Genomic DNA, 144,179 nt, shown 5'->3' with positions numbered 1-144,179 from the left:
GGGTTTAATTGACATGCTTGGGATGTAGTGGGGTTTTGGATTTAGATGCATGTGTGTAGTGTTCTCGGGTTGTCAGTCAGATCCACTCTCTCCTTCTCCACAGCTTGTCCAAATATGGTTCACTTTTCTACACAAGGCTTCAAAACAGCAGTACACAAACCAATACTTGATGTCACTGTGGGTTGCCACATCACAGATTATTTTACACTGCATAATATTAAAATCCATAATAATAAAGAAACTTTGAGCTATGTTGGAAAATTGGTTCTTTGAGTAGCAATGTCCATTGAACTGTTGGTTCATCACTTTGGTCTCGACTGAAACATTTTGATTGCCTCAACTAACTGTTGAATTCTTGCACAAACATGCATGTTCTTCTCAGGATTACTCCCTTTCTGATCCTCTGACTCCTTGCTGCCACCATCAACAGGTCAACATTTTATAATGAAAATTGTAAACATTATAACAGCTGGATTCATTTCCATGAATGTGGCTGTTGGAACTCTGGGTTTTGCTACAGTTGCCTCAGTCCAGATGTACGTCACTGCACAGTGAGCCAAAATCACAACTACTTTCTGTGATTATGTTCAGTCTTAATAAGCACCAAGCATTTGAAACAACTTATGTATAAATCATGATGTTTTTAAAAAGCTGTCAGAGGCTTTCGGGAGTCTTCATTTCCCTAAATCCCTACAATATAAATGGTGAGTGGAAACTTCTAATGTTATGGCAACTTTATGAGACATACACCAGATTGAAGTTAATTGGAAGTATATTTGGACATTTTCTAGAAATGGCTTCTTTATTATTGGTACTGTGCATGCCCCTTTGCTCCTACACGTATGTGCATTTAAATTGAGTTATAAATCTGGCCAAAATTAAAACAAGAGAAAATCACTTTTGGGTTGTTCTATGTTCACGACATAGACCATTATAGTATTATAATAATATTTCCAAACAGGAAGCTGACATCTCCAGGTCGAGACCTTTTGACTTCCTTCACTGTCTTAAAAATACATCAACAGCTAGACAAAACTTCGGGTCCTCCCCCTACCGTACCCTTCCATGTGTGTCCTACTCCTTTGTTCAGACTTCCAGTAAGTGTATAGCTGTTTGGTGGTTGCTGGAACTTATAATATGCAATGTTTAAGTGTAGCTGCTATATGTCACCACCCACCAGCGGTCTGGCCAGACAGTCGACGAAATATTCCATCACACCAGACTCATTTCATTTTTCCACTCCTTCCCGCCTTCCCAGGCCTGCGACACTGTAAATAGTAATGCGCGAGGCCTGAATCTTCTGCCTGAAGATTGTGATTCCTGGAGCTTCGCTCTCTGTTTCCGAGCATTCCTCCTTTTGATGGTTGCATTGGCGTATATGAGCATGGAAAGTTCCTAGCTAATTAGGGGTGGGATGGGGAAAAGTCTTTGGGAAAGCGCGGGCCCATCCACATCTCCAGAGCGGCCGGTGCACCGCAGGAGGAAAGAAAAAAAAAATGAACCTGACATTTCCTGACATTGCAAGTCATTGATCCATATCATGACTGGCTAAACCTGACTGAGGAACTGGTGGATGACTGTCTTGTTTTCTCAAAGGGAACTGGACAGTGTGCCAGTTCAAAATAAGGGGAATTCAGAAGATGACCTCAGATGTGAGAGTGCCAGCCAAGACATCACCGCCACTGTGGATCCCTTTGTCCCCTCCAAAAGGCCAAGGGCTTTAATAATGTGTGTGTTGTACCAACAAACACTCCCTCTCAGCTGAGACTGCCTCCAAAAGTCATTGATAAAGAGAAAATGCCCCCAACTGAGAGTTTATTAGCCATTGTCTGTGTACAAAGGCCTGGCTGCCCTGAATGGAAATGATTATTTTGGCTGGACCCAGCTGATGCTCCCCCATGCATCTCGTCTCATTAGAGCGTCTTCCTGTCAGACCCACCGCCGGCAGAGCGAGTTGTTGCCTGGAAACGGCAGCATCTCTTAAAGACCTACAGTATGAATTAGGAATCAGCAGTCGGCAGAAGAATAAACAGCTTGGTGGAAGTAATGAAGTGTCCACAGATTCACACAGGACATAGAAAATGTTTCCTCTGTCCTGATTGTTTGTTTTTCTATTAATGTCATTGTCACAAATTACTACTTTGATTTTATTTAAAATAGTGCACCTACTGTGATGGACTAGCATGTATACCCACTGAAAACCACCTCTTATTTATAAAAAATAAACAATGTGACTTTTGTTGATATGTTTGCCTACTTCAAAGAACAGTTCTCCCAAATGAACAAAATCTTCACACCAATGAGACAAAACATTCTGACCACTCACAGATGAGACCAATAATCCAAATTATTTCATAACAATAGCAGAGGTTTTGGGAACTTGCAACATCCAGGATGTTGATGCGATACACCACAGGATACCATTGGAGGTCTTGTAGAGTCCATACCTTGGTGGTTCGGAGCTGCTTTGGCGGTATGTGAAGGACGGACAGCTTATTAGGTGGTTGAGGCAATGATGTTTTATGTTGCACACTCCCAAATACATTCAGAATTAATCAAATGCCACACATACTGATTGTCCAACAGAAAAGGTTCTTTACCTATTTTGTTACGTTTTTGTGGTTTCCAACAGGGACTAACTTTTAGTGTCATGAATGTTTTGGTGAAACGATTGGAACGGTTCAAATTCAGGCCCACAGAATTTGTTTTGTGTTCACATGAATGTCCACTTATACCAGAGACCCGATCAAACATACCTCTCTTTAAGGCCTAATAGCTAATTAATTATGGAATGATTTTCAGAAGGTCCATACGAACAGTGATCAGAAGGAGTGAATTGAGTTAATGACACCATAATGACTTGTGGGGAATTTTTTTTTACCTTGTATTTCTTTAGAGAAGTTGACATTTTTTGAATGGGAGGTTTTTTTTGAACCAGCCCCTTGTGGCCCTCAGTGGTATTGCACCTTAAGGCACTTCAACATTGACTACATTTATTTTTATATACAGTCTTTGGTTGGTGGAAATGTCTGGGACCCAGCCTGGCCTTAGTGACGCTGGCTTTGGAACAGTCAATCACAGCATGAAATGACACAGAAAACAATACTTACCACTCACACAACATTTAATAAGCACCATTTTCAAATAATGTTTAGGAGAAAAAACACCAAAATGGTGGAGGCAGATGAAAAACAATAAAAATATAATCCATTTTGCTCTTTAGTAAGCAAACCATCAGATACTGATGACATTTGTTAATCCTATCCATTTAAATAAAATTGTGTATGAGCATTATGGTTACAATAACAGAGTATATTACATGCTTATTTTGCTTAGTTTGTTTATTCTCCATAGAAACCAGCTCTTTACACAATGCCAGTACGGGTCAATCCCATGCAGAAGTGTAAATGTGTGTCTGTTTGTGTGCAGAGTCGAGCGCTGGGTCATGTGTTAAACTCCTGCAGCCTCTGTGTGATTAATGGATCTGAACGATAAGCAGTGGCAGATCTTAGGGATGGTACTGAACAAGAGGGATCATAATCATAATTGGTCGTCCTTTTTCCTTCTTAAATTTGTCAGGCTTGCTCATCTGCTCTGGTCTGAAAACAACTTAAAATACCATGGTTTTTTCTGCTCTCAGACAAATGTGCACTATGGCTGAAGGGACTGAAGATGAAGTGTTGAGCAATGGGTTGGGTTTGAGGGGCCAAACGCTGCTCACATGTACTCGTCTGTCAGATGGGAAAGCATCAGTCAAAGTCCAAAGAAAGTGAAAACCTCCTCCAGGCAAACGTGTTGCACACTCAATGGCTTTGACTTAATATTTTGAAGCCATTATGTCTAATGAATGGGTTCTTTTCACCTGTTAAATGTCACTTTTTTTTTTTACAGCTAGTCCATAAAACCTGCGAACTTGCCTTGAACTTGATCATACAGTAGTTCTCGACTCTGATGTTTCCCACAGGGAAATCTCCCTATTTCTAAAAACATATAGAAGTCAACAAAAAAAATGATGTTCTCACATTCTGTCATTTACTTTGATTTTAATTTCTTCAAATTCCACTCGTACCTGGTGATGGAGGGAAGGAGGCTAATTGTTTTTCAAAATTCTCCCAAGTCTCATCGATCGAGGCTAAGGTTGTTCACTTTGGGCTCAGTTTTGCAGCTTTTACTGACTGGATGGCAAGTAGGCAGTAATGCTGGGAAACCTTGGATCCTGGTATTCATATGGATGTTACTTTGACATGTGCCACCTACCGAGACGTTGTTCCAAACCATGTACATCCCTTCGTTGTAACGGTATTCCATGATGACACTGCAAAATGGTTTGAGAAACATGACATAGACTCCACGCTGTTGACATGGCCTTTAAATTCCCTGGATCTTAAGCCAATCGGGGGTCAGTCAGATGTGCTGGACAAACAAGTCTGATGAAGGCTACACCTCAAAACTTAGAGGGCTTAAAGCATTTGATGCTGTCTCTGTGCCTGATACCACAGGACACCTTCAAAGATTTTGTGGAGTCCATGCCTCAAAAGCTTTTTTGGTGACGTGAGAGGGACCTCCACAATCTTAGCCAAGTGAATCTCAGTCTTATCCAAAGACAACTGGACTTGCATCACTTTGACCATGACCTGAATGAATGAGAATCTTCATAGATACTTAGCCAGGTGGTTTTAATGTTGTGGCAGGTCGGCATATGTTTTGATCTGTTAGATTTACAGACGGCTACAGAGTGTGGGTCAAACGATATACTTTTTATGGGATTTGTGATTGTGAATATTGTAGACCAATAGTAGTCTGAGTCTGGAGCATCCCTTAGGACAACAGTAATACAGTACAAGAATGAAAATTGGGAGGGGTAAACACAAATGGACAGAGAAGGAAAAACATTGAGGCTCATCAGGGGCTCATCACTTTTTACTGTAATGACTTGACATATGTGAGCTATTAGACTCTGGTTTTCTTGACAGGAAAAGTGTTGCCTAAGTAGATGTGGGGGTTGGTGGTGGTACAGGCAGCTGGATGTTCACTACCAGACCAAGTGTAGCAGAGTGGGCTTCACACAGATATCCTCCATGACTAACTGGAAAAGGGAGTCAATTCTCCCCCCCAAGCCTCAATCAATGCTTCAGCTGATGGAAACTCCAATCGGCCGCCAAAAGAAATGTTTCCTGACAGACACCCTGAAGCGCACACTAATGAGTTGCAAATTTTACTCAGATTTGGAATGGAGGAATCATAATAAAGCCTCTCTATGTGCCAGATATTTTACGAATGGATATCAATCATACTGGAGGGATGATATGTGTTCAGTTGAATATACAAGTTTTGTTCAAGCAAAATCTTGTTTTTGTCAAGACAAACATTATAACCCCTAAAGCAATGACTTTTCAATGTTGCTTCTCCACTACATGAGGAGATTCAAGTCAGTCAAGTCAGTTCGATTTAAAATGTGGAAAATAAAATATGTTTGTTAATTTCTTAAATTCTTGAGGAATTAATAAACACATGGGGTTTTATACAATAAAATCTACATAGCAAACTGAGGAAGTTCATCTCGGAACATTTTCTTGGTGTAAAATCTACAACGGGGACACCTCAGAAGGAGAATCTGTAAAGGTTGAGAAAAAAATTAAAATGTCAAGGTAACCAATTTCATTAAAATGTCAAGTTAGGAAATCTGACGTAACATTGTTCCACCTTTAAATATCACTGACTATTAATCTCTGATTAAACTGTCCAACCCTGTCTCCTAGAGATCATGTTTCTGTAAATGCAGCAGTAATTACGTTTTTCAAGAAAACGTCACTGTGACCAGATTATGTAATCTGTAAATGTAATCAATTACCAAGACCCCAATATTTAGAAAGAAAAATGTAAACTAGAACCAGAGTAGCAAGAACAACTTTGATTCTAAACTAGTACACAATCCTGAGATTTTTCTCTAAGCTTTAGCAGCAAAGGCAGCCAAGTATTAACGGTGAACAATCATTTCATTGTCATCACGAGTGCAACCAAAACAATTCTGGATTTTCAACATACATTTCATTCAACGTAGATATTCTAAAATCACAGTAGTTAGGACAAAAAAAATAAAAAATGCACTGTCAACTTCTCCTATATCACATAACTCATACTGACTGCTAGATGTTTTTAAATCTGCCAAATTCAAGAGCCTCATAGGTTTCCTGCTCTCAGCAAAGGATATTTTATTTTTTGCTGGGTTATTTTAACATGACGTTCATTATTTATTTGAATATAGGTTTTAACAAGATATCTGTTCACTAATTTCCTTTAAGTCTGTTGAGTAACTTTCTTCTAATTGTGTTAATGCTACCCGAAACAGTATTGCTATACATGTATTGTAAACTCTGCAGCCCATTAGGAGAGTTGTGCAATTTACTCCAATGAAAAACTTGACCCTGTTTTCTGACATATTAAGCAAACATTTCCAAAGTCTTATCATTTCACTTATTTGCCTAATCATCCTAGGAATCCAGTCCATATTATCCTGTACAGCCACAGTGAGAGCAAAGTTATGATCAATGCATGTAAAAACAATGTGTATGTATATGTCTGCTCTGTATAGAGTCACTCTTCAAATCTCCTTGTCAATGAACAACAACTTAATATGGGTGACACACCTTAGGGGTGTCCCCATCAAGTTTTTTTTGTTTTATCTAAGTCATTTAATACTTTAAGACACCCGATCCAATGTGTCCATGTATTTTCCTAGATACAGCTACACAGTGCACACTTCAAGTTTGTTAAAATTATTAACACCAATCCAGTTTATATGCTTGACAATTGAATTGGTCTGTAATGCACTGAAAAATAAAATAGAAGGCTCTTTGTTTATGGTTTTTTTCCAACATTTTTATTCATATTTTCTATAAAATTATAATGTAAAGAAATAAAATGCAACACAGATTTTTGACAAAATAATTAATTTCATTTTAGAATATTTCCATACTCCAACACACCCTTCTGCATCCTGCCATAAACTGTGGTCTCTGTTCATGACACCTTGGTGACTACTGACGTAAAACTGCGGGCTAAATATATCTTAACAGATACCAATCTGATAAAGTGTCTTGATCAGCTCTGATATCGATCTGAGATTGGCTCAGGATATGGATCTTAACAAACATGCCTGAAATGACAAATTAATTGTGTGTTTTACTTTACATTAACACCACACTTTAAAAAATTTACCAGATTTACAATTTACAGATTTACAATTTAGGAATTTTTCAAACAATTCAGGTCACATGCATCAAATGGTGATATCCATCAACAAAATGCACAGTAGATCTGTTTCTATGTTTCATTCAAGCCATTTTTTCACAAACTTCAAAGTGCATTCACTCACATCTTAATTGATCGTGTCCCTCGGTGGAGGTTTGGATTTGCAGCACTGTTAAAAAAAAAAGCTGCTCATTGTTTTTATTAAAACAGTCAGCCTAAACCTTCTTGTTGGGTTTAGCACTAAAAACAGAAAATACTGTAAACATTACCTCCCAAAAGCCTTTCTGTGAGGCAAGATGATAAGCAGAAATAACAGAAAGTACCCTAAAGCTCTTTGTTCTCGCAGGGAATGCAAAGCACACAGGTTACAGCATGGGATTTACAGAAGGCTCCTTCTTAATGAGAAAAAAAAAACACTGCTGTAAATCCTTTGATGAACTCAGTCATGAAACATAGATTGTAGTGTCAGTCAGCCATTATCACCCCAGAGACAGATTATAAAGCCCCGACATAAATCTCCAAAGGCTCTTATGGAGTTCATGAAAGTTGGAATAGTGGTTATTGTTTCATATTTAGCAAGTTGCACCTTTTTAAAGTGCAAAATAAGGGGAATTATATTTCTAAGGCACACTTCAAAAGCACATCACAGTGCGCAGAACACGCTCACTCAACACATTTTAAATGAATGACTATTAGGCACCATTACCTAAAGGTACTGGGTAATTACCACTTTCACTTCCCCCCTCAGGACTCCTACAACTTGTCCCACTTGTGGCCCCTCGCTCTGTAAACACTTTGAAGAGGGAAAAAAGCAATGATATACAGCTGGATCCACAGCTGTATGTGCCCACCCATTGGTTTTCTATAGCCAGGCTGGGGTCCTCGATTTCCTCCAGAGCCTTCCTACCCTCAGTCCCTGACCCCAGTAGGGCGCTTCGAGCAGCACTGGTAGGACTGGGGATTTAATAGCTATGAACCAGGAAGACAAAGAGGTGTTTCATATAAAGCTGTCCCACATGGCCATTATAACATCTCCCCCCTGGTGAGTGCTGGTAACTCAGGGGAGCTGTCAGCCCAGCAGGGAACACCCTCCCCCCCTCCCCCCCCCCCAAAAAAAAATGCATGTTGACAAAATTCCCTCATCCACAATAGCATCCAATGTTTGGAAGCTATATCATAGGGTTTACAACCGAGTCAGGGGGACTAAGATTTTACAGAGGCCTACTGTACTGTGTTTAGTAATACGTACTGCTCAGCAGCTCCAGCACTTGATCTATATGGACATGAGCGCACTTGCTCAATGTAAAAGCTTCAATAACAAACTATCAAGCTAAATGAGCGCCTGGTACTTTCCCTCAAGATGTATTGACATTTTCCACGATTAAAGCCCCTAAGTCTCTGTAATGTAATCACATTACAGGCCAAAGGTCTGCAGTTGATTGCACTGAACATTTTCTGAAACATATTAATATCAGCTGCCCATTCTCCCCTTCTGAAGTACTCAGAAGTTCTTGTGCTTTACAGAGATATAATTTGCCCATTAAGTGTTGAGTTTTTTAAAGTAGTTCCTCCATTGGTATTTCTACAGATCGAATTTCTGTTTCTTTTTTTGCCTGATCTTGTCAGTGATCCATACTTTGAATCATTTCCCCCACTCTGGATTCTTAATTGTGAACGATGTCTAAGAAGAGGCCATACTCTCACAGGGCAAAGAGCTGATTTCGTCCAGTAAAAATACCCTCACAGTGATAATTCTTCCAATGCTTTCAGACATGTGTTATCGTTAGCCTTCTGTCAGCACCTGCCTGCTCTCCTTTTTCCCCAAATCCAGCCTGCCATGACGCCATACGGAAACACCTTCTTAGCTCTGACGTCTCCTGTTATTTCACATGGAGCCTAAAATGTGTGCGGAAAAAAAAAGAGCCAGGAAGAAACCACCACAGTGGTACAAAGGCCTCATTGTTTAAGCAGGCTAATTGTCTTTTCAAGTATTGCCACAGTGAGTCGCTGAGACGGATGGCTCACCTGTTCTTTCCATTCGAGCTCTCTGGATCCTCTGTGGTAGACTGCGTCCACAGTGGCTCCGTTCAGTGGAAGGAGGACATGGAAACTGAAAATGCAGGAGGGTCATTCAGTCTGCAAAACCTTCCATACTGCCCCATTTAAGACCTTTGGATAGTCTCTTCAGTAGAAATCCCAGCTCTGGTATTCCTCTACTAGACATACTCTATATGATTCTTGATGGGTAGAAACTGATAGGAAATAACAAGGCTTCACCAAGCTGGAATAAATACATTTATAAAAAAGTAATCCCAAAGTTGAAACTTTTAAAAGCATTAAATTCTGTGGTTAGCACAGCACACCCACGTGTTGCCCCTTCCATTGTGTTGGGAGGGCGGGCTGCCCAGCCAACGGGACCTCCCACCTTCCCTGAAAGAAACAGAATACTAACGAACTCATAGAACTGCAGTTACGTCCAGTAACTACTATTTCTTTACTTAGTTCCTGTGCACTTGTTTCATTTCAACTCAATATGAGAGTTGCGCATGCATTTTTCTGTCACTCAAAGTCACACTAATTCATCTATTTCTCGTGTCTGTGTATCTGGCCAATACAATTTAACCCTTGTCAAAGATGCAGAGATCCTTACGCTTATCCATTTTTCATGCTTTTAGCACATGAACATCATGGACTGACTTGCTGCCAAGTAAAACCATCCCTTGACAGGTGCTATTGCAATAAGATAATACGTGTTATGCAATTTACTTCACTAAGGTTGTAGCTGATCTGTGAATGACCTATTTTTAAGATTTGCTTTTTACAGTAGGAACTAATTGGCTTTATTTTTTACTGATTGGCACAAACAGATTTTGGACATTGGGAAGTATTGATAGACTGACAAGCACATTGTTAGGCTTTCATTTGATTTACGCACAAAAAATATTACGGCAACAATTTTGCCAAGATGCAAGCATGGAATGAAACTATTTGTCAGAGTCTTGAAGAATTTGATGGCTGAGTTGCACCTGCAATATCCAGCCAGGAATCTTTCCACTGTAAAGCTGTCAATCAAAAAAATCTTGCTGCATGTCATTCCCTGCCCTCTTACCTCACATTTCTGTCTCCACTGCAAGTGAACTTCTTGACCTCAGATTTTGTAACACTGTACATTGCCAATATTCCTAATTGGCCAAGTGGGATTGATTTTCTACATTTTGATTGCATATCACTTGAAATTAAAAAGTTCATTTCGAGCATAGGCATTTAGATTTAAAGCACTGAATACTAAAGCCACCCATACTGGCTTTCTTCTGTCTATATTTGTAACCTGTACTCTACGGAGTGCCAAGGCATTTGCCAGTATCAACACGCTTAAATTCCACTAAAAATTCCTGCTAAATGGCCCATTCACAAACAAACCCAGGCAGCCTGATGGCCTGATGTGAGCCTCCTTCCTGGCTTTGGAGCTCCTGCAGTCGCACGCTGAGCTTCCTTTACTTTCCATGCTGGACTCCAATGCACTCACACCTTGTTTTGTAACTGTACCTACTTGTGTTTTGTGGTGTCCTGTGAGCCACGGTGCCATGTTTCCCGGTAGCACTCTGGCTGAGAGGGACAATGGAGAAGCCTGGGAACTGAAACACAGTAGGCAGCCACTAGTGGAAACCCTAGAGCTGTGATCTGCTCCCAAGTCACTGCCTTGTTTTTGTCATTATAGTACCCTATAATGTAGGCGAGCCTTCCCACTAAGAGTACTGTATGATCAAGCTGTGCCTGTGGAGGGTAAAAGCAGGACAAGGCCTTTTTCTCAGTGGCTTCCATGGACATGGCTGACTGAGTAAGTGACTGACATATGTAGTTTCATGGAGGAGCTAGCCAGAGTTTAGATATGAAAACTTCTTTATTCTTTTGCCAAAAGAAGAATGAAATGTGGTTTTATTTTAGCAGCATTTACAGCCAGTATTTTGTCAGTTGTCAGTTCAAAGGTGCTTCAACTGAAGCGTGCCTGTTCCCATGTGTGTTCACTTATACAGGTCTCACTTCATTGAAAATAATCCAAAGAAATCAAACGTACACAGCTGATAGTCAAAATAAATTCACATAACCTACAGACGAACCAAAGCACTGGTGTGGAGGAGTCTGTGCTCGTTCCGTAACACCCAGTTCATGTAGTTCACAATAAAGCTTTGTCTTTTAATGGACAATTCTGGTTTATTACAACAAGCACATTTTCAAATTAGTTGAGGCAATTAGTCAATCAGTGACAGATAATTCTATTAAAAGATTAGTTGTTTGATATAAGTTAAAACCTGCAATTTTGATAAACAGTACTTTTTTGTTTGCTATTTATTGAGCAAAAATATCAAATTATTCCATAGAATTTCAAAATTTCAGTTTCTTCCAAGAGTGGGATTTGCTGCTCTTCTCGTTTTTATATCATTGAAAATACCTTTCTTGGGGTTTTGAACTGATGTTCATACAAAGTAATTTGAAGATGGAAAATGTATTGGGGTTATTCTTAATTATAAAATAATGGTTTTTTTTGTTTTTCTTAAAACACCTTTTTCTAAGCTGTCACTGCTGAGTAGGTAATTGGCTGCTGTGTGTGAAAACATTGTATAAAGCGTTTTGGGGACCATGAGGGAGCCGTGGGAAATTATCTCAAAGACTATAAGTTCTGGGGGTGTGGAGCCAGCCCCCAAGACAGGCGCTTGGCTGTGCAGCAATTGTGGCATACTAGCCAAAATACATAAAGAAGGTGGATCACAAAGATTGCTCCCGTTGCGCACAAATGGAACGCAGCATCAGAGCAGGCAGAACCTATAAGCTTTGTGAGTAAGTGCTATAAGTTACATCACTTTATCAACTTGAGCACCTGAGGTACACAGGTTTTTGTGACCACTTGTATGTGTTCATTTGTAGTTTCAGGTAACTTGGAATACTTACAATGAAGGTTCTAGTGTCCCTCCTGTTGTGTGCATGTGGAGCACACAACAGGAGGGAAGCTACAGTCTCTGAACTTTTTAAATGCCCTTGTACTAGAACGTCTACGTTCATCGGGACCCAAAAAGTATCTCCAATCCCTTCAAATGTCTCTTTGTCTATTTAGTTCAATAACTTTTTAAAAGTCTGGAAGAACCATATCATTAATTCATTGGAGAGTCAAATGGAGACACATGCTGATATGCATGCTCTATGGGTCCAAAGAGACAGAAGCCCATACAAACATTCCCGACTTTTTTTGATGTACACTACTGAGCAACTTCCATGGGGATGAATGGGTCACCATTTAAGGAAGACGGCACCCAATTCTCCTCAATGTGTCTATGGTGTGGAGTTACCATACAGCTCATCATCTCTGCTTGAGGCTAGTGTATAAAGGCTGCATGAACCACTACTGGCATGAAAGCCAAAAGATTTACGACAAGATTATTTGAAACTTGTGGTCTGCAAAATTTAGAAACCTGCCAGTCTATACCAAAGCAGCTCGAAGGCAACAATTCTCTGCACTTTTGTTTTTAACTCCTGGCTTTCCAGACAACATCCGAATAAGGAAAGTTATAGTGAATTACTTGCAGCAGTTAAATTTTTAGTTGTGATAAAATGGCAAAAACATCGAGGGAGTACCCAGGGGGATTCTGCAAATTTACACCGTGAGCATGAGACAAGAGTTCTCCACTATTTTTTTAATTATGTCATTTTCATGAGTTGGTGTCTCCTCTACTAAACAGAAGAAAAAACTTTTGTATCCTTTATTTCAACGGCACATGCTGATAGCTCGTCCTTGACCACTTCTCTCTTTCTCTGTGCTAGTTTGACCGTGAAACCTCACTGACAGCGTCAAGGGGTGGTGAGTCATTGCACAACACCTGTAGCACACATGGGATGTGTCATACACATAGATAGTTAACTCTCTTGCTTCTCTGGAGTGTTAAGGTGCATCATGATGACGCCAATTCTAGGGATTTCAACAGAAAACAACAGATGCTGGTGTTTTCAGGCTCATCACATGGCATCAGCTACAAAGCCTTAAGAACTGCTGCACTTGCTGTATTTTTGGGGAATTTCTTGCACCATCAAAGTTTACGATAGTTTATATCACTGTGCATCCAGATGTCAGCAGGGAACCGTTTTATCATTTCTGATTGAAGCGATGGCCAAAAATAAAAAATGATGGTGATGAACTAGAATTACTGACTCTAATTTTCTCTTCAGTGGAAACACTGCTTGGCCTTAATTGACGAAGAGCTCATTTATTCCTTTTTAACTTTGCAAAACAAGTTTTTTATAAAAAAAACAACAACATTTATATTTCCCTGGATGCCAGGGCCTGCCTGGTGCTCTGGTCCTCATCATCCAGCTGCTGAGCAGAGAGGAATTCCTGGTATGACAGAGACGGGCTCGTGTGATAACTTGTATTTGGCCGTGCAGTCCTCAATCCCTCCGAGCTCTGTCATCTGTGATACTGCTGATATTGGCATGGGAAAAAACAGTGCCGCAAACCAGACTTTCCTCCAGTGTAAATCACTCTCACTGTTTGACTTTTCTGAAGATAACAAACATACGCACGTGTAGATGCACACATGCCCACATGCACACATGCACGGGTAGATGTGCACATGCACACATGAAAAGCACTCAGACGAGCTGGGTGATTAAAGATCTGGGACTGAGACCGGGGTATTTCCTGAGGGCTGTGATGGAGGAGTGGCCTGGCTTGTCGCTGCTTGGCAGCTCTCTGTCCGTTTGTCTCAGTCCATTTGTTGAACTCCCATCGGCTCTTCTCTTCTCCGTGGCCCGAGACACCTTTCCAAAAGGACAGAGGGGAGATCTCTGGGGAGACTGAGCTAAACTGCCTCATGCATACGCATTTCTCTTCTTTGTTGGATCTCGGTCTCCGTCTTGGCCGTCTTTCCTTCCCATCACCACCACCTCTCTTTTTCTCTCTCGGTGTCTCTCTCTCGGTTCCGTCTGAACGAGTGCCACACTCCCACACAGTGAATGCTGTGAGCCACACATACCCTGTGACCCCACCCGGCCACTGTGCTATAAAAAGCCACTCAGTTTTCATCCAAACCCATGGAAATCAGTAGCAGTGCCAGACGCCACCCTTATTTAACCCTCCAGTCTACTTTCTGCCAAAGACCTGCCATTTGTGCCACTCTGCGAGCTCTACAGAGTACAGACTGTTGTGAAACTTTGCATCTATTATGATTTTATGCTGTGTTGTTTTTAGCTGAGGCTACACTCTAGATAGCTCCGCAAACAGTTTATGTAGCCTTTTTCTCACAAAGTAAACAGGCAGCAGCTTCCTTGAGCAATGGTCATCTTTTGTTGCTTAAAGGAATCCATCTAGGAAAAAGCTTCTCAAACATTGATTTTATCACCAGTTTTGAAAATTCTCCAACACCTCTAACAAATTCCATGCAACAGAAATTAAGAACGCTCTAAAAACAGTGCAAACAAGGTTGCATTTTAATAGAAATGGTCTTTTTTTTTTTCGAGATAGCTCTGCCCAAAAGAACAAAATTTGTCTTCCAACAAAGATAAAACATCTTAAATCAGTAAAAAAAAATTTACATTCAGACAAAGTCGTTTATCTGTTTTCTCATCTTTGCGTAAACTAAGCTAATGGCTGCTGGGGTTACATGAAAAGTAAAAGTACAGAATTGCCCATTTTAGAATGCTGTATTTTAAACCATTGGATTATTATTATTGAAACAACAAGGGGAATTTTTGGGAAATAAACTTATTTTAAAATAAATATAAGTTACAGTACATGCAGCTTTGTTAGCAACAATTAGCCTCTAACCAAAATGAACAAATTCCATCCACCAGTACAGATGTTAATTAGTAAGCAGCATTTTAATGCAATTAAAAATGTAGTTTTATTATTCTATTAAATGCTTATTAAAAATTCTATTAAAAATGCATGTTTTAAATGTGATATTATTTTGCAAAGTCACCAGTAATTTTGGCTTTCAAGAAAATGTATGGAAGTAAAAAGAACAGAGAAGCAAACAATGGGAATATTCAAGTAGTGCAAATACCTCAAAATAGTACTGTACTTTAGTCGGGGGTACTGGTCACATCCACTGTTTTTGCTTTGGTTTCACATGGAGTTCAATCACAGGGAGAATTGCAAACAAATTTTATTTTCACATTCAGCAAACTGTGCAGCCATAACACAGTAAATGTTGTGTCTTGGACAGTTATCTTAAAAACAAAGGCAGGAAATCACACACTACAGTAGAAGCAGACGTAATCGAGGCAAAGTGGGGAAAGCAGAAAAGTAAAAAAGACATCATCACAAACTAACTCCTGGAATTCAGTGGTGATATATAAAACAATGTTAGAGTTGGCGCTTTCTTTAATAGTCCTCAGTGCAGGAGGACAGTTATTGTTGGCCGGTCTTTTTGGACTTCAGAAGAGCGTGAGGATGTTTCTGCTCTGCAGTGACCTCATTTGCCCTCTAGGTGGGACGCACTTGAGGTTAAAAGATGGCAACTAATTAAAGTGTGCTGGGAGAAAAATAAATGTTGCTCGCATGTTACCGCAGGGGAAAGGGATTTGGGTTGTGATGTGGGCAGCCTGCAAGATGGTTAAGCTTTGAACTGGAGGGAAGATGGTGGTGGTGGCAGAGGGCGTGGAGGTCGTCATATGGAACAGTGAACCAAAGGCTCGAGTCAAGATTGTTTATGATTCCTTTCCTTTCATTTGGGTCATTGGTTGGCCAGAACTAAAGAATAGGTAACCAACAATTCACATAGAATAATACACAGTTGGCCATAATCACACTAATCCTAAAATATTTATTTTCTCATTATGTGTGTGGGGCTGAAAAAAATCTCCCTGACCAACATATATGTTTAGCACATGCCTTGTAATCTCATCAGAAACTGTGCCACTTTATTGATACAATAATGAGTTAAAAGCACATCCGACAGCTCTGATGTGACGATCCTTTCTTTCTCAAAGCCAAACAGGAAAGAATGTTCTCTTCTTTTCCTCTGTTGGTATGGGAACGTCTCATCCAGCTTTGCTAAGTATCACTTTCGAATATAATGACAGCGTTTCTGAGCAAATTGTGTGCATTTTATGTCACAGTGGAAAGACTCCTGTGATATTCAGTGTTTTGGACGAGAGCACAAGATCTCTGTGCATTTAGTTACTTCAGGGTTGGCGTGTGGACAGGTTTACTAAGAAAAAGACTGCATTCATGGATGAACTTCAGAAAAAGACTCCAGTTAACTGTCAGATAGATTTTCCTTGGTGTGATCAGACGAGTCAAGATTGTAAAGTAACATTTTCCAGTATAACAAATTTTTAATAGTACGGTAAGTTTTACCAAACTACCTTGTGAGCCACAAAATTACAGATGTCAGAAATTATTTACGATATCAACATATTGAGAAATATGCTTATTTTTTATTTCTGACAATGAGATGACGATTGATCCCGGCATGTAGTATACAGATGTAGTCAGTGTGGGGTTAGACCAGCTCAGCATACAGATCAAAGGCAGAGTAAGCTGTAAAAAACCCATTTCAAAAGACGAATATAAGAACAACTATGCATAATTTCAGTAAAAATGACCTACTGGAACTATTCCTTGGTGTACCACTTCATTGCAGTGACTGTGTGTAACATCCTAAAGTCTCGTCCCAATGAAGTTCCCAGGTTTGGTACCTTTTTGCCTGTTCCGAGAGCCAAAGCAAAACCTGTGTTCACTGACCATATCTCACTGACAGATGCAGGCTGATGGATAAACTGATTTTGACTAAAGGGAAAAAAATAGCTTCAACATGTAACACGTAAAATCATATTCTCCTTTTACTACCTTCTTTCCGATTGAGTTTTTGTATTATTTTTACCATGTTGGGCGTCACAGGGAAGCAGTGGTTAACTCTGCCGCCTCACAGCAAGAAAGTTCTCCGTTCGAACCTCGGCTGGGGCCTTTCTGTGTGGAGTTTGGATGTTCTCCCAGGTGTCTGTGTGGGTTTTCTGCCGGTGCTCCAGCTTCCTCCCACATTCCAACAGACATGCGTGTTAAGTTAATTGTGTGAATCTGAGCACAAGTGGTTGTCTTGTTGCTCTGTGATGCCCCCACACCCACATTCCTGTAACCATCACCCAAGATTTTATTTGTCTGTGGGATGTTTTCCACTATAACCTGAATAAAACACACTTGAATAAATTAGCATTTACCTACTTTCTCCCATCTAAATTACCAAGTATATTCATTTCATATTTCATTACCAAAACACAAAATTGTATTTCTTCTTTGAGACCCTTTTTGCACAGATAAATAGTTGATGCAGCTTATAGAAACCTTCCTGAAACCTATTGTTTCCAAATAGAGCCACTCATCCTGGTATTACCCACATTCAATGTGTGAACATATGGGTCTGGCTGCACATTGAGGATTGTTTCAAGTCGTTGCATCCGAATGGGCGTAGACCTCCGGTTAATTTTTTTTTAATATTGTAGCACCCTTTAGCCAATCAGCATTGACCACCACATACTGTATGCTGTGCACTGAAACTCTACCATCGCCACCATCATTTAAACTACTTCAATATCATCAAACATCACCACCCCCACTGGTCGCTGATTGGTCCGCCCTTCAGAGTGACTGAACATACCTTCGTGCAAAGGTTCTCATACCAAAATCACAGTGAAGACAGGTGGAGCAAGGCTAAACCTGATCCACCAGAACAGAAGGAAATTGCTTTTTATCTGATTTTATGTATGTACAGTGCATCCGGAAAGTATTCACAGCGCTTCACTTTTTACACATTTTGTTATATTACAGCCTTATTCCAAAATGGATTAAATTAATTTTTTTCCCTCAAAATTCTACACACAATACCCCATAATTACAATGTGAAGTAAAACATTTTGAAATTTTTGCAAATCTATTAAAAATCAAAAACGAAAAAAATCACATGTACATAAGTATTCACAGCCTTTGCCATTACACTAAAAATTGAGCTCAGGTGCATCCTGTTTCCACTGATCATCCTTGAGATGTTTCTACAACTTGATTGGAGTCCACCTGGTAAATTCAGTTGATTGGACATGATGTGGAAAGACACACACCGTCTATATAAGGTCCCACAGTTGACAGTGCATGTCAGAGCACAAACCAAGCCATGAAGTCCAAAGAATTGTCTGTAGACCTCCGAGACAGGATTGTATCGAGGCACAGATCTGGGGAAGGGTAGAGAAAAATGTCTGCAGCATTGAAGGTCGCAATGAGCACAGTGGCCTCCATCATCTGTAAATGGAAGAAATTTGAACCACCAGGACTCTTCCTAGAGTCGGCCGCCCAGCCAAACTGAGCGATCGGGGGAGAAGGACCTTAGTCAGGGAGGTGACCAAGAACCCGATGGTCACTCTGACAGAGCTCCAACGTTGCTCTGTAAAGAGAGGAGAACCTTCCAGAAGGACAACCATCTCTGCAGCACTCCACCAAGCAGGCCTGTATGGTAGAGTGGCCAGACGGAAGACACTCCTCAGTAAAAGGCACATGACAGCCCGCCTGGAGTTTACCAAAAGGCACCTGAAGGACTGTCAGACCATGAGAAACTAAATTCTCTGGTCTGATGAAACAAAGATTGAACTCTTTGGCCTGAATGCCAAGCGTCATGTGTGGAGGAAACCAGGCACCGCTCATCACCTGGCCAATACCATCTCTACGGTGAAGCATGGTGGTGGCAGCATCATGCTGTGGGGATGTTTTTCAGCGGCAGGAACTGGGAGACTAGTCAGGATGGAGGGAAAGATGAATGCAGCAATGTACAGAGACATCCTTGATGAAAACCTTCTCCAGAGCGCTCTGGACCTCAGACTGGGGCAAAGGTTCATCTTCCAACAGGACAACGACCCGAAGCACACAGCCAAGATAACAAAGGAGTGGCTTCGGACAACTCTGTGAATGTCTTTGAGAGGCCCAGGCAGAGCCCAGACTTGAACCCGATTGAACATCTCTGGAGAGATCTGAAAATGTCTGTGCACCGACGCTCCCCATCCAACCTGATGGAGCTTGAGAGGTCCTGCAAAGAAGAATCAGAGAAACTGCCCAAGAATAGGTGCCAAGCTTATAGCATCATACTCAAAAAGACTTGAGGCTGTAATTTCTGCCAAAGGTGCTTCAACAAAGTATTGAGCAAAGGCTGTGAATACTTATGTACGTGTTATATTTTCGTTCTTTATTTTTAATAGATTTGCAAAAATTTTAAACAAACTATTTTCACTTTGTCCTTATGGGATATTGCGTGTAGTATTTTGAGGGAAAAAAATGAATTTAATCCATTTTGGAATAAAGCTGTAACATAACGAAATGTTATCTGAGTGTCTCAGGATGATATGAGATGTTTTTATTTACTTTTATTTACTTATTTATTTATTGTTGTTTGCCCCCAAAAAATACCTGTTTTGCTGCACCCACTTAAATTTAAATTTGTCATTACTGCATGGGCTTTACATGTTTTTCTGCCTTGTTCCGAGTGAAATCATTTCACCTCTTGTGGCTCCGCTTGTAATATTTTAGGATAAAAAATGAGACTTTTTGTGACTGTTCAGCTAAAATGCTCATGACAATTTGCGCTGAGATCACAGTCGTAGAATTTATGTGCTGAGAACTTTCTCAGAGGACAGTAGGGGAGGAATGGATGGGATTTCACCCTGGGGATCTCCGCTAGCATGTGTAGACACATGAAGGGCAGAATCTCACAAGAGGATGACAAGAGCCCAGCAGGAACTGCTGAAGTGTTTGCCTGTCAGATACTTTCTTCCTTGCAATTTTTTATAAAGTTGTCGGGCACATTATGATCTTTTCTTGCACTGAAATGATTGTGATAGACCAGATGGGTTTGGATGCTGCAGTGTTTTCCCACTGACTTCTCCACTTGGCCCCTTGATGCCTGAACTTTTTGAAGTTTGAGGAAATGTTCACTTTTATAACTTGCTGAAATCTGGCTCCGTTTTATTGTTTACCACGCTGGAAGGGATTTTATTGCATAATCCAACCGACGCAATTTAAAGGAAAATCCCTTTTCCACTTGATGTCAAAGTGTACAGAGGCTCAGAACCCCCCCCCCCCCCCACTCCCGCGCGTTTAATAAGCACTCATCTATTTCTGCTTTTCAACATCTCAGGATTTATAGTCCCTCCTCTGATGACTTTTGGAGTGTGTTTCACATCGTCACTGACCCCTCAGCTGTTATTACATTCACATTGCGCTGTGGCTTTGAGTTGTTAAGTGGACACACAGTCACGCACAGCTGCGTAGGCAGAGATTGGACCAATGAGATCGCCACACGCCTCGACGATGGTGGTTCTGTTTATGGAGAAAGTGTTTAAGCCGTAAAAAATCATCTTTATCCTGCGTTGAAGCTAATGAAAATGATATGATATGGTATGATAATACTCACATAATACTCACATAAGAGGTCTCATCACAGACTTGATTAGGAGCAAAAGGTGCTCAGCCAATAAGCAGCTGGATATGTCACTAACATAAAATGCTGTTTGTGTGGTTAAAAATAGAAATAATAGCCTCTATCAGCAGGTCTGTGTGGTTTAAAACTCTAAATGGATGTTTATTACCGATGCTCAAGTGAAAGATGGATATTTTATGTGGGTGTCTTTATATAGCTTTCTGTTTTTTCATTGCTACAACTGTGAATGAGCCACTAGGGATGTGGGACTGGGTCAGGAAATACCGATGTGGAAGGCAGTGGCTCTCCTTAGGATTCCTCTGGCTGGGAGGCCCTCCCCGACTGTCCAGGCAGGAATTTGGAGGAAAGAGGAAACAGGGAGGCTTATGCACCTCGTGATCCCTCTCATCAGACTGCTGCAACCTTTTAAAGGCAGGGGGAGAGAACCAAATACCATTTTTTCCCAGAGAGGAACTAGGGCTCAGCATTCCTGGCATTGCCACTGGCCTCCAAACAATCCATACTCTATCCTGTGTGTGCTGGGAGAGTGAATGGCGACAGTGTGTGTGAGGCTCTCAGGCTCACGTTGTCCAGAGCAGGGAGAGCAGCCAACGTTGCCGGCGCACTCAGAGCTCCCGGACAGCAGCACGGCCTCCGTCCCCAGCCGCGAAGCCAAACACTGGGACGTCTGAGACGGCACTGTTGAGCCACCGCACCGGCCCGACCGCTGCTGAAAACGCACTCCAGAAAATAAACAAGCCGGGGCCCATGAAGAGCAAATATTTGATCAATCTGAGAAAGGCGGAAAAAAGGAGGATGAATGTGCAGAGAGGGAGGAGGAGGGAGGTGAGAAGGAGGAGGGCAGGGAAGGCTGGAGATGAAGGGAGCCGCTATTGTATAAATCACACTTTTAAAGTGACAGCACGACATAAACAGGACAAAAATATATCAAATCCCTTACAAAGGATTAAATCGTGCTGATTTTATACTTAATATGAGAATGAATCCAACACAGAGAACTTAATATAGGATGACGGATGCAGTTGGCTATGAATAAGAGTGACAGCATGTAGATGTGAAAAAAAGAGCACTAAGAAAATACGTCTTTCAGTAAGTTACCCAGTTTCTGAAAGTCAAAAATTCTTCATTTTTGACCTTGGGAATTGTAGTTGGACCAAATAAAACAGCCTTAACTCGAGATTCACATAATTTTTTTGTCTGCTTTTTCTGAAGCTTTCAACCACATCCCACAGCCTTCATCAGCAGATGTGGGTTCCTCAGTTGTTATGGCGATCGCTTGGCTATCATCATGTTGTTGACATTCCATACTTTGGTGAGGTGACAACACTTCAGCTCCAGATAAAAGCCCTGAGATGTGGCTGAAAGGTTCAGAAAATTTATTTTAAAAAAAAACAACAATTCAGTGGACTTTGAATAAAAAAAAAATGTATTGTTTGTTTAACTACTAACTAACAAAATCATAAAACTAACAACGAACTTAAACTAATGCATTCAGCTGATGAAGGCAATGACATTTGATTGAAAGCCCCAGAAATATCTAGTAAGCAAACCTTAAATTCATTTTTTTGTAACTACTGTTTCCAACATCAAGAATGAACAAACACTCAACTCATGAAGGCCTTGATGTGTCGTTGAAAGCTCCAGAGAAGTAAGTGAGCAGACAGTACACTTAAAAATATGTACTTCTTTTACTGTAATCTGCAAAGGCCAAGATCAAGGATGACCTTATATGCACTCAACTCATGACAGATCACATATCAGGCCAAACGCGCCAAGAAAAGCCAATTGGTACACCATAAGTCTTTTTATATTTCTATTTGAATTATTATTTTAATTATCTGTCAAAATACTGCCTCCAAAATAAAGATTGAGTTTTGACACCGAGCTGATGTTGGCGGCGAAGTAAGGAGTTCAAACTGCTAAAGTTTTATATAATGATATCACATCATTATTGCAGTAATAAGCAGTAACCAGAGTCCCAGTGTTTGGGTCTGAAATCCAACTCACTCTGCTGGCGCATAAACCCGTTACTGTAATTTAAAGCCATGAACATGATGTACTGTGAACATGGTACAACAAAGGTGAGGGGACACAGAGGATTTGTATTTCTTTGTGTTTGTCAAGTTTTAAATAGGCCAATCTTGCAGCACTGAGAGAGAGCGATTATGACTCAGTTAATCTTAATCAGTACACTGGAGCTGACGCACGCGGACGTCATCACACTCTGCCTGCTTCATCTGGTTGTCAAACCCACCGGTCTGCATGCCAAGAAATTTGAGCGCTGATATGAAGTTGATGTTTACAAGAGGAAAAGTACAGAATTAAGAAAATTATTCCACCTACTGTAGAGAAAAAAAAAACACAAAGCACTTTGATCATCACAGAAAGTTCATCCTTTTAACCAGTACCTGTTAACCCACCTTGACCGCACCTTTGGCATTTTTTTATTGAAAATAGTCTAATTTGTGCTGGAGTTCATAGCTGAGGAGCGTAAATTCCATGTTTGCTGTGTGTTTCAGTATTGGTTTTATGGGATTCAAAGAAACAGTGTAACATTTTTGAAAATACGCTTTGACATATTCATGCTTTTATGTCTGTGTGTAAGGAAGGCTATGGAGCGGCGGCTGTGTTAGCTAAGCTTAGCATAAAGTCTGGGGGCATGAGAAAATACCCAGCCTATCTCAGGGCTGGTTGTCTCGGTAACCATCTCGACTGACTGCCTGTCTCTTCCCTGTGATGTCACCAACCTGGCAGTAATATGTTTTCTTTTGGGAGTTTGTTGGCTCTCCCTTTCTGTGAAATGCGTTAATACATGCATTCCTACAATAAAAGAAAAAGATGAATACATATCTTGTTTATTTGTGTCAAGAATGAAGCGGAAACATCCAGGCTCTGTCCAAAGTAAGAAAACTGTGACTGCCAAAAGGTTCAGTCAGTAATCTTCCTCTTTACTCTTTACCTCTCGTCCTCAAAAATTCCAGGATGGAACAAGACAAAGAGCAATACGAAAATGTTCCTTATACATGGAACAGTGACTGAGTGCAGGGCTCTACTGCACAGATATGAGTGATATAAATCTTACTCTGCAGACTCCTCATCTTTTGTTGGGAACTATACATCTCTAAATCAGCAGTCTTGTGTAGGAGTACATTTTTCCAAAAAACGTTGCACTTCCCTGAGATGACTTGTCAACCAGACGGTTGACACTGTGGTTCTGTGTTCTCCAGAGACTGGCACTTGTATGAAATGAGTTTCTTGGCGGTTGTTTTTTCATCCGTTCAGGCCTGGAAGTCACATGCTCATGCAGAGAGAAGAAATGCTGTCATGAACTGCCTGGATGGATTCTGTGTTGTCGTATATCAACGCAGCCCTGGGGAGGCAAGAAACAGATTTTGTGCATATGAAAATGTCACAGTTATTTCTTCAGTGTGTTTCTGGGGGCACAATTGAATGCAGAATTGGCTGTTGACTTTATCACTAACTGGAGTTTACAGTTTCCTCTCTTAATTTACGACTTTATTCCTGGCGATGATGGATTCTAAGAATCCACTGAGAGTTGTGTATGAGTGTCCTGATAAAGTAATCACCCTTCAATTTATGATACGAATGAAGCTGAGTATTTCAACAAGTCCTCCAGCCTGAGCAAGCGGCAACCAGCAGTGACGTCACCTGCTGGTTTGTAAACGGCTGTTATGAAGCCTCGAGTTCAGATTTTTTTCCGGTGACATTTTGCTAGTTCGGAGCGGTTTGGAGGAGGAAGGAAGTGACCATATTTGGGCGAGCTGGGGGGGCGGAGGGGGAGGCATGCGGTGGATCTGACTCCATCTGATTGGAAACTCGGCGATACTAAGTCCCGCCCGCTGATAGCCATAACCTGACTACACCACAGGCCTGTCAATCAAACAGACACCCCCCCAAAAACACAGCTTTTTGAAGCTTACTTTCTAATTAATAACGGGATTATTTTCAGATGGACCGCCAAAAACTAATAAGAAGGAGTGACTTTAGCTAACAAAATTGTGAGAACTCATGGATTAATTTTATTGACTAAGAATTTTATGAGACTAGTTGAATGGCAGCCTATGGAGTCTGAGGCTTTTTTGGAGGCAACCATATGAAGGCATTTCCGCATCGACTTCATTTTTCAAACCCAAAGCCATCCATCCACCCCGATCTCCTCCCTACGTTGACTATGTGGCTCATTGCCTTCATCACTGGTACTGGTTATAATCTTGCACACACAACCAACAGGGTCGATTTGAATCCAAAGCTTATCTGACATGTTAACAGAGACGTTAAGGTGTGATTTACCATTCCCTCCAGGCCAATCCAGGACCTGCACAGGTTTAATGGAAACAGAGGCAGGCCTGTCCTTCTCCACCTGAGCAGATCAGATGTCAAAACCCCCTTTTGCTTACATTGAGCCAAACTGAAGCTCCAGAATTGTGGCTAATCCATCAACCCTCCCTGCCTCCTCCTCCCCTGCATGGAGCCTTGATGCCATTGCCTGCTGAGCAGTATTTCATTAGAAAACACCAACACTGCCAGTAAAATGTTGCCTCTCTGCGACTCTTGATATACAGTGCGCAACTCTAGGAAATCCACTTGAGAGGAAAATGACCCCCCCGTGCTAGCAAGCAGGAGGCATCTGCAGAACGCTTAAAATAATAGGTTTGTAGAGACTGGATGTTTCATGAGAGTCGACTCGCACCTCTTACGCCTTCCAAATTCCTTCAGGTTTCTTTGAAGCAGAATCTGTAGTTTAGTTTCTGTTCACATACCTGGATATCTGTGAGTTTGAAAGAGAGCATATTTCACACTCACTAAATGCCAAGTTACATTATTAAAGGCTGGGAAGTCGTTTGAAATCTGGATTATTCCAAAACAACCAAGCATCTCTCCAAGGTTTTTCCAATTTTTTATCCTCGGTTCACTCACTCCTGTTTGTCTTGGGTCAAAGCAAAGCTTCCTTTCCATCCTGGCTGCTGTCTGCATATCATTTGGCTGCGGTTGACATCAGTGGACAACCAGATGTGCTGAGGCAGGTTGTCTTTAAGGGGGAGGGTGGTTTGAGAGTAATATGGAGTAGACCTCATGGGGAAGCATGGTATACCCAGTCTGTATTGTTATAACTAACTCAAAAACAAGGATGCATCAAGCAGTTGGAGTGGCTGGTGGGTGATCAATCATTTGGGAGGAATTTACAGAAGTTGGATATTCAAGTGGAGCGCTGGAGTGGTCGGCACTAAAACTGCCTGCAATCCCTGATTTTATTTTCAAAGCTTAAGTGAGCGCCAGGCAATCAAAGCCAACGAGAACCAGAGCTACAGACACTTCGGACTAAGAAGATCCATTTGCCAGTGGAGCAGGGGGCCAGACTTTTCCAGGCCCGCCCCTCTGTTTTCCAATGGCCCCATAGTGGAGGAGCCTCTTGCAGCCCTCCCTCCCTCCACACCCCTTGTTCAACAGTCAGAGACCCCCCTTTGGTACAGTGGCCATTAATATTTATGATTAGAGTGCTCCCCACAGGGGCCCAAGGGTGACAAACAGTGTGACCTTTCAGAAGGCCCAGTGTTTACCGTGGCTGTCAGGAAACGGGTCGGATAAGGGGAAGAGAGCACCCCCGCCCCATCTTCCTCCGAAACCAAATGAAAGCAGGCTGGTGTTCGGCCCGAGCAGATGTTCAGACCGTTACTTTCACCCCTCGCACGAGCAGCCGTGTGAACGCCCATCAGCTGAAATCACCCGTGTCACTAAAAGAAAAAAAGCTCTGTGCCATTTCAAGACATTTCCATTCAGCAAATCTTTTCCGAAATTGTGCCGTTCACTCACACGGTGTCTGTTTTTGTTTATAGTCTACACCCTCGATGGTCTGGGACACTCTTAAAAGTACAGTTCATTATTTGCAGTCTGGGAGTGACTCAACAGGATTCAGTGTTCAGCCCTGTCTGTGTTTCAGCTCCTTTTTTTGTCATGAAAACACAGACGGAGGCTTCTCCTCACCGTCTCTGATGTTGTTGTAAATTATATGTTACTCGCTAATTTGTGTAAATAAGGTAGGGACAACAGGGGGTGCATATAAAGACAATTCTGTTCGGCTTCTTTTGGAAAAATAAATTCAGCTTCGGCACAGGAAAATTATGACTTGCTTGACTTTGTTGATTGATTCATGACTGAACTAACACGCTTTTATGGGGAGTTTGGCAAGATTTTATTTCTGATCTTATTTTTGTCAAGTTACTTAAAGGAAAAAAAAATACTTATTGGTTTCTCTGCAGTTTTATAGTGCAAAAGGAATGATGAATCTTTCTTTGAGACACAACTAGAGGGGAAAACAGTAGACTACAATGCTCAATCACTATAAAGTGGGATTGATAGTGTACAATAAACTGTCTGTCAATTTACATTATTTAATTCATCTAAGTAAGAAAAGGGTCGAATTGGAGATAATAAATAAATATACTCAAATGGCTGACAATATCAGCCTGGTGCGAACCAGACCCAATTTCAGTGCGTGAACACCCTCAATAGGGAATCATTTGCAGTTGTTCCATCTTGTTGGGCGTAGAGTTCAGGTTTATTTCAACCAATCAGCAAGCGGCAAAACCGGCCGAAAATCTACCACCGCTGCAACTACCTTTGTCCAATAAAGCGTTTTTTTCCTCAGTACAGCATATTTTTTTGAATTGTCTTAATGAATGGCCTTGATGAGGTGCTGAATTTTTATTCTGCACTGAACACTGAGCGTTGACTTTTTTTCCTGTCAGCAAGAATTGAAAAATTTGAACAATGCGCTCGTCACTGTCACCATCTGTCCAATCACAGTGTCAGTTAACCACTGATTGGTCCGCCTTTTAGAGCGGTTGTACGCTAATACAAGCCAAGTTACCAGATTGTATTCACAGGGTAGAAAACTGAAGCTGTGAGTGACAGTTGGAGCAGCCAGGCTATGACAATATGCTCTTGGCGTTGGAAACAGTAGTTGACAAAACATCCTCATTACAAGACCAATTTTGTAACTGTTTTGAAACTTTAAAGTCTGTTATAAAATTATCACAATCTAGCGATTTGTGAGGGAAAATAGTTTTTATCATTCCATGGTGAAGCATGGTGGTGGTAGGATCATGGTAGCATCATGCTATGTCAGTGGTCAGAACTGATAGATAAATGCAGCCAAATACAGAGACGTTCATGAAGAAAACCTGCTCCAGAGTGCCACAACCTGACACTCAGCACGGCAATCAGCCACAGCATACAGTCACAACACCACTGGAATGACTGCAGGACAAGTCTCTGACTGTCCTCACCAGCAAAGCCTGGACTTAAACTCCAAATAACATCTGTGCATGAACCTAAAGATTGCAGTTCACAAATGTTTCTCATCCAAACTGATGGAACTTGACAGGATCTACCGGGAGGAATGGGATAAACTGCCCAAATCCAGGTATACAAACCTGTAAAGCCGAAAAGACTTCAAGATGTAACAGCTGCAAAGGGGCTTCTACGGAATACTGAATCATGGGTCGGGACACTTTTGTAAATGAGAGATTTCAGTTTTTGACTTTTAGTGTTTTGTATAATTAAAGTTCTATCAATTTCAGATTAAATAAATAAATAAAGTGTAAAAAAAAAGTACTTTCCGAACAGTCATGCAGTGCCATAGTGATTGCTGGGTTGGTGTGAGATCATTATGGTAAATGGCAAGTACTTGTATAGCGCTTTATCACCTTTTGGTCTCAAAGCACTTTTAACATGGTTTTTCCCATTCACCTACTAATGAGACAGATCACCATGCAAGGTGCTGCCATCAGGAGCACATTCACACACCGATGGTACACCATCGGGAGCAACTTAGGGTTCAGTGTCTTGCTCAAGGACACTTAGGCATGTGGATGGGAGGAGCTGGGGATCAAACCACCAACCTTCTGATTAGTGTGCAACACACTCTACTGTCTGAACCACAGCCTCCCTGTATCCCTTAACTTAACTGATGTTTCCAAGGTCAAGAATAAATCATCAACCTCAAACTCAGTCTTAAATCTACTCATGACTGTATCACACACATCATGACTTGGTTTGCTCACAGGAGCGTTTAGCCCAAGTGAGCAAAAAGAGGTGAATACATTGGAAAAGTATTCTTTCACATGAACGTCACGTAAATTCATGATATCGTTTTTTATCTGAATTTTCCAATAAATGTGTTTTTTAAGTCATTTGGTGAAACAGGAAAATGCACTAAAAAGCTATGGTAGATGCATAGTTGTATAGCCCACTATATGGCACTGGCAGCCCTGTTGCACTTCAGGACAACAAATAAACATCACCATAGTGAAGGCGCTCTGAATATCCACAGATCCTACAAATAGAAATACTGTGAGTTCCTGGGAATCGCTTGCTAACGACATGATGATGGATGGAGCGATGCCACCCAGTCCAGTAAAACCGCTTTATGAGAAAAACTTCAGCACCACTTCCTTCATTCGTCAGCTGTAAAGACTGAAATTAGTATCAATCTGATTCAATCATTCTTGAATACGAGAATTTTATTTGTTTTTATTATATCTCAATTGAGGATTTTTGTACATGTGGTATTTTTATGGGACTTAATTTGGATAGGGACAGGGAAAACAGCGTTCTCACCGCTTTGTTTGATTTAAAATGTCTTTTGATTTGTTGACTTTCTCTCTAATTTTCCCTAAACCCCATCTCCCATGATGAATACTCCTTAACTTCCTCCTCCAAGGTCACCGCGTTCATCTTTGTTTGAGAAGATTCAGCTGCCCGTGAAGTGTCTCCTCCCTGGGCAGCAAATATACCCAGATAGGGAGCTGAGAGTTGACGACAGCGAACAGTTTGTTTCACTGGAGACCGCCCTTGGCTCCACACTCGTCTCAAACCTTCCTATCATCCCCCAGGTGGAGTCTGTCACAACTAAAGAAGACATTCCTATAATCTAATCAGCGGACTTGCAAACATTTCTCAACAACGCTGCGATCGTCGGACAGAGTTTGCTCTTCACAGCAGACTGACACAGAAGGGAGGGGAAACAAATGATAACGGGACCTTTTTAGCTTCAAAATCTGTGGTAGGAGTTCAACCCAGAGAGGCCCACCCACGTAGACGGGAGAAAACGGGGGGGAGAAGCTAAAGCTGCTGATGGCTGGTGGGTGCTGTGGAACAGTATGAACCACAGTGCTCACCACAGTGTCAGATTTATCTGCAGTATTTGCCCAGAAAAAACACTACTGTGGCTACCTTTCCTTAAATCTAAGGTGCACGACCACTCCTCAGCTACTCCTAGAGAAACTGGCTTGCTTTAGGTGCAAAAAAATGAACCTTCTGGCCTGTTTCAAGATTTGTTTTATTACTGGGCAACCATGAGGCTTGAAAATATTTTACATTTTTCATGATAAATAATTTTTTGTCATATTTAAAGTATAAACAAGACAGCCCTATTTTACCTGTACAAGCACAATGACAAGCACCAAGCGGAAAGTTATGGCACAAGCGCATCTGCTATGTTGGGTTGCAGCAGTGCAAGGAACTAAAGGGCTAACATGAAGAATGTCTGAAAGACATAAAGGCCTGGATGACCAACAATTTCCTGCTTCTAAATGCAGAAAAAACTAAAGTTATTGTACTTGGTCCTAAACACCTCAGAAACTCTTTCTCTAATCATTTAGTTACTCTGGATGACGTTGTCTTGGCTTCCAGCACCACTGAGGATTTGTCCTTTAGCCACCAGATAAAGCAAATATCCAGAACTGCCTTCTTTCATCTACGTTATATTAATAAAATCAGGAAAGTCCTTCCCCAGTGTGACGCAGAAAAGCTGATTCATGCATTTGTTACTTCCGGGCTGGATTATTGTAATTCCTTTGTGTTAGGATGTCCAAAGTACTCATTAAAAGTACTGCAGCTGATCCAAAATGTTGCAGCAAGAGTTCTGATGGGATTCAGCAAGAGAGATCATATTTCTCCTGTTTTAGCTTCTCTTCATTGACTTCCTGTTAAATCAAGAATATAATTTAAAATGTTCTTGCTGATTTACAAAGCTCTTCATGACCAGGCTCCATCTCATCTCAGAGATATTATAGAACCATATAATCCTGACAGAGATCTTATAGAACCACATCATCCTGACAGAGATCTTATAGAACCACATCATCCTGACAAAGATCTTATAGAACCACATCATCCTGACAGATCTTATAGAACCACATCATCCTGACAGATCTTATAGAACCACATCATCCTGACAGAGATCTTATAGAACCACATCATCCTGACAGATCTTATAGAACCACATCATCCTGACAGATCTTATAGAACCACATCATCCTGACAGATCTTATAGAAACCACATCATCCTGACAGATCTTATAGAACCACATCATCCTGACAGATCTTATAGAACCACATCATCCTGACAGATTTTATAGAACCACATCATCCTGACAGAGATCTTATAGAACCACATCATCCTGACAGATCTTATAGAACCACATCATCCTGACAGATCTTATAGAACCACATCATCCTGACAGATCTTATAGAACCACATCATCCTGACAGATCTTATAGAACCACATCATCCTGACAGATCTTATAGAACCACATCATCCTGATAGAGATCTTATAGAACCACATCATCCTGACAGAGATCTTATAGAACCACATCATCCTGACAGATCTTATAGAACCACATCATCCTGACAGATCTTATAGAACCACATCATCCTGACAGAGATCTTACAGAACCACATCATCCTGACAGAGATCTTCTCCCTCAGCCTGCTTGTGGTTCCCAGAGTTTCCAAAAGTAGATTGGGAGGCAGAGCCTTCAGTTTTCAGGCTCCCAGTTTGTGTTTGAGGGGCAGAAACCCTCTCTAGCTTTAAAGTTAGACTGAAAATGTTCCTTTTTGATAAAGTTTATAGTTGGAGCTGTTCAAGTGGACCTGAACCATCCTGCAGTTATCCTGTTATAGCCCCAGGCTTTCCTCTCACTCTTTCCCTCTCTATAACTCATATCTCAGCATCACATCTCATTAACTTCATGCTTTTTCTCTCCCATAGCTTTTTCTTATTATCTGTTGTCTTCATTTAGTTCCCTCACTCACGTAGTTTCTGTTCTTTCTTTTGCAGATGTCCCGGAGCTGCATGTCTCGTCATGGAGCTGCATGTCTCTACTCTGTGATTGTCGTCTCCACCAACAGTTCATGTCTTGTTTCTCGATGCTGTCCTTTTCTCTCTCTGCTCTCCTCTCAACCCAACCGGTCGAGGCAGATGTTCTCCACCTCTGAGCCTGGTTCCGTCGGAGGTTTCTTCCTGTTAAGAGGGAGTTTTTCCTTCCTCCTTTTGGAGGTTTTTCTCCCCTAAAGAGGAGTTTTTCCCTTCTAGTTTATGTGGGCATTGTTGAATTGTTGGGTTTCTCTGTATAATGCTGCTCTAAGTAATAAGTTCTGCTGTAAGGACGTTAATGTGTTAAGTGCCATGAAATAACCTGTGATGGGATTTAGAGCTATAAAAATAATATTGAATTGAATTGAATTGAATTCACTGAAGTTAAATGTGGATCGGAGGGTGTTGTGATTAATAAACTCACTCTTAGCCAGCCACATTACTGGTCCTATCTGAACCAATCACATGATGACAACAGTTTAACAAATGTAGAAGCTTATTGTTTAAATTATATCATTTTATGTGAAGAAGGTTGGAAAACAGGCAATGATACACAGCTTGGATGAGCCATGATAATCTGACATCATAATATGGAAGAGCCCGGGGTGTGTAGTCTTGAATGGGGTTATGTTGTTATAGTTTGATGTCATTGGATTGTGGTTTAATAATGGTTAACACAATGGACAGTCATACATTCTGACTTCACTCCATTGGCACTTCTCAAATCAGAGGTTATGATGTATAAAGCAGCTATAAACAACAGGCACGTCCTCTGTCTGGAAACTGAATAATTAAAGTGATTTATTTGCATTTTAAAACCCAAATATTCAGTTTGCTCCTCAACTCAATCTTTCAGCTGTGCGCTCTGTGCCAAAGTACCACAGATGTGCAAAGCAGATTTGGATTCAGGAAAATAGTGAAGCGCTGCTGGTTGCACCGCCACAAAAACAAATTCCTAAGAGTACCTGGTGACGCTATCTGCTTCATGAGGCGGAGGCACAGAACCATTAGACTTGAATGCTAACATCAACATCTTAACATGCATACAATGACAATGTTAAGATGTTAATATTTACATGGTAAAAAAACGTAAACATCAATATCTATAGTTTCACTAGCTAAAATCGGAAAATGTGGTGGTAAGCTTCAATTACAAAGTAGGCCTATACCTGAGGCTGTTGGGAATGTCATTAGATTTTCAGGTATTTGCTCAAATACCAAAGTGTTAGGTTAGGTTAGGTTAGGTTAGGTAGGTAGTTACTTTATTAATTAGACAAGTTAAAAGTGAAGGCCAAACGGTGATCTCAGGCATCTATCATTAGGAAGAATCCTGGTCAACGGTGGACCAAGAATCCAACTAGTTGTCATAAAATGTCATGAAATGAACACTCAAAGTTTGCGTTGCTCAAGCCATTGGAAACACTGATGTAAAGTCCCTTCTGGGACAACATTGGATAAATTATATTTCTGACTTCATTATGATGCTAGATTGATAGTGAAGTGGTCACCAGAGGTTCAATAACTAATACTGAGAGGGATATGATTTTTTTTTTTTTTACTTAACTTGACATCAATCTATCCAATAGTTGTTGGGACAGTTTACTCAAACTGAAAAATTCTGAGTTTTGCCATCTGCGGGACTGTTAATGTCTGTTTAATGTCTCTATGAACATTTCATAGCAACCCACACAAATGACCGATCTACAGGCCATTATTGACATCCATAGAGCCATGCCACCATACCAGGGCTAGACATTATGAGGAAAGTTTCATTGAGATCAATCTTGAGAAAAGGAAGCTTCGACATTTATACAGCTTACTGTAGTTGAATTAATATGACACATTCCTCCCAGCTCTCTAAATTACTTTTTAAGCCTGGCCACCAGATGCAGAAATCACTGGTTTGTTAAAGACATGCTCTGTCTCAGTTACGCCTTTAATGCATGTTTATTCCGACAGAAGTCTCCGGGGGAGTCCCATGTTTCCTTCAGTGGTTCTGTTGCAGTTTGGAGACGAGTCTGACAGCTAATCCAGGGAGGGAAATTTCCCTTGTCGCATTTATATCTCGCCCTCTTAATCACTCTGACAGACACTTTCCTTTGTAATGAACTTTCATAAAAGAAATCAGTGAATGCTTCACTCAAGTGTTCCAGCACTTCCTTCATGGCCAAGTACTTTGTGTCTCCATTAGAAATCATAAGTAAGCAGGTGTGTCCCAGCTACATGCCATTTCATGCTCTACTTAATATCATGAAGTCGTCCCCTAATGCAGAAGTAATTCAAATGTCATAGAGGTAGAAATGTTGGTCTAAGTAAGGGTTGAAGTACTGAGCTGTTTTGATCATCCAGGAAGTGAAGTGTTGGGATGCATCATTACATTTGCTGAAAAGCTAGCGGTTCCATTTCACCACCTGGTCCTCAGCTGCCCTCCTTCAGAGCTCAACTCATCCAAGACAAACAACAGCGATCTCCCCTCTCTGATTGGGGCCAAGGAAAAGCCCTTGTCGGATGTACAACTGGAAGGAAACGGCTAATGTATAGGCCAGGGCTCAGGGGACTCCATTTCTGGGGGGGTGAAATGTGCGCGGAGCTCAAACAAGTGAGTGTTTGTGTTGGGCCAGTTGGTGTCTGGCTGATGGGACACAGACAACACACAAGGCGGTTTGTGTGCGATGGAGGAAGATCATGAAAGATAGACGGAGGGAGATCTTTAGAGCGATTGTAACTGAGATGACGTGATGCAGAGAATGGAGATAAAGTATGCATTCATTGCACATCCCCAGACAAATTTGAGTCAACTGGAGCGTATTGGAACAGTTTGTCCTCGTCGTGCAGATCATGTAGAGAAAACATTGCCATCTTTCAGTTGTTGACATTTTCTTTAATGATTTAAAAACAAATACCCTGACCCTGGATATAGAAATATACAGTAACCTGGATGCAAAAGATTTAAAAACAGTTCTTACATAGCAACTACTTTAAAGATGTCGGTCATATTCAGGCACTTGGAATTACATACAGTCTTTGTTTGTCATGCTACACAAGAAAGTATTTCTTTGGTCCTTTTTTTTCTCCCTCATCTGAAACCACAGACAGAACAAAAGAAAAACAACTTTCTGGTTTCGTACCTAGTATTTACACTTCGTTTAACACCCAACACAAAGCCTCCATCAGACAAGAAACAGAACTGGCAAAGTTCCTCCGTCACATATTAACCCTTCATATCTTTCCATACATTGGTTATGAAACAAGAACAGAATAAAAAGGTATAATTATAATGGCTCGAATATGATTTTTTTTTTTTTTTTTTACAGCAGTATTAATCAATATCACTTAGTGGAATAGTTTTCATGTAAGATTTTGCAAATAAAAAATAAAAAAAAAACATACATTTTTCTCCACATTGGGCATCAATACAAACAAGCCACGTTGCTACAGACGTACTGAGCACTGTAAACCCCAACATGTCCATAAAATTCTGGCTGAGCTCCGGCTGAACTCACTAACGTCTCTGTAACTCATTTAAAATCCCCTGTAAATGTTTCAGTTCTCCAACAGCCACATTTCTAACACAGTTCAGAGTTCTTTTGCTTTTTTGTTTTCCAACATACTGAAAACACATTTGCTGCTGGTTTAGATACTTTTTTGGGTGAATATGACATCTCTTTGTGCCTCTAACTTTTCTAGTTAATTAATTATTTTAAGTGTGAGTATAACAGATCTCCCAGCAGAGCTGCTGTCACGGAACAGAAACAGAAAAATATGTAAATGAGAGCAACGATGTGGTAAATTCGGCTGCAATGAAACACAATATAGGTGATCAAAGAAAGCCTGAAAGAGCAGATTTATACCATTTGTCTCTTTGTCTCTCTTGCACAAGGTAAAAACAAGAAAAAATTAGTTGTGCTGCATATGTGTTAACACAAAGTCATAACAAATAAAATGGAGCACAATTGTCACTAAATACAGGCATTATACATTCACAAGAGAATTTTATGCTTCAGAGATGAAAGTTGGTCTGACAAAATGGACCAGACCAATAAAAATAGCGGAGCCGGGAAGAGCTGTGCTTGAGATGGTCAGCTCACAGACCCAGTGGACAAACTCGCGCTGGGTCAAATGGCAGCGTATTTTCTCCTGCGGCCACAACTGAGCCAGAACACGACGCTCGCTGTGGACACTGCGGGTAATGAATGCTCAGCTTACATCGATGTAAAGTTAAAACAGAAAGCTCTTTACACGTCTGTAAAGTCACTGCTCACCTGCAAGGAAGCCACGTTTGATAAGAGTTACTGCACGTGGTCATGTGTGACTGAACTTGTGCCACATAGTAATTGCTGAAGTTGACGTCTCTGACATAGGGAGCGGGCTGGTAGTAGCAGGTGATGTTGGACAGAGCGGGGATCGCGTTCTGTTCAGCCATCACGCGCAGCGCCAGGGCGGAAATAAGTGCCAGCGTCTGGCGGCGCTCGTGGCCCATCAGACACACAGTGCTTTCGTTCACCACCCACCTCAGCGTCATCAGGTACTCGTAGCGCTTGTGCTCCATGCCCGCGAAGTGGTTCTGCAGATACGCCTCCAGTTTCCTCTGCTGCTCGCTTATGTCGGGGAAGTCGATGAAGAAGCGTGAACACATGTAGCGCTGCATCAGTTTCATCGGAGACTCGGTGGACGGTTGGAAGCCGCGCACCAACAGGTGGCAGTACTTAAGCAGTCCGCCGCCCCGGATCTCTTCTGGGCTGCGGGTGGCGATAGTCTTGGAGCGAAAATGGCCGAGCGCTTCCTCAAAGTCTCCATACATACTCTCCCCCTGCACTGTAGGGTGGAAGGTCTCGGACATGGCCGTCTCCGAGCAGCGGTCGAAGAGCAGCAACGAATCCAGAGTGATCTGGAAGGAGTCGACACTAAACTCAAACTGCCTTCTCAGAGAGTCCACGAACTTCAGCTCCACATTCTTGCCGGTGTTGTTGGACAGCGAAATGAGGCTCCAGCGGTCGGTCTCGTTGCAAACTTTCACCAATTTCTGCACGTACGCCTCCTTCAGGGCGAGGGCTGTGATTCGCTGCCTGCACACCCCTTCAGGCAAGAAGTCCACCAGGCAGTCCAGCACCACGTCCTTCACCAGCCGGAAGGTTCTGTCGTCGGTCAGACTCAGGCCAAAGATCAGGTCCAGGTCTTTGTAGCCAAGACCGTTGTCCTGGTGCAGCACATGGCTGGCTGCTGAGCCGTTGAGCTTAACGTCACGTACCACCACTCCATGCTCCTCCAGCCGAGCCCTGACCACCTGACAGATAAAGAGACAGAGAGGAAAAAACTGAGTGATGGTAATCCAAAACAAGATAAAACAAGATCAAAATCATAAAAGGCTGACACAGAAAAAACAGGTTTGTACATGCAAAAACGGAGAAGCTCTCTCATTACTGCTTCAAATAAAAAGAATGTGAGGTGCTGTCGTTTCAAGGTAAAATAGCACAAGAATTAAATGTAGCAGTTGAGACATGAAAACTTTGCTTATTTCATTCTGCAAAATGAATTCAGTTCACTTTGCTGGACATTTAATTTAGTTTGATGGCAGAAAAAATAGAAAGGAAAATTGAATTTTTTTTTTTTTACTCAAGGTGTAAAACCATCAAATTTACTTGAAACTTTACAATTTTATTTTGAATAAAAAAGCCTTGACGGGATAATAAAACCTTTGCTTCTTCACAAATCTCCTAACTTGTAAATATTAAGTGTAAAAATCTGTCTGCAGCCAGTGGCAGGTTGGTTTTTAGTATGTTGCTGAAGAAGACTGATAACAAAGTGGTTGTTATGTGATTCTTCACTCAAAAGGACGGTGACACTCAACCCAATCTGCTGCCTGAGGGTGATGCTGCCCTGCATTCTGTAAAGAGATGAATACCTGATCTAACAGAGTTGTGTATTCAAATGTCAGGTACTAACAACAGCAGCACAGTGCAGATAAGCTGTGGAAAATGACACAATTCAGCTGTGAACTTTTAAACTAATGGCGATGACCATGTTAAGGAAATGTGATTGCTTCCCTGTCGTACTGTGTGAACACTCGTTGGCAGGAAAAAGGGTTTATTTGGTAACTGGAACACACCACGCACTCACTGCTGCGCTGCTTGGGAAAACTGCTGAACGACAGACGGCGGAGATGTTTATGCTTCCTGTCTGTTGCATCAGTCAGATGACACAAAGGGGAGAAAAACAGCTGACACCGCCAATTCTGAAGAAATGAAAAACACAGCTGTCCATTGGAGAACTGTCACTGAGCCACAGGGATCTGTTGTTGTTGTCCTTCCTCTAACAGCCATCAATGTAGAGAGATGATTATTCAACCCTGTGATCCTATCAGAATACTAAGAGACAGTATGACAGTAAATCCCCTTTCAATGGAGCTACTTAAATGACAACGGGCTTCTTTGCTAATATGCAAAAAGAATCTATCTATATTAAAACAATTTTTTTTTTTAAGTGTTCGTGTTGTATATTTTTAGCTGTCAGCTTTGTAACCTTTTACGTACTAAAGCCGTAAAACACACAAGAAAGCAGGAAGTAAACTTAGCAAAGTATTTTGTGTATTTTGCATTAACTTCCCCCTCTGGTTTTGACCTTACAAACACTAACCTCTTCAGGTTCCTCATTGTTGTGACACGTCATAATTGTTACTGTTTAACTTGTGTACTTCTTATGTACGTATTCCTCTGGTTATCTAGTCGCCTAGACTGTGAAGCCATCATTGCATTTTGCCAACTTTTGGGCAAAAAGCTACAAAACAAAATATTGCAACACTGCTCACTTTGCCGTAACCTGCTGTGGCTCGCGCAAGAAACCTTATTTCTTACTCCATTATGGGCTACGTATGCCGTCGCGACACAGTGGATAAGATTCAGGCTAAAGTTAGTGGTTTGCGGAGAGTTCAGGTTCAGGTGATGAACACATTTTTGCAGGTCAGGTTGGCTGACATTACGGGTCAGATGAGGTGTTATAAAAAAAAAAACACCCCGACCCACACATCATTATGAAATAGCAAGGAAGCATTTCGCTCTGTGATATCACTCTATCACAGTTTGAAACTCAGCCAAACACAGAAACCACTTGATCTTTTCAAAGGGAAATGTTTTTTTTAACCTTATTTTTAGACATTGTATTTTGTTTTTCCGTATAGAACAGAAATGCAGCTATGGATCAATTTTGTGCTGGAACCTTTACGTTGCAAAAGTAACTTTTTTTTGTCTGTGAGTTAGGAATTTATAAACTAGTGTGATAGCCTGGCTAAACAGCAGATGCTAAAATACAAATTGGATGAGTAAACTGTTGTTCCCCCCTAAAACCACACATTGTCATTTTTTTCAACATTTCTGCTTGTGTCAGATTAAACAAATCACATTCAATGTGTAAATGAGACCATTCAAGAGGTGCTAGTAGATGTATTTTTGCACAAACAGCACAGTTAGAGTTGTTTCCCCCTGCCTCCATTGTTTATACTAAGCTAACCAGATTCAAGCTCCATGCTTAACACACAGACAAGTTTGAAGAGAGTAAATTCCACCACAGACACAAAACCTTTGTCACTCAAAGAGACAAAAACAATTCAAGGACTATAAGATATTTATAATGTGGTGTTCAAACAAAATGCATCTAAGCAACCTTATAACTCCAAAATCTAAAGAGAAACAGTGAGATGCTTTTCAGAGCTAAATTACAAACGGTTTCACGAGGGAAGTGGACAATACTGCAGAGAAGTCTTTTTTTTTAACTATCTGGCAAGGGAAACCTGCAGCAGTATTTGCTCTGACCTCACACTTAAACAGTTGATCCGAGTTAACAGCACGCCATAATGTGCCTGTCTGGGGGTCCCGAAAGAACCGTTTGAGGAAGTGTAGTTCCGCCACCCCCACCGGCCCCGTTCTTCAGCACTCATAAAACAGGCCAGTGCATTTCCCACATGACGCACCAGCACCTGGGCGAGGGGAGACACTTCCGCCGACGTTCGAGCTAAAACGCCTTGTAAAAAGAGCCGCAAACACACCAGACTGTCTGGTGTTGACAACGCCTTGGCAACACATTACACTCTCTCCACTTTCCTTTCTGCAGTCTCAATAGTTTTCTTGAGTATTTCATTTAAGCTGCGGCCTGAGTGTGTTTTTATTATGGCAGTTTGAAATGACCCGGCCGTTTACCAGCCCGTAGTCCCCTGGACGCCAATGAGAGCTCTGGGCAGTGAGTCAGATCATTCCTCTTGCCAAGCAAATGGCGACAGCGAATGAGGAGTTACGAGTCCCTGACCTTTGCATCCACTCCAAGACTAACCCAGCCAGTCACTCGTACAGTAGCTTGGCAGGCATCGGGGGATGATGATGATGGTTTTTCCTCTTATTTGAATAGCTTCCTTGAATTTCCTATGCATGGGTGGTCATTTCACCTGTGTGCTCAGTGAGTCTTGGGCTGAAACCAGATGTGTGATAGATGTTTTCAATGAAGAATTTGTTTAAGTGCTTTGAGGATTCACAGAAGTTTTAATGTCTCAGTCCACTCAAACTTTATTTGATAGGATTTTATCCAAGGGACCCATTTGGGAAGAATTTTGTTGTATTAGATGTTTCAGCCAGCCGTGTAAGCTAAAACTGGTGAGAACGACTCTAACTGTGTCTTTTGAATAGACGAACCAAGCTACTCCCTCGTTGGCTGCCGCTGCAGCCATCTTTGTTCTCTGTTTTGAAACTACAAATGAGTATTAGATGCAAGAATTAAATTTTAAGGCTTTTAAAGTGTTTACATTTGTACCGTGGTGTCTGTTCTGAACAAAAATCAGGTGACACAGACACAATTTCCCTCAATATACCCAACACTGTGTTTCCAGTAATTACACCAGGCTGTACTCATCACCACGCCTGGGTAGATAAAATCCAAATTATATATTTTTTTCAATCAAGATGCGTTGTTGTCATTTCTGTTTCCCATACATTGTTGGTTTTTTTTGTGGTGGCCAGCCACAATCTCAAATTTCTTTCTCACTGTCTCATAAACCCATAAAAATGGACTTACTCCTTTAGCCTCCAACCTTTATTTAGGATTTTTCAAATTGTATCTGTTCTAACTGTTGAAATCAGTGAAATGGTATTTCCCAACAGGAAGGTTTAAATGATGTTTCAAGGTGGGGATACTAACCCATTTATTTATATATTTGCTTTTGTTGTTCTAAAAATAGCCATCTTGAATGAATTAAAAACAATTGTGAATTGTTTTTTAATTACATAATGAAAACTCTCTTAGTAACTAAACCCCAAAAATCGCAGGAAAAAAATGCAGACTTTGATGTGCTCACTGGTAGCTACTTCCCCACGCACACAAGAAATTATTGAAAGTTTTGTTTTTCGAAGTTCAAAGCAGGAGCAGTATTATTGGACCCTTTGGCCAAAACTTTGAAGCAGACAGAAAATTCTTACTTCATTGACGGAAAATCCAGCCAGAGATACCATCAGCACTAAAAAAACATTGAGTGTAGAAATGAATGTTCCCAAGTTACATCCTCCACGGAGCACTGGGAGCATGTGGTATCTTCATGTTGCTCGGCCCCAACAATAGCCCAGTGAGGAGTTGGTTTACAGTCTGGCGAGGGCCACAGTGGAGTCAGGCTACTGGTCTCCACTTACCACAGTGACACGTTGTCAAACCTGACCCACCAGCCCACTGTTATTATAGGCCCTAATCCACTGCTTGCATTTTGCTTCATATCCGAAGACTCTCAGGGAAAACAGAGTAATGGTTTCAGATTTAAAAAAAGAAAAAAGAAAAAAAACATACCTTCACCCACACACATGAACCCACTCAACAAATTACGTAAGCTATGACACACTCATCATATATCTGCGTTTATCATCATGTGGTAGTATGCTACCGGGTATGTACATGGGGCCTCTGGGGGTATATCCTGCTGAGGGGGAACATGACCATCACGGATTCTGGCTGTGGGTTGATAAATGAAACCCAGAGTACGGCGGTGTCAGTAACAATAAAAGTTTTCTTTCACTGCACTAAAGGCTCATTTACAACCAGACCACAAACAGATGTTATTTAAATGTAGCCCTGAGACAAACCCACCATTGAAGGGGGCTCCTGTGACTCATTGGGAGCGTGATCCGTCGGTCACCTCCGAAATCACCTCTATTCTGTCTCAGGTGGGCGACTCCGGTGCGTGGGCTAAAAATAAATGACATTCATGTAGCAGACCGGTGGTGACGCATGTTTTAGCCCGTTTATTGTGAATCATGATCACCTTGCGTCGCTGTCAACCATTTTCCATTGCATATCGTAGTGGTTTAGACCTGTAAATGGGTTTTCTCCCTCCATCCATTGGTTTCCATTCATGTCCGGTATGTAAATCAACCAGCTGAAATTTGAAAACCTGCTTGACATTTTCCATGACAGGGAACATGCCGTCTGACTTGATTTTGGACACTTTAATGTTGATGCTGCAGAACGAAGCAGCCCAGGTGTTTCAAATCAATCAATACTGACAGGTGCATGATGCTAAAAAATATATATTAACAGTAGCACGTTTGAAATATGTGTTGTGTTATTAAATATGCTGCAACATCACAAAACAGTAAACATCTTTTTTTGAATATTTTTTTCTATTCGAAGATCTTCTTTTCCACAACTTTTCAGAAGTATCTTATTTGGGGGTTTTTTGTTTAAAGAAATTTCCAACTTTTTGCATAGCTTATTGGTAATTCACTGAGAAAAAAAAAACATTCTTAGGCAAAGAAACTCCAGTTTATACCAAAAAACAATTCTGCACGACTAAATTGTGCCTCTTTCTACTTTGGATAATGCTATATCCAGTGTGCTAACTTGTTAGCATTAGGCAGGATAGAAACTGGAAACTAAGATGAAGACTTTGAGGAGGCAGTGGGCTCATTTTTCCAAAAGCTGGTCTCTGAAAGCTCCATAAAAAGTGCTCTAGCTCATGGAAAGAAACATGTTTGGGGTCCCTTTTGCTTATAGGACTGTATAATATAGGAAAGCCATCAGCAGGGGGACGTTCCGAGCAGATGGTTGGGGCCTCCCTGATTATAGAGGCCCTCGAAATGTTATGCGTGGGTGCGTATGGGTGGGTGATGGTCTTTCTTCCCCCCACAGAGTCACCACAGAAAATATGAATCACTCAAGTGAAATAAAAACCAGGATTATTGGCATTTAAATAACATCCAGGAAAATTTCAGCGCAAACTATTCTCCCTGTACGTGTCATTCCTAGTAAATACTCTGCAGTAATTATCTCTCGAGAGCTGTGAAGAAAAATAAATATGACTGAGGGAGCATAAGCATTAAGTGAGCTAGTGGAAAACTGCAGTCATGGTGTTAGATCATCCCCAGTCGTGTGTCTGTGTTAAGAGTAAGAGTGATCAAATGTATTTTTAAGTATAATCAGCTCTGCCACAAATCCCAACCACTGAAGAAAAAGAAGCAGCGGCAGCAGTCGAGTCTAAAGAAGAACTTTTGATATGCCAGGGTGATTTTGTTAAGTGAAGATTATTCAGGCGTTTTTTTTAAATCAGCACATTTTAAAGCAACAAGTCATTTTACTTTTAGAAATTTAGCATCCACTAAAATGTACATGTTCTCAGCTGTTATTTACAGCATTATGTGGAAAATCCAGACAGTATTTTCACTAGTTGTTGGACGTTTCAATAAATTACCTCAACATAGTTAGTGTCCATGTACTGATATATAAGTGTGTAGGCTGATTGTTAACACAGTGAATTCCCCCCCCCCTCCTATTTCATAACTTATCAATATGGAAATCTGTGCAGTTCTTCCCGTGTATTGGTCCATCTGCTCTATGTGTGTGTGTGTTAAAGGGGTGACACACCATTTTTTCAACTGGGTCTACCACTCTAATAATACTGCAAAAACTATTCAACCCCACCACAACTCCTTTTTCTTAACTGGCAACTTTATTATTGTGAGTTGCAGGCACACCTGTTTACTGATAATTAATCCATACAGTGTATTAAATATGTATCACAAACATAGAAGAAGCACAGTTGAAGAAGTAATGCACCTTAGCACCACAGTATGTCAAACTAATTATAAAGTTAGGTTTTTGTGTGAAAAGCACATATTTTGCTTATTTTGGTGCATGAATGTGTGAATAATGTATGAAAGTGGAGTTCAAATGATTTTTTTTTTTATTATTATTATTATTATTATTATTCTTTTTTTAAACCGTGGTCTCACCTGCACGATCTGGCGGGGCTGCACGGACAGTGTGGGGAAGTTCCCGCGGCCGTGGATCGGTATGCTCTCCGCCAGGATGGAGTCCAAACGCCGCACCTGATCCCATGACAGCACACTGACCCGTCGACTCTGCTCCGACGCATCACCGGAGGACATGACGACCGGAGTCAACGGGGTGTCCAGAGGATGTGTTACTAGCTCAGTTTAAAGCAATCCCACCCGAGAGGAGCCGGTGATGTTGGGATGAAGTGGAGGAAGCACCGGTGCGTCTCTGTCTCTCTGTGCTGTGGTGTCTCCTCTTCTGGGAGTTTCACAAAGCTCCAAAATGCGATAAAGTGGTGGAAAAATTTGTAGGAATATCGGACATCTCCAAAAAAAACAACAAGCTGTCTCTCTGTCTGTGTCCACTGACTGTCTCCTCAGATTAGCACCTCCTCTGGACTCACACCGGCTTTTTACCGACCTGGGATTAACATGAGTTTCCCTATTGGCTGGACAGAGATTTATGAATGCATCAACATAGAGAAGACGGCAGTCAGTTTACACACACACACACCTACTTCCAACGCGTCAGATGACAGATTCAAAGACTGCAGGAAATATGGGAATTACTAGTTTTGTGAGGCTTTATATATCTGACATATAGGTATATGCTATTATTTTAGTGTAATGGGGAAAAAAAGATAGGCCTACTTCGATTAAATGTTTTAACTACTCAGCTGTACACTTATTCTAACATTAATGTATTGTATAACTAGGGAAAAAGACCAAATTAAGTATGTTTTAAAATGCATTTACATACAAAAACAAATAGAAAAAAACATATTTATTTGGCTTCAAAATTAAACACCTTTGTGTTTAGATCTGCTGGAAAAAAGTAGATGGATGGATGGATGGGTGGGTTGGGATGGATGGATGGATGGATGGATGGATGGATGGATGGATGGATGGATGGATGGATGGATGGATGGATGGATAGATAGATAGATAGATAGATAGATAGATAGATAGATAGATAGATAGATAGATAGATAGATAGATAGATAGATAGATAGATAGATAGATAGATAGATAGATAGATAGATAGATAGATAGATAGATAGATAGATAGATAGATAGACTGACGGACGGACAGACGGACAGGTAGATACATACATACATACATACATACATACATACATACATACATACATACATACATACATACATAGATACATACATAGATACATACATACATAGATACATACATACATACATACATACATAGATACATAGACACATACATACATACATACATACATACATACATACATACATAGATACATACATAGATACATACATACATACATAGATACATAGACACATACATAGATACATACATACATACATAGATTCATAGATAGATACATACATACATACATACGTACATACATAAATAGATAATGTAACAACATGAGCAAAAACACCTCAACTGCAATCACAACCTGATTTGAGTGCCCATAAATTTTAGTGTCAGAAACAAACAAAAAAATGAGAAAATCTAAATGTCATGAACAAAATGTTTCCAACTTTGGATTCAAATATGATAAATAGCTGAAAAAATAGGACTATGAAGTTACTTTGTCCTGCTGGTCGCGCTGAACCAACAAGTCCTCCATATTTGTTTGTCTTTGCCCTCTGGAGCGTCTATGCCTCCCAAAATAATTCCAAATCTGTGTTGGAAAGTAAATACGTTTTATGATGTGACAATGCTATGATTAAGGTTCGGTAAAGTTTAGGCACAACAAGGACTTGCCATGATTTTGGTTAAAATAAGTACTTACTTAAGGTTAGAGAGGGTTGTCATCATGGTTACAATAACATTATGGAACAGTCATTATCAATCCTTTAAAAACAATGCTGACAGTCAGCTGGAAACGGGAACAGAACAGTGATCTCTCCATGATGATGACCCATCCATCCAACAAAACCTCCTCCCAACATGGACATTCTCATTTTCTATCTTCACCTGACTTCCTCCTTTGATCCAAAGATGCTGGGATCAACAAACTCAGGAACCGTTATCGTACAAGGATACCGAGTATCTGCAAAAACGTTTCATGGTTGAGACATCTGTCCACAAGCATCAAATGTCAGTCTAATGGTGGTGATAGAGAGAAAGTCAAATGCATACGAAAGTCATTAGAATTTGTCCTCTACAGATCATGAATAATTTTAGAAAATGTCATGGAAATCCAGACAACCATCATTCTCTGAGCCATTTTGCCAAACAAGTGATTAGCTGCCCGTCATCAGCCCGACTTTGTCCCAGACATTGCCTTGACATCTGGTTTGACATGATTGTAAAGTTAATTGGATTTCATTGCTAAAGAACATGTTTGAAAGTACTCAATGTTTCCAACCAACCATCCAGGGAATTATGAACAGTTCTTTATAGCAAACACAAAATGCGAATCAGGTGTTTTTCCACAGGGTACAATTGCTTTCATTTATTATAATACAAAACCAGTGGGGAAAATGGAAAGAGTCTTTGAAGGTGTTCTCAGTATCAGACATGTCCATTTATCACTGTAAAGCTCAAAGGAAAATTACGCAATGCACTTGGAAATACTGCAATATACAACAAAAGGTTATAACGAGGACTCTTTCACTTCTGGATGTTGCAGTTTGACCAGTACGAGGAGTATGAGGAATGCAGCAGAATCTTTTGTCAGGTCAGTCATATAATACCTTGCCTCTTTGTTCGATTTCAATAAGAACAGTTTGTGTTTCTTGTAAAGAAGTCTGTGACAGGAACAGAAAAGGACAGCCACACTGTCTTTTAACCCTTTCCACTCTGAGGGTTCCCGTACAGGGACCAGGCCAACAGGTTTGCAGAGTGGGGTGCATTCATTAAAGAAGGAGCCGAGTACTGCTATGACTAACATGGATGTGGCGTTGTTGTGCTTCATTTCTGGGGCATCACATTTGATAGAGTAGCAGTTGAGGTTCAGTTACATCAGTGTCACTGCCTCCAATTTACAGTTTTGTGTGGAAGTGGAAGGAAAACTCAATTTTGGCTTAAGTTTTTCAAAATTCACTCCAGTGTGGCGAGAAGGACCTTGAAACTTTTGTATTTTTAAATTATGCCAAGTGTTTCTTATCAACAGAGCCCAAGGTTTTTCATTCCAGCCTCCCAGTTTTCGAACTAGTTACTGACTGACTTCTAAAATTCAGAGAGAAATAGCTTTGGGCATAAGAGGTTAAAAGACCAATGACAACACGCTAAACAGTGTCATAATTTGCATGTTATGTTCATGTTTCAAATACTGCTCATCATTCTGCATTGACTCAGCTGGCATCGGTTCATGTCAGTGATGTCACACAGCACCTGTATGAGCCTAAAATAGCACACCAGCTTACCTGAGTGCTGGAATGTTGCTCAGCCACAAACTTGAAGATGTAAACTCAAGTTACTTTTTTTGGTTAAGTAAAATATTTCACAGAAGACGAGACTTTTTAAGGTGCCATCACATGCATCTGGATAATTATTGTCTTCTCTGCATGCAGGTGATAGTTACAACCACCTCTACAAAAAGTATTGATGTTTGTTGGTCAACAGCCCACATTTCCAAAGACATAGCCCCTCCATTTTGAATACCAGCTGCTGCTACCTTCCAAGTATTGTATCAGCTCATTTACAATTAGAGAAAGTGTGACCTGTGTGGATTCATTTAGCTTTGAATGCAAAACTAAAAGCTTAACAGAAACTTTCAGAGAGGCACAGTGAAAGCGGGCCTTCTGGGTATGTTGAAGAAGTTAGCAAACCTCTTTTAGGATTTGTGATAGTAAATGACACAAACCACAGGCTGGAATAATAACTTTAGACTCAGATGTTCACTTACATAATGCTTTGATAGTTTTGCTTTAGTTGTTTGAAGTGGCCTTAAAGGGCTGCTTGGTATCACACAAAAGCGGTGTTATGTTTAACCCAAACCACAATCTTTTCCTAAACATGGTTTTTGGTGCATTATACTTTTTACTGTGAACATTTTATTGACTTAGTTGGGAAAAAAAAGAGGCGGGGTGTTGCTCCAGCCACACAACACTTACGGTTATCTCCCAATATGCATATCAAACTCCAGAAGAAACCCTCAATGAGAGCGTCTGTTAGCTTACTGAAGATAGCAGAAGTTAATGGACTTAACTGGGATCGTGGTGAGCCTGGATGTGGCATCGGGACGTCTCTTTAACATTTGACATGAGGTCCAAGTATATATTTAGAAATTAAATAGGATTCTGGTTTGTCCTGAAAGAATGAATGCTGCTGAAAAGCAGATTACTTTCTGTCAGGTTTGATATATTCCACTCTGAAATACTTCTGTATTGATTTGCATACTTACATTTAAAGAGTCATCCACTTTTTAAAGTCTGCTTTCAGTAAATTCAGAAAATTAAGCAGTTATGTAACTGGATGTTTTTTGCTATAGTTCACTTTTTTTTTTTAAATAGACCATGGACAGGTATAAATAACACCCAACAACAGAAAGCCAACTCTGAACCCCAAAATAAAATGTTGGCAATTTAAATCTCAAATACCCAAAAGTTTGTAGCGCTATCATAATCAACAGAGGCATGAAGTTTTTGGTGCATGACATGAAATATGTGTGTTTTTGATAGGATACGAAACCACTGGCAACACCTTGTAGAGTATCACAATGCACCTCCTGTGTGCCATCACAGACTGGGATTAAATTTGCATTTGCTCCACAGTTGCGTAGATTTTGCGCTTCAGCAGCTTAACAACAGCAACAGCAGTGTCTGCATGCCTTAAACACAGGCACGTCAATCTTACGTAACTCCATAGGGCCTGGCCTACCTCGTCTTTTTCACTTGTGAGTGCAGAGCTTTTCTGTCGTGGAAGGAAAGAATGTGTTAATGTTTCAAACACACACACACAAACACACACTGAAGTAGAATAAGGGTCTTGACAGGTTATACTGTGACATTTCAAGCGAGGCTTTTGTTAAATGTGACGAATAGAAATTGCAAAACATACTTATCTCATTAGACTGATCAGATGGATTAACATATGAATAAATATCATTAGAACTGCCCTGTCAATCAGAATTTACCCTTCAGATTCATCATGTAGAGTCCATCCTCAGAGTAATACAGAATTTGAAGGCACGGTTATATCACAGGGGCTTTTCATTCACATGTTTCAGCAGGTGCATGGCACATTTCTGCTATGAGAACGATATAATGAAGTGTTGAAGTCAGGCCTCAGTGTTACATCACAGCTGCACCGAAGGCACTCATCTGTGACGAATCGTGTTGCTGAACTGACCCTCTGCTACTTACATTCACTACCCATGTTATGTAACAGCCTCTGCATTAATGTCAGCATGGAAACTACAGGGCAGCCCCACTGATCTGATCCCCCTGGTAAATATAACATTGACTGCACCCGCTCTTCCGGAAAAGGTCGCTGTGGATTTGTGACCCGTTACCCCTTATTTTATTTTGTGGCTATACAGCCGTGTTGTACCAGCCTACATTGATGGGGATTAGGAGGATGTATGCAGTACATCAAGCAAGATGGGATGTTTAGGAGCTTGAAAACATGCTGACACATTTGGTAATGCTGGAAAATAAAAGCTATTTTGTAGCTCATTTCCTGTAAAATTAGCTGGGATTTAGCTGCAAATTATTAGACTAGGATATTTCCAATAGTTTCTCCACTTGCCTCATTAAGAATTAGGATCTAAGTAGTTACTAATTCATCAGAAATTAGGAAAGTGTCATGGACTGAATAATAGGGTACCTGAAAAATAAAGCAATACTATACTGTTCAGTTAAAGAGGAATGCGGTCAGATTCAGCAGTCATGAAGAATTACAAATAAGATAAAACAAGAGAAATACAATGATCACAAATTGTGGCTCAACTCCAGAGAATTAAAACTATGTTTATTTCAGCTTGATCAAATGTTTTGGTGTCTTTCAGCTCATTGTTTTGGTTTTCTGGCCCCTAACTGTACTGTAATGGCCAACTCTAACTTCTCTCATGATATCACTTTTGCACAGACAGACAAAGAAAACATCTGGATGATGAAAGCTGGTGATAAAATTAGTCGTTTATAAGCCAGTTACTTTTCTCAGGAGACCAGTGCGGATATAAAGGGAAAGTCTATACAGGAGCAGTGTGACTTAAAATTAATGTTATGGACTTAAAAAGTTAGCAGTCACCTGTTTAGTAATAAGCTTAACATATCAACTACTGTAATATATACTTCATTTTAACTGCATTTAATAATAGCTTTAACCCTTTATATGTTGCACATTGTACTCTATTAAGAGCTGTACCTGACTTTTGTCAGTCAAATCTTATTTGACTCTTCAATCCTGTTTTGTTATGTGGTGGCTGTTTTTGAGGACCCAGGAGCAGACACACAGCAGGGATTGATAAAATAAAACACATTTATTCAAACTTAAGCAGTGAATGGTGTAGCAATGAGAAGTGCAGACTGGCTCAGTCCAATAATCTTCCAGTGGAAGAAACGAGGGCGAATGTAAGTGTGTCAGGAGAGTTCAGATATTCACCAGCAGGGGGTCAGAATCTCCTCGTGCTCCCAACCATAGGAGCACTCTGCCGGGGCTGAGCCAGGGCAGGCAACAGGTGAGTAGGCAGCTGGTTTCCGAGGGCCGATGCTGGATTCACAGGTGAGTCTACTGGTGGTCTCTGTGGGCCGATGCAGGAATGAGGGCCACTTCAACAGTGTGGTTCCCGTGGACCGACACAGGACTTGCAGTGGCTGGTGTTGACTGGTGATGTGAGGACCACAATACCAGAGGACAATGAGCCAGGAAGTTTGGGTGGACGAATGTCTGAAACGCTCTGGCGGACAGCCCGGAAAGACCAGCAAGACCCGCTCAGACGGCCGCGAGGCAGGACAGACTTGAGGGGCCGCCATGGAGGGCGACCCTGTGACAGAAAAGGGAGCTGACTACGAACGCGAAGAGTCACTGGGAGAGCGACAGGAAGCCGTCGGCGAAGGCTCGCTCGGAGACCGGTAGAGGATTGCCAGTCAAGGCGGGACCCCTCCGGGCGCCGAGCAGGAGGCGAAGGCAGAACCCTTCCAGGCGCTGAGCAGGAAGCCATCGGCCGCAAAGGCGCTAGCCTTCTGGTCTCTGAGCAGGACCCAGCCAGAGGCAGGGGCAGGAGCCATGGCGTCGATCCAGCCGGAGGCAGGAGCAAGAAGCAGGGGCAAGAAGCAGGGGCAAGAAGCAGGGGCAAGAAGTGGGGGGTGTCTCCGACAGATCATATGACTCCCAGGGACCAGCCCTTAGTCTTTTGGTAATAAATGTGTGGGTGGTATTTACAACTTATTTTCATTGCTCCCAGATAAATCAGTAATTGTAGGTTTAAAGGATTTAGATGCGGATTAGAAGGAAAATCCCTTATTTGCAACATCCCCACAGTTTTAATTTCCTTGGCATCCCTGAGTGCATCAAGAAGGGTAAAAAGTCCCTGCTCTTAATGGTCTCAAACAGCCATAAAACGTTCAGTTAATAAAGACAATTTTTATGATATGAAGGCAAAACAGAAGCTGCCTGGATGGTTGGGAATCAAACTGAAAGCACCCGATCAGCTTCAGAATAAGCAGCAATAATATGGCCGACATACAATTTGTGTTTCATGGACTTAAACATACGATACAGATTCCTTCAAAATAAAATGTCTTAGAACTGCTACAATTATTCTTTCATTTTCAGGACCTATGATGTAACTGTTAAAGTCACTGCATAGAGATGGATTTGGTATGAATCCTATTATCTGAGGGTGCCAAATCAAAGTCCATCAGCTTGTGAATGCTATTAAATGAAAGGGGCTACTTGCAACATTAAAAGTGGAGAAATCATAATGAGAAAACCAACTGGCTACCATGCCCCATTACCATGTTAAACCATGTGTTTTTGTAAGCTATTAAACATGTCAGAAATCATACCATGACCGAACGTTTTATCATCCGTTCTTCCATTATTTCAACATGAGTAAGCGATTCCTGTCTGCAACAAAAGGGAAAAATAGTCCTCATCCCTTGTCAGACACAACCTAATAGATATGGGTACATTTATATATCATGAGTCATGGAAGCAAATAACTAGGGCCTATTTATGTAATCACATAAACGAAGTGAAGTGTAGCACAAGCCTTTGTAACAGCTTCCTCGCTGCTTGAGCCTTCTTTTTAGATACACATACTTGTCTCTTGACAGAGAATTTACTGAAGTACTAGTTCTAGAGAAAGGTTCCAGGCTACATGAAGATAAGAACACTGTAACTGAGAGAATAAGTGGTTATGGTATTAAGTTAAAATACTGCACATCTTTTTTAAGGTAACAATTTCAAACAACTTCTCCCTATTCAGTCTCTTGTGAAACTGTATTGATGATGTAGCTGTAGTTAACAGAGCCATATTATAAAGCTATTATGCATAGAATTTTAATGTGCATGCAAATGACCTATTTAGGCATTTATGCTTGAGGCCTTCTTTGGTTTATGCTGTGCAATGCAGGACTGTAATTAGTGAGTAACAAAGGAAGTGAGGGACAAAGGAAGGCCAGACAAAAGGTGTAGCTGAGAAGTCGCTTAGTCACTCTTATGTCACAACTGCCGAGCAGGTTTTCTGCTGAAGGCCATAAAAAAACAAGGAACACATTTGACCTTAACCCTTTAAGCCCTAGAGGCCCCCAATTGGGGGCCAGGGAGAAAACTTAGCAAAAATATTATTAAAATATGGACATATATACTGATATTTACACATCTGAACAAATCTCGTGTTCCCTTTATTATAAAAAATATATTTTTTAATAATTTTGTATTGTGGTTGCAGCGATATACTCTTTTTTATTATGGGTATGCAATTTTCGAGCACAAGCCTAAAAAAATAGGTGTGTTTTTAAAAGGTTAAAGGATAATATTTGTGTACAGCACTTAAAGGAAACATAGCAGAGATATGACGTACTTCTGATATGATAAATTATACATAATTGGGTGTTGGTCAAGGGAAAGGATGCTCAGCATGTGGTTTGTTTTTAGTAAATGTAGCACGATTTCCTGGACACAAATATGCCATGCTGTGTGTATGGCATATACATCTTGCTGCACACATTGAAGGATCGAAGTTTCCTCAAGAAAAAGAGTCGACTCATCCCCTTCTTGTAGACGGCATTGATGTTGGTCTTCCAGTTCAGTCTGTTGTCATGGAGACACCCAGGTACTTGTACTCCTCAACCATGTCCACCTCCTCTCCCAGAAGTCTCAGCGGTTGTGGAGCCGTCGTCTTCCTCCTGAAGTCGACCACCATCTCTCTGGTCTTGGCCACGTTCAGGAGCAGCTGATTTCTTCCCGCCCACTCCACAAAGTCCTCCACTACTGCCCTGTACTCGTCCTCCCGTCCATCCCTTATACACCCAACCACTGCAGAGTCATCAGAGAACTTCTGTAGGTGTCTTGACTCTGAGTTGTACTGGAAGTCAGTTGTGTATAAGGTGAACAGGAAGGGGGACAGAACAGCTCCCTGAGGAGCTCCAATTCCACTGACCACCGTATCAGACAGCACACTGCCCAGACGGACAAACTGTGGTCTGCCTGTCAGGTAGTCAGTGATCCAGGAGACGGTGGACATGTCCACCCCCACCACCCGCAGCTTCTCACTCAGCAGCAGTGGTTGGATGGTGTTAAATGCACTGGAGAAATCAAAGAAAGTGATTCTCACAGAGTCACCGGTTCCATCCAGGTGAGACTGAGCTCGTTGCAGCAGGTAGATGATGGCGTCGTCCACTCCCACATGAGGCTGGTACACAAATTGCAAAGGGTCCAGAGAAGATTTCACCAGCGGCCTGAGGTGGGCCAAGACCAGCCTCTCCAGCACCTTCATCACATGAGATGTGAGGGCAACCGGTCGGTAGTCATTGAGGCCAGATGGAGTCGTCTTCTTAGGAACTGGAACCAGGCAGGACGTCTTCCACAGCACCGGGACTTCCTCCTGCTTCAGGTTGAAGAGGTGTTGTAGGACCTCGGCCAGCTGGACGGCGCAGGTCTTCAGGACCCCGGGGCTGATGCCGTCAGGTCCAGCAGCCTTACGCTGGTGGAGTCTCTCCAGCTGTCTCCTAACCTGGCTAGTCGTCACAGAGAGAACAAGGGGGGACAGAGGGAGGAGGGGGGGAAGGCAGCGGAGGTGTTTGGGAGGTGTGGTGTGTGGAGGAGACAGATGAGGGTGGTGAACTAAACCTGTTGAAGAAACAGTTTAGTTCATTGGCCCTCTCCAGGGAGCCCCCTGGTTGTCTCTCTCGCCCCTTGAACCCAGTAATCTCCTTCATACCGGTCCACACCTCCCTCACATTGTTCTGCTGGAGTTTGGCCTCCAGCTTCCTCCTGTAGGAGTCCTTGCACTCCCTGAGCTTCTCCTTCAGGTGGCGCTGCACTCTCCTGAGCTCGTCCCTGTCCCCAGACCTGAAGGCTGCTTTCTTCTTATTAAGAAGAACTTTCAGGTCACTGGTGATCCACGGCTTATTGTTGGGGAAGCAGTGTACAGTCCGGGATGGTACGGTGGTGTGTTCACAGAATCTGATGTATTCTGTGATACAGTCCGTCATGCTGTTGATGTCCTCCCCATGTGGTCCAAACAGCACATCCCAGTCCGTGGACCCAAAGCAGTCCTGCAGGGCATCTTTAGCCTCCTGTGTCCACCTCCTCACAGTCCTGGTGGTCACAGGCTGCCTCTGCACCAGGGGGACATACCTGGGAGTCAGCAGGACCAGGTTGTGATCAGACCTACTAAGGGGGGTAAGGGCAGTAGTACTGTATGCATCCATGGCATTAGCATACAGTAAGTCCAGGGTTTTATTGTGGGGCAGTTCACATACTGGTGTAAAGTTGGCAGTACTTTATCCAGACTGGTTAAAGTCTCCAGTAACTGCCAAAAATGCACCGGGATGCTTAGTCTGCAGTTTAGCCACAGTGGAGTGGATGGTGTTCACTGCTGCCTCTACGTCAGCTGATGGAGGAATGTAAACATCGATAACAATGGCGGACGAGAACTCCCTCTGTAAATAATAAGGGCGCATCCCCACGGCTAGAAGTTCAATGTCCGGGCTACAGAAACGTTCCTTCACACACACGTGGTCGGGATTGCACCACCTCTCGTTCACATAGACTGCAATCCCTCCACCTTTCTTCTTGCCGCTCCGAACAACGTCTCTGTCCGCCCGAACCATCCTGAAGCCGGGTACGGCCGCGCTGTGGTTCCAGGAAATGTGAGTGCAGCCATGTCTCAGTGAAACACATGATGCTGCACTCCTGGTACTCTCTCTGGGTCTTTACCAGCACGCCGAGCTCGTCCGTCTTGTTGGCCAACGACCTCACGTTCCCCATTAAGATCGCCGGTACCGCTGGTTTGTGTTTCCTCCTCTTCGCCTTCATCTTAGCTCCAGCTCTGCAACTCTGACATCTTCTACGAAGTTCCTCCAGGATTTCAGGCTTTACTCCGGGCAGCAGCAGTGGTTTACTCAGCGCAATCGGCTGATCGCGAGAGTAAACAAAGGCACCGGTCCACTGTGCGTGGCTCTCCGTCACAAAGAGGGAAACAAGTAACAGAAAAGCCACCAGAAAAGTGGAAACAAAGTTACGGTCCATTGCCTGACTGTCACTTAACAAAACGTGAAAGAAAAACAACTCAGAAGAGAGAAAAAATGAAAAAAGACTTCAAACTAAAACACGGGGAGCTGCTGCAACAGGCTGCCACGAGCACTTTGCCATCTTACTGAGGATCTTACATTAGGATACAACAACTGGAAATAATCGTTAGTGGAGTGTGGTCAGGTCTGGTAACACCAGGCTAATGAAATTCTTAGACATATCGCAAATTTGTCCAGAAATTAAAACAGGTCTGGTGTTGTTGGGACCTCATCGTAACAAGCTACATTTTCTTTTCCTGGTTGTGTGTCAGGCGAGAAGGGAGGAGTACCCAAGTGTACACTGAGATCAGGTATTTTGTGATACAAAAAACAGAATCTTTCACGCAGGTTGGCAGGCAAACAAAACCAGAGGGAAAAACAGAGATTGTGGCCAAACAATGAAAAATGGTAGAAGAGGTTATCGGGTAAACAAGCTGAAAACAAAACCCAACACACAGCAGGAGAGCTGGCAATGAACGGACATAGGAACCAGGTATTGACCTTTTGTTACATTTTGACTGGTCATTGTAGGTAATGCTCAGGTTTATTAATTCCATTAAGTGCCCCAGTAAGCAATGACAGTGAACCAGCATATTGGAAAACAGGATGCTGATATCAATAATACAGCTGTGTTTCTCCCAAAAATGACCTTTTCCACAGCAGACAATGTCTGTACATTAAAATTTTAAGTGCGTTGTCTGTTCAAGTGCGACATAGCATAAAATACTTAGTGTTTGCTTATGCCTGCTCCATGCACATTACTGTGCTGCTCTCTGCACAACAGGACCTCTGAACTTTTTGATCGCCCCTCATACTGCTTCAGTTTCACGACTCACATCAACCTGGTTACAGCCAGCAAGAAACTGTTTGCTGCCTTAAACTGAGAAGAATCCATTTTGTATTACATCCCTAGAAACACGTGGAAAAGTTTGCAGCTCGGTGAACAGTGGAACCTATATGCAAGATATTTTTTTGATTGATACCAAAAAAAAGTGTAAATGCTGTCCAGAAAAACATTTCAAAACAAATGCTTATGTTGCCCAGTGTCTGCTGGATGTGTGAACAGTGCTTGTTTCTGATGTAACATGTCATTTGTTGTGTTTTTACCCAATTGTTGTATGGTGTCCAAAAGATTTTGGTGTAGATTTTTAATTTACAGAGCTGAAATTCAACCTATCGCTCAGTTTTTTATTTGTTTTAAAGTTAAACTCCTGTGCTTTATTTAATTTGTATTATTATAAGCTTCTTTGTGTACCATTATTTCACCTCAATGTTACTACTTACAATGGAGGATATTTTTAATTTCACTTCACTGTGGCAGAACATAATGCCCTGCCAGCCCAAACTGCTCCAAAAGGAAGTAAAAAATAGTAGTGAAACCAGTTCAGAACAGGTTTTTATCTGGTGGTTTATGGTTTCACTGAGAAAATAACAGGGGTGTCTGAATAAAGTGAAAGTTATAATTTCAAATGAAGTCCAAAGGAAGGAGAAAAGTGGTGAACATTTATTTTAACTCTTGTTGTGAGACGGTTGGTTTTACTTTATTTTACCCAATCAGATTATTTACAATCCTGTAACTCAAACTGTTGGATTGGATTCAATACCAAGTAAAGTCATCACATTTGAACATGCACAAATGCCCAGTGCAAAATCAGATTGATTGAAAAAAGGGCCAATACACAGAGTGCCTTTTACTTGGAATTGACACCACATGATCAGTAGAGATCAAAACATGCTTTATGAGGTGTAACGGCAGTAAAAATTAATGAATGCTCCATTGGGGGTAATGTGTTTTTTTTCTATGGCATCAAACAACCAACAGGTCTAGTTAGACCTTTTGCAGCTAAAGCTCCATCTCCGTGTTGAGTATCTTATGCTGAAGGCTAATCTGGGCACACCTGCCTGCCTGGGCCTTTGAAGCAACAGAGGCACTGCTTCTCCGGGGGACAAGACGTGGCTTGTGTCAGGATTTCCACCTTATTATTCCAAACACCCAGGATTCAATATCGCATCCACCTGTGGGGTTTTGTGTTGTAACGACACAGCCTCTGATTTTGAGGGCTTTCTATCTCATTGCAGGCCGATTCATATGGGATTAGTTTCATAGAGGCAGGCGAAGCTATGTGATTATTTACAGATTTGGACTGTATTTTAGTGCTGTCAAAATTGGAAGCTAGGATTACCGTCATCCAGCGTCATCAATCCAGCTCAATACCAGCTTCTTTATCTGGTACACAATGCTGTAGATGACTACACATTACAGCATTCAAACTAACCATTAACAGTATTGAATTCCTGTGTTAAGTGTTATTTTTTTGTCTGAATTGTGCCCAGTTATGAACCCTGACAGAGAGCATTGTCTAGCTGCTTCTGGGAAGTTATTAATACAGTAGAAGAATAGCCTTCCTCAAAGGGTGTATAACTGGAAGCGATAGTATCAGTACCAGAAAAACTAAACAATGAGCTATAAGGGGCTAAAAGCTTCTGTAGGGTTAGCAACTAACGGCTAATTATCTTAGTGTGCTGTTTGGTGCTGGGCTGCTAGTGCAGACTGGGCTTTTTATTGATGCGTTATTAAAAAATAGTAACCTGATGCTGCCAGGAGGTTGATAAAAGCATGCATGAAAACGTGAGCTGAAAGAAGATACCAAATTTAATTCACAATACGAGGCCAGTGGTATGTACAAAGTAAACAGTGTTGAAAAAAATCAGTCCATTATAGCGATGCTCAGATATGAGATGGACAGTCACTTAATCATTCTCTGTGGGTTTGTTAGCATAAACAAACAAGTCTTTTTGGCATTAGACAGTCATTTGACCCTTAGAGAGCTAAAATCTTGACACCACATCAGGGTTATCATCTGTTCCACCAGTTTTTGAAGCTCATTTCAATCGCTTATTGTTTCAGCATCTCTGTCATCAGTCTTTCTGACAAAATGAAGTGTGTTCTTAAGGCTCATTTTCAAAGACAAAGCACAGCTCTGGGACAAACAAATACTTTATGGGCTCAGAAAATGTGCATTTGGGAAACTGATCATTCTTGCAACTCCAATATGCTACATGCCTCTCGGGGTTATGGAAAATAAAGTAGGTTAAAACGTGCGAATAAATATAATTGTTACGGCCCCAGAGCCCTCTACGAGGGCTCGTGTGCTGTCTTTCCTTTGTTTCTGTCTTCCAGCACCACTGGTTCCTGGATTGGTTGTGGAGCCATCAGAGCAACTGGAGGCCGCTGGCCACTTTCTCCAGGTTGCTTAAAGGCCGCCACATCCAACAGTCTGGGGACTTCTGCTCTCCTGGCACTACGTTAGGCTGTGCCAGACCTTTTGATTTTTACGTTGCTTTAGGTCTCTAGACAGCATATTTTCTTTGTTAAGCACTTTGATTAGAACCAATTCTGTAGACAATTTTGTTCATTTTTGATTAAATAAACACATTATTTTAGTTTAATCCTCCATGTGCCACATCATTTGTTATGGTCACCAAGCCAGGCCATAACATAAGTACTAAATAAACAATATTACGATATGTTTAACAAAACAACCATCCTAATATAAACATACAAAGTGAGCCCCACAACGTACAGCTGATAAAGGTTCTGTTCCCATACATTATTTTTAATTATTAGCATAGTAACAAGTGTTGGGATTTTCTGAGATGTCCTTACTGCTTCAATAGAACCTTTAGTTCTGCTCTAAATTGGCCCTCTTTTGTAAATAGAAAAACATTGTTTCATGCAGCTTTGATTAGACAGTTAAAATGGTTATTGCAGATTTTTCTTCTTCTTTTTTTTTTAATGAAACAGCTACCAGACATCCTGCCAGACTGTTGCTCTTAGCTTTAGTTTTCTTTACTGTGATTATAATCTGGAAACCCTGTTCACATAAATGTTTGGTCAGTCACTCTAAAGGGCAGACCATCAGATGAAGTCAATACATTTTTTTCTAAATGTAGGTGCAGCAGTAGTAGAGTTTTGGCGCATATGGTGTTCAACGCTGATTGTTCAGAGGCTACTCCAATAAATTCAAATTAACCTAAGGTCTACGCCCAGTAGGATGCAACGACTGGACACGATTCCCAATGAAGCGTACCCAGACCCATATTTTCACGCAGTCTGGTAATACCAGGCCAAACAGACACCAGGTGTGTAGACCTTGTGTGGCTAAATATCACATGTACCAGTCAGATAAAAAGGAGTTCTTCATATAAAAAGCTCAATAATCCTTTTTAACTGCCTCTCCTGGTCTGTTCTGAATATGAAATGGCACTTTTCTGAATGAACTGAATGTGTTTCTATATTTAGCCCCTTCTGTCCTCAACTGAAAAACGCCTTTCAACATTTCTTGGAGCTGTATATCTTTCTCAGCTCTAAGTGGTTCCTTTAAAAAGGACACAGTGTTGATTCAGAGTACTCCACCATCTAAAACCGCTGACCGACAACCACCCAAGTGTCGACTGCCCTTTGGTGAAAAGGTGTTGTAGGACGTCCTGGTTTTATTTATGCAGCTGCATTCTGAAGATTGGCCATGCATATGAACTCATGTTGTGGACAAAACAGCAGAAGCATCACATGAAAAGAGGTTTTGAAGTAACTGAAGTTGTAATTACAAGAGCAGGCCAGCAAACTAAAATAAATCAGCATTCTGATGTACACGCCAGTGATTCTTAAAGACATACAGTAATGTTCTTTTTCCTTGGAAGTTAGATGAGAATAACAAAACCTGTCTTATGTATGTCTATGTTTGCAGAGGAAAAAAATATGTCTGAAGGTAACAAAATTCACCAACCAACACCAAAGGTAAAACTCTGGCACAGCCCCACCGTAGAGCCAGAACCGGAGGTTTTTACATTTTACAGTGTAAAAAAAAAAAAAAAAAAAAACTATTTTTTGGCAGATGCACACAAAATTCGTTCTCACTTTTACATTGAAATTGAGTTACCAACTATCTTTAATATCTTTTCTTTTTTTTTTATCAAACTTCCAAACTTAGTAGATTTTTGATGATGGTTCTGGGTTAAAATATTTAAAGTCACATAAGTTGCATTTTGCATTTCAGCTGCCGGTGTGTCAGCTGCCACTCATATTGCAAAGATGCAAGTGGGCAGTTTTAGAACATGCAAAACGAAAGGCTACGAGGGCTTTATCTTATTAGAGGAGACACCAACACCTCTAAACACCGGAACTGCTCCAGCAAAAGACCCAAGACTCAATGAAAACAACAGAATTAAACCATGCTATACTTAAACTTAAATTTAGTTCAAATACAACCTCCTAAAAAGAGTGCTACTCCTTTAATGTGATTGAGTACTTTCCTTTAATGAAGCTTTAAGTTTCTGCTCCACTAAATTTCAGAGGCAAATATTGTACTTTTACTCCATTACTTTTTCCTGGTAGCCTTAGTTACTACTAATTTTTATGCTAGAAAATGTTTTTCTGAGCTTAATGACTAATGGAGATGTTGTTCCTACAAAACAGAGTCATTATAAAAATAGAAGGATATCATGTAATATGATGTCAACTGTAGATTAAACTAGTCACCAATACATAAAGTGGTTAAAATCAGCAAAAACTTGAAATAACTACAACACTAAAATGCACATCAATTCAACAATAATAATCCAAAACAGCACATATGTTTACTTACAGGGAGCATTTACTGCAGAGTGGGTACTTCTACTTTGATACTAAAATATACCCCGTAATTCTCAAAATTCTGACCATCTTTTATATAACATTTCATTTCTGTACCTGAGTATTCAATATCAAGTAAAATAACTTCTGATACTTAACAATCAATATCACCTAGCAGACTGTCAGACTTTTGCTCAAGTCATTTTCTAATAGGTGGCTTTAACTTTTACCAAAGACATTTCCTGGTAAGATATTTGTATTTCTACTCAAGTGTGGTTTTAGATGCTTCATACGTCATTACGAGTTAATCACTAAAAGATCTAATCTGAGACAGATCAGTGTGTTTTGTTGTTGTCTTCAATGACTGCAGGAAGTGGTGACATGAGACAGAAGAGTGGAAGAGAAGCGCGATGATGTTGTATCTGAAAAGTTGACAGATAGTCGAAAAATGCGCAAACTGTTTTACTTCATGTCACGTCCTGTAAACTGTGTTACAGATAAGATATAACAAAGGTGAAAAGGTTCAGAATAGCAGAGAGCCTGATACCACTGCCCAAAACTGCCTTAGAGCCTTTGTACAAAGATGAAACAGATATCTCAGGATTTAAAAAAAAACCCAATAATAATGAGTTGGAGAAAAAGAAAAAAAAAGAGAAACTAAGACAGGGCCGTCCTTCTCCCGGCCGTAAACTAAAAGTAAAATGTGTAAGAATAAACAAGAAGTATCTAAAAGGGGGGCAGACCCAACACAATGGAGATATTAGCAAGCAAAAAATAATGAAAGAAATAGTGGAAATAATAAACTTAAAACCTAATCTAGAAATGAAATGTACAGTTTAGCTGTGTGTGTAAAAAAAAAAACTATTGCATGTATTCTAACTGTGTGAATACCAAACTGAATGAGTTTGTTTTTTGTGTATTTCATAAGATTGAGTGTTGGATGTTGATGTCTAGGGACCTTGAAAGGGTAAAAACAAGAACCACGTGTGCTTCAGGGGTGAAACTGTGTAAACCGATTGGACTCTGGTTTTGGCTGTTTCTCAAGACTGTGATCCGAACAGGTTAAACCTGTGCACAGCTGAGATCAGAAGTCAGCTACTACCTCCCAAATGGACCTCCCGAAACGGGTTCCTGGGTAGGAGAGAGTCCAGCCTGGAGATGTTTCAGTCTGAGCAACTGCCTATAAATGATTTGGGTAAAATTTATAATTCTGTAGAAGAAAAGAAAGCAGAATGAATGTCGTGATAATAAAAACAACACTTCTAAGTGGTTGAGTCACAGACAAACTGGTCTGATGAAATCTAAATTGACCCAAAACCTGCACATAAGGAGTTAAAGAGAAAAAGACCTTCATCTCAAAAGGTTCATGATTTTTGTGACATTTTTGTGGAAGGACACTTTGCCCTAATTGTTGAACTTTTACACCCAGTCACCTGCTGACTACTTGTCCCAGATTCCAAAAGCATATTTATTTCATACAGGGATGTAAATCTATGCTATAGGGTCCAGTAAAGTTATGGGAAAAGTAAGTAGAAGTTATAAACAAAACAGATATATGATTATTTGATTGAATACAGTCCCATGAAAAGCGCCAAGACTATTCTAAAAAACAAACAGAAAAAGCAGATTGTTGATAGTTGGAGAGTCTCCGGGGCACTCATTACATCACTCAGGCTGTTGTGGCTTTTGCACACACTTGATATGAAGTGACACCAATGATTGTGTTAGCGGTTAAAGGATACTGCTGTTGCAGGCTGCATATATTTGAAAATACACAAAATACGGTGTCTGCTCCAAGGGTCTCTCTACAGACAAATCAAAGTGATAAAAGTGCTAAGACTGTTGCCAAGCTGGACGTTGAGCAAGAGACTGCTGCAAAGAGAGACACTACTGATCTGCAGGCAGATTGCCTCCAAACAACAATAATGGAAGCTGCTCCTCCTTTCAACATCACCATGAGGTGCCTGCAGAGGAGAAAATGGACAATGACATGAGGTGAGGGGAACGACTCAAGGAGGTGGACCGGCCGACGCAATGCTCGTCCACGGTGAGAACTGACAACTTTCAACACTGTTACCTGAGAGCAGAGCGAGAAAAAAGATCAATACACACTGACTTAATGCCGTAAGCTTAATGCTTACAAATCATTCAGAAGTTTAAAAATTTGATGAGCTAATTGTGCAGGAATATATACCATCCCTGGTACCATCTTGGGGATATGACAATATAGAAATTGAATCTCAAAATTCGTTTGAAAAGTTAAACAGACTAGTTCAGACCCCCATGCTGCAGTGTTAAAAAGATGTCTTGAAAAATATAAGCCATTAGCAGGTTGCTTGTTTTTGATAAAAAAAATAAATAAAATAAAATAAAATAAAACTCTTGCAAACAAATTCTGTGCAATTCTCCTCAAACATCAATTCAACTTTGCCTATAAAATCAGACGAGCTGTGGGATTAAGCCTTCTGATACAGTACAAACAGTATCTGAAGCACCACTGAACCATCCTCCTCTCCATGCAACCCTCCAATACTGCTCATGGCAAACTGAGATTAAAAGAAATAAACTGGAGCTTGGTTCCAGAGACAGCGCTGTGCGTGGAGGTGAGGCCAACTATATCTAGCTGGTACCGCTCCACCTCCTGCACCAGCTCCGGCTCTTTCCCCGCTAGCGAGGTGATGTTCCACGTCCCTAGAGCTGGTCTATGCTGCCGGCGATCCGGTCGCCCGGGCCCCCGGCCCGGCCTGCCGCCCGGTGTGCATTGCACCCGACCCCGATGCTTGTCCCTGCGGGTGGTGGGTCCACAGGGTGGCTGCTCCACGATGTTTCTTCGGGCTGAGCCCGACCGGGCCCCATGGGCGAAGGCCCGGCCACCAGACGCTCGCCGACGTGCCGCAGTGCGGATGATACTAATAATTGTAACTGTCCATTCTACCTAATGAACACACGCAAATCCTCCCAATATGTAAGCAATGTCAACTTCACTACTAAACCGTGAATGGAAACTATCACCCACTTAGGCTTAATTTTGCAACCATTAACATCATAGTTTATGTGCAAGTGTCAAAGCAGGATTTGACTTTCTAAATAATTCTCATTCAAACTAATTGCTCCAATTCTCCTGAAAATCATATTTGTGCATCCCAGCCCGACACCACTAAATGAATAGCTGAGGCTTTATTTAATGTACCATACTGGCTTCTAAACTCATTGTTAATACCTCTGCAACGGATGTCCACATGCAGTGTTTTAAATGTTTTTTGGGGGGAATGAGTACCTCCAGGTGAGACTTTGAATAAAGTTTAAATTAAAACAGAAGGCATACAAAAGGGGGATGGAAGGTTGTAAGATTGTAAGGTTTATATGAATAATTAATGTGATGTTTTGACTGATGTTTGGATTTACATGAACTAATTGTGGTTAACAGTTGTATTGTTCTTATACAGTTTGCATCTCATTATTCTGGTATTTTATTATGAACCTTAAAACCTTAATACCTTTATTTTGTTTCTTTGTGTAAAAGTAAGTAAATTAGCAACAGGCATAAAGTAAATTATTTGATATTTGTTTCAACTTGTATAAACATGTTAACTGGTTTGGAAGACGGTTTTCATCAAAATGGTCCTCAATAAGATATTAGTTTTAAAGGCTGCCGCTGAGACCCCCAGTTCAGCCGCAGAGCTTCAATTCACCGCACCCCTCCACTAATGTTTTCCAGTAGCTGAGGCACATACAGGTTTACCTGAGCTTCAGGCCCCCTACCTGGTTCCTTCTCTCCTTGAGGAGAGAACAAAGGCCCTGTGATCCTCATTACATGCCACAGTGAAGATTGAGCACAGATGTCAAGCCGTTTACACTCAGCCCAAAACCCTTTACAGCCACATAAGTCCATTCGTTTGATGTTAGTAGAGAGCAATATACAGTATGTCACAGAATTGATCAACTAGGTCTTTGAAGTCTTGCACAGGTAATCCAGGTATTTTGAAGGGTTAATGCATGAAATCATTGCTACAAAACCAAGATTGCATCTCCTCCAAGTATGAACAGATGAGAAGTTTGTCACTGCTCAACAAACTGGATTGGTTTTGAAATCTTTTTGCCAATTAGGAAATGATGGAACTTCAGATTTACACTCTAAACATATGTAAAGTTGTTATGCATGACAATTTCTCTAGTGTTTCCCAAATGTACCCCACTTTGAAGTGCAATGAATGTAACCAACTGTGGAGGAGTTATTTGCCATGAAAATACAGTAAATGTGATAAATACATTTTAATTGTTCTCCATGTGTTCCACTGTAACAATACACCTTTGTTCAGTTTTACGTACAGAATGCAACTTAATGGCATAGCGGGGTCTTTCAGGGGTGGTCTTCGCTCATTAGAGCTCCATACAGATTCAGTATGCTCTCACAAACCTTGTGGGCAGATGATATGGACCACGGCACCACACTGTGTTCACAGTAGCATGGAAAAATTCTGTGGAATAAAGACCTCCTCAAGTGTCAGAAAGCCTTTTTGTGGAGCCATGTGTCACAGGAAAAACTTTTTTTATTTAAATGCAGTAGTTGTTTTCAAATTACTTAATATGTGCACAGAAGTCAGTAAATTTGTGTTATTGAGAGATTGTGTGGGTACTTTGTGGTAAGAACTGAAATTGACACAAAGGGAGAGCACACCATGTTAACAGGTTAGCTATTGCGGTTCATTTTGACATTGGTTTATTCATGGCTGACAAACTAAGAACTGGTTGCTATAAGGCAACTGTAGTAAATAAAAAAAATATCACTCAGTTTTCCAAATCAGATTATTTGTCTGTATTTCTTTGCTTAGGTCTGTTTCGCAAAAGCATTAAATCAGGTCAGCGGTCTGATGGCTTTCAGACAGATCTACATCTTCATCATCATAACCATGAAAGTGTTTATTTACGCAGCACTTTTTAAAATCCAGCTTTTTACAACAAAGAGAAAGTTAAGAAGTGCCGTTCGGATATGGGAGCATTTATTGTTTTCCTTTATGAGCACTTTAGATTTTGCATGCCAACATTATGTTGCAGAATAATTGACGGTAATAACTTACAGATGTGAAGCAGGCTGACGGCGTAAATATAAGTTCAAATGAGTAAGGATTTTCATTTTGTGAATACCTGTTGCTTCGACTCCTCTCTCCTCACGTTTCTGTACATTTGCGTTTATCCACGTGGCATCCGTGTTTATTTTCATATAATGCTGTGAAGCGAGATCCCATCAGAATTGGTCACTCGAGACGCACATGGAGATGCAATCTAATACGAGGTGCAAACGGCTGAACTTTGAGATGGCCACATGTGATCAAATCATCCAGGATGCATGTTAAAACCATGATGCAAACCGCTGCACGTACAGAAGTCCACTTGTGACGAGATAACACAAGAAGCATGTAAATGTCAGGCGTGCACAGGGTTTTCAAAACGCTTAGTTGTTACAATTTGAGAACAAAAGCTCTGCACCTAATTCACCCATAACTGACCAAGAATTTAAATATGAAGTAATTTCAGCCATAGATTGTATTTTTTTGTTTTTAAAATACAATATTTTCAATGTAAAAATATGTATAGTTTCAGTTTTTACACCATTATCTCGAGCCTGGTGATTGGATCATTTGTGCTGAAATGCAGTCATAGTTAGTAGTCATGTCCTTCAAAAGTTTCTTTACAGAGTATTTGTTTTTATGCAGCACTGGCTGGTTCAGTTCTTGACCTCATAACACCTAAGGCTAAGATTTGGTTCAACGTTGGGTAACTAAAACAACTATGTTTACAGCTTGGGTGAGGCTACAGTAATGCTTAGATAACTAAAACAACGTTAGGTAAGGGTTGGGAGAGGCTTTGGGTTTGCTTTGACAACTAAAACAAAGTTGGGTAAGGTTGGGGAGAGGCTTTGGTTATGGTGACCCAACAAAACCTATATCTAGAAATTAAACGTTGACTCACCGTGTGTTCTGAACGGATTAAAGGCCGACGTATCTGCCCATCCACCACCTCCACCACAACACTTAACTGTACTTTCTGTTCTGCTATTTCAACAGCAGACTGCCACCCATGTGTTTTTATTGACTCCTACACAATCGTTCTCTCAGAGAGGGAAATCTGATTTTTCTAATTTTGTGTAAAGATATATTTACATTTTTAGACCAGTCAATTTGATACATTTTCTGGAGGTACCTTTTGAAGTTCAGAGTAGTTTAACAGAAAAATAAAACAGATTTTTAGAGATTGAGTGTTTTAATGTGTTCATTTATAACCTTCTTGTTTCCCTACTTTCTTCAGCTCGGCTTAAAACAATCACTCCTTTTTCTTCAAAATGTCAGCTGTGTTTAGAGCCACTCTCCTAATAATATCATGAGCAGAGAGAAATCCAAAGCTTCGCTCTCACATTTGCTTTATTTTGAAATGAAAGGAGTTAAACACGTAAGCGGAGAGCCCTTTGATTATATTTTCCCACTGAATTATTTTTACTCGCATAACACGGCTCATTGACAGAATTGCAGTCCTTTGCTCTATGTTAGGACTCTCATTTTCTGGTTCTTGGTCGGCCTTGCACGGCAGGCCCGGCCAAAACTCAGGTCCGTTTGTAGTATCTTTGGCCAGGAACCGACTCAACAACCTCCTGAGGTCAAAAAACAAGTCCAGCAGTATGGCTTCTCTCCTCGTAGCACATTTAAAAACATCAGCATGACTTTTTTTTTTATTATTACATACATCTTAAATATTCTTAATATGATGTGATGATCTTGATGCTTTTAATTGTTTGAATTAACTAACTACTAATCATTGAATTAACTATTAACTAACTGTTCACTATGCATAACTATTGTCATATTATCATCATTAATTATGTATTCATATAGATTTGTGAAAATACTACCCATCTGAGGACGTTCAAATTCAACTTGTATGTCCTGCACATGTGAATGGATCCTTGCATGTAAGGTATAGTAATTATATACTATATTAATCATTGATAAATGTTTTGAGATGTAAGAGAGGTGCTGTGTATGGTTCAAATGTGAAACCTGATGCCCCCTATATGTAAAATAAAAAAGTTACATTGGCTTAGCTATGTGAGGTGTGAATCCCGGAGCAGCTGGTACATCGGGTGGCGCTAGCTAATGTACGCCAATTAGGGAAAAGAATGACAACGAGCACTGCGTTACATCATGTAAGTCAGAAGCTACAGTGGACATCTAGCTGGACTAGCTGTTTAACATTGGAAACCAGTAGAAATGTACTTGTAACACATAATCATGACTAAATCGCAGATCTGTCTTGCTAAGCAGCAAAACCACAACCAAAACCTCTCCAGCCCTGCAGCGTCAGGATTTAAAATACTACGGGCTCCTGCCGCCTGGTGTGATGGAGGTTTTACAGCTACTGGGACACGTTGCGAGAAAAGCAGCCCAGCGGTATGAGCTTGTTAGCTTGAGCCCAGGGCAAAGAAAACCTTGAGCTATAGACACGACGGGAGCACATTGCACACACAAAAGGTTTTACTTTATTTTCTCTCTCCTGTAATTTGTGCTTTTTCCTCTCTCTCCCTGAACCTGCAGTAACTACAGTCTGTTCTGCAGTCACTGTCTTCAACAACCTCCCCACATGTTTACTGTTTCTCTATGCTGTTCTTTTTAGCCTCTGCTCTTTTTTCTCTCCAAGCGGTCGTAGGTGAGGGTTGCCACACTTCACGGTGCACAACCCCACACAGCCAAAGTAAACCCAACTGGTTGCGCTCCAGACCTACTGCATCTAATTCAGCCCTGGACGGTGACGTTCTGCCCATTTGAAAGACAAAAGACAAAAGGGTCTCTGCTGCCCATTTCCTGAGTTAGGAAAAAATTGTATGTGCACCTTTTGCTCATGTCCAGAGACCAGTACTCACAAAAACATGTGTAACTCAGATGCTGATGTTGATCAAGCAACAAAACTTTTAATATTCATGTATTTATTCATAAAGGTTATGGCTGAGGAGTAGTCCCTGAACTTTTTGATCCACACTCGAACAGATATTCACAATCCGTTAAATTACTGTAAAACAGACCACAAAAACGTTTTCATAAATTTACATTTAAAAGGATATTCTAAAATTGATATGAACTAATTGGGACATACAGCACTGACAGTTTAAATTGCAGTGTTGGAGTGTAAATACAAAGAGATTTGGTGATGGTTGACATTAACAATTTTGGAAAGATGTGATCATTGAATATATTTGTGTTAAACAATGGAAGTGCAGCTCGGTTTAATCCACTGTGACTTCTGTTCAATTGAGTTTTAAAAACAGTGTTGAGAAATGTTACCAAAAGTTTAAAAAAAAATGTAAACTGATAATTACATCATTTCAGTAAAAGTACTAGAAGTGAGATAAAAAAAAAATGCTTTCAACACCAGAAAGCTGGGGAGCATTTTTGCCTGTGAAGCACAATCAGTCAAGCGGCTGCATGCGGTTTCTGATTGCAGGAAAGAAATCCCCTTTTTACCTGCACATTAACACACAACCCCCCATCGCCATCCATTCAGCAGGGTTTCATGCTGGTGGACCCCACACAGCGTCAGAGGCTGGGCGGTTGGTGGTGAGGAGGGTGAGGCAATGCCGGCCCACGCTGTAAAACTGCCCAAACTTTATACTAATTGTACCACGAAAAAAATACCTGACAAAGTGATTTTGTCTCTGTGTCAGGAGGAAAAAGTTGAAGAAGGAGGAGAGGATATTAATGCAAACAGACCTCTCGTTGAAACTGAGAAATAAAACTCATCTCATCTGTTCTGGTTTACAGTGTCACAAAGTCTTCAACTTTCCAGCTGCTATCTGGTCAGCACGTGGCTCCCAGGTGCTCCATCATAGTTTCCATTTGCCTGCTGTCAGACAGCCTGCTGCTGAATATCAATCAAAGCTGAAGAAAATTAAAGCAAGACCAAACTCTTATCTGTTACGGGATTCACTGATTGAAGAAATTACACTCGGTGTGTACGAGGATTGAATCAGTAGTGGATTTATGAAGTGAAGTTGCAGAAATATGTGAAAATCTGAAAGCGGTGGAAGCACTCTGACATCTGTGTTGATGCTCTGGACATCTGACAAAGCAACCGTTTCCTCCTGAGAAAGACAGTGCAGAGTGAAAGAATTTTAAAATTGGACTGAATCTGTCTCAATAGTAAGAAATAGAAAGTAAGAACTGAACGACATCAACGTTTAAAAGGAATTACAATTGCCTCTGCAAGAAATAGGCATACAGCAAATAAGAAGATAAACAAGTAAAAACTAGTACAAACAGGAAGGTTTTTCCGCAATACATCAAAACCATTTATCTTATTAAATATTATTAAATATAATATTCTGAAAAATGTAGCTATTTTTCGTCTACAGCCGTTCTAGTAGATCTGTGACCTGTACATTAAATGTAAAGTCGTAAATTATGCTTCTATTTTTCCATTTTAGATCTTTTACAAAATAGACTCGAGACCACGTGAATCTGAAAACGTTTTGTGTTGTAGTGGGTACATGGAAAATGCTATCATATCTGTGACAAAACAGATGGTGGTAGTAGAACCACATTTCATTGAACTAAACCCACACAGACCGTTCTCATGATCAGGACTTTAAATACTAACGTTTTGTCAGAGCTATTGACGTCACAGAGATTCGCCCAAGGTTGCCTCGGGTGTCAGCACCATAATCCCCCTCGTCGAAGAAGGAGGTCATGTGACGGAGTAGATAGAGCAAATCCACAGAAAGTTCATGGATACAGAGGTTGGCACTAGTTTGATGGAACAAAGAAATTACTTTCACTTGGGGGAGAGGTATTCAAGTCCATAAGAAAGTATAAAGTTAACGCGTAAGGAAGTGACATACAAAAAATATTTAGTGTATCGAAAGTAAGCAGATAAAATTGCTTATTTCGATCCAGACCATGATTTTTTCCTGAGCCTAATCATTGGTGTTTTTGTGCCTATACCCAAGACATCTTGTGTGTATGAGATGGCAGCAGGTACCGACAAGGTGACCCAGCAGAGGGAGAAGAAAAACAAGTAACAACGCTTTGCACACTTAATACTCATTGAAACGTCACCAAGACGTCAGGTCAGGAGCACGACGGAGGGCCTGCTGGTGCTTTTCCTTGAAACTGGCGGGGTTGTGCACCGTCAACCTCCCCCAGGGGCAACGTCTCAACGCTGACGTCTACTGGGATGTTCGGCACAAATGACCTGAACTCTGCTGCGATAGCGATTTCTCGCCCACAACAAAACCATCATCACTCATCAATCAATCGGCTCTCTGCGACTTCTTTCTGTTCCCAAACATGAAGGAAAAGCCGTTTTGACACTGTGGAGGAGATCCTGCACAATTCGCAGATGCTCGATATGCCTCCAGAACGGGACGTCCAAGGGAGCATATCACACGCTTCTGGAAACTGGAAACAGTATATCACTGCACAAGGACACCATTTTGAAAGAGGATGGCAGCCAGATTTAAAACAGGTATAGTTTGTGATTATTAAATGCGCAGTCTTTGAACTTTTTGACCTCATTTTGAAGCTCCTCCAAAACTGAGGGGAGCTGCAGATTTGGGTAATATTCCTCCATAGGCTCATCCTTACAATCATTTCCTAAGTGATTGAGAGTCTTCATAATGCACGAGCATTGTCACATTGTTTTCAAATTATCATTTGATAAATTATCATGTAAACAAATCAATCATAGCAGCTTTAAGTTGGCCAGAAATAAACTTTTATACTCTGAAAACAACATATGTTGCAATTATATGTAATATTTAAGGATGAAAAAATACGTATTGGCCAAACAGCGTGCTTAAAATCCTTATCATCCGAACATTAGCTAAAGCCAGGAATGATGACATGATGAAGTTATGGAAATGTTCCCGTCCCCGTTCACCCCCCTCCTCCCCTCCCACTTGATCTTGACTTTGGCACCGGCTGTTGCTGGAAGGGCTGTACTCCTAAATGACAGTCAGTCACGGTGTCTGATGAGATGTTGTCAGTGCCAAGAAGTGAGTGCAAAGTAAAGGGTGATGACAAGTTTTAACCCGAAGCCTAACGTGCAGACAAAGACCCCACTCATTAAGTAGAGAGGGGGGATCTCCCTGGCAACCGCACCGTGTTTTCATGACACCGCCGTACACAGCAGACGAAGCGGCACTCCTCCATAAACATTCATTTGTTCTTCCGAAGAACTCTTTAAACATGGCAGACTCTTTTTGGCCCGGAGCATGTTGTACATGACATCATATCAGAACAATGTTTTAAGAGATGCTGTATATAATATAATGTAGGGCTAAATTGTATGTTATTTTTCATGATGGGTGACTATAGGTATTGTGTTAATATGAGGATGATCGCATAGTGTACTTTACAGTAGACCCTCTGTAATTATTCATTTTCAGTTTTAAATAGCACCAAATCACAACACAAGTCATCTCAGGTTACGTCACCTTTCTAATATTATAGAAAGTAAACAAGCATTTCAGAGTCAGACATAAACGACAGTGGGAAGGAAAAACTCAGCCAGACTTAAAGGTGGACGGTCATCTGCCTTAACTGGTTGTGGTGAGAGCAGAGAGAGAAAAGAAGAGTATAGAGAGACATAAAATAATAAACAGAGCAGTTTAAATCTGTCATGCAGGATTTATTTCACCAGTGAGAGTAATGCTGCGTTCAAATGGGGTCGTATTTACCGTGAACACCAAAAGAGTCCATATGAACGACCCCCCTCGTCGTATTCAAGTTTACACGTTTACAGAAATGTCAGATGCCATGTTAGTTCATTTTTAATTGGATGTTCAGCTAACATATTGTCATTTTAGTCATGTAAAGTTTGTCTTCATAACTTGGATAATGTTGTTCATCCCAACAGCCTCATCTTTTTCCTCGGCGCATTTGCATTTCCTGCATTACGTTGACCCCTGTTAGCGTGCTAAACTGTTAGCCTCTGTGGCTTCTAGACACAGTCCACAATGCCGAGCGACGGTGTTTATGCAACTTAACCACTTGAACGCCAAGGACACGGTGCACACAAACAGCTCATGCGTTCCCCTTAAACGCAGCAAAATGACAAAAACCCTGTTGACCCGTTCTTATCAAAGCTTAACCACACAGCCTCCACAAAGTGACCCAATTGATCCAATAACATTTGTCAAGTCAAGAAAAGCCACAAGATTTCAGACCCATTCTGTCATGACTCCTTTCTAGATCATGTGTTTTGTTTCTTTTCTTCGTTTCATGTTCATTTCCTCGTTTATTTTGTTACTCACCTTTGTGTCTTTTTCCAGGTGACTTCACTTCCTGCCATCACATCTTTCTGTCCGCTGTGATTGTCTTCCCCGCCCTGATTGGTTCCACCCGTGTTCAGTTATTACTCCGCCCTCATGTGGATAAAGCCTCCAATGCCAGTTGGTTGTTGTCTATGTGCTCATCAGTCCAGCGTTACTTCCTTGTTCTCTGAGTCTCCTATTGTTCTGACTTGTTTTGCTGCACATGCTCTGTCCGTAGTGCGTGCCCAGAATGCATTAATCTGACTGGTGTGGGAATGTCTTACCAGACACCAGACTGAAAAACTCCATATACTGTGAAACACAAAGGGACTGATGTGTAAAAATCCTGCACTGTTTAAATGATACGTGTTCACTTTCAGTGTCAAATAGTGAATCTGATATTAGTGACTAAATAGTTTGAAACTCTTGCCAGATTTATACACAGATATTACCATTATGGATGGCTTTAGAGATCAGAGGCCATTGATCAACATTGCTAATTTAATGTGCTAGCATTAGTCAAATGGATCATTTTTAACAGGTGTTATTAGAGCAGTGGTTCTCAAGCGTTTTCAGATTGATGTCACCCTCTCACATCTGTCTTCCATTGCAGCAAAAGCAGATTTTATTTGAAGCAATCATTAACAATAGTAATATAATCAGCCAAGTTTCATTTGATTTAAACAAAGAAAAGACTTAGGTCACCAAAGTAGATAATGGACAATATTAATGGAACTTTAAGTCCATTCCCTGACCGCACTGACTTTAATGAATTGCTTTAATAGATTTTTGGACCATTTGGGGAAGTAAAGCTTTAAACACTTCACCTGTTACCACTAGTTAGTTGTCAGTTAGAAATGTTTCAATACCAATACTTTGACTTTGATACTGAGGAGCTCAGTATTCAAAGTATGCTGGTATTTTTTCTAAGTAACCCATTCCACCTCCTCTTTGTGAATCGCTGCACCCAAACCAAGCTGTGTCTGTTATAAAACGTAACCTAATGCCGTTTTTTTTATCAGGTCCCCGGGCGTGGCGTGACTACTATGAATTTAGCATTGTTGTGCTTCGTTTCTGTTATACAACATTTGGTGGAGTTGCAGTTGAGAACAGCTGTTATTAACTCAATCATTTACAGTTTTGTTGGGGTGAAAGTATCCTCGAATGTCACTGTGACCTGGTGAGAAGGAAACGTTTTTTAGGCTCACTTGAGATGAACTTTGCCTCAACTCGGAAAAGGGACGACAAAAATAACATCCAGCTGCCCTCAGTCTGTACAGGAAGTCACAGAAACAGCCTCATCCTGTTAGATCTGATTCTCATTTGCTAAATGTCATCAGACCCAGATATCAGTTTGTTGTCTGGGTAACCTATTAAAATGCAATGCAGACCATCTGTAATCTCTATTCATGGTTCATTTTTACACAAATTCACATTGTAGTTTGTGTATAAATCTGCTCAGCAGACCTGTCCTTCTCAAATTACATTAATGAAGATAAATGAAATCATTCATAGATATTCAAATATAGAAGAAAGAAATACAACATAAACTTGTCATACATGGGTCAGAGCTTCACATCTGTGCAGATGTTATTTTAAGAATCCTCCCATCTCGCTGATAAGATTTGGTCTTTATATACTTCAATGATTAAATTGTCCAATGATGATGTGATATATGAAGATTACGATCTGTAATCTGAATATATATATATATATATATATATATATATATATATATGAATACTTATTTACTCATAACAGCTGTAAATGATAGAAAAGCAGAACTTCAGTGGCTTCAACAGTTTGAACCTCCATCACTGAGGGTTAGTGAAAGCTGCTGACGAAGAGGTGAACACAATTCACTCATCGGTTTCTTACAGCCTCAAACTCGGCAGTGGAATTCAGACTCGCAGCCACAAGGCCAAGTGTCCACCCGCCTCCCAAGAGACCACCGCAGCAGTGCGGTTAAAACACCTGTCTCCTCCCTGAGTACCGCTGGACCTCAGGCATCGTTTCACCGGCTTGCATCGAGACACTATTTTCATTTAATTTCAAGTGACACATTCGAAGGAAAAAAGGTTGTGTTAACATGAAGTAATTAGAAATGAGACAAACAGATGCCAAGTCATTGGCTGAGACCAGTGAGAAGAAGGCAGCCTTAAACGGCTCGTTCATAGCTCATCACTGCCATCTGATGGTCACCTGCAGCACTACAGTGGCATAAAAACAAACCGAGCCTCTTTGCTTCACTCAGCTTTATTTTCCTCTCTTTTATTTTTGACAGGCTCAAATCACCTCACAGTTCATACAAATACAGTACAGTATGTTTCCTCATTAATGCGTCTCTTGCATTCAGTTTGACTGACGTCGCAGACGGTGTGGGGATGAGTTTTGGACGTGAAACGATCTCTATGTGAACTACAGACGAACAGCGTGCGCCTACGTTTTAGTGCAGAAACGATCGTTGGGATCTTTGCATTTTTGTGCAGCTATATTGCCATCAGGTCACAACGTGGATGAACACAAAATGTCACAGAACTTGCATATTAAATACTGAACCTACAGCTTTCCACCTGAGAACGAACCAACACATCGGCCTTCCTGACACAGCTTAGATTTGTCAAAGCACATAAAGAAAAAGGTACTTCAGGGAAAAGGAGGCCAGAGAAGCTGTTTCTGAGACTAAATGAGTGTGAGCAGGTTGTACGCTTAAAGTCCTTCTGAGATGATAATGATATACAAGCAGGAGCACTGCTTCAACACAAAAAGGTAGTGTCAGACGTCTAATATGACGTTTGGATGGTTGTAAATAAACAAAATATTAAACTGTAAAATACATCTTTAGTCGTTGCCATGCAGTTGCATTCAATGCCATTTTTACAGCACGTAAATCGGAACAACAGTACACACCAATATACTACTGATACACATTGAACCCTCGGTGCTGTTTGTGCAGGGTTAAAGGGAAAATCCAAAATCCACATTGTGCAGTTTCATTTAACCTTCAAACAGAGATGGCGACCCACATTAGCATATGAACTGATAATGACATCACTGACTTTCAGTATTCATGGTTCAACCTTTAGAAGAGTCACGTGAACTCAATAAATCCATGTAATGTTTGTCTGAGATGTTACAGATGGGTGACAAATTAAAAGGTGAAACCAGAGAAGTGCCTTCAGAGTCTGGATCACCACATGTCGACTGTGGTTAGAAACCTGCCATAGATCAGTGAGATACCGTGTTCACAATTTCTGTCATTAGAGGAAACAACAACATCCGAGCAGCAGCCCACACACATAGCAAGTTTTGTCAAAGATTCGGATCATGAATTAAGGTGGGACTGCTTGTTTTTTTTGTGGTGTTTTGAGGAGGTTTAGCTGTAGTAATGCTTGCCTACCACAAGAGCAAAGTTCCACCAAAACACGCCCCTCCTCAAAACCATTTTACAAACGCACCGACGGTGCATCCAGGTCTTGAGTGTTTTTCCCGAACAGCAAAATTATCGATGACCTTTCTCCAGCACCAGAACCACATGGTGGCGACAGGTCTGGCTATGTGAGACTAGAGCCTTCAGAGTCTGCCAGACATAAAAGCCAAATGAAGATTTAGGAGTGACGTGTTGGACAATGAGTTTCACGCAAGAGCTGTTTCACATTGTTCTCCTAAAATTCTCTTGCTTTTCCCTGTGAGGCTGGTTTCAAGTAGGATTCACCAAACCTTTCATAGATGGCTCGTTTCAGACTGAGAAACCGGCTTCTGACAAACCCTTTCAGTTCTGTAGAGGATACCGTGTCAGTGTCACGTTTTACTTCGCTTGTAGGTGTGAGAAAAAAAAACCGCATGTATGACCGAGGTAGAAGATGGTCAGGTGACACGGGTCATATAATGAAGTACAAAGCGTGATGAAGTCCAGAGGAAAGAGATCCGGGGTGGTTGCCTAACTGGGTGTTTTGAGTCATCAACATGTTTTTTCTTTTAAGTAAATTGCTTGATGTGTGTTTAGTTTGTTACATGACGTATGGAACATTACTGATGTAAAATTACTACCTCAACCTAAAGCACCTACATTTCACTCGTTGGTTGAAGTAAAACGTGACACGGTATCCTCTAGTGGACTGATGGGTGAATTACACGCTTTAGGGTGATACCAAGTTAAAGAGATACAATCTGTTCATGAGGTGTGCCTTCAGAGATATGATCAAATTAAAGCCGTTAATGCTGCAATATTACTTTGATTCAATTTCAGATCCTGTTGTCAGAAAACTAAAAGCAAAAACAAAACAAATTTCAATAGTCACATAAGAAGACTTGAACTGATTAGAAAACATAAATAACATCTGTTTTGGATGTCGTCAGGGCAACGCCGTGCTGTGACACAAATAAAGAGGCAAAGAAAAAACATCTTTCTAAAGCAGGTGGTCCACGGCCAACATGCAAAGTGTCGGGAGATGATCATTGAGATACAACATGAGAGAATATTACAGCTGATGGTGGACAAAATGAAACTGTTGGGTGCAACAGAGAATAACACTGGAGAGATCTGCATGAAGACCTCGAGGCAGCTGTCGCACTCAGACTCCTTCCGACTCAACTCCAGAGTTAACTCTCCGTAAATTAGCGCGCCATGATGGGTGCAACAAAACGGTGTACAGAATTTGTATCTCACTAAATTTGTTTATATTATTTTGAATTAAATACATTTTTGGATCAGATTTAAACTCAAAATTCAATGAGATGCCAGTTAATATCTTCTGCCATAAATGTACAACACAATAATAAACGTTTTAATCGCTAAAACTAAATCAAGCAGTTAGTTGCCAAATGAACACTGCATGGAAGTTGATTTGGAAGTCTGCACCAAAATGTAAATGTTGGTTTGTCCTTTCATTTGTCACCATCTGTACATCGAGCTGCTGAAACTTCTCCCCACGTCTCCCAAATTGTTCCATTATTCAGCGCCTGTACATCTCGAGATGACGTTATCAGTGTCTCTGTGTCTTCTCTTCAGTTTAAGGAACGCCTGGCTCAGATCCACACTATAAACTGAGGAAGGACATATGTGATCTCTACGTCTCGGAGGGATTTTCCCTTTAAGAGCAGCTTCTCTCTGTACAGATGTATACAATTTTGAGCTTTCGTCCTCCAAACAAAGCTTCTTAAGCGGATGCATTGATGTCACTGTTTCACAATATTTGGTGAATCTGACATGCTGGTAAATTTCATGTTTTACATGAGAATCATCAGAGAGGCTTATGGCTCTATCACAGCTCTTTTTACATCTTAAAGATATTTGTGTTTCGTGCGCTCTCCGTTAGAAAAACTAAGATGCATCCAGAGTAATCGTCATCCAATCTGCCCTCCTGTTCCACTGCAGATTGGTCACAGTAGAACCTCTCAGTGATTGTCATACTCTGACTCCACCGAGAACTTTCAGAGAACCAACGGTAATAAAGAAAATATTTGTATCACTTGGATCTGACAGCGTTACAGCATGCAAGATTCAAACAATGTGTGGTGTCACTCGAAGAAGCCGTCGTCTAAGTCAGGTCAGTGCAACGAGGCGAAGCTGGCACCTTTGTGGCGCCTGGCTTTGGAGCCGGGCCCGGGGTCCGGAGAGGTCGGGGAAACGGGGTCCGGAGAGGTCGGGGAAACGGGGACCGGAGAGGTCGGGGAAACGGGGTCTTCGAAGGCCGGGTTGGGAAGATGCAAAGCCGCTCGTTTGCATTTCTTCGAGCGAGTCTTGGTGTGACGTGGAGTCGGGGCGTCCCTGTAGGAGCTGGCTGCATGGTGGGCCCCGCAGCTCGTGGAGAGCTGAGGCGAGGGGTCAGAGTTCACCGCCGGGGTAGTTTCGGGGCAGGGATGAGCCGTCTGAGGTTTCCCCTGAGGACACGAGGTGGACAGGAGGGGAGAGAGAGTGGCCGACTCCAGCAGACCTTTAGTTCCCTGTGTGCACTGGAGGAGGGGAGGTACAGAAGTAAAGTTAACAGGACAAACAGCAGGGTGTGAAATCACTTCAGTGAATGAAGCAACAGCTGTGCAAGATGAACCTAAGGCTCGCTGGGAGTTCAAGCAGGCGGCACAGGAGAAGCAGGAGGTCATCTTTCATACCACAGACTTACATGTGGAACCATATTAGACCGATAGAAAATCATATTTGATAGTTGACTTAGTGCAAGAAACATCCGAGAGTATCTATGGACATTTTCAATTTCACTTAAACAAAGTTTGATGGCTTCAAGAGCAAAACAATTTTGAAATGCTTTAAAAAGGAGTAAATGTTTACTCTGGTAAAGACCTGAGTGGAAATGCAGTTGGGTGATTGTCACTCTGGGCAATGCAGTTAACATTACGTACAGTCATTTTTCCCACATTAAACTATTGATTAAACACTGCTTTCAACTGAATTAATTTCAAAATATCTTTGGCCTTGAAGCTAAACTATACTCCGTAACTAGTGGATGACTTTAGAGAACAAGTCTTTGAAGCCTTTTGTTTTTCACATTTAAAATATTTACTGTTATCTAGATTTTTTTTAAAATATCCTTATAACACCTCAGTTTAAAAGGCAACGATGCTTTAATTGCAGATCGATTGAGTCTGTAGTAATTATGTAGACAGATTTTAAATGACTAAATCCATGCAGATCATTTCTTTATAGAGTATCAGTGATTAAATAGCTGTGATTACCCTTTAATGCACCTCTCAATGAGCGTCCTCCTACAGTTAATAACATTATTTTTATATTTGACAGTAAAAATCCTGTAACATACATGTGTAAATATTGACGTTTTCATGTCCCCTTGATTTTCTATATGCTGTTTTAGATGTCTAACAGGACCAAACCTCTTACAGTAAAGAAAGTCTGTGGTATGAAAAAGGTGAAATTTAAAGATAAGATCTTAATAAGATTAAAATGGACGTGAGCCCCAACACACCTGTTCAACATGAAGTCACACACACACACACACACACACTGAGGAAGTGGACTGATACTGGGCGTTTCTCTTATTATTCTGGAATATGTGAACTGAGAGGATGAATAAACAAAACAATGAGAAATGATGACACACATGATGAAGTACAAGGATACAATTTAATTTGAGATACATAGATAAAAGAGGAACAAATAAAAAAATGAAATAAAGGCGTGAAGGGAAACAAGAGGGAAACGAACAGCTTCATTTGGCACTTTAACCTTTCATATGTCAGGAAACATGACAAGAGAAACAAACCACACAGTAAAAACGAGGGTCTTCCCTCACAGCGTCAACAGTTCATCAGCTGAAGTCCAAAGACTTGTTTTTACATGTTGGCTAAATCAGTAACAAAATAAATCTAAGACTAGAAACAAAACTCAAGCTTCAACTGGTTTTCAGTTCATATCCTCTGCACACGTAGATCAAGAAAAAGCTTTTATAACTGTTCTTTTAGTGTAAACAAAAAGCTGTCTGTGTTTCTAAATGTCACACTCCTCCACGACTGGATGTGAGAAGATTGTAACTGTCTGAACAGCAGCTACGTCATGTAAACAAAAGTTACTCTACAACTCTCCAGGTATCCTTTTATATTCTTTGCTGTCAGGGAAACAAGAAGAGAGACGATCTGTGAGGAGGAGGAGGAGGAGGAGGAGGAAGAAGAGGAGGAGTGGGAAACAACCGGAGTCTTTTATTTCTTACAACTCCTGCTCTAAAAGCTCCTGAGCTGGCTTACAGTACTGCACAGGAACGAAATACTGAGGTATAAAAAAAGGTTAAAAAAAAAAAAAAAAAAACGACCAGAAAATATAAAAATATATTATAATAAAGTAGCTGTAATACTTTTATCAAAAGAAAATTTCTGCATTTAACACACTGCAGTTAAACTAATCAAGCTGAAAGGCCACCAGTGAACCCACCTGACTAAATCATACTTTAAAAACATAAACTTGTATTTAAATGACTTATTTACACAGAAGTTCGATGATGTTAGAAGATTGGAGTTACTTTTATGTCCGTATGCTGAACAGCATCCAGCTGCCAGTTCGCTCAGCTGAGCAGAGACATGAAACAGGGCCAGGCTGTCTCAAATTAAAATATATGCCTGCTGACACGTGCCAATGTGTCTTATTTACACAATGATTTTGTTTTGTTTAACTGGACATAAACAGAACAAGGAGTTCAGTGGCGACGTTAAACTGTGAAGATGGTTGGTTCAAAATTGAACCAAATCCCAAAATATTTTTTGGTGTGAAAATGCCCCGCAGCATTCACACTACGAGGAAACACAGAAAGGCTTCAGAGGTGTTCGTGCTATGGGTGTTTGTTTTTCCACTTTGGACGTTCACCATTTCATAGCAGTTTTTACTCTAAACTGAACAAACCACAACGTGACTTTAAGTGACTGAAAATGAAACAATCTTCCCCTCACAGACAACAAGCTGAGGTCATGAGCAGTAAAACACGTCACACTTCTCACACATGAGGTTTGTCTCTGCAGTCATAGTCTGGGACGACCAGTAGCTTCGATGGCTAATGAAGCAAACTTCAATAGAAACTGCTGAGTAACTGACATGTCTGACTGAGTCTGCTGACGTTTAGAAAAACATGCAGCGCAGCTTTAATGTGGAGATGTGAGACGGAGGTTCGTTTTCTTATCTCACTCTCTAAAAACAAATTTACTAAAATGTTGGACTGTTCCTTTAACTTCTAATCAGGGCGTGCTAATATTGTCTAACTGATAAAAAAAAATAACTAAAATTGTTCAAGTGTTGTTTGCTCTGAAACAATGAATGCCGATATAATAATAATAATAATAATAATAATAATAATAATAATAATAATAATAATAATAATAATAATAATAATATAAACCTGTGACTGTAGTGTAAATACAGCACATGAGCCCCCAGCAGGCAGACGGATGCTGGGTTCAGGCTACAGCAGCCAACAACGCTTCTCAGGCAGAGGAGGAGGAGTTTAGGTGGGAGTCGGGGGGTTCAGGCACTGGGGGGGGGTTCCTGCAAGTCAAAAGCCAGTTGAGAAGAACCTCCTACCACGTTTATCTCGCTTTTACTGGGCAGCTCGATGTCCACGCCGTCCGTCTGAGCCGACTCGTCCGCGGGCAGGAAACCTCGTCTGTCGATCAAACTGCAAGAAAGGAAGGAAGGAAGGAAGGAAGGAAGGAAAGTTACTGGAGCGCAGGTTCCTCTTTTAATCTCAATATCTCATGTGGACATTTTCATGTATGTTCACTGAACATCAAACAGACTCCAAATGTTGTTAAAAAGGCACTATGAAGTGAACACAGAGTCTCTTGAGCCTGCGTTATCTTTCATGCACAGAAACAGGAATCTTTCAAAATAAGACAGCAGACTGGGATTCAGATGATTCATTTTAGAAACATTTCAAAGGGAGCTAAAACAAAGCTATTAGTAAATTAATAAAATCACAGGCTGGTGCAAACCCAGACAAAATCCTTTTAGTGACTATCTTGATAATCCATTCATCATTTGCCAACTACTATTAAACAACAACAAGAGGAGAAGCAGAACCTGCAGTGGGAACGTATGTTTCTGGTATGAGACAAACAGGAGAAACATGCAAAGAGCCACAACTGTCAAAAAGTTCTTCTCCAAAAAAGTAAACAAAAAAATGAGCTGCAGTTCAAAATCAGTCATAAAACCACATTTTGCTGAAACCTCCTCTACGTCATAGGTTGGAGTTTAATGAGTGTTTAGGAGGTACAAATGTTTAAACCTGCTATAAGTCATGTTATTTGGCCACTCGGGGGCAGCAGAAACGATGACATACTGTATGTATGACCACCTTTCACATGAGTCTGCCACGTTGTTACTGCTGATCTACTGAACATTACACAGCAACGATATCATTCATTTCAAGTCTCCGTCCACACGATGAATCTACGTCCAATAATCGCCCTCCTTTGGATCTGGTTTGGTCTCAACCAACTCCCGAGGGAAACCTGCGGCTCCGGAGCAGCTTAATGCTCCACTAACTGCATGTCTGCTGTTGGTGGTGTTTATTGGATGTTTAAGACTTCTGCCTGATGCCTCCAAAAATGCCGACATGACAGATGTGAGAGTAAACTAAAACAGCAGTTGTAGCCGGGCAGAAAAACAATAGGTCAAATCTGCATGAAGCCGAGGGGAGATGCAGATTCAGCTGATGTTTGCTTCAGCTTTCACATTGTCATTTAATACATGATTATTATAAAAATGCGAGGCAGTCTGGTCAAACAGCAGATTACATGGAGATCTGTGGCTGAGAGCTGCATATGAGCACCACTGAAGAGACTCCATCTGGAGGGTTTCCTCATGTTTTGTTAATAATTCATAGAGTCAGTGAGAGTCAGGAGTCACCTGGGTGGCATGGGTGCACAGAGCACTGAACAGCAGTTGATGAAGATGTTTTTATGGCTGTACGGGTTGGAGACATCTTCTCCACTCTTTCCTGACCAGGAGCCTTTAATCTGAAAAAACAAACAAAAAAACATATTCTGGTTGTTAAAATTACAAGATTTTGTAGATTTTTTTTTTTTTCAAAAGATATTAGTATTTTTTTGTTGAAGAATTTTCTCCAGCTAGTCTTCCACAATACAAAGCAGCAATATTTGCAGAAATTATAACTCTCTTTAAAAACTAAGAGCAAACAGCATCAAAAGTTTCAATGATTAAGTTCAAACACATTTCCTAAAACTCCCCTCAAATCTGATATGAATGCTTTTCCTTGAATTTCATGTGCATGCCACCAAATAAAGGAAGTCTGCTGCAACATCAGTCACACGGCAGCACTCACGTCTTCGTTAGTGGTCAGGTTGGAAGCCACCAGGTATGTATGGAAGCCTGAGAGGCCCAAGATGGACCAGACTGAGAAGAAACAAATCACCAGCTCCACTGCAGTGAGAGGTCGCTGTCAAGGAGAGCAGCCGTGAGGAGGTCGGCACAAGAATGATTATTATTTTCAGTCTTAAGAGTGAGTTTTATCTCTTTTTTTTCTCTGCGTAAAGTGAAGACTGCCGCCATTGCTCACGTGTGGTTGACTAGTAAAGGTCTCAAATGCAGCTGTTACCAAGGAAACAGTGACAACAGTTATCAACACTGATGATATTCAGAGAGGAGAGGAAGTTGTTTAGGCATTTTTCAGCAAGTGCAAAAACAAATTATTTGACATGTATCGTCCAGTCGGAGGAAGGGAGAAGAGGGAAAGAAACACATCAACGGTGTTCGTTTGCTTAAAGAGTTTGAAACACATCTGCCAGTCAAGGATATCTGCCAGGACTCTCTTGAAGAGCAAACACCAGGCCTTTTCCTCCCTGAGCCCCTGAAGGAGAAGAGAACATAACAGTGTCACCAAAAACTGGGTTTTTACCCCATTTCAGAGAATAAAGTTGAGTCCGAGAGTCCAAAACTGACAGTTGAAATGTAGTTTTGCTGATTTCCAGAGCAGTAATCAGTTATTCTGACCGTTTAGTGAGTCGGACCAGGTAAAGAAAGTCAGACATTCAGAAGTCACAAGACCAACTTAAACAACTTTCTGTATATCTTTCTTATCAGACACCTGAACTATAACGCTAATGTTGTAAGCCCCGCCCATCTGGCAATCAGAGCGAGACAAAACAAACAACAGCAGTTCCTTGTCGGTTCTGATCTCTCGACTGTTTTCTAACCATGAAAAAGCCGCCGACTAAAACAAAACCACGTACTCAGAGCGAGATGAGTGGTCACACAGCCGAAGATGAACGCCGTCAGGAAGGATAGCGACACGATGAAGGTGTAGAAGAACCGGTAGTTGCGTTTCCCAACACAGTTCCCCACCCAGGGGCAGTGGTGGTCGAATCTCTCTGAGGGATAAAAGAAAAAGTCACGGTGAACCGCTGACATCTCAATTGAAAGGGGTTTTGGAAATACACCGGCAAGCATGGAAGCCTGTTCACTGTGGCCCTGTGGGGCCTCTTTCATTATTGATGGTGGTAAATGTCAGCGTGTCGGTGTGTCTGCAGCTCACCCACACAGTTGTCACACAGGCTGCAGTGGGAGGTGCGCGGAGGCCGGAACATCTTGCAGGTGAAGCAGTACTTGAGCTTCACCACCTGCTGGTTGATGAGGACTTCCTTGGTGCGCGGCGGAGGCCGGTAGCTGGTGTTTCCAGTGTTGTCTACCGAGGAGACAATACAGACACAGCGTATTATTTGAATGCTGCTGACTTTAAAGCCTCAACACACCTGTGGTCCAGGTGTTCTTTCTTATTTTACCCAATTAAACCTCTTCTCAGAAAACAGTGGCTGAGTACGGAGTGTGTTTGACGGACATCTTCTGAACTCTCATGTAAACCTGCAATTATTTCTATTACTTATTGCTCGGCAGATTATTTTCTCCATACATTGAATTATCATTATGTCTGTAAAATGTCAGAAAATAGTTACAGAGAAATAGTCCGTGTCCTACTGACAGTCTAAATACTGAGAAAGGCCCCAAATCCACATTCACTGCTATCAAGCACCAGGAACAACACATTCACTTGTTCGAGCTGATTTGACTTGGAGTCAAATTAGAATGAAGGCTGGTTGGACAGCTCTGGAGATGAAAGGTCCTGTCTTTGAAACTTTTCTAATGTTTTATTACCATTATTAATAAAAAGGTATTTTGTTGTTTTAAGTACAGAAATCATCTCAATATAGGTTTTTATTTCCTCTCTTAAGCTTCTCTTTGGAGAACCACCAAGAAACCAGTGAGTGCAGGTGGAAATACGGGCAGAACGATACTCGGTATGTCAACATGAAATATACAGTCCTCTGCTGCTGAGTGTTTCAAGTGGGAACAAGGTGTGTTTGTTTGTTTGTTTGTGTATGCGTGCGTGCGTGTACAGCCATGCTGTCGAGCCAAGGTAAACCCACCAATAGAAACTCTTGTCTCCTCCACCACCGTAAGTCTCGCACATGAAATCCAACTTTTGATTCACAATCAATGAAGTCTGGTTCACAGTGAAAACTATATGTGACTCAGTAAAGAGAAAAGCTTCATCAGCAAAATTCTCAAGTCTGTGACCAAAACCAACAAAACTGTAGGGGATGACTAATAATTTATTCTCAGTTCATATATTTTTACTTACATTTTACCTTCATACTTTCCTGGTAAAATCAGATCTGACTGCATCACTGGGGTACGACAGCTTTAACACATTTTTATGCTGGGTTTGGACTACGGCCTGATAACAGCCTGACCTGAAAGACAAAGTTGTACGAGAACGTGTACGTAGTTTATAATAACTGACAACTAACGGTGCCTCACAACGTCCCAACAAAGACTGTCAGAACTTTTTAATCTTCTCTTGCATTGTGGCAATTTCCACAATGAGTGTGTGACGTTGACCAATAGGAGCACAGAGCTCTCACTCGTGCACACTATGGTGAAGTGATCGACATGTCATGCTGTCCAACCCAACGGTCCACGGAAGGTTTTTCTTTCCCGTTTTCGGCTTTTTTGAACACACGGTTGACAGTATGATCCGTAACGCATAGATAAGGTTTAAAAAGTTGCATCCAGAACGTATCATTATATGTATCAGTATACTTTTCTCATTATAGTTTAGCATTTTGTAATGACAGGAAATGAGAGTTCCTATGTAATTGAAAGCTGTACAATTTTGAATGAGACGCTTGTGAAGAGAATACCGAGTCCAACGACAGGTCAGGAATATTTCCTTAATGATGATGTGCTTTGTAAATGTTCGGTACTTAGGCCACAATCCTTGTTTAAAAAACAGCTGAAAATAAAGCAGTACAGTTGGATAATATGAACATCTTACATCACCACAGCCTTAACTTTGGTCATGAGTGGGAGTTTCTGAGGTGCACATGAAGCCAACTTTAGACACTAAGGTCATTATAGGAGCACGCCATATGGAGAGGAAAGATAATGTTGGCAAGGCATAAAACTGACAGCGAACATAACTGATGGAGCGCTTTGAACAGGTCTGAAGCTGAACGAGGGCAGATTGGGGAAAAGGAATCTGTGTAGTGACTTGTCAAAGCCATGCAATCGTGATGTCCAAATTTAGAGAGGCAGCAGGACACCTTTCTGCTAGAGAAATTACCTTAATGGCAGCCAAAGTGGCATTTATTAAACTCAGTCACGGCAAATTCTACTCAGTATGTGTCGAAGGTTTCAATCCTAACACTTTTGTTTCTTTTTATAGGGAAATAGTAGCAGAACAATACCTTCAGTCTCAACTGTGCTGTAAAAATAAACCAGGACCTAAAATTAGACTAAAGAGTAACTTACAAAGAAATGACTTGAGTTTAGGGCTCAGATTTCCTTCAGGAAACATAACGGCCACATGGCGCCAATGTCGGTCTAAATTCAATACTATAAACTAGATATACGACACTGGAGGGAATCAGTAAGCACTTAAAAACTGCAATAACAATATTACGACACTTGGTATCAAAGTCAAGAGCTCGTCAGACACCCTCTCGACAGCTGCTACGTGCGACGCATCCCATACCGATCTGTTTCTCGATGTCAGCAGCTTCGTCCGGCGTGGCTCTGGGCAGGATGCCGGGGTCGGTGAAGCTGGTCTGGAGCAGCGTGATGACCACGAACACAAAGAGGACTCCTCCAATGAAAGGGATGCAGCTGGTCAGGTGTTTGACCAGGAAGGGACAGCTGTGATACGGGGCGGCCAGACAAAGAGAGGACGAGTTACTGAGACACGTTGACTTCATCAAAGGCTGGGAAATAATGCCCTATTTTTCAAATAACCGAGCCTACAGGAACCTTTTATTTTCTTAAACCCACTGAAGGATCTTGTTTTAATTAACGTTCAGTGCTTTTAATCACCATCACAATCCCTGCAGACAGAACACACTTTTCACTACCCAGAGGCACAGAGAACTTCCTCATTAAGTACTATTCCTTTATCATTTAATGGCTTCAATGTGCAACAAACACAGATATTCACACAGTGCAAGAGCAAATGAGGCTTCAGTAAGTTCCTCTTTTTGGCCAGACGACATAATGAAATTGCAAATACAGGTTGCTGTGCTTGGTAGAGCCAGTCTGTAGCTATGGGTGATATGTGCTAATGCTAGGGGTACTGTCCATTGGTGGGGGCACCCCAAGTAAGGGGAAAAAAAAAAAAAAAAAAAAAAAAAAAAAGCACACTTTTAACTTTTACTGTTTTATTACTTCTACTTTTTTGACACTATTATTTTTGAAATATTGAAAAAAAAAATGTAAAAAGCCTACAACAACGTAACTGAGCTGTCTGCAACATCACTTCAGTGCATCACCCCCCATAACATCAACAAAATATACAGAATAACGTGTCAAAAACAACAAAACCATCTGGCGCTGAGAGGAAAAACAAGAAGACGAAAAGCAGGAAAAGGTGAATGAATAGTTTACTGAGTGCAGAATTAGTTTTCATTTGGATGAAAGTAACATTTGCTAATGAGTTAATGTCAGTTACTTCCACCTTAAATTAGAGTAAACTTTGAAAGACTATTATAGTGGTTAGAGGAAAAACCTAAAACACCATTTTGATAAATACCCTTTTTCTTTGAAGCGTTTGCTGTCGTCTGCCTCGAGAAACCACACATACATTTCCAATGACATCTTATTTGAGTTAACTAATGCTGGCTCTGCCTTTGTAAGTATTAATTATAACCAGTGCAGTTTCATGATTGAGATATCATACAGTATGTACAGCTGACGTATGCAAGGTGTAATTACTCTTTGTACTGTAATGATGATATTACTGGCTGAGTTTCACCATCAGCAGCTACTTTGTTCATATAAAATGACACACAATGATCACGCACAATTTACTCCCCTCCTCACCTGCACTTTTGAAATATTTCAATCCAACCAATGCTGATTCTGGACCACCTGCAGACACTGTCTGTTCTCCATCAACACAATGGGTGGTGGGGTAAATGTCTGCAAGGAGCACCAGCTAAAGCCTAAATTCCTCAGAACCGGCTCTGCTAGTGTAACTAAAAATATCACCTTTTTAATGGGTATGTAGGATCAGCTGTTCAGTTTGGAGTAGATGCAACACAACGGACAGAAGTCCATTCAGTAAAATGTCAATTTAAAGATCTGGTTCGCCTCATCAGTAGAGAGGTTTCTTCCACACATATCATACCCTTGGACCAGGACAGCCACTGGACTCGCAGGTAACATGACAAAATGGAAAACCTAGAATAAAAACAAATTGGACTCACTCAAATATAAAGAATAAACCACTTGTGACGAGGATGAGGCCCAGGGTCAGGGGCAGGACCCCACTCTGCCGGGCCACTACGACCCGTCCATCGCAGTAGAAGCGGTTCTTCCCGGGGAAAACTTCCCACTTCCTCCGGGGTCTTTTCGGCTCCTTCCTCGGGTCGGTGTGGTGTCCCTGCGGAGGCAGAGGGGTCAGGGTGGGCGTCGGGAGTGCCTGCGGGTCGATTTGCTGATACTCGCAGTTTTTCATGATTTATAAAGGCGGTGCGGCTGATCTGTCCCAATATGGACCCGCGGGGCATTTGGACATCACCGAGTCCCGTGCGCTGCGAGGCAGCCGGACGCAGCAGATGTCGTCACTAATCCGACACGGTTGGTATCCAGCTGTGAATAACCGGGAGAGCCCGAGCACGAAACTACAGCTGCGTTACTTCCCATGCCTCCCCGTGTACTCTTCAAGTCCGGTTCCAGAAATACTTTCTAGCCCCGATTCAGGCGAAAACCCGCCGCGCGTCGTCCGCTTCTCATCGGGTCCATTCAAACCAGCAGCGGAGTTACTGAACATCTGGAAACCCTGAGGACCACCGCTAGCCGCGTTAGCCTGCTCCACCTGGACATGTCAGACAAACCTCTCCGCTGAGCGTCGGCGTCCCGAAATTAATCAATTAAACGGAGTACAAAACTTTGTTATTTTGTTTTTTTTTTAATGTATGTCGCTCTCCCGCCATGAGTCGCGATATATTTCGCGTTTCCATAAAACGAGTCGTCCGGGAAGCAAAATGCAATGTTGTTAAATTCAACACAAAGAAAAATGCGTGTTTCCGGTTGTATCCCTTTCAAAATAAAAAAAAATCCTCTTAACATTGTACGTAAAGCCATCATTATGATGGCGCTCATACAAATAAACGGTCCACGATGTTTTGGAGTACTTGAACTGTGATTACTATGTTTTCTGTCAAACATCTACAAATTGTGAAATGTCAATGTAGCTAGAAAAACAGTCCAACATCCGGTAAGGTCTATTATAGTTTACTTGACGCCGGTTCGTTAATAGCACCGGAAATATACCAAAATAAAAGTGGGAATTTTTTTACTTTTGATTTTAGGATATTTTTGATGAAACGTTGTATTTGATAAAGGTCTTCTCAGCTATTTGATACATGATTCAAATAACTTTACAGTGTGACATTATAACACGTAAAATGCTGGAGAAAAAAAAAAAAAAGCACAGTGCCAATTAAATATGCGTTTTACTTTCTGAAGTCGCTCGTAACCGGAAGTCCAACCTCGTGTTGCAGCTACCTGGCGCGCTTCTTCCACCTTGATTCTCAGGTACACGGATTTGGTCGAAAACTAGAGTTAACCTGGCACGTTGGAGCGGAGTCGAAACAAGGAACTATCATTATGGATTAAAAACATAAATGTTGAGCATAACGTGGGGAAGACAACATTAACTCGGGAGTCAGCTGCTGGACGCGCCGTGTGAACTGTGAGTAATGTTTGGGGAGAGACTCGTAAGTCCTCTAATGGAGGAAAGAGAAGCAATGACAAGTCGCCATGAAAGTGAAAATAGTTATAATTTACAAGAGAAAATATCAACTCACGTGGGTCCAAAATTAAGATTTAATTGAATTTGTGGTTAAATTTGGAGAAAAAAAAAAACTATTTCCGGTTGACTTGTTAGTTTAAGGCTTACTGATCGTATACTATTGTAAACATTCGTCCCAAGGTCCCAACACGTCACAGCACGGAACTCCAGACACCGTTTAAAAATCTGTCAATTTAAAGCTCATCGTCTTTTCAAATAACACATTCACCCGGCAAAACATAAACCAATATCACTTAAGATTTAATTCGGGGTTTTTTCTTCAATTCGGCATGCATGGAAATGTAAAGCACTTTGTTATTTTAATAAAAAAATGTCTTTTTTTTTTTACTTCGGCTACATCACCAGTCAAACCAGCCAAACATTACTACTAAAATCACTTTTAATGATGACATTTGGTCATATTCATTAAGTAGTTGTTTGTTCTCAGCGTGTTGTCAACTTTGTCTTTTGAGCAAAGGAGCATTAAATGTTTTAAAATGAAGTTATATAAGTGGCTCAGCATAAACACTGGAGATGAGTTTAAGGAATTCAATTTTTTTTTCTCTTCTGCTAATTTGACTTGTTCTTTTTACAAAACTCCCTGACATCACGTGAGTGGATTTGATATGAATAGTTGATCGTCTTTTCCATAAAACCAGTCAGACTACTTTACCTGCCACCTGGGGGTAGTAGTTTCACATTTGTTTTGAAGGGAGATGCCCTCAGGTGGCTACGGGTGATTTTGGGTTTTGCTTGACAGATTAGATTGATAGCAGGATTGTTTTTTGGGTGATGGCATTTCAACACTGTCTTATCATCCAGTAAAACCTCAGTTGACCTCACATTTCTCATGCTTGTCCTCGGATTCCTTGGAGCCAGGGAGTCATGTCTTCTGGCAGCAGTGGCAGCCTGAGGAACAGCTCGGGGCCCGGCAGCCATGTGCTCGGAACCAGCCGGAGCAGCAGCCAAAGGTCGTCATATGAGGAGCGCTGCGTGGACCCGGTGGAGGACAGGCTACCGTTCCCAGAGCCAAAGACAGTCCACAAAGCTCACCTGGAAGATGCTAACGGGAAGGAGTCCGAGACGATTGGCTTCATTCCTGGCTCAGCTGAGGCTTCCCCTGAGGCACAATCCTGCAACCCCTGCACCTCTCTGAGGAGCTGTCGGACTTTTGTGTGCAGCGTGCTCACCTGCGGCCTGTACAGGGTCTGTCAGAGCTCCATACTCACTCCGTGCCTGGCACCAAACGAGAGTTCCCCAGACGAGCCAGAGAAGGTGAGCCTCCGAGCTGCAAACCCAGGGGTCAACAAAGGAGAGGACGGCACAGACTGGCTGGGGGACGTCCACATCGCCGGAATCAAAGTGGAAAGTCCGAGAAAGTATTTAGATGAGGAAACCACATTTTCAACATATGTGGAGCCGCACGGTGGTCAAACACAGCCCAGCCATCCGTCCCTGTGTGACTCTATAAGGTTTGATGACCGGGAGGATGGCGAGGAGGACGTAGACTCCCTGATCACTAAGAAGCTGCTGGAGCTCTACTCTGAGTATCAAATCGAAGAGTTGGCCAGGTGCACCTCAGACTCTGTGTTTCTGAGGAAGAGCAAGGACATCAACCAGCTCATCAATGAGCTGGTGGAGGAGCACAAGATGGACGAGCAGGAAGCCGAGTGCAGGCTGGTACACGGCATCATCCGCATCAGCACTCGGAAGAGCAGGAAGAGGCCTCGAGTCTCCAGGGTGGAGAGGACGCTGTCGGACAGCGGGAATGAGACAATGAGGGAGAGCGGCTCCTTTTCATTGAGAAACAACAGTAAGTAGAGACAGCTCTCCCTCCTCATCTCCAGACATATCAGTGTCACCTATGAAATGCTGCAGAAATGCCTCGAGTAGGTAACAGTCTCATTGTGTCTGTCTCCTCAAGATGACTACAAATCAAATCCCAACATCCAGATATCAGAGCTGACCCCCTCTGATCAGTATGCCAGGGACATGTGGAGGAACAATGGAGGTAACCTGCCTTAATCTACTTCAATAAGTTATTTCACACAAGAAAAACCTCATTTTATTTGAAATCAATTGTTAAATTAAAGCTTAAATAGTGTTCCTTTCTCTCATTTTATTGCCAGCAGTTATAATTGTAATATAGGTCATTCTAAAAAGGCTGGAATCGATCTATAAAGCGCCCTCTGTGTATACGTTTTTAATCATAAAATATGAACTCCTCCCCTGTTTCTAAAACACCTTTATGTACCAGAATAAAAGCAGAGGACATGACCTCGCTGTCTTTTATGGCAGCAACAATCGTGTCCGGTTACTTTACAGCTTTGGGTAAATACAGCCTGTTGAATAACAACAATTTTTAATGTGTCTGTAACGATGCACAAAATGGTAAAAATGACATTTAAAAGTGTCTTTTGATATAAATATACATGTTTACTCCACAGTAAACATGTATGGAGGAGTGTCGTCGTCTGGTGAGAACAGTGAATCTGCAGCAGTGTCAATCGCTGTGTCATTTATTGACATTTGGTGGGTCAACCATAAAATTTCAGGAAACAGTCCACACAACAGGAGGCTTTGTGGGTCAACTGACATATTCATAAGTGGACTGACTTACTGGCAGATGAACATAAAGGCGCTGTTAAAATTGACCCTGGGCCGATTTGAAAAAGGCTTCACCGCTGGCAGTGTACTTGTGTAAATAACCTTTATCAGTGAGGGGAGCACTGCAAGGCACACATGCTCCTGTTTGGACTGGACAGTGAATTCCATGTCTCAACTGTTGTAAATGTGCTAAATTACAACTGGGACTATAAATGGGAAGATAACAATATGAGAAAACTAGCGTTGGCCTTGTGCATTATTTGCTTTCTTGTGCTAACTTTCTCAGATTTTTTAAGCGAGTCGTGTGTTTAAAGTCAGATTTTCCAAACTCTCTTTACTATTTAAAGCTATCATAAATGGCATTTTTGAGTTTGATAGATACAATCTGGTAAAGGGAGCATGATATTGAACCTCTTAAGAGTATTTGTTTTAGGTGTATTGTAGTTGTGTATTTTCTTTCATTAGATTTGGTTCAAGTTTGAAAAGTTAAATTCATGCAGATTGAACCTCGTATTCAGGGTTAGTTGCACATCAACTACCTTTGAATTGTTGAACATTGTGTTGTTGTGTAAACACATTGTGTACAAGACAAAGTTGCACCAGTTTAGTCTGAGCTTGATGGAATGGGAATAAAAAAACAGGGCAGGATTGACTGGCACACAAAAACCCATCTTGAGACACACTATCATATACAGCATGTGTCTCTCTTAAAAAATTTCACTAAATTATTTAGTAAACAATGAGGAGTCATGTAATAAACAAAGGGTGAATGAACTAAGGTGATTTGTTGACCAGTAAATGAAACAACGGAAACACCGTTTGACAGTGTCACTTTAGTTTATTTCATTTTTATTTCACTTTTTTGTCCATTGTAACACACAAAAAGCAATTCACGGAAAAAAATACAGCTCTTTTTAACCTTTACATTTATTACAACTGTTGGTGAAGATAAACTGTATCAGATTGACTTTTTTATATTCCCTTCCATAACTTCAACAACAAAGTAGCTACAGTCTCAAAAATGTCCCAAAACCTGTGTTGACTGAATGATAAGAGGGAGCACTAGTAGCTGTAGGAGCAGTAGTGGCTGTAGGAGCACTAGTAGCTGTAGGAGCACTAGTAGCTGTAGGAGCACTAGTAGCTGTAGGAGCACTAGTAGCTGTAGGAGCACTAGTAGCTGTAGGAGCAGTAGTGGCTGTAGGAGCACTAGTAGCTGTAGGAGCAGTAGTGGCTGTAGGAGCACTAGTGGCTGTAGGAGCACTAGTAGCTGTAGGAGCACTAGTAGCTGTAGGAGCACTAGTAGCTGTAGGAGCACTAGTAGCTGTAGGAGCACTAGTAGCTGTAGGAGCAGTAGTGGCTGTAGGAGCACTAGTGGCTGTAGGAGCACTAGTAGCTGTAGGAGCACTAGTAGCTGTAGGAGCACTAGTAGCTGTAGGAGCACTAGTAGCTGTAGGAGCACTAGTAGCAGTAGGAGCACTAGTAGCTGTAGGAGCAGTAGTAGCTGTAGGAGCACTAGTAGCAGTAGGAGCACTAGTAGCTGTAGGAGCAGTAGTAGCTGTAGGAGCACTAGTAGCAGTAGGAGCACTAGTAGCTGTAGGAGCAGTAGTGGCTGTAGGAGCACTAGTGGCTGTAGGAGCACTAGTAGCAGTAGGAGCACTAGTAGCTGTAGGAGCACTAGTAGCTGTAGGAGCACTAGTAGCTGTAGGAGCACTAGTAGCTGTAGGAGCACTAGTAGCTGTAGGAGCAGTAGTGGCTGTAGGAGCAGTAGTGGCTGTAGGAGCACTAGTGGCTGTAGGAGCACTAGTAGCTGTAGGAGCACTAGTAGCTGTAGGAGCACTAGTAGCTGTAGGAGCAGTAGTGGCTGTAGGAGCACTAGTGGCTGTTGTGTTGCTTGGTAGGGCAGAGCGATGTGGACAAAATCAAACATCATGAGAACACCTGGACATCAATACTGTGACAAGATTGTACAGATGACTATTGGTGGTTTGACAAAATACATTTCCACAATAATATTTTCAGAAAATGCCATCACTGTAATTCAATGCAGCTTTTAAAACCAGGAAAAGACAACAATAATGCCATATTATGGTATTCCAATATCCCGAATCTCACATCACAGTGTTGATATAATATGGATATACTGGTCAGCCCTGTTCCTTGGTGCATTAGCGCCACCTGTAGATTAGTGGAACTGAAGGGTGACCCAACGGCTGAGTAGTGGGGTCGCCCAACACAGTAGTCAGCAGTGATTCCCCGGTTGGATTACCGGCCGGCTGGACCTTTACTGCATCTCATTCCCCTGCTGGATTTGCCCACATTTCCATTATCTCTTCACTGCTCCTGTCTAATCCAGAGAACGTGGGAAAAAAAAGTCTTTATAAAAAAACATGAGTAGAACTATTAGAGACCATTTTTGAGAACATGATTTGCATCACCTGTGTGCTTGAGCCAGTGCATCTTCTTCCTTGTGTACGTGCGTGGAAACAAACAAAACAGGGATCCACACGAGAAAACATTGCTCCAACCACTGTTCTGGTTTAATGGATATATTTCTATATATAATATAATGTGGGGAACTCTATACAGCAACATTTTTGAACAGGTTTTAAATGCTCCGTCTCCTTTCCAGGCGAATACTCATGATTTCTTTTGTTTGTTTGTTTGTTTGTTTGTTTCCTGCGGCCTTGCAGGTCACACTTCGAGTTCTCCGACAGCCTACTCCCCCTCTCACACGGACATTGATTCTTCAGGCGTCCCCCTGATTCGCACCTCTGTGAGAACATGACTTCTCCTCGCTGCGTCCACAAGGTCACACACGGACGCTGAAAGGAGACACTTCGTCCAGTCTGGCCGTGACTTTGCTGTGGAAAAAGAAAAATGTGAAAATTCACAGTCTGAAGGACTTCGGTGAACTCAGGGCTCTGTGCGTAGGTATTTATGGTTAGTAAATATTATGTGTGTATTTGAAGGACTGCTTGCCCTGCAGGCAGATGTCACCAGCAGCTCTTAAATATCGTATCACGATTAACCGCCCACTCGTCCTTGAAGGAGTTGTGGTCGACAAATCTGACTCATGTTTTTAGTTTGATTACTCTGCAAAAGATATTTGATTATTTTGATTGTTTTGTTTTATTCTTTTTGTGCATATTATATCATCCCCTCATTATCATTGCAATGTTTGTCAATTTAAACTCTTTTCATTGCTTTCAATTCAGCGGTTATGTATCACATATTTACAGCTGTTGTTTCTATATTATGTTTTCAAAATTTGAATTATTTAAAATGAATGTGAGAGGCAGAGGACTGCCTAAAGTGGCGATAGTGTGAAAGGATGAAGAAAAATATAATTATTGATCAGAGGTTTTATGTGTGCATGGTAGTGCGATTGAAATAAGTAAGTTTTACTTAAAAACAGACTTTTTAAAGGAATAGTTTAACTTTATGGGAAATATGCTAATATGCTTTCTTACTGAGACTCTCTCGGCAGTACGCTACAGCCATTGACTGTATATAAAAGTGGACGTAGCTTCCGGGTCTGAAGAATGAGGCCGATGGGAAAGTGCTTATGCTGCAATATCACCGGGTGCCACTAGAGGTTGGCTCCAAAAAGCCTCCATAGAGTCCCATTCAAATTCTCATGAAATGTGAAGTCAATATTTTTTTTCCTTTTAGCCAAATGTCTGAATCTCACTAATTAGCACAGTGTGTCATGTTTGTTTATTCCATATAAAAACTAGTTTATTTTTTGTACTTAAACAGGATTTAATGTGTTTGTGAGCTTTCAAGGTGTTGGTAAGTGTATTTAATTAAATTTGGTCAGAGCAATGCTAGCTGTTTTACAGTTTTTTAGCTGTTTTCGCTTCACATTTACCACACAGACATGAGAGTGGTGTCTTCCTGTAAACATATTTCTCAAAATCTACTATCTATTTTAATTCTATCTAGAAGGAAGTTCACGTTAAGAACTGTAAAAAGGCTAGAAAGTCGGCCATGAGGTTTTTATTTTTCCTATAATGACATAATAACAAATAATAATTTGTCCAAACAACGTGAAGTATGATTTTTTTTTTTCTTATTAATATTTCTTATTAACAGTTTATTAACAGTGGCATGATATGAAGTTCCTGTGAAGCAGATATCTCTTAAGCTTGTGTAATCGTGTGTTCGATGCTTTCTGAAGATTGTTTTTGAACGTTTCCTTCCATCTTTTAATTTAAAGTTAGATAAGTCAGTGTGAACTGCAGCTAAACTTCAGGTTGTATAATTTACTATAACTTTTTAATGATGTTATCCTGAGCCGACTAATGAAGTAAATGTGTTTTCATACTAAATGGCTTGTTATGTTTGCTCTGGGTCTTGATGGGAATGTGTCCAGCTGAGTCAGTACAACTTATTTAGCTCTGTGGCCTTCAAATCAACACTAGCTTATGGATACTGTTGGTCGAGAACCCCATTGTAGTAAAGAATAAACCACTTTTTCCTCTTTAGATAAAATTAACTGGGACACTTTAAAAAAAAAAAACTAGCAGCACACTGTCTTTAAATGAGTCCGGGGTTTGTCTGCAACACCAGTGTGGTTATAATGAAATTATGTGAAACTTATTGCTCTGCTTTGCAGCAAATCAACCGAAGGCATGAAGTGCTCACTGAAACTATCCTAACATACTTGTTTTATCATGAAACTGGTTGAACAGTCTGTTAAAGAATTACATTTGGTTTTCACTCACATTGTACAACGCTGTCATAGGTTTCCTCAGGAGAAAGTGTAATTCTTAGTTTTGGCCTTTCACTTTATATTTTCAGCAGAATTGTTTTGATGTGACTCATTTTTTAACAGACGTCTCATTGTTAAATCAATAAATGAACTGAAAGAGAAACAGAACCTTGTTGCTTGTTGTTTGCCACATGAGGGAGTCAGAGTACGGACTTCTTTAAGGTCAGGTGTTACTGCTTTCTCTGCCCTCCCTCCAATATGGCAATTAGAATAATGATCATTTGTTCTCATATATTGTTTTATAGCATCTAACACTTTAATACAGCTGAAGAACGTATTACGATGTTTGGTTCAGGTTCTTTTTCAAGTTGCGTTGTATGAATTTTAACATTACAACACTCATTATTAAACACTTATTATACACCGACCCACAGTTAGTGTACTCCCTGCAGTATTATATACGTTGCCACATTCACACTTTGGAGAAGCAGGCAGTTGTACAAGTGAGCTACTGCTCCGGAGGGGACGACAGACAGCTCCTTCTGTAGGAGAACGGTGTCGACATCGCTCTCCTCAAAGGCACCAGACTCCTCTGACAAAAACAATCATTTTACCTCGCAGAACACAGGCGGGGCTGATCTCCCACTCACTTAATCAGTTAGGTTGTTTGTGTTGTTGGGTGACTTTGGTGTCAAATCTGATCCAAACAAACATGGTAAAACACCTCTGCATGACTTTGGTGTTAGTTTGGATCTAAGTTAAAGTTAAATCACCACCGAAGTCACACAATAACACAACAACTCCCGTCTTCTGTGAGGTCAAAATATAGATTTTTTTTTTTTCAAAGGAGTCTGGTGGCTTTGAAGAGAACAGTGTGACAGAGCGGTTCCTGTCTGACAGCAAAGTAAAGCTGTGAAATAGTCACAGTACTCACTGACATCACTATAGTTTCTCTTTTGCTGGGAAAGTACCGACCCTGAAAGGAGCTGAAAAGAGTTCTAGGAACTGCAACGATCCTGAATTCCTGCAGTGTGGACACAAATAAAAGGTGTACATTCAGTTCTTATAACTACATGAACTAGTTCCCCCAGTCTGAAAGATCCTCATATTCATAATCATTATCTGCTCTGAGGAACTCAAAAGATGAAAAGTCTGTCACGAGTATGATACTGTGATTCAATCTGGGGCAGTTTTACAGTTTAACATGTGTCTGTATGTGTTACATAAACTTGGGTAAGACTACAAACATCAGAGGCCCAAGTCATGAATTGGATAGTACTTATAGATCTATTTATAAAGTGTTGATGAAAAGCTCTCTGGACATCATTTCTGTGTTTATTTCAACTCAACACCAGATTACTTCACCTCCTACTCCCCCCCCCCCCCCTCCCCCCCCCAAAAAAAAAAAAAAAACCTCTTTTCAGAGGGAGCACATCTGGACATAAATGGTATTTCCTGGTTTTCAGTTAGGTTTCATTTTTAACAAACTCATAAATGCCAGAAACAGAAACTTAATCAAGCAGTTGCATCGGATCTTGAGTGCATCACGGTAAGATTATCCAGCTTAAACTATTTTATTAAGCTATGACTGAACATTTAGAGTAAATACTTCTGAATATGTATTTCTTCTTGCTATTATGAATTAATAATGAATCCCGTTTGGAACATTTTGGCATTGTTCTTTTGTTGTTGTTTTTTTTTAGATGGGTGCGATTTACAACCTGCTTGAGAAGAGCAGACTGGAGAAATACTACAACACATTTCTCCAGTTCGGTGTGAAAGACGAAAGAGACTTTAATGATCTGACAGATGAAGATATAACCAACATTGGTGAGAAATTTGAAAGTGGCTTCACTTTCTGTTTTGTGCAAGAGTATCTTACTGTAGAAAACATGGCAGACCTCCGTAAAACGCACCTCTGTTGAGAGGAACTATAAGAGGAGCTCAGCAGCGGACGTTCTTGTTTTTTACCGTGAAGTCGCGCGCAGCCAATTAAACTTGTTTTCGTTAGAAATCATATTTAAAAGTTAATCGACTCTTTCAACGGTCCATATTAGAAATGAGAAAATAATAACACGGAGGGCCATTATTGTTTATCAGGCTCGTTTAAAATGAAGTACCTCTGTAAAGCGGCTGCAGCAGAAGGGGGCGGAGTCAAACATCTGCCGGACAGGTTCTACCTGCCTTCAGTCTGAACAGGAAATCACAGAAACACGCATACCGTTAGATTTAATCTGAAATGTTATTTGACTGAGATATCCGTTTGCATACAGTCTCCATTTGTTTTTTATTATGACAGGGTAGTCTATTAAAACGCAGTACAGGTTATGTATGTGTATGGTTCAACCTCCAGCTTACGTGAATTCTCTTGCAAATATGTTGTCCTCTGTATAAAAATCAGCTGAGCAGACTGGTTCTCCTCAAACCATTTAATAAATTGAAAACATCAATGAATAGTCATTCATGAAGAGGAAAGTAATACAAGACAACAGCTTTCGCTAGTGATATAAACAGAAGACTATGTTGTTTTTCAGAATTTTCACATCCCATTTATCAGAAGTTTTTATGTAGTTAAATACTTTAATTAATTAGACAAATACATCCAAAATCTCATCAATTAAACAAAAGTTTATTTCGAACATTATACTATTGAGCCAACATCTAAACCAATCAGGTGAGAGCCAGATGTTTCCCGTCATGCTCTGAGGCCATGCAGTTGGTGGAAAGCATTGCACTCTGACATATTAGGCTCGTGTGCCTAATATGTCAGATATACTGTCAGGGGTTCACATCTGTACAGACGTTATTTGGAGAGCCCTCACATCACACTTACCAAAGTGCAAAAAGCTAACTCAATGAAAATAGCTATATATTTTCTATCTCCAAGTTTGCAACTAGTTGAGATTTTTAAAATGACACAAAGAAGACGAATTTCGGCTGCGGAGTTCATGCGGTTTCCTTTAGACGTCAGAGGTTCCTCATGTGGAGGTCTGCCACTTAGTCTGTAAATTATTTAAAGGCCCGTGGTTTTGTTATATGCACTTGTGGACCACTTTGAAAAAGATGGCACAAAACTAAACAGCAATCTCCTGGAATAAAAAACATGAACATTTAGACAATCACATTGGACAACCTCTTATGTGAAAGTGGCATTTTTTTAGCAAAACGTTTTTGAGAAGAGAGAGGAAGTGTTGGTGTTGAAATGCTAGTTAAGACACACCTTAAGAAGTAGGGTTACCTAATGTACCATCCACTGAGAAAGGTATTTGCATAGAGCAGTAAAGTACATGTTAGTATAAACATAATAGATTTTAGTATCGGGACAAAAATCTTTGTTATCTTGTGAATTATTTCTCTAATTGTCTTCCAAATTTATAAAGCTTTGTAGAATTACGATGAGGTCCATAAATGTGGTCCAAATGTTTGTATTAAGAACTTATTCTGTATTCAAAGTAATTTCAATAATTTGTTTGACACTAGTATAGATATGTTATCACTGGTCTGAATACAAAAGGCACATCTTGAGTCATATTTCTGCACTGTTAACTTATCAGAGTTGAATATATGAGCTGCTTGTTTCCAGTTAAATATTTTAAATTGAGATGAACTTTTGTTTCCAAACAGGATTATCTCAGGTGGAGAAGAATCGTTTTGATGCCATGAAAAAAACTATCGGCAGATTCAGAGCTCCAGCAACACCAGCAGCAACATCTGTGCAGAAGTCACTGGGATCGTTCTCTCTGATGTACACATACCCCAAATGTCCAGAACAGAAATGCATCACAGGTAGGAAATTTGTATAATTTGTATCCTGTTTTTTTTATATAAAGTTTATTTCAGAGTTTAAAGTTTCCTGTTGCAGATGATTTCTAAGACAGAAAGTGCTTTGAGACCCACTGCCATAAACATCTCAGATTGACTGTAATGAAAGGGACCAGTCTGGGGTCAGGTGGAGACGGTGGGAAAGGTTGAATGATGGCTGGTGAATGATGATCAAAAAATGTAAAAGTAATCCTGAATGGCTTCAAATACTACTGCCAAATATTTAAATAATGTATGTTTAACCAATGAGCGTTAGGACTGTACGTGTATTAACAGTTATTATGGCTCTTACTACTGGCACAACCCGGTATCACAGCAAAGCGTGAAATGGACACGCCCGTCCACAACAACAAAATGTGACATAGCCACACTTTGCGCTGTCTAGGTGTGAAAGTTTCATGTTTTCCTATAGTGGACTGAAATGAAACCTACTGCAGGATTAGAGCCATGTGATTTACAGGAAATTTAAATTTAAAATGGCTGGGGTTACGAAATAAGCACATGGTTGGGGTTTGGAAACAAAAAACAACTCAAGACAAACATTGTCACTTCCTGGAATCAAATCTCATCACACTGCCAAAAAATGTTGTTTGTTCCCTCTGTTGCGGGACCTTGGTCACATGATCCTGCACCACATGACATTTCCGTGTGTGTAGGTTTCACACTTACAAAACATGTAACTTTCAGCTCAAAACGTGGCTATCTCATGTTTTTCTGCAGTACACAAGCGTGTCTGTTTAACGCTTTGCTGTGATACTGGATTGGTTGAAATGTGGCCATTAAAATCAGATTTATTGTCTGAATAGTCTCATCAATGTGTTTAATCAGTGGGGCAACATTAAAACATATGTTTCCTTTAGTCAGCGTTAATGTTCCTTTACATAACATTGGAAGAAAAAAAATATAATCTCTGTATTACAACAGTAAACATTGTTGGTTGGTTGTTTTCAAATTGCAGATATGGATACACAAAACACAGTTGAAGATCTGATGTTGAGGATCTGTTACCTTGAAAACATCGATTCCTCCAGAAGCGTCTGTCTCTACACAGCAGATGGAATGCCTTTGACAGATGATCCCTTCTTCAACACATGTAAGCTCATTCAGTGTTGGGTTTTAAATCAAATAGAGGGCATTCAGCAGGAGAGTGAAGGATTATTAACCCTTCATAGAAAAAAATCATTAAAAAGTGTAAAATGGGAAGGGAAGAAATAACCTTATTGATTAAATATTCCAAGTTACGTTGCTTGATTAACATCAGCACCTGAGTTACACACGTTTTTGTGACCAGTAGTATGGCGAGGCCAGTTTATTTGTATAGCACATTATACCAACAAGGCAATTCAAAGTGCATCAAAACATAAGGCAAAAGAAAAGGACATTTAAAAACAATTAAGCGCACATCTTCAATTTCACAATGGACTTGAGCCGAGAGAGAATAACCGAACTTTGTGTCAAACTTGGAAAATAGAGAATACAGACGCTTGAAATGCTTCATAGAGCCTACCGCCTGGTGGCTGGTTTTGAGCAGCATTGGTGTTTGAAGAGGGGCAAAACGTCACTGTCCAAAACCAGAAAAGGCCCCTCAGGTCAGGAGCACAACCAGTTGGGTTTTCTTTTACATCTTGTCAGAAAAATTACTCAGAGGCTGGATTCAAAATTAAACATATCGGACATTTATTCTTGCAAGAAGGAGCAAATACATGTACACTCAAAGAAAGATGCTCAGCATTGCTCGAAGTCCTTCCTGCGTAGTTCAGCTTATATACAGTGTGACAAACAGTTGACAGTCACTCCCATTTCCTCTGTATATCTGATTTTGTAGATAGTATGAGTGAGGTCGTAGGTCACAAGATAAAGGTACAGAGACGCTGTAACTGAGACTATAGAACCATGTTGTGCAACGGATAAATGAGTACATCTTGTCTGAGACAATAAGAACATGTTGTGCCAACATAGACCAACATTTGACAAGTATGATGAGTTCATTATTTTTCCATCACATCTGTAGGGTTGTGCGCTGTGAATTTGTCCCCCAGGGTCAGACTGTCAACATCGATTCAACTGGGATGTTATGAGGCACTTGAGGGGAAAATATTCATCACTCCCCACCTAACTGATTTTTTTCTGTTCCCCAAAAATGCTGACATAAATGTGTGTAACTCAGGGGATGTTGTTGATCAAGCAACCTAACTTATGCAGGTTCCCCCTGCTTTGTGCACATCCTGGTCCTGCACTCCATTTGTGCACAACCTGAGCAGTCTCTGAATATTTGCACTGCCCCACCTATTATATGAGTCTAGACAGACGAGGATGTAAACTGCATACAACCACGAGGCATTAACTGTAGTTTTTATTTTCTTCTGTGTGCAGGGTCTTTACAAGACAGACACATTAAAAGTGGAGATGTGATCTACGCTATATTCACACCAAAGCAGAACTTGATAACAACTCCAAATTCAACCCGACCGATTACTGAAACCAATGGAACAGATACAGTGAGATGCCATGTCATGCTCAAGGTGAGTTTGGTTTGGGTTTGGTGAGTATAGCAGCCTCGGATTATATGGCCATTGTTTGTAAATGTTTCTTTTTTATTTTAAAGAATAATTTTGAATCAAACAAACAGGAATCAAGACGGCTGCGGCAGATAAGCAGGACATGCTGATGTTTAACTTTTTTTTGTGTGCCCCATAATTAAAATCTCACACAGGGGGACTTCGAGGTGACAGTGAACTTGGCACTTGACACAATAGCTAATTTGAAGAACAAGCTTGCAGCTGAAAGTGGAATCCCTGCTCATGTCCTCCACTATAAGTAAGGATATACAGTATTGTAATTCATTGACAACAGGGCTTCAACACATGTTTTAAAGTAACAGTGATGTCTGATTATTCACACAATGTTGTGATTGTTTTTTCTTATCAACCATATTTTCAGAGGTGAAACTGGCTCTGGCATCACGTTGGATAGTTGTGGAATCACAGAGGGGTCAACACTGCACTTCTCATTGTCCTCATTCTCTGAAGAGGCCCAAACCGACGATGGATTCTTCATTAATGATGTTGTTCCCTCAGTCCAACAAACCCCCAAAGGAATCAGTGTCTTGCTGTCATCTCTCTATGTCATTGTAAGCATTATGTCATATACAGTACTTATTCATGTGAACATTTTTAATTTCTTTGAACTACTATTATCTCTTCACTTTCTGTATTTTGGCAAAAAAAAACAACAACATTTTTTTAATCTTTATTTGTGACATAGAACACAGGCAATGCAAACATAAAAACGTATAAGTATACTAATGAAAATCTACATGACAGTGGATCAATGTGTCCGACACTCATCAGAATCTTTTAATTACAACAGAGTTGTGGTATTTACATTTTTTGCATTAAAGGAGCTTTCAAGTGTTTTTTAAGCCCCCCATGTCAGTCCGTCCAGGATTTCGCAGGTTTTTTAAAATACTATTACTACATATATAAAATACTATATAATAACATATTTAGTGATGGATTTTCTCAAAATTGCAATGAAATTTGTAGAGTTTTAAGTGAGTTTTTTGCATAAAATTGCGAGAATTCCAAAAAATTGCAAATATGTAATCAATTCCCATGGTAATAATCATAATGCACATCACATAAATATTTTAGTTTAATCTTTTATTTAATCTTGAATTGATTTGAAGTTACAAAAAAACTCATTATAGTGACGTAGCTTTACAAACAGGCAGTTTGTGACTGTAATATAGAAAACAACGACTACATCAGCTGTCAAAATAAGAGCAGTAAATGCTGTTTAGTTCATGTTAATTCAGCACCTAGGCCTACAGTATGCACAAAAACAAAGTGCAGTCTCTTACAACTTGACATGTGTATAAAAGCATTTAATTTGATCATAAATATTGATCACGATAATGTGAAGACCACATTTTCGCAAACCCTGTCACTTCCAGATTTTCCCCTCGTTCCGGTTTCCTCTGATGCAGAGTTTGTTTTGTTGCTGGAAGGAGAGGAGAACCGTGATAATTGTAAATGAGGATTTTATAAGTTAATTAAGAGAGTTTTGTTCGAAAAGACTTACTTTATGTTGTAATACTTTCAGCACAGCTTCTGCTGATGACCTTTTTTGCGCGGGAATTAAAATAAAATGCAAGTTCACACAAATATTGCAGAGATTGCTTGAATTTGCATTAATTACTGCGACGGTGATTTTCTGGAGGGACTGCTATGTATTAAAAATAACTATGTTACTACTATACTTTTTTTTGTTTGTTCTAGAAATCCAGATGTGCAGTGGATTCGAATTTGATTGGCTTCATAAGAAAACTAAGCGGCTGTAACCCTCTGGCCCAAAGTTTGTATCAGTTACTCTGTAAGAATGAAACCGTATCCAGGGCTCAAAAGGTAAACGCTACAAAAGAGAGTTGGGTGTAATATTATTTTCATTACCTATCGTTCATTTAACCGATGACCTTGACAGGACGTAATTTTTCTGTTTGTTTTTTTCTTTTCTCTGAATATAGATTGCTGCAGTTGAGGGCTTGTACACTCTTTTCAGAGAGCTTTTGCCTGATCTGGGAACAAGACAAGGGGAGAAGATAATTGAAGACCTTGACGTCTTTGAGTATTCAACACACTGCTGGGCCTATCTCATGTCAGAAGCAAAGGTATATCCAAATTAGTTCAACAAAGTTTCCTCTGTTTCAGTCAGCAAAGCTTTCAAGTTATTGAGCATTGACGAGCTGACCTTTTTTCTCAATGGCATCCCAAAGGTGCTCTATGGGATTTAATTCAGGGCTCTGGGAAGCCCTGAATTGTTTTGGATCATTATCCTGCTGATGGACCGACTTCTGTCGCAGGAATCATTTTTACAGATTTATTTAACTTTGCATCCAAAATTCATTTTTTTGTGTTCTTGATTTAATCAATAGATGAGTTCATCAACAAAAAACCTCAGAATTTGTCTGTCCTACTTTCATGATTTAGAGCAACTTTCGTGCGGTCCGGCTGGTTTTCTCCATTCAAACTTTTACTTTCAGATCCATGTAGTCATCTGAAAATAACACATCTCTAAAAGATGCCTCTTTCTGTGCATGTTCTTTGGCTCATTAAATCCTATCTGTCTTACAAATGGTTTCTGTCGTATCATTCTTCAAGTGTTTTGTAAATTTGGGAATTCTCGTTAATCTCTAAATCTATCCTGTTTCTCACCAGTTCTTCAGTCGGCTGCTGGTCTTTCTCGCTCTGCCTGTGTACTCTCTACTCTTTCCCCTCCATTTTACCAACTTGAGACTTTTCAACAGACTTTTCAGATGAGATCAACTGCCTTTCTTCCCTTTCCCATTTTTTCACCTGCTCTTAACAAACTAGTTTCAAGGTAATTTAGAGTGCACTCAATTACTCAATTAAATTCACACATACGCCTCTGGCAGAGTAACAGGTGTAGTTCATCACATGAATGATGGTGATTGTTAAATGTGTTCTTTCATGGATTAAAGACCAGTTCATCTATCATTTTCTGAAATATTCTTATAAACCTCATGAAAGGTTTCTGATAGTTTGAATATCCAGAGCCATTGTAGTTGTAGTTGCCTAACAATACTTTCAATATCAACCAGATGAGATTGGATTATTCATGTAATAGTTATGTACTGACAAGTGACCTCCTTCCAAAGGTCATTTGGTTTAGTTGTTATCGTAGATGCTGTCTTCCCGTAGAACTCTTATACTGCCAGCCCGTTACATGACCTGCTTTTCTAAGTGTATTTCTTCTCTTTTTTTGGAATTACATTGATCACAAATGTCTATAATATAAAAGTCTATAATATAAAAATGTACCTTTATCTTTATCATCTATATGTTTTATACATTGTTGCAAAATCAGAAGCAGTTTACCTTGATGTGAATTATGATTACCGTCAGTTACAAACATGTTTCAGAGAAGTGACAGACTTCATTTGCTTGTATTATTTTCATAGAAAGAGACATCAGAACATGAGAACTATGCACCATATTTCCTGAGGAATGAAGAAGGAAGACGTTTCTGTGAACCTGTCACTTTACCTGGAATACCAGGAGCCCTGGAAAGAGCAGTTGTGCTGCAGAAAATCAAAGGTACGTTTTGTTTATTATATTACCTGCTAACATGTATACATGCAAACAATGTAAATACCTGACTGTGGGTTTTGAATTTTTGATCATGTATTAATGCAATGACTCATAATGGCGACTTTGTAACTCATCTAATTGCTGCGGTAACATAAACAAAGTCCAGCAAGCTATGTGACCCAAATGTTTGCATATCATTCATTTTCCAAAGTTTCCATTTCCAAAGTCTATCACATCTTGATTGATGTACAGTGGTACCTGAATGTTTGTGAACCCTTCAGAATTTTGGTTTCTGCTTAAATATGAACTAAAACAGCTTGGAGGGATCTATGATGGTTGACAACACGTGTAGGCTAACAATGGTCTGGAATTTGCTCCATTTGTACAACAATCAGTCTGACTGTGAGTCCAAACTCTTTTGAAATGTGTTTTTTTTTTTTTTTGCCTTTTCCAGCTTGATGAGCATCAACACGTCATTTTCTGAGGTCCTCAGAAATCTAATCTCTTCGGGCCATCGTAGACTTCCACAAAGATGTTGTGAAGCTGAGACATTGATAAATCCCTGTGCTCTGAATAAAATGGAGTGCCCACCTGATTATCATTACATTGACTGACTTTAGTTTCAACTTCAAATTAACTGCTAACCCAAGAGGTGCACATACTTTTTTCCACTCGTCGTCGTTGTTCTACTCATATCTGAGTATTCATGACCTTTTAGATGAAGTTTCTCCATTCATAGCAGTTTTGAGCTTTGATGTAGCAGCTATAAATTGATTTCTTTGTGAGAGTTGTAATTCCATCTGTCCAGCGGAGTTTCTGTCTTCCTCTGCTTCTTTTCCCTTCCACTTTACCAAACATAATCAGCTTTTCCAGATTGTCTCCTTCACGCCTGGCAATGTGACCAAAATATTGCACTTTTTGTTTTGCAACTACTGTGAAGAGATCCTTTTTTTTCTCCAATTTCAAGCAGGACACTCTCATTGGTCCTTTTGGCTGTCCAAGGCATGCACAGAAGCTTTCTCCAACACCACCTCTCAAATGCTTCAATTTTTCTCCGATCTGCAGCATTGATAGCCCAAGTTTCGCATGCGTATGTTGTAATCGGGAAAATCAAAGTGGAGACCAGTCTGATCTTTGTTCTTTTGCTGATTCTTCTGTCATTCCATATCTTGTTTGTAGCAGACATTGATGATTTTGCCATTGCAAGTCTGCGTTTTATCTCAGGGGAACAACCACCTTGGTTCGATATCATTGACCCAAGGTCATTGAAATGGTCTATTACTTCAATTGCGTCGTTTCCTGCATGAATGGATGGGTTCTCTTCACCTTGGTTGACAATCATCACCTTCGTCTTGCTTACATTTAAAAAGAGGCCAAACTTTTCACTCTCTACTCTTACTCTTCCAATCAGATTCTCTAGTTCATTTGCACTGCCTGCTAATAGAGTAGTGTCATCATATCGCAAGTTGTTAATTGTTCTGCCTCCGACTGATATTCCACTATCATAGTTTTCAAGGGCTAGTCGCATGATGTATTCTGCGTAGGCATTAAACAGATGAGGAGACAGTATACATTCTTGTCGTACCCCTTGTCCGATGTTAAACCAATCAGTGTCACCGCATGCAGTTCTCACTGTTGATTCTGATGGTCATAGAGTGTCCTCAGCAGCATGTTTTGGGAAGCCCATTGATACTAAGGTAGTCCAAAGTTTTTGGTGTTGGACAGTATCAAAGGCTCTCCATTTCTTTTTCCAGAATGTGCCGTTTGCTAGGATCTGTCATGCTTCTTACATCCCATGTGCCAATGCGCCTGCAACTTCTTCGGTTCATTTTGTCTTTCCGTTGGGCCCTTCCATCGGCCTCTGCAGCGTCATTACAGGACCTTTTCAGAAGAACTTGATTTTTGACCCTTACTTTCCCCTCTGGGTCCAGAGGTATCACCTTGGTTTGCCGGGCTATTGACCACCCCACTATTAGTAGTTGTCTTCATCATTAAAGTTGTCTTGGGGAAAAAATAGTGAAGTGGATTCCCATTACCTTCTTCACCAGCAGTAGTCCTCTAACTTGACCAGTGTTGCCAGCCGTTGTCACCTGAATTGTGATCATTCGCCTGCCAATGTCCCTCATTCTGTTGTTGGCTGAAGCTCTTCCACCAAAAAGAGAACGCATCAATCCTGCCTGCCCATTGACGGTCACCTTGTGACAAGAGTCTACCTTTGGATAGCATTTCCTTTATCCGGGTGGTGACTGAACCCACTCAGAAATCTGAGTTGGTCGGGCTTTTTGCCACCACCCGGGTAACTGGCAGTACTAAATCACCTACGGCATTTATGCCTGGTGTCGCACCACAGTAGCAGCAAGAACCTTGAAATCTCCAGGCCAAGGAACTCACTGGCCAGACTACTTCCCACTCACAGATCTGTAATATTAGATCTCTTCCTATTTTTGTCTCATTTGATTAATTTGGTTCCTTTTAGGAATTGTAAAAAAATCTGTAGATGTTTTAGGTCATATTTATACAAAAATAAAAAAGATTCCAAAGGGGTCACAAACTTTCAAGCACTACTGTTCTTTTTCTACAGTCGCAGTGCAGAAAGGTTTCATGAGGAACAGTTGAAAGCTAATATTGACCACTTAGAAACCACAGTTATGTTTGAAAAAAAACTCTGCTTATTTGTGAAGAACTTTTCATAAATAAGGCCAATTCTTTTTTTCTTTGTAATTTCTCAAAAAAGCGATTATGTGTTATTAGTAGTGTTATTTTAACTGTTTCTGATGAATAGATGGAGGGAAGATTCCAAACTGCACTGAAGAGGTTTTGCGAGAAACGTCATTCAAGAGAGCCACTGACATTGAGAAAATTTTGCTCAGTGTCATTCCTTCAATCACAACCTATCATCTCTGGATTTCTCATGACAGTGTGACTGGTCAGAAGTATGTATTAATATGTTACATGTTCATTAAATGTAAAATAACACATTTTCGTATAAACCTTTGTAATACATTATCCTTTCTATGTAGTCCACACACAGAATTTTATGTTTACATCTCTGGCCGACTGTATGCAACAATGTTTTATGAATAGAATATTTTTTTTGTTTTTCATTCAACACATTTAATTGAGATTTATTTGCAATAATCAAATAAGCAACATAAATATTTGGCCCAGCACAAAAAGTAACCTGTTCGATAATTCCTGTTATTAAATTCCAGCTTTAACATAAACAGTGGGAGGAGTTTTGGAAGCATGGCGGAGGAATTGAAAGCATTTCCTCAACTCAGCGTGACTCCACCGCTGCTTTTGAAGGATCTAGGATCTCAAGACGCATGTCTTGTTTTCTTGACGAAAGGTATGACTTTAATAGCAAGTCTGGAATGTATATAGAGAAACCTGGGTTGGTAAAACATGTACTGGAATACCAAAATTTAATAATAAACACAACACTGAGTAGCTGATTTTAGGGGCAATGATATTTCAATGTCAAAATTATTGAATTGAATTTTTATGCTTACACTAGAAATGGGCAGGTTTTTTTTAGGCCTTTACAATTTGCTTCTAATTCCTTCATTCACACACACACACACACACACACACACAGACACACACATACACACACACACACACACACACACACACACACACACACACACACACACACACACACACACACACACACACCAGTGGAAGAGAGCTAACATGCAAGCCCCCCCCCACCCACACACACACACACACACACACACACACACACACACACACACACACACACACACACACACACACACACATACACACATCTCCCGAGTTTCAGTGTCTTCCATTGTAATATTTCTGCTATGTTCCCTGTTGCTAATGAATGTATAATGTTGTTGCTGTTTTGTTTTTTTAAACCAATACTTTTCATCTTTTACAGACAACCTTGGTGTTTATCTGCAAAAAAATAAGGCAGAACCTGCAATGATTGATGTGCATGATTGTCTGTCTGGCAAAAACAAACAAGTGGATGTGAACATATTGGCAGCTTCGTGAGTACTGATTCATAATTTATTTAATTGTTTTTAGAGTATTTAAACACATTATTGAGATAAGATCAAGATGTATTGATCAAAAAAAATTGTTTCCACATTAATACTGTATATTACTGGTACCTCCTGTATTAAATTGGCACCTATGTTCAAAAGTAAACATATCATTAGGCAACAATTTGCATTATGGTCCATGGTATAAATATTAAAAGTTACTGGAGTGTGCCAACTCATATAATCTCATAATATAATCACATTTATGATATCTTACTTATCCATCCATCTTAAAAAATATATATAATTTCCCTCTTTTCATGCAGAACTGGTGATCACAGGGATGACCACTCCTTTGTCACAACCAGGACTCCAAAGGAGGCTATTTTGGTAATTTTCTCTCTCTCTTTCTCTTCACTGCTTCAGTTACTTTAAAGGAGTTTGTAGGTGTATAATATGCATAGTTCTGTCAACAACTGCACTCGTTTTACATTCTGTTACAAACCTGTTTCCAAAAAAGTTGGGATGCTGTAAAATGTAAATAAAAACAAAATGCAATGATTTGCTAATCATGTAAACCCATATTTAATTGCCCCAATTTTTCAAATGGGAGACAGGTCAGGACTGCAGGCAGGCCAGTTCAGCACCTGGACTCTCCAACTAAAGAGCCATGCTGTTGTAATATGTGCAGAATACGGTTTGGTATTGTTTTGCTGAGCAAGGCCTTCCCTGAAAGAGACGTTGTCTTGATGGCAACACATGTTGCTTCAAAACCTGTATATGTCATGCAGCATTCATGGTTCCTTCCCAGATCTGCAAGCTACCCATACCATGTGCACGAATGCATCCCTGTACCACCACATATGCTGGCTTTTTAACTGTGTACTGAAAAAAAAGCTGGATGATCCCTCTCCTCTTTAGCCTGGAGGACACGGCATCCCTGATTTCCAAAAAGAATCTCAAATTTTGATTCGTTGATTAGTTTTCCACTTCACCTCAGTCCATCTTAAATGAGCTCGGGACCAGAGAAGGTGGTGCTGTTTCTGGATCATGTTTATATTTGGTTTCTTTGCATGGTAGAATTTTAACCTGCATTTGTGGAAGAAGCGACGAACTGTGTTCACAGACAAAAGTTTCCAGGACTGTTTCTTAGCCCAAACAATGATTTCCCCTTTAGATTTGTGTCTGTTTTTAATGCAGTGCTGCGTGTGGACCCGAAGATCACCACCATCCAATATTGGTTTTCAGTCTTGTCCCTTGCGTACAGAGATTTCTCCAGATTTTCAGAATCTTTTAATGATATTATGAACCGTAGATGATTAAATGCCTACATTCCTTGCAGTTTTATGTTGAGGAATATTATTGTTAAATTGTTTCATTATCTTCCCACACAGTCTTCCACAGTGTTGTGAACCTCTCACCATCTTCACTGCCTCTCTGAAATGCTTTTTTTAGATGCAATAATTTCACTGATTTGTTGCCAATTAACCTAATTAGTTGTGAAATGTTCCACCAGGTGTTTTTTTTTTTAGCCTTACACAACTTTTCCAGTCTTTTATTGACCGTGTGTTGCTGCCATCAAATTCAAAATAAGCATATATTTATCATAAAACAATAACATTTCTTCGTTTCAACATTTCACACTAAAGTTACCTTTAGTCTATTTTCAACTAAATAAGGGTTTATTTTATTTCAAATCATTGCATTCTGTTTTTGTTTACATTTTACACAGTGTCCCAACTTCTTTGGAAACAGGGTTGTACATAAAAGGTGGGAATAGCAATATTTTTGAATTTATTTGCAGCATGACTAAACAAAACCAAACAAAAAACAGCCTTGTGATTAATCAGAAGTATTTTTGAATTTTATTCAGATTTGTGATCTCACACCAGAGTTCAGTTACTGTATGTCTAAGATTGCATTTTAGTGTTTGAACTGGTTAAAGTATATTTAGGTTTATTTAAGTTGTGTGAACAGCAACATCTATTAACATTTGTCATTTTCATCTGTTTGATTTTATCAGACAAAATCTTTAGAAATTACATTAGCAATAGTTTGCCTTCAATCTCACAGAAAGACTTCACGTCTGTAGGATTGATGGGACGATGTCTGGGCCTAAAATGGCACTAAGAAATTACAGTGTGTCGTCCCAAGGCTCTTTATTAGTGCCCCTCTCATTGTTATTATACAACACTGTGCACAAGGTTTAGGCACTCGAAGCAAAAGGAGAATGTTTTTATTTCTATATAATCTCGCCCATGTTGGTGCATTATGTTACAAATTAACAAAGAAGTGCTCAGTCAATTTCAATATGAAGTATGTGCTTGAAGTTGAGTTTCAGTTTTGGGTGAAGAAAAAGAAATACAGCTCAATCATCTCCTACACTTTTATTTCATCAGATGCTGATTGACTCAAGCTCATCAATGGCTGAGAATTGCTATGGAAGTGTGGACATACAGAAAATCCATGCTGTAAAAGAGCTGTTTGATAACTTTGCAACGCGGACCATGGCTTATGATTTCCACCATGTCATTGGCCTTGTGAAGTTTGACACTATGGTGAAAATGATTCACACATTTACAGAAACACTTGAAAAGTTCAAGGTAAGTACACGTTAAGTTGATGAAAGCGCTTTGTTCAGTCTTTTACTTTACATTAATTTACATTAGTCTTAAATTTCCATTGAAGTTGAGGACATGTTCTTTCCTTCTGCATGGCATGTAGCAGGGGCTGTTATACAATAAATTATACAATAAATACATGATGCATTAGATACAGCTGTTTTCTTTTCTAGGAACATGTGCGCACTCTCGAGGCATCTGGACGCACCAGGCTGTATGATGCGCTACAGCACGGAAAGCTTGAGCTGGAAAAAGTAAAGAGCAAGTTTCCCGAATGCAGACTTCGCATTCTGTGTCTCACAGATGGAAATGATGTTGGGTAAATTTCTTCTACAATGCTAGTTCGCTATAATGCCTACTTGAATATAATCAGTCAATCATCAGCTTTGTGATTCATAAATATACACTTCATGCTTCGTGTGTGTGTGTGTGTGTGTGTGTGTGTGTGTGTGTGTGTGTGTGTGTGTGTGTGTGTGTGTGTGTGTGTGTGTGTGTGTGTGTGTGTGTGTGTGTGACATGGAACCCTCAGTTATCTAAATTAGAAAAACATGACAGAAGCTACAATATGTTAATCAAGTTTCTCACCACTTCTTACATCTTCTTATGATTTTACTTTTGACAACAATGTGAATATTTGTTCGTAGATCCGTCAACAAGCCAGCTGATGTTGCCGCTAACCTGATCAAATCTAACATCATAGTAGACTCGATTCTTCTCGGAGATGTGCAGAATAACATTCTGCATGGAATCAGCATTGCAACAGGTAGAGTTTGTCTTGAAACTTTCAAGTTTACAAAACATGAGCAAACATTATTGATGCTTATCAATAAAACTTCATACCAATCTATGCTGATTTGATGTTATAAATAGATAGATAGATAGATAGATAGATAGATAGATAGATAGATAGATAGATAGATAGATAGATAGATAGATAGATAGATAGATAGATAGATAGATAGATAGATAATGAATGCGAGATCCAAATCAAGACGCTGTGGTAAATTAGAGTGATACAGCATTTTAATCAGGTCTAAAATCACACCTACATGAAGACAGTCAAGAGTCGATCACCTCCAGAGGATTATACAACAAGTAGTTCCGACCCAGCGATCTGATTGGTCAGCTGAACATTTGGAACGTGTTCAGATCATTATGACATCACACCCTGCTCATCACTAGAAATATCCCTCCGCCTCTTCAACGGGAATATATGATTGGAATTGGATTTCATATAATATGCAGTATATTGTTGTTTTTACTTGTTAGAGGTCTATTAAATGTGACCTGTTTGGTGAAATTGGGTCTCTTTTGGTCCTTTTTTGTCGCTCCGAGCACCCGTAGAGTAACACCACGGACAGTCGAGTACTTTAAATCCTAGCAGCGGCTAGTTTGATCGGTTTAGTTTTAACACACGACAAAAATACATGAGTCCATCGATATCTTTTTTCAGCAGATATCTTTATTACAATGAGATTGAGCGAGTTAAGCAGTTTAGTGTTTCTACGTGTTGTAGTTATTTAGCAATAAAACGGACTAGATCTCGTCTCTGTTGCTACGTCGTTAACAAGGGCCGGCCTACTTCCTGGAGTAGTAAACATTGCATATGTTACATAAGAGTCTACTGATGCGACTGATTGTTTTCTAGTTGTTAGTCACACCCCATGTATTGCCATGGAAACAGAGATCGCATTAACAAAAAGTTTTGTATTTTAAGAGCGAATCGCCCCACAATATGAATACACTTTGATTACATGATGTATTTAGTCAGTAACTTGTTGTATAATTGCAATATTACACTCGAGGGTGAGCTTTAACATGATTATTGGCACGACAGTGATGCGGTCGGGACCGAGGCACTTCATGTTAAAATACGCCCTCTCGTGTAATATTACTTAAGTGACACATATGTCAAAGATATTAGCTCCATAAAGGAAGCACAGGAACTCAGTACATTGGCGAAACAAGAGGGCTAGAATGACAAAAAAGATTTGGCAGAGGGGAGATAGAAAGGGATCTGTCATTAGGGACAGTTTGTGGTTAGCTGATTAATAATACATTTTTCTTTAAGGCGGCTGCTGTTTCAAACCAAAGTCAAGCAAAGATGGTCTGAAACTTTTTGAGATAGAGACCGTTCTTTCTTTGGAGATCAGGAAACCCAAAAACAAAGCTGACCCGTCCGCCATCACGGAAGTTAGTAGATTCATTTTTCTTCATAATCAGGCCTGAAGTGCTGAATTAGGATACAGACTGTAAATCAATTTTAAACAGAAATGACCTTTGGACATTGAAACACTCTGTCTTTATTATTTTACAGAGTCTTTTGACAGGATACTTTGCTACTCATGGCTATGATACATCTCCAGAAGCTATCTTACCAGCCCAGATACACAACAAGGTGACAGTGACACAGAGGTAAGTGACAGAATAAGCTTCCTTCATTGATAGTTAGAATATACTTGGTCACCACATAGGTTTTAGGTACAAAGGCCAAGCAGAGAAGATGTGTGTAATATCTCCATCTAAAGAGATGACAGTTTCTGTACTCAGCTTTGCCTTTTTTCCAAGAAAGAAATGGAAAAAGTTGTCTGATAGTTGAAGAAAACTGGCAGATTTTGTAGGTCATCAGGCACGTAGCTGTGGTCATACTGCAGAATCCAGGTGCAGAAGTTTGCCTTTCATAAAGTTGGATGCTTAAATTGAATATTTTGCTTTATTTTGGGAAACTCAAATTGAATAAGCGTGAACGAATAAGGAAGCTACTGTCGCATCCATATGTTTGTTTGTTTGTTTGTTTGTTTGTTTGTTTGTTTGTTTGTTTTTGTTTGTTTGTTTGTGTATGGATTACAGAAGGGAAAAAAAACAGCCCGTTTCCCATGAAACTTTGTTTGAAAGTTGAAGGACAAGGAAGAGCCCACAAAAGTGTGCAGTGTGACAATAACATAAAAAGCCAATAATAGTCTAAATCAGTGGTAACTGTGGGTTAAAACAGGGCTGAGAACAGAAGGACGACTAAAATCAACCTATTAATAAATTAGATGAAAAAAAAATAAGTGCCAGTGAGACACTGTGTAACAAGTAAACAGTTTACTTCAACATCGTAGCTCACCAACACTTAATCTGTCTGTAAAGCAGCTAACACACACGCTCAGCTCAAACACCTGTTGTATTTTTGCAGCATTAGATGCAAAGCATACAGAATTCAAATCATGGCTGTACAATTAAACTTAAGTAAATTGTAGTATTATAGCATCTTCAAAAGAAAACATCTACAAACATCCATAATTCCAGGCTTGTTTTTTCCTGCTGTTATTAGGATAAATGTACAGTTCACTTGGCAGTCTATCATCTAAATATTTGTAATTGTTACACAACAAACTAGTGCTCTGAAAAAGAAGATTCAGGAGGCCAAAGATGGGTGTTTCATGGCGAAGGACAAACGTATCATGGAGGAGCTGAGGAGCCTTCACTGTGAGCCACATCCCTTCTTCACCATCCTACCATCGGAGTCCGACTTCAGTAAGTGGAGTATTTATTTGCAAAACCTTTTCTCTAACATAATTTTGTTGTTGTTGTTTCAATTATATTTCTATTATTACAAAACAATTGTTCATAACAATTAGTGTGACAAAGATTGTTGATGTACTGCAACACATTGTATAGACAGGTTTGTCTTTACAAATAATAAAGGCTGTGTGAAGCCAAAAGGTAGAAGATATGGAATACTGCCATGATGATGCAGCACTTATATTTCCAGCATTTAGACACAGAAACTGAGTAACTAGAAACTAGTAACTTAATGGAAAACAATAAAAGTAGGTCCATTTGTAAAATGACTAACTTGCACAGGTGGGTCCTTCTGAGACAAGTGCTGCAGGGGTTAATGAAAAAGGGCTCGTGGTCTTTAGATTTACTGGATATATATTGCGTACTGCTTTGCACTTTGTCAAGGCAACTGTTTCTTTGCTCACAACATAGACCATTACATTTTTATTTAAATATATTTTCAATAAATTCAAGGTAATGTGTGCAGGCTACAGTATTTAATGTCACTTGAATCAGTACTGGATTAAGACCAAGTTTATAATGCCAGGAGTAAACTTCTGTTTTCATTTTTATACATTTCAGCCTTCTGGAAGATTCTCATGGAGGGTCCTCCTGACACGCCGTATGAGAAAGGAGTCTTTGAGCTGTTCTGCCAGTTTGGGACCGACTATCCAGTGAAGCCTCCAACTGTTCGCTTTATCACACCTGTATCCTGCCAGATATTGGGCCTCTTCAATGAAGCATATAAAAGCAGAGGTTTAATCTTGACTGGTTAATATCCAGGGGATTGGTCTGTCTTTTTTTTTCTTCTTTTTTTACCAAATGTTTGTAATTAAGCATCAAATTAACTTTTGCTCAAGACAATTTGTTCACAGATGGCAAATAGTGATCCACCTTTTGAGCACCAGTATGAGTACTACGTAGATGTGGGTTTACGTTTGCAAATGATCATATTCTGTTTTTATTTACATTTTGCAGAGCGTCCCAACTTTTTTGGAAACGGGGCTGTAAGTCCAAAGTGGTTGTTCTTGTTCTTGGACCAGGTTCTGATGTACTGTGTTCATTTTTTACACCCCAACTTCTTCCATTGCTTTAAAAATTTAAATGTAGAATTTTCATAGACTTCTTATTAATTTTATAGGAACAAGTTTAAGATATAGAACTAATAAAAACTTTGAGTGAGGCCCCTTCAAAGTGATTCAATCATAGTGTTTTTCAAAAGTAGGCAACTGCTATTTCTCAAACAAAGTAACATAACATGGCAAAACTGGAAGTAATGTGTGTGATTTAATGTTAAAGTCCTTTTCTTAACATGAGTGAAGATATACCACTGCAACATTAACAGCGTGGGGCGCATCTGCCACAACATATTTGACCGGAACTACAACGCCCAAATCACCATGAGAGAGATCTTCGATGCTGTGTTCGGACTGCTGATGACCCCTGAGCCTCAAGATCCATTGGATAGGTATGATTACAAATCTTGCACATTTTACCCCTGCACCAATGTTTTAGTCATTAAGAGCCCTATTTTTCATCCACCTGGTGTGCCTATGGCCAAACTGCACTGAGCACTGTGATACACACAAACGCAGGCGAAACTCTGGTGGTGAAGTAGGAGGAACAGATAAATAGGTTTGTCACAGCTGACTTCCATCATGGCCAATCAAATCAACTCCGCTCATCTCCTCTAAGACCTCTATGACACAGCGGACTTTCTTATTAATGAAACAGGACCTTACCGAGGTAAGGTGTAACCCTACCGAGTGAGTGTTTTGTTACTTGATCAAAACCTGCACCTGATCTACGCATGCTTGTGAGCACGTGTACGTCTGGGCTGTTTTACGCACCTGAAACTTGAGCAGGGAGCGCACATCAAATTTTGTGACAAATTATTGGAAACAGAAAGAAGCAGCAGGGAGCCAGATCCGGAGAGTGGTGGGGAGCGACGATTGTGTTGCTGGGGCCAAGAAACATCTGTGTTTTCAAAGTCTGCGAGCGACCAAATTGTCATGCTGGAGAACTCATGTGCCATCGCGTTTCTGTAGAACTCATTGTTGACAGTCTGACAGAATTCGTGCCCAAATTCAGGGTGCACATTCCCACAAAGAAAACCCACCTGGTTACGAGAATGACCTGATGCACATTTTTCGGTTTTGGACAGTGATGGTCCGCCCTCAGAAACCATGAATGTCACTCTAAACACTTCTCCAGACTCATTGCTTCATTGCCGAAGGCTTCCTGAATTCTTTTAAGGGACTCCGTTGCCGGTACATCATTTGACGTGTGCCTTTGGGTGATGTCCTCTGAGAGATCGCCGTGCGCACGGACCAATGCGTAGATAACCGTTTCCCACTCCGTGGTCTTGCGCAGCTGGCTAGATTACTAAACCAGATGAGCAGGTGAAAGGCTTTTTAATTGTTACCCTTCTGTGTAATTTCGTTGCCCTTCATTTAGTCCCTTTTATATTTTGTGGCTGAGATTGGCTATGACCAACTGCCTGATTCACATCCAGTTCAATAGACAACAGTCAGCTAAATATTTTTACATGATCAACTGAATCAGAAGGTTGCATTAAAAAAAATATTGTTTTGATTGTTTATGTAAGCAGGATTAAATACGTAGAACACCCACCAGACCTGTCTGAGGGTTTTGGATAAGTCTGTTCATGCGCATTCTTGCGCACTGAAGCCACGAATATGAGCCCTCTGCTGGTTGAGCTGGACTTGGAACTTGTCTGAGCTGACGGAGACACAGGCACAAGTTCACCTCAAGATTGACACCATATTTGCAGTGCATCGGCACATCTTCAGTGACATCCAATGTTCTGCCCATCTCGGCGCAGCTGGGTTCGCCTTAATCTACATAAATTGCAAATCTGTGCAAGCGCGGAAAAGAGCCTCATTTGCTGCACCAAAATACCAATACCCCTGGATTTGCGCTTAGTTTGCGTTGAACAAAAATTGGGCCCTTCGGCGGATCCCTGATCAGTGTTTTCATCTTATATTTTCAAGTGAATTTTTGTTGTTGAACAACTACTACACTTTGTCTCAGTCTGACAAGCAAGTCAGACAAACAATCCATGATGTAAGTAGACAGTTTAAATTGTGGTAAGCATGATGACGCATTTGAGTTTAATGTGTGTCTGTTTATGTTGAAGCATTCTGGCTGAGGAATACCTAACCAACCATGAGACGTATAACCAAGAGGCCAAAAAACATACTGAAAAAACTGCTGGAGAATCACTGGATGAAAAGGAGAAGGTAACTGAACCTCAGTAGTAAAGAGAAAACAGCTGTAACCTGACAAAACACGTGTAATTATAGTGAAGGGATGCTACAGCGTTTTATTGAAGAAAAGAACAGTATTGAATCTGTTCATCAAATCTTTTGTTAAATAATTTGAAAATAATAAAAAAAATTATCAAAATAATCTTTTGTTAAATCAAATTATATTTGCATCTTTTATTATTTAGAAGCTATTAAAGTTAGAAATAACTGAAACTTTAGGTCTTAAGTTTGATCATAGACACACAACACATTGCAGAAACACAGCAAATACAATAAGACAACCAAACAACACATGACAAAATTAAATTACACACTTGTAATAATGTAGTGAAAATAATATGTAATCACAGCCAGATTCAGATTCTCCAAAGTTGCCATTGTTTCACTTCATCTTAGATTTGCACACTGTTAATGTAATATGTTAACCAGCCTCATGAAGGTTGTCATCTGGAATGGTTTTCATCAGTTGTGTTGTGCTGGTGTAGTGTTGGTGAACAGCAAGCAGCCCTATTCAATAACAGCAATAATTCATATTATGGCATGAACTAGTCAACTAAATTAAAAGAAACAGAAGTCCATCTTTACTTTATGTTATGAAGGTAAATCCATCCAGAACATTTTAAAAACTTTGAAAGTTTCTTCACCATTGTGATGAAACTCTCTCATGAGAATATGATGCAGCGTTACCAGCCTCAGAAATCTGCAATTAACGTCATCTTTACGGTGGTCCTGAGAGCTGAAAGCATCGCAACTCAAGAAAACACGTGCAAATAGTCAAAACATGAGCAAATGAATAACAATTCATCAAAGTGTGGAAAAGTTAAGGAAAGAAAGGAAGGAAAGCCTTTAAATGAACGTGAAAAAGTGTCCAAACTTATGACTGGTACTGCTGTACATGTGTAAATATTTTCCATGTTTAGAGTAGCATGACATGTTAATACTTATTATTTACCTGTGATTTGACAGAAACTGGTGGAGCCTGTGGAACAGTTTATTCCCCCACATCTCATCTGTCCTCTCACCAAGAAGTTATTTACTGATCCTGTGAAAACAAACACTGGAGCAGTGTACGAGCGGAAGGCCATTGAAAAACACCTCACAAGGTAACTTTATTATTATTGTATTCATTATTGTTGAGGTATCATCACAGTTGTGTTAAGTTACAGTTTGTGTGCATACAAGTTATTTTTTAAGCCTTCACTCACTCGTGCATCATTTTTTAAACCTTCTTTGGAAGTGTTTTAAAAAGATATTTAATTTAAACTCTAAAATAACTACATATAGAAAAAACGTGTGAATGCGGAAATACTCTTTACTATACAGGGGCCGCCTTGGGATGTCTAGTGAATTTTTTATATCCTAGCAACGGCTAGTTTGACCGGTATGTTTTAACATGACACGGTGCTAAAATCTTAAAAATACATCGGTAAGAGTCCATCGATATTTTCTTTCAGCAGATATCTTCATTACAACCAGACTGAGCGAGTTAAGCAGTTTAGTGTTTCTATGTGCTGTATTTATTCAGTCTGAGAAACGATCTCTATAAAGTAATAAAACGGACGACATCTCGTCTCTGTTGCTCGGGTTGTTGCTAAGGGCCGGACTACTTCCTGCAGTAGTAAATATTGCAAACATTACACGAGTCTACTGATGCGACTGATTGTTTTCTAGTTGTTAGTCATACCCATGTGTTGCCATGCAAACGGAGATCACACCAACAACAAGTTTTGATTTACATTTAAATATGGATTTACATGATTTACAAATCATTGCATTTAGTTTTTATTTACATTTTACACAGTCACAACTTTTTTGAATTGGGGTTGTATTTTGTTTGGTCTACTATAAGTTTGCACACGTTGAGCCTACAACGATGAGTTACACGTTATTTTCAACATGTTTTGTTGAAACTGTCCTGATATGGAGAAACTCTGAAACTTCTGTGATCTTAATAAAGAAAGCCACCAAAGTTCCTGTAAACGATCCCCATGAATACTTTCAGTGACTGAAAACTCTCTTACAGGTTCAGATTTGATCCATTCCAGACAAAGGTTCCTCTCAGAAGAACTGATCTTAAGGCAGATCAGAAGATGAAGGAAATGGCGACGGAATACCGTTCAAGTCAAATTCAGGAAACCTGGGTGTAAACATTGGATCTTCCATGTTTTACTACGTACATCAGTTCTGCATACTTTCATACAGTATGTCACTCAGTTATTGAATTTAATGATTACTACACTTTATGTAATCACAGCCGCATGTTTCTGCATCTTTTACTCATTTTACTATGATTACACTTTGAGTTAACATACATATTTGATATACATTTTAAATCTAGAATTTCTTGTCGCATGTTTCTATTTTATCTAAATGAATCACTAATTTGACAAACTTTCTGAACTTGTAGGCACTAAATAAAAGGACGAACATAATCAAATCAAATAAACCTTAAAACTTTAAAACACAAGTAAATGTATGTTGTTGTTTTTTTTATCTTTAACAGCTCTATTTTGATTTCTAAATATAAATTGGTGTTTAATTAAAGTGCAAAATATGTTTAGCTTGAGACCAGGGGGGATGGTATCATTTTTCTTTGGAATAACTTTTTTTGTGCCTATCATGAATTTGGCACCGATGATATAAATCTGGGAGGGAAAACAGGAAACTTCTTTGTATTGTTATTATTTGCTAATTGATTCTTACTGGAATATTAAAAAAAATGCTAATAAAATTGCTTGAATATAAATAAAAGCTGAAAAAGTTCTCTGGTTGTTCCAATTTTTGCTTGTTTTACTTCGGGGAATTTTTCCATAATGGCTAAAGTTCAAGTGGAGGTCTGTTGTAAAGAGGTGCCCAGTTTTTCTAACTCATTTGATGAGATGATGATTTCATATATGAGCCATGTACTGGCTTTATTCTCCCGTAGTCGTAGTCGTAGGCTTTAGAAGAAAATTAATCATGTCGTCTGATAACATGACATTTGTATTCAGCCTGTACGGACAGACAGACGGATTATGAAGACGGTGGAGACGTTTGACATCACACAGCTGTTACCCAACTGAGTGATGTGTTTTGCTGCATCCATCCGCCATGTATAGCTGCTTTATCCTGTAGAGGGGGTGAAGGCAGGGTACTGACTGGACAGTCCATCACAGGGCCAACACATAAACACAGACAACCACTCATGCTCACATTCACACCTATGGCCAAAGTAAAATCACTTGTGAACCCGTGGGAGGAAGAATGTGCACAAGAGTTGTATAAGAGCAGGATGATAAATTATAATTAGGTTTTATGTGCATCAGAATAAAGGTAGAAGAATTGTGCGTGTGTGTGTGTGCGTGTGTGTGTGTGTGTGTGTGTGTGTGTATTTAATTAAATTTTGATAAACTATTGTATTAAATGTTAGAAGAATAGAAAATTATGATTCTATCATACCTTAAATATAGTAAATTTATAAAGATATAAAAATAGTTGTTACAATATATTTTTTTTATAATTTCATCCCACTCAATTTAATGCACATGGTGATTACGCTGAAGAAACATATTTTCCATTTTTCAGTAATATTACAGTTCAATTCTGCCTTTTCATTTCTTATCCAGAATATTCTCGTTCTTCACGGGAGTCCCTCCCGAAACAAACGCTCCCACCTTATTGGATACTTTACCTGTCATTTAGAATCCATTGCTTTAATTGGTCAAATCAAGACGGGGGCGGGGTTTGTTTCCAGGAAGTGTGTGTGTGTGTGTGTAGCGTGACTCTCCTGGCCTTACAGTCGCGCACATTTAACTTTATTCTTGACGTTCACCCGTCCAACGCTTTCATTCAGCTTTTCTTAACCCGCCAGTATGAGTGACGATGAAGAGAAGTATGACGGCATGTTGCTTGTTATGGCGCAACAACACGAAGGAGGCGTACAAGAGGTGGGTGAGTCCGCCCGACGTGCTAACGTTGGAGCTAACGTGGTTAGCCCGGTGGACACCAGGCAGCAAGTCACGTCACGGAAAACGGGCTTTTATTTATTCTACGAGTTTTAGGACAATTTGTTTGTTTTTAATTAAAAAGCCGTCTTGCCGGCCCGGACGACAACACGCCGGCCGGGTTGGTCGGGTAACATCAGCAGACATGTTGGCTGTCAAAGCGGCACGAAATGTCATCAAAACATGAGTTTGCTGCCTTTTTTTTTTTTTTTTAAACTCTTATATTAAATGCGGTTTAATTGTTAGGTTGGTGTTTCAGGACGAATGTGTTGTGATTGATCCCTTCTCTGAGTTAACATGTGAACATGTGAACATGATGCTCCTGCACGTGGAGATGACAGAAACTTCTGGAAGAAATATCATTGAATAATAAAGGAAGACTTGAATTATCAGAAAGTTATCCATGAAGTTCAAATGTGACAGAATTTGTGACTCTTTTTTTTTACTTCCAACAGTTGGTAAACACATTTTTCAGCTTCCTGCGTCGTAAAACTGATTTCTTCACGGGTGGAGATGTCGGTTCTGCAGAGCAGGTGAGCCCGTCCATCTCTCCACAGCTTCGGGGGACATTTGAGAGTTTGCTGTGAAGTCACGGTCCTGTTCGGTGACGGAGGGACGCCGCCGCTCATCCCTCGTTTCTGACTCCCCCCCTGTTGTCTTCAGCTCGTCAAGGATGCGTTTGCTCACCACAGTAATCTCGCGCTGAGGACCCACAAACAGAAGCAGACGAAACAGGAGAAGGAAAAGAAAGAGAAAGCCGAAAGAGCGGCCAAGCTGGCGGAGGAAGAGACGAAGAAGAAGAAGAAGAAGGAGGAGGAGGTGGAGGATGGGGACGGTCCCAGGATTCAGGAGCTGACGGATGAAGAAGCAGAGAAGCTTCAGTCCGAGCTGGACCGGGTGAAGCCATGACGCATCAATACTCTCCCAGGTGAATCCACACGCTTCTCTTGTGTATTAAATGATTGTATTTGTGTGGTTTTATATGATAGAAGAAGAAAGAAGACGAGAAAGTGAAGACTTCAACCGAAAACTCAGAAACGACATCTGACAAAGCAGAAAAGGAGAAAGCGGAGAAGGAGAAGGGGGTGAGTGATCGGCTGGTGAAATGTTGACGTGTCAAATATGGTTTCGTTGACTTTCTCCGTTTCCGTTCCCTCCAGTCTGACTCTGAAGGAGAGGAGGACGAGAAGGACAAAGACAAGCTGAAGCCCAACGCAGGAAACGGAGCCGACCTGCCCGACTACAAGTGGACTCAGAGCCTGTCTGAAGTCGATGTGAGTTCCTGTGACTTCAGGTCACCATCTTGTGTTAACGAGCATCTAAGAGTACGTGAAGGTGTCGCCGAGACCGCTGTGGGAAAAGCCTCAGCACGAACACGACAGAGGGCGCACAGGAAGTTGTGTTAAGATGCTGTTGTCTTGTCTTCAGCACAGACGGATAATATCTCATCTGATCTCAGCTTCAGACAGATTTCCAGACATTTTTGGAAAAATACGCAGCCGTTATTCTGACGGTGAAACCTGCCTGAACCATGTCTGGTAGTAAATTGCAGCTTTGCCAGTTCCTCAGCTGTTGTGATTAATGGATAAACTGCACACAAAGACATCCGGCAGTGATGTTTGTATTCTTGTGTGTCTCCTGTGTTGAAAGTGATCCAGAAATGTTACAAGTTGTATTGTAGTGATGGAAGTTCTTCTTCGGACACGAGGCCGACGAGTTAAATTGCCCTCCGATTAAGAGCCGGTGATCTTGCACGCAGTAACTTCACTCTGGCGGCCTCTTGACCTGCATCACGCGTGGAGAAAGTGTTCAACCCTCAAGAAAGTATTTAGTAATACGTATCGCTGCGTCCCAGCTGCTGGACCTCCACGACGTCTGCTGTTTGCAGAACATCCCGTGTGGTTTGCAGGAGTCACCTCAGCTTGACATGTGCACTTCATATGTGCAGGTTGAGAACTTACTGGTGGTGGTGGATGCCGTGACTCCTGCAGGTTGGAGGGGGGAGAGTGTAAACCAGCTTATTTTCTGTAGCTACAACTTACTGATGCCCCCTAAACGCCTCCCATGCAGACTGTCGGTAGATGCTGAGAGACTCGGTGGCTGCAGCAAAACAACTCGGACAAGTATGTGATCAAAACTAAGTTAGTTTGATTGGAGTGAAATCCGGCATCCTGATGGAAGATTTACTTCAGCTGAAATGATTTTATCTGCCTTTTTTTAAATCTAAAATTTGGGGACCAATTTCACCATTTAAAAAAAGAAGAAGCCTAGTTTGATTGACAGCAACTAATGATTTTCCCAAAACTAGGATTCTTTAAAGGGTTTTAATGGTGACGACTTTTTTTTTTTTTTTTTTTTTTTGAACAGACCTTGTATTTCATTCAGTGTTGAAAATGTTCTTGTCATTTACGACCACGTGTTTTGCGACCCTCGCCGTGTATTCACTTCGTACAGCTTCACGGAGAAACACCTGCTTTTCTGTAAGTCTTCACGTGTGTCGTCCTCCCACAGCTGGTGGTGCCGTTCGACGTGAAGTTCCGCATTAAGGGCAGAGATGTGGTGGTGGACATCCAGCGCCGCTCCATCAAAGTGGGCCTGAAGGGACACCCTCCTGTCATTGAAGGCCAGCTGTACAACGAGGTGAAGGTGGAGGAGAGCTCCTGGCTCCTCGACGACGGAAAGGTGGTCACAGTCCACCTGGAAAAGGTGAGAAAAACACCTCCAGCTGTTAATGTTTCTACCGTCGCACTGCAAAAAGTGTAGGTCTAACCAAATTAAAATAAATTTAGATTTATAATGTAGTCGGTCTTGTTTTTAGTTTAAATGAATCGTCCAGTGTTTTCTCAGGCGAATCATTTAACTTAATTCAAGCAACTAAATTTCTCTTGACTTTTCTTGAAGAACGTCTTTGTCTTTGTCTTCCAGTTACTTTTAACTACATAGTGACATGTCTGTAAAACATCCACGTCAAGGCTCCAGGATACTGATTTTAAGCGCCGGGTCAGGACAGGAACGTCTCATTTTAAGCAACACACTGCAAATTGTTCTGTGCCTGCAAAGATTACAAACCTCAGATCTGGAAATATGAGCTTCATTTACTGGTTTTAAAAGTTCTGTACTAGTTTCTGTCTTTGAATTCATGGTAGATTATGTTGATTAAATGTTCTGTGATGGCCGTGGTTCAGAGGGTGGAGCAGGTTTCTCAGTATTTGAAAGGTTCCTCCAGTCCACACGCTGAAGACTGAATCCCAAGATTGGTGTGTGAATGGTTGAATGAGAAGCATAAACTGTAAAGATTAAGGTCTGGTTTTGAATTTAATATCGGTTTATTGCTACCTATGAACTTGTTTCAAGTCGCTACTTCACCCGTATGAAGTCATTTCCACTTGAATAAGTGACTTATTTTTCTTTTGTTGCTTGGTCTTCATTTTTCCAGTGTGCTCAAATTAAAGATACAAAAGAATTGAATAAATAATAATTTTCTAAAATTCATTGTATTTCACTTGTACTGTTCTGTACAAAGATTTCAAGCCATTTGATCTAAAAACTCGTATTTCCTACTTATTTGGGACCTTTAAACACTTGCCAAAGTTATTAAATGTCTAAAATAGAACCGGATCATTTTAAGGTTTCTTGTAGAGTAAAATGAACTCGCTGCAGGGACATATCATTTCACGAGTATTTTAGTCATTTTCATCTCAACGTCAGTGTTTCTGTTGTTTGATTGTCTGTGTTGTGATCGATCTTTCTGGAGGGCTGTGAAGTGATGGCGTCGAGTCGTGCTGTTTGATTTCAGATCAATAAAATGGAGTGGTGGAGCAAGATCGTTACCACAGATCCAGAGATCAACACCAAGAAAGTGTGTCCTGAGAACTCGAAGGTAAAGCACGGAGAAAACAGTTTATTATAACAGAAACGCAAAGACGAATGCTGCTTCATCTTCATCTCGTCCTCGCTGCGTGTTTCCCGCCGAGCAGCTGTCGGACCTGGACGGAGAGACGCGCGGGATGGTGGAGAAGATGATGTACGACCAGAGGCAGAAATCGATGGGTCTGCCCACATCTGAAGAGCAGAAGAAACAAGACATTCTGAAAAAGTAAGTGTCGGACCACTGCTGAGTGATAAACCCGTCCAGTTCACCTCGTCTTCTTCAGACAAACCGTCTGGATTCACCGTCAGCGTTGTAAGAACGGGGAGAGTTGCCTGTCGAGTTTGTGCAACTACAGTCAGAAAATACACACTCGAGCAGTTTTTATGGTTTGAATGGACATATCACATCAGTTTAGATTTTCACCTGACAGGAACCTGGTTCTGTGCAGAGGTTCTGCTGGAAGGTGTTGGTGCAGCTCGCTCCTGGGATATCAGGGAATTTTAAAAAGTGTATTGCGGACATGGAAAGTCAAAAGATTTCATCAGTTTTTAAGCTGCGTTATTTAATATCATGGAGTTTTGTTTGTAGCGTGTTTAAATTTTAGTTGCTATTTATCAAAATAAAAAAAGATATGTCGTGTGAGGAAGGCGAATTAAAGTGTTTGTACATGTAGTTTTTGGTTGTCCGGCTCGATGAAGCGATGCGAGCAGATCGGAGGTCATTTACGTGGCTGGTGAGGTTTGGCAGTGACACGCGTCTTACGGTGATCAATACTGATTGGTTGAAGGCTCCTCCGATAGCGTCAGAATTACCCCGAGGTCTACACCCCGTAGATTACAATGACTGGACACAATCCTCAGAGAAGCCTGGTCAGACCCAGATCCTCGCCTGCTGAATGTGGGTCTGGTATTACACGGCTAGCTGCTGAATTATTGAGGTCAAACGAGTCTTTGCAAGCCGACTTCGACGGAGCAGTAAAATGAAGTTCTATTTAAATTCACAATCTCAAAGTGCTTTTACAGTTTGCCTCCCATTCACCCTCTCACACACACACTTCCTCACCACAAGGTGCTGCCTGCCGTTTGGACCAACTTGGCGTTCGGTGTCTTGCCCAAAGGACACTTAAGCATGTTAGTTAGGAGGAACTGGGGCTCAAACTGCCAACCTTGTGATTGGTGAACAATCGACTCTCCAAACTGACCAACAGCCATAAAGTCCCAGTAAATGACCTGAAACACAAAAGCTCCAGTGTTTGGCTTCAATTTGCCTTTTAAAGAATGATTCTCTCCTTCATACCTCCAATACAGAGCTGCAGGAAAACTGTGTGTGTGTGTGTGTGTGTGTGTGTGTGTGTGTGTGTGTGTGTGTGTGTGTGTGTGTCTCTCGACGCCGACGCAGGAACCTTCCTGAACGGTTTGCCACGGTTAACTGGAACGTAACATTCAGACCTCAGACTGTGATGCGAGTAGTTTTGGGGACAGTCATCTCCTCCGAGTCCGTGCTCCATGTCAACGCCTCCTCTTCCTCCTCTGTTGAAGCCCACTTCCTCTGGAGGCTTGTTAAAGCTGCCTCTCAGGAGCTTGTTTAGTTTTATAAGGTGGTGGGGGGGGGGGGGGGGGGGGGGGTGCTCCGCCGCCGCAGAGATAATTGGTCTCCGAATTTCTTTGCTGACACAAACTCCACGTCATGTCCGTCCAATCAGATGTGTTGTGTGATGGCGTCATCGCCGAGGGAACGCGCAGTTCACTGCTCGGCCAGATGGAGGCGCTGCAGGTTACAAACAAAGGCCTCTTTAACAGCCCAGAAGTACACCAGCGAGAGAGAAGCGGTCTGATGCCGTGGTCCAAATCACACACTTCCCCTGGTACACGAACAAATAGTGTCCTTCCATGTTCGGACTCTTACTGGCGTCCGGGAGTTTGACAGAGAAGTGTTGTTTCAAATCTCATGATGCTGATCTGCACTGACCGAAAATGACCACAACATGTGAACACGTCACCCGCCAAACACCTGCAGCTTTCATTATTTTACCCACAAATCAACCTGTTTTTGTGTCCTCTGTTTAACAGACTCAATAAACACACTGATTCTTCTGTCCAGCAGCAGCAGTGAAAAAGAAACACTTTTGTTTGGTGTTCAGGAACAACAATTTTACAAATTTTTGATTAAAAATAAAAGAACTAAAAAGGCCGTGTTATTTTTCTTACATTCCTAAACCGCCGTCGTTCCTTCTGTCTGCAGGTTCATGTCTCAGCACCCAGAGATGGATTTCTCTAAAGCCAAGTTCAGCTGAGACTCGCCTTCACCTGCAGCCACATCAGCAGTCATGTGAACCACATGGGAGCCTCCGCCACCCCCCCCCCCCCCCCCCACCCCCTCCTCCATCTCCCCACCAGGCGAGCCCCCGGCCCTCCACCTCTCTATACCGGACGTGCTCCTGTTAACGTCCACGTCTCCAGTGTTTAGGTTTTTGTTCCCATGACGACAGGTTTGATAAACGTAACTGCATCATTCTCCCTTTGCACGTCGTCTCGGTATTTAAAGATGTTTCTGGATTTTTTTTTTTCTAATAAAGGAGTTTAAAATCAGAGCGCGTTTCAGTTTTTCTGATGGTGGACGGAGCTTTTACAGGCTGTGAATTTGGAAGCTCACAAACTTGAAGAGTTCAAGGCCGAGACGGGAGACTTCGCGAGGCCCCGGCGTCACGTTTGGACAAACGAAGACCACCGGCCACAGACGTGTATGTTGGCTGCTTGATGCTGGACGTCCTGATGTGGAGCTTCTTTGGAAGACGCGGCCTTCAAAGTTCATATGTAAAACAAGCCAAGTCATCTATCTGCACATTAAGTGTATTACTTTGTGTAATTTATCAGACGTATGTGTCAGAAGACAAAGAACCGGCTGGAAAAGGGTTTTAATTTAACTTCCGGCCACTAGAGAGCAGTGTTTTCCTTCAGGTTTGAAGAGAGGCTGAGTTGGTGAAGAGGAATCCTGTAAATCTGACTGGACGTTGGAGAAGATGTCAGTTTATCTCGGCTTGAAATCATTGAGTGAGAAACGTAGTGAATTGTAAGAGTAGACTTTAACAGCAGCTCTTTAATGTTTACAAGTAATCAAGTGCACAAGCTCAGGTGGAGCCAATCAGATGCAAGGATTCACTCTACATTCATCTTTAGTGTTTTCTTTGGTTTTTAATTACTCATCAGAAACATTGGCTTCACATTTTTTTGAAGTTTTCATTTCTGTGAAATTCATCATTATTCATTGTAGCAAATGACATGTTAAAATGGCATAAACCTAATATTGTCCATATAGCGATATTATGATATTTATATTAGAAGTGATCATGATATTAAGGGGAATTTGGCTGTGATTTAAAAAAAAAAAAAAAGTGCAGCTGGTTTTAGCTCCGTGTCAGTAAGCACGTATGATCACGATTGACAGAAATATAACATGCCATCAAATGTGTGTTTGAGCCAATAAGAAAGCAGCAGCTACAACTAGTTATAAGTGACAGGTTATAGTGACAGTGGATGTAGTTTTTAGAGTTACTGCAGATGATGTTTTCGGAGGTTGTGCTCACTGCAGGAGTAACAAAGAAAAGTTAAAAAAAAAAAAAATGATGCAGCTGAACTATGCTTTGTTCTTCCTCGTGACAGTCTGGCACCTACATTACCCACAATGCAACTCTGACAGGCCATCCCTGTGTCCCAGTATCCAGACTACCAAACTATTTAGTATGCCAAACGGGTTTTTTTAGTACGTCCCGATACTTACTATGTTGAACGTAGGATGCCAAAAGTACCAGATGTTCTACTACATCTGGTCGTATTCTGTTCTGACCCACAATCCTTTGCGCAGAAGATACGTCACATCAACTGAGCCGCAGAGACAGCTGGTGGCGCCGATGCTCCGCCCATAAAAGGAGGAGGAGGAGGAGGAGGAGAAGAAGAGGAAGCGGCAATAAAAGGAAGGAAGCGTTTCAAATCACATCCTTTTTCTTTTTATGCAAACGTCGCGCTACGGATCGTGACAGATACGACAAGTGGGTCAAAGTTCAAGTAGTATGTCCAATTGTACACAAACTACCTGCAACAGTACGTGAGGAAGCTGCAGCTGTTGCACAACACACATCACACCAAATAAGTTGTTCAAGTCCACGCAGAAGTGTGTATTTTTCACATCGTACCACTGAACTGCTGCTGGATGGAAGCCATCAGTATATTTATTGTACTTTTTAAACTGAGGGTGTAAAAACGCGTTCATTTTAAAGCCTGCAGCACTGAGCGTGAAGCATGAAGCCTTGCAGCATGAAGCCCGGAGCATGAAGCCTGCAGCATGAAGCCCGGAGCATGAAGCCTGTAGCATGAAGCCCGGAGCGTGAAGCCCAGAGCATGGAGCATGAAGCCCGGAGCATGGAGCATGAAGCCCGGAGCATGGAGCATGAAGCCCGGAGCATGAAGCCCGCAGCATGAAGCCCGGAGCGTGAAGCCCGGAGCATGGAGCATGAAGCCCGGAGCATGGAGCATGAAGCCCGGAGCATGAAGCCCGCAGCATGAAGCCCGGAGCATGAAGCATGAAGCCCGCAGCATGGAGCATGAAGCCTGCAGCATGGAGCATGAAGCCCGGAGCATGAAGCATGAAGCCCGCAGCATGAAGCCCGGAGCATGGAGCATGAAGCCCGCAGCATGAAGCCCGGAGCATGGAGCATGAAGCCCGGAGCATGAAGCATGAAGCCTGCAGCATGAAGCATGAAGCCCGCAGCATGGAGCATGAAGCCCGCAGCATGAAGCCCGCAGCATGAAGCCTGCAGCATGGAGCATGAAGCCCGGAGCATGGAGCATGAAGCCTGCAGCATGGAGCATGAAGCCCGGAGCATGAAGCATGAAGCCCGCAGCATGAAGCATGAAGCCCGCAGCATGAAGCCCGCAGCATGAAGCCCGGAGCAGAGATCGGGGCCAGGTTTTTTGTCTTTCATTTTAAACCTTGCAGTCCTCAGAGACCAGCGACTCATGTGACATCACTTTACTGACAGTTACCGCATAAGAAATGTAAAGACCTTGAGCTGTAAACCGAATTCAACGTGTAAAATGTCCCTTTATATTTGTGAATGGATGTAAAGCTGGAGTTGTACCATTAACTTTTATTAAAACTGACAAGTCACCCAGATAAATCCTCATTCGGCCACATTCATGTACAGCAGAGTCCTCTTCAAATGTCCACTTCATTTGTGTGACTAAATGATCATCTGTGAGGACAATCAGCACGTCGCCACCAATGAGTCGCCACGTTTTCTCACTCAGACCACACTGGATATCATGCACCTCCGCTAAATGTTACTCCACTGAGGACCAGTTTGCTTACAAGTCTTTCCAGCTTGTGTGACTGTCCACAGCAAACTGGACTGTTGTGCCAGGATGGTGAGAGTCTGTCACCATCACTGAGGCGACCAGAGGAAACATACATTAGCTCCTGTTGGCCAGCGGCTCCACCTAATGTGTGAAAATGCTCACGTAGTTCAAAAACACGTTGAAAAGCTGTCGCAGCCGGTTAGAGTGTTTTTGTCCAGACTGACCTGCTCGTTGCAGAGGAAAGAAAAGGGAACATGTTCAAATGTAGGTTTGACGTGAGACAAATTAGAGAGTTGAGCATCTTGTTTTATTGAGGCGGTGCTCAGTCCTCACTTCAATCACAACAGTTTGAATTGGAGAGTAATGAACCTCTTCAACATTTAAACCTGGTTTCCAGCACTACTTACACACATGACTGCTGAGCACCTCAGCTTCAGCAAGGCAGGATTTGCGTGGGACTGATGAGGTAAAGGTTCAGTTAGAGGTCACTTTATAGAACAAATAAATGCAATTTTGGGGGAGTTTATAGATGTGTTTTTGTGGGCATGTTTTAATCAATGTGCTGCAAATTGTACAATCCTGCATACAATTCATCATCCATCCATCCATCCATCCATTTTCTCAGACTCGGGCTGGGTTGAGTTGGGTTGTGGTGGCAGCAGGTTGAGCCCAGATGTACCCCCCCCCTTTCTCCCCAGCAACATGTCTCAGCTCCTCTTGAGCTGAGATAACATATACAATCCCTTCAGTGTGTTGAGTCTCCCATCAGTAGGACACCCTTCGAAGAAAGACGCCCAGGACGTGTCCTCATCAGATGCTGAACCACCTCAACTGGCTCCTTTCAACAAGAAGAAGCAGCGGCTCTACTCCGAGGTCCATCTTAATGTTGGAGTCCTTGTACGTCTAAGGCTGAGCTCCACTGTCTCCTCGAGGAAACTCACTGAAACCTCTTGTATCCGCAATCTCAGTCTCTTTGTCCCGACTCAAAGTCCACAGGTGAGCGTTGGGACGTAGATCAACCGGTAAATCAAAAGCCGTGCCTTTTTTCTCAGCTCCCTCTTCACCAAAACCATCTGGTAAAATGTTTGCTCCTCATCAAAGAATGCAAAAGCAGACACATCGTAGCATTACTTCTCATTTTTGACCACTATTTTGACATAAACTCTGGTTTTACTTTTGTTTTGGTCTCCACCACCACCTGTAGAAAACATCTGGCTCTTTAGCTGATAGTCGCTAACAGTGGGTTTATCAGACCGCATCCGTGTCCACAGTGTATCATAATTATTCCCACAGCTACCAGTTGCAAATGGAGCCGACACCGATGAGAGCAGTGAGATTAAACTACAACCGTAAAGTTGTTTGAGGGAAAACCAAAACAATTAGCCGAAAGCTGCTAATTGTTCAACGAGCTAGAAAGAGGTGCAGAAGTGGGATGATGATTCTCTGTTCACCACCATGAGACACACCTTCCACACTAAACTCAGTTGTCTTGGTCATTCTTAATGTTATAATTCCAGGCAACCATTAATCTCCATTTATTTCTCCACTCTTTCCATTAGTTCAGTTAGAATTTGCGTAGTAGTGCAGTTTAGTTCACACTTTTTTTTTTTTTTTTACTTTCTGCAAGCTGTTCAATAATTCTGTCCAAAAATAGACAAGAAGTCAGGGACAGAACAGAAATTCAAACTAAAGTGGACAGTTTTGGGTCAAATTTGTGCCATATTGTTTGTGTAAAGCGCAGCTTGTGTTCAGGTTGGTCATTTTCTAAAATGTCATTTATTAACCAATTTCTCTCTTTCTCTTTCTGGGCCAGTTCTTTGTTGTCATGTGTGGTACTATATGTGTGCAGACAAAGCCAAAGTAGGAAAAAAAAGAACCAGTGTTACATCAGCCTGGTGGTCAGCTGAAGGTCAGTCACAAAATGGAGGGAAGAAGATGTAAAGATTCAGGTCAGTTTTGGGTCTCAAATTCATCAGGACAGGGTCTGTCCAGTCAGGGTCTCAGTCTGCAGGCGGAGCTCTGGTGGACAGACCTTCAGCAAACAGAGCAAATGTGGAGACTTTATCTTTCATTTATTCCCTCTCATATCTCCTCATTACAAGAAATGTATTGATCCTGATTTAATTACACCTGTTGGCCTGTGTGACATTTTACAAGACAGAGGAAGTATCATGTTGCCATGGATATGGTGAGCAACACAGCAGTCGTTAGACCACTACACCTCAAGCCAAGTGTCTTGACTCTATATTTGTGTCTTACTTTGTAGAAAGTAAACCTGCTGAATTAGCCCAAAAGTAAAATATTGCTCTCTCTCTCTCTATATATATATATATATATATGTGTATATATATATATATATATATATATATATATACATATATATATGTAAGTTGGTGTGATCCTGCAGCATTTATTTTAACCGTGGAGTTCGTTCGAATTTGCCAGAAAAAAAAGCCAGCGTTCCTCTAAACTTCACGGTATTCTTCATCTAGTAATCACACTTAGAAAAGAACATTTGTTGTGAATAAGTCATCACTGCGTTTGTTCTCCGAAAGGCTTGTTTGCATGCTTTCTTGTTGCCAAAGGTATTAAATGCAAGGATCCATCTATAGATCGGGTGTATTCGTTGCCCACCTTCCAGCAGTTCCAGTAACTGGAGAAGCCGGAGGCCTGATGGGATTGCGGTTGGGTGGGGCGGCAGTATGACTGAGCAGAGGGTCGAGGGCACGGAGGAGGCAGAGTCTGCTCAGCTGAGAGCAATGTCTCACCCAGGTACCAGAATTTCTTCATTAACGAAGACACACAGACATCAGAGGGACGGGGGCTGGGGCTCTTGGGGCGGGCGAGGTGGGCGGTCTGCAAACACGCAACACCCCACCCCCACCCCCCAACACCCCACCCCCACCCCCCAACACCCCACCCCCCCGCCACCGCGCTGACTCGCTGTTCCAGACTTTGACGACTTGTTTTTTGGCAGCGGCCCCGTCGTAAATCACCCACAAGGCCTCGCACAATGTGACTCACCGTCATGATCTCTCTCTGTCCGTGAGGCGGATCGGTGGATTGTTCCTGGAAGAAGTGGGACGATGGATACGTGAGGGGACACCGGGACGAAGATGGGATGGGAGGATGTCAGATGTAGATTTTCATGGTGACTCCTTGGGGGACAGGACTTTAGTTCCTGTCTGCATGCCATTTTTTTTTTTCCTAAAAAAAACTCCAATTCTGCCACTAAAAGACACAGAAAAAGTAGTTGTGTGTTTTACTCACTAACTGTGCTCAAAAACTACTGACCCAACCCAGCATCTGCATCTGTTGTTTGGTGCTCCGTCCTCCACACCTGGGTGCCGGGCACACTCTGTAAAGCGTATTTGGAGCGCACACTTCCAGGGGTGGAGCAGAGGCCAAGTGTGCAAAGTCAAACTCCAATTGTCAATTAGTGAAGGCCAACAGAGGCTGCAGGCGGAGGTGGACACAGCAGATCAGTCGTTATGAAAGACAAAGACTTCAGTCAGCTCAGAGTCCTCCGATCAACACACACACACACACACACACACACACACACACACACACACACACACACACACCATAACTGAGAGGGCAGAGATGGACCCGGGCCCAGCAGCTACTGTTTACCGCTCCAGACTGAGCAAAGACAGTCAGCAAACATCCTCCTCACCAGGTCTGAACAACGGCTCAGAAACACACTGAAGATGAAACACAACAGCTCAGTGACTTTAAGTTTTGTCTTCTGTCGTCAGCTGAATGAAACGAGGTCATGATCGGTCTTTAATCCTGTAAATAATAGCAAATGAAAGGCACATCAGGGTTATCCTCACTGTACTGTATCTGGTAGAGGCTGTGGACACACTGGTGTTACATAGTGATGGCCAAATATAATGCACGAGTACTGAGTAATCAAAAATAGGGTTTTTACTGGTCCAATGAATCAAATATTAGAAGTATCTGAACATCACATAATATTGCATATGAGAGGATTGTGATACGTTAGATGAAAATATATTTCAAAATCTACGATTTTCATTTCCAGTTTTATTTTGTTACTCACCCTCTCCTCTCGTTTCAGGCGTCTTGACTTCCTGTCCTCCTGTATGATTACTGACCTGCTCCCTGATTGTTTCCACCTGTCTTCACTTGTCTTCCCGTCCTCCTGTGTATAAAGTCTGTGTGTGTTTCTGTCAGTTTGCTCTTGTCCATTGTGCTCTTCGTATAATGGACTGCTGCGTTATCGGCCCGGTGTTCTCTCTTGACTTTATGTTTTTATTCTGTGTATTTTTGACTCGGCCTCTTGCCTATCCCTTTAGGGGCTACCTCAGTCTGATAGTTTGATTTCCTGGCCTGTTTAGGGTCTTTTGGCCTCTTCCCTGTGATCTACTGCCTCTTTGTTTTGTACTCTGAATAAACTCCAAGTAAAGAGCCTGCATTTACCTCTGTCCTACGTCCTGTCTGTCCTGCGTCCACTTTCCCAAGCTCAAATCCTACGTCACAGTTCTGACGTCATCATACTTGTTCAATGATTTTCCTGTTAGTCACTCCCCTTTTCTTAGATATGATTATGAGTGTGTTATTCTGCCTTTCAGTCATATTGTTGTGTGACCCTCCTCCTCCCGTCAGCAGCCACCTCCACATCTGCTGGCTTTTACTCCACCACCTCCACCTGTGCTATTTCTATTAGTTCAGTTATTTGGCCACCGCATCAGTCAATATTGTGAACTTGCTCGCAAACAGTTGTGTTTGTGGCCAAGCGATCCATGTCAATATTCACTCTCCTTTTCCAGCTCCTAAAAGCCGATTCATGGTTTCCACATCTGTGTGTGCTGGGTGATGCAGACTTTGAATGTGGACAAGGAATACGCTCGTGGTTCCTTTCAACCTCATATCATAACCAAAGCATGTGAAGCACTTCTCAGTCCACTGGATGATACCGTGTCAGTAAAAACTACTTGGTTAGGGTTTGGAAAAGATCATGTTTTGGTCAAGATGAATAATTTTACATCAGTAAAATGATACCTTACCTGCATGTAACATTACCTCAAAGAAAACCACATTGACTTTTGCTTTGTCACGGTTTTGAGCCCCAGTCGTCGGGGTCAAAGTTTTGTGTTTGTTCCAGTCGACCACCTCGACCTCCTCCATACTCTGACTTTAATTCTCGTCGTAGTTCGTCACATGACCCCCTCCTTCCATCCTGGGCATACATGCTTGTACCTTTAACACCCATGCGAGGCAAAACATGACGCTGACATGTTACCCTCTGGTGGATTGGTGTGTACCGGTCGGTCCTGTTCATAACACAATTATGGTACATGTTGGTCTGCTACGTAGACTTCAACGGTAGTTTTTCACCTTCCCACCCGAAGAGGTCAAACAAAGCAACAAGATTTGTGTTGAATTTGTAACTTCCCATTTTCTTTGGGCACCAATGATAGAAAGCATCTACAAATCCAAGCTCCTCCAAAGTCCAGCAGCGACTTAATTCATTTACAAACGAACTTCTTTGTTCTCAAGACTGCATGCGAGGCACATTTTTGCTGCACAATGCTCTCTGTCCATAAAATAAACATACATTTTGTTTTCCTGGCGCATGCACAGTCGGCACTTTGCAACGTGTGCAGTCTGGGGTCACAAACTTTGAGCTGCACGCAAGCGGCAACCAACAGCGTCGTCACCCGTTGGTTTGTGAACGGCTGTTATGAAGCCTCGAGTTCGCACTAAGGCCGTCGCCATCTCGCTAGTTCGGAGCGGTTTTTGAGCCAAAAACGGGGGATCTGACTCCATCTGACTGGAAACGTGACGATAATACCCACTGATGGACACGCCCCCAAAACACAGCTTTTTATATTTTATTATTTTCTAATTAATGATGAAATTATTTTCAGACGGATTGCGAGAAAACTAATAAGAAAGAGCGAAATTAGCTAACAAAATGTTGGGACTAGTTGAATGGGAGTCTATGGAGCTGGGTGGTTTTTTTAGCCAACCTCTAGCGGAGGTAATGCAGCTTAAGGCACTTCTGCATCGGCCTTGATTTTTTAGACCCGGAAGCTACGTCCACTTTTATATACAGTCTGTGGCTGCACGTAAATATCTGCAGAGGGGCCGGCATGGACTAAATTGTTAATATGATGTGTATGGCAGCCACTTTACAACACTTTAATCCTGTTGTTACCATACTGTAGACACAGAAGGGCACAATGAGTGAAAGAAAGGGACGTTCGTTACTTTGCTGATCTGATCATCCCGGTAAACAAAGACTTCTCCTGTACTTTGTTCGAGCTGACGGAGACAAAGTGAAGCTTTGGGAGATGTCGTCCTTTCATGCGGAGACCTTTGCTCCGTGGTGATGCGCTCTGCCAGCTGCAGGTCACATTGCTGCTTCATTACTGTTTGCCCGCGGCCCTGTGACCCGCCTGCCTTCATTTGCACCTCGGTGAGGACCACTCCATCACTGGTTGGGGTCCGAAACCTCTGTGGGCCTGACACACACACACACACACACACACACACACACACACACACACACACACACACACACACACATACATCACACCGCTGACATCATGAGTGTGCAGCCAAACCTCAGGTATGGGCTGAATCAACCAAAGACCTGCATACTGGAGCCAGTTCTGACTTATTCTTTTTTTTACCCGTCAGTTGTTTGGTCGGTTGTTGTGATTTTTTTTTTTTTATATATATTTTAGCTAAAATTTATGACATTGTTTTGAAGTTAACCGCAGAATTGTAATCATTTTGATTTTATACATTTTAATGCACTCTTCCATTTACAGCTATGCTGCTGTAAATTTAGAAAAAAACACGATAGATTTTTCTGTATGTGTTTTAATAAATGACATAGTGTTATATAAACTCTGAACTTGAATCAGTATGACCGAAGTGTTAAAAACTACAAGCTCTTATAAACAAAAGTCCATTCATGTGACGACTAACTTTAAAACCTGGTGTATATGAATTCATTTCCATTATTCTTTCCTCTTCTAACTTCTCTTCATCGTTATGGCACTTCTGATTATTATACAAAGGATAACTTTACCATGAACATTGTTAACATTATAACAAAGTAGTTTAACTTGTGTTACGTAAATAAAAGGCTTGATAAACTAAGTGGAGTTTGGTTTCTGTCCACGATGTTCCTGCTGATGTTACAGCGCCTTCTTTGGACTCTCAGCTGTAGTAATGGGCAGATCTGAGTGTCTTTAATTCAGTCCCAGGTGTGATCATTTTGGGTCCATATTCTTTGACTTTCCTCACATGCAGATCTGAATGTGTGAGCCGTATGTCGCACCACAACGCAGATTGTAACAAAAGGGTGTCACTGATGGCAAAGTCTCCAATAGATTTCTTAACCCGGACACTTCTCCATCATCACCTCAGTCACATGTTGGAGAAGCCACATTCACTTAGCGCGGCCGTGTCACTGCTGTTATTTAAAGAAAACTCATATTCCAGGGCCAAAAGTTTGATGGCTGAGGTTTGATGCATGAGGGCAAAGTGAGACTTACACCTGGGGACGAAACCTGCGGGTTTAAAATAAGATCAAGTTGTTCCTATTAATTAAACCACAGTGGCTCCTGTTTGACCTTTGGCCTCACGGAGTGTTTTATCTTTGATGTTCTTCATATTTCAGGAAAAATAAGACATCTAACTGACTGTTTTAGTGCTTAAGATCCTTGTGCGAAATGCTAAAAGTGCCGAACAGAAAAGATGAAACACGTATGAGAAAAAACTAAAATATTTTAATTTATTATTAAATGACATAAATAAAACTCACAGTGAGTTCAAGTACAAATAGATAGTTTATGTACAGGCAGGATGCAGAAGGCACTTCTCGGTCCGAATGTGAAACATCTGGATTTGCAATCAGAAAAATGTATATGGAAAAACACAGGACGTTAATTTATTCTATATACACACATGTACACATTTATGTTAGCAGAACCCTTTTTTTTTTCTTATATAGTTAAAAAAATAAAAACAAAATGTCAATGATTGTTCAGTTGATTTGGGGAGCACGTTGGGACTTCCTAAGAGCAAAGAGTTTATTCTAAGGTTTAATGATTGTCTTTCAAGTTCCGTATTTGCACACCAACTTTGGTCAGTATGAATTTTTCAACCCTGAAGTTCATAATCTACTCATTCCGAGACATCCTCATCCTCAGGTCTTCTGACATTTCCACATCTTCTCCAGTTCTTCTGTTCATGTCTTTATCCTTGCTCCGCATCTCTCCAACCAATAGGAACCGCAGCAGCCGAGTCTCAGTAGCTCTGAGCCACAGGTGCCCAGGTGGCCGTCAGCCGGGCGATGGAGCTCTCGAACTGGGCCTCCCCGACCCCGACCTCGCTCAGGCTGGGGTCGTACATGGAAGAAGGAGAGGAGACGGGCAGCGAGGAGGTCAGGCCCGTGTAGGAAGAGCCTCGCAGGAACTGGGAGGTCAGACCTCCGGATATGGAGCCCGAGGCCGAGCTGGAAGGGGTGAGGGTGTTACCGGTTACTGACCAGAGGGTCGGGTACTGACTGTGGACGAGAGGGACAAGAGAGTTGGTTATTTTGGTGACACTTTAAAAAAATTCTAAAACAAGTATTTTTCCAGTA

The 144,179-nt window shown here is 41.0% G+C and overlaps 6 protein-coding genes across 6 annotated transcripts in view; 3 read left to right on the top strand and 3 right to left on the bottom strand.

Moving 5' to 3' along the window:
• Positions 1–34,739: 34,739 nt before the first annotated feature.
• Positions 34,740–44,632, bottom strand: tent5bb (terminal nucleotidyltransferase 5Bb). Its single transcript, XM_069176808.1, has 2 exons — positions 44,150–44,632; positions 34,740–37,182 (listed from the first exon to the last, which is right to left on the bottom strand). The coding sequence occupies exons 1-2, from the start codon at positions 44,303–44,305 to the stop codon at positions 36,157–36,159; spliced, it is 1,182 nt and encodes a 393-aa protein (XP_069032909.1). The 5' UTR covers positions 44,306–44,632; the 3' UTR covers positions 34,740–36,156.
• A 31,408-nt stretch (positions 44,633–76,040) lies between these two features.
• Positions 76,041–90,825, bottom strand: LOC138214602 (palmitoyltransferase ZDHHC18-B-like). The gene is made up of 9 exons (XM_069176348.1): positions 90,028–90,825; positions 88,305–88,465; positions 85,806–85,955; positions 85,504–85,641; positions 85,070–85,121; positions 84,597–84,699; positions 84,161–84,270; positions 82,835–82,928; positions 76,041–79,755 (listed from the first exon to the last, which is right to left on the bottom strand). Exons 1-9 carry the CDS (start codon positions 90,276–90,278, stop codon positions 79,351–79,353), a joined length of 1,464 nt encoding a protein of 487 aa, XP_069032449.1. The 5' UTR covers positions 90,279–90,825; the 3' UTR covers positions 76,041–79,350.
• Positions 90,826–91,364: 539 nt separating this feature from the next.
• Positions 91,365–99,093, top strand: kdf1b (keratinocyte differentiation factor 1b). The gene is made up of 4 exons (XM_069176315.1): positions 91,365–91,517; positions 92,496–93,429; positions 93,541–93,627; positions 96,914–99,093. The coding sequence occupies exons 2-4, from the start codon at positions 92,502–92,504 to the stop codon at positions 97,006–97,008; spliced, it is 1,110 nt and encodes a 369-aa protein (XP_069032416.1). The 5' UTR covers positions 91,365–91,517; positions 92,496–92,501; the 3' UTR covers positions 97,009–99,093.
• Positions 99,094–100,420: 1,327 nt separating this feature from the next.
• Positions 100,421–125,105, top strand: LOC138214953 (uncharacterized). Its single transcript, XM_069176814.1, has 25 exons — positions 100,421–100,486; positions 100,641–100,767; positions 102,562–102,723; positions 103,718–103,852; positions 105,133–105,281; positions 105,473–105,576; positions 105,700–105,889; positions 107,040–107,165; positions 107,285–107,428; positions 108,740–108,875; positions 111,652–111,802; positions 112,082–112,218; positions 112,780–112,891; positions 113,212–113,275; positions 115,285–115,488; positions 115,680–115,825; positions 116,151–116,269; positions 117,578–117,699; positions 117,824–117,921; positions 118,889–119,025; positions 119,635–119,759; positions 120,375–120,520; positions 122,213–122,315; positions 123,309–123,445; positions 124,366–125,105. The coding sequence occupies exons 2-25, from the start codon at positions 100,641–100,643 to the stop codon at positions 124,487–124,489; spliced, it is 3,198 nt and encodes a 1,065-aa protein (XP_069032915.1). The 5' UTR covers positions 100,421–100,486; the 3' UTR covers positions 124,490–125,105.
• A 964-nt stretch (positions 125,106–126,069) lies between these two features.
• On the top strand, positions 126,070–132,786 carry nudc (nudC nuclear distribution protein). Its single transcript, XM_069176625.1, has 9 exons — positions 126,070–126,268; positions 126,781–126,858; positions 126,989–127,222; positions 127,315–127,410; positions 127,486–127,599; positions 128,837–129,031; positions 130,122–130,205; positions 130,303–130,421; positions 132,438–132,786. Exons 1-9 carry the CDS (start codon positions 126,194–126,196, stop codon positions 132,487–132,489), a joined length of 1,047 nt encoding a protein of 348 aa, XP_069032726.1. The 5' UTR covers positions 126,070–126,193; the 3' UTR covers positions 132,490–132,786.
• Positions 132,787–143,842: 11,056 nt separating this feature from the next.
• The window catches only part of tbxta (T-box transcription factor Ta), a 2,627-nt gene continuing 2,290 nt past the window's right edge, over positions 143,843–144,179 (bottom strand). Inside the window, exon 8 of the mRNA XM_069176438.1 lies at positions 143,843–144,101. Coding sequence (XP_069032539.1) covers positions 143,843–144,101 — 259 coding nt within the window. The remainder of the gene's footprint in view (positions 144,102–144,179) is intronic.

This window comes from Embiotoca jacksoni, unplaced genomic scaffold, assembly GCF_022577435.1.
Source record: "Embiotoca jacksoni isolate LCO1_2020_lvr unplaced genomic scaffold, fEmbJac1.0.p SCAF_7, whole genome shotgun sequence".
Classification (NCBI taxonomy): domain Eukaryota; kingdom Metazoa; phylum Chordata; class Actinopteri; family Embiotocidae; genus Embiotoca; species Embiotoca jacksoni.
This window is presented reverse-complemented; position numbering and strand designations above follow the sequence as displayed.

Coding starts and splice junctions, on each gene's coding strand:
- tent5bb (XM_069176808.1), bottom strand. CDS start 44,305: ATGTCCTCCGGTGATGCGTCGGAGCAGAGTCGACGGGTCAGTGTGCTG. Junction 37,183..44,149: donor AGCCCCGCCAGATCGTGCAG/GTGAGACCACGG, acceptor TTTATCTGTCAG/GTGGTCAGGGCTCGGCTGGA.
- LOC138214602 (XM_069176348.1), bottom strand. CDS start 90,278: ATGAAAAACTGCGAGTATCAGCAAATCGACCCGCAGGCACTCCCGACG. Junction 88,466..90,027: donor GGTTTATTCTTTATATTTGA/GTGAGTCCAATT, acceptor CCCGTATCACAG/CTGTCCCTTCCTGGTCAAAC. Junction 85,956..88,304: donor TGACATCGAGAAACAGATCG/GTATGGGATGCG, acceptor TCTCCTCGGTAG/ACAACACTGGAAACACCAGC.
- kdf1b (XM_069176315.1), top strand. CDS start 92,502: ATGTCTTCTGGCAGCAGTGGCAGCCTGAGGAACAGCTCGGGGCCCGGC. Junction 93,430..93,540: donor CTTTTCATTGAGAAACAACA/GTAAGTAGAGAC, acceptor TGTCTCCTCAAG/ATGACTACAAATCAAATCCC. Junction 93,628..96,913: donor CATGTGGAGGAACAATGGAG/GTAACCTGCCTT, acceptor GCGGCCTTGCAG/GTCACACTTCGAGTTCTCCG.
- LOC138214953 (XM_069176814.1), top strand. CDS start 100,641: ATGGGTGCGATTTACAACCTGCTTGAGAAGAGCAGACTGGAGAAATAC. Junction 100,768..102,561: donor TGAAGATATAACCAACATTG/GTGAGAAATTTG, acceptor GTTTCCAAACAG/GATTATCTCAGGTGGAGAAG. Junction 122,316..123,308: donor CACTGGATGAAAAGGAGAAG/GTAACTGAACCT, acceptor GTGATTTGACAG/AAACTGGTGGAGCCTGTGGA.
- nudc (XM_069176625.1), top strand. CDS start 126,194: ATGAGTGACGATGAAGAGAAGTATGACGGCATGTTGCTTGTTATGGCG. Junction 126,859..126,988: donor ATGTCGGTTCTGCAGAGCAG/GTGAGCCCGTCC, acceptor TGTTGTCTTCAG/CTCGTCAAGGATGCGTTTGC. Junction 130,206..130,302: donor TGTGTCCTGAGAACTCGAAG/GTAAAGCACGGA, acceptor CCCGCCGAGCAG/CTGTCGGACCTGGACGGAGA.